At 43.6% G+C, this 144,179-nt stretch overlaps 4 protein-coding genes across 6 annotated transcripts in view; 3 read left to right on the top strand and 1 right to left on the bottom strand.

The window, feature by feature from the left end:
• Positions 1 to 8,904: 8,904 nt before the first annotated feature.
• pbdc1 (polysaccharide biosynthesis domain containing 1) lies at positions 8,905 to 15,062 on the top strand. 2 transcript variants are annotated; one of them, XM_062961200.1, is made up of 6 exons: positions 8,905 to 9,054; positions 9,147 to 9,212; positions 11,959 to 12,018; positions 13,822 to 13,962; positions 14,059 to 14,170; positions 14,719 to 15,062. In XM_062961200.1, the coding sequence occupies exons 1-6, from the start codon at positions 8,998 to 9,000 to the stop codon at positions 14,835 to 14,837; spliced, it is 555 nt and encodes a 184-aa protein (XP_062817270.1). In that variant the 5' UTR covers positions 8,905 to 8,997; the 3' UTR covers positions 14,838 to 15,062. The 2 variants fall into 2 exon arrangements, with proteins under 2 accessions (XP_062817270.1, XP_062817271.1); XM_062961201.1 differs by lacking the exon at positions 11,959 to 12,018.
• A 2,408-nt stretch (positions 15,063 to 17,470) lies between these two features.
• xpo7 (exportin 7) lies at positions 17,471 to 53,910 on the bottom strand. 2 transcript variants are annotated; one of them, XM_062961195.1, is made up of 28 exons: positions 53,751 to 53,910; positions 45,098 to 45,244; positions 44,165 to 44,258; positions 43,758 to 43,924; positions 41,941 to 42,006; positions 39,945 to 40,049; positions 39,605 to 39,770; positions 39,299 to 39,372; positions 38,916 to 39,035; positions 38,381 to 38,527; positions 37,434 to 37,606; positions 36,392 to 36,585; positions 35,613 to 35,718; positions 33,784 to 33,919; positions 32,803 to 32,876; positions 32,341 to 32,421; positions 31,052 to 31,115; positions 30,005 to 30,113; positions 29,666 to 29,772; positions 29,310 to 29,398; positions 28,608 to 28,715; positions 27,639 to 27,721; positions 26,591 to 26,805; positions 25,295 to 25,433; positions 23,949 to 24,109; positions 22,780 to 22,878; positions 22,547 to 22,674; positions 17,471 to 20,522 (listed from the first exon to the last, which is right to left on the bottom strand). In XM_062961195.1, the coding sequence occupies exons 1-28, from the start codon at positions 53,766 to 53,768 to the stop codon at positions 20,429 to 20,431; spliced, it is 3,264 nt and encodes a 1,087-aa protein (XP_062817265.1). In that variant the 5' UTR covers positions 53,769 to 53,910; the 3' UTR covers positions 17,471 to 20,428. The 2 variants fall into 2 exon arrangements, with proteins under 2 accessions (XP_062817265.1, XP_062817264.1); XM_062961194.1 differs by having other exon boundaries at positions 41,914 to 42,006.
• Positions 53,911 to 54,069: 159 nt separating this feature from the next.
• dok2 (docking protein 2) lies at positions 54,070 to 66,743 on the top strand. The gene is made up of 5 exons (XM_062961198.1): positions 54,070 to 55,767; positions 56,536 to 56,815; positions 58,104 to 58,506; positions 63,314 to 63,492; positions 65,230 to 66,743. The coding sequence occupies exons 2-5, from the start codon at positions 56,753 to 56,755 to the stop codon at positions 66,052 to 66,054; spliced, it is 1,470 nt and encodes a 489-aa protein (XP_062817268.1). The 5' UTR covers positions 54,070 to 55,767; positions 56,536 to 56,752; the 3' UTR covers positions 66,055 to 66,743.
• Positions 66,744 to 142,674: 75,931 nt separating this feature from the next.
• gfra2 (GDNF family receptor alpha 2) overlaps positions 142,675 to 144,179 on the top strand; it is a 73,025-nt gene continuing 71,520 nt past the window's right edge. The window contains exon 1 of the mRNA XM_062960978.1: positions 142,675 to 143,132. Within this exon, the coding sequence (XP_062817048.1) occupies positions 143,033 to 143,132 (100 nt within the window). The 5' untranslated portion in view covers positions 142,675 to 143,032. The remainder of the gene's footprint in view (positions 143,133 to 144,179) is intronic.

Raw genomic sequence — 144,179 nt, forward strand, 5'->3', positions numbered from 1 at the left:
CTACTTGGATTTGCAAGCATTATTCGCCAATACATCACACAGTCCTAGGCACTTGGGAAGTGTCCGACCTGTGATCCAGTACAACAGACAGCATAGGGATCTTGTTTGCTATATACTAATCTTGTGTATCAAATAATAATAATAATAATAATAATAAGTATGGATCATCAATGTTGCAATCTCCGATGACAACGAAATTGACGAGAAGCAATTGGAAAAGCTTACACGATATGAGTATTTAAAGATCGAACTGCAAAGATTCTGGCACAAGTCAGTCAAGGTGGTCCCAGTGGGGATCGGAATATTGGGTGCTGTGTCTAAAAACCTTGGCCTGCACTTAAAAGCCATTGGCGCTGACAAAATTACTATCTGTCAGCTGCAAAAGGCCACCCTACATGGATCTGCATGCATTTTTTGCCAATACATCACATAGTCCTAGGCACTTGGGAAGTGTCCGACTTGTGATCCAGTACAACAGCCAGCATAGGGATCTTGTTTGCTATATATTAATCTTGTGTATCAAATAATAATATTAATAATAATAATAATAATAATAATAATAAGTATGGATCATCAATGTTGCAATCTCCGATGACAACGAAATTGACGAGAAGCAATTGGAAAAGCTTACACGATATGAGGATTTAAAGATCGAACTGCAAAGATTCTGGCACAAGTCAGTCAAGGTGGTCCCAGTGGGGATCGGCACATTGGGTGCAGTGCCTAAAAACCTTGGCCTGCACTTAAAGGCCATCGGCGCTGACAAAATTACTATCTGTCAGCTGCAAAAGGCCACCCTACTTGGATCTGCAAGCATTATTCGCCAATACATCACACAGTCCTAGGCACTTGGGAAGTGTCCGACTTGTGATCCAGTACAACAGCCAGCATAGGGATCTTGTTTGCTATATACTAATCTTGTGTATCAAATAATAATAATAATAATAATAATAATAATAATAATAATAATAATAATAATATACTAATAATATACTACAGTAGAGTCTCACTTATCCAACATAAACGGGCCGGCAGAATGTTGGATAAGCGAATATGTTGGATAATAAGGAGGTATCAAGGAAAAGCCTATTAAACATCAAATTAGTTTATGATTTTACAAATGAAGCACCAAAACATCATGTTAGACAACAAATTTGGCAGAAAAAGTAGTTCAATATGCAGTAATGCTATGTAGTAATTACTGTATTTATGAATTTAGCACCAAAATATCACAATATGTTGAAAACATTGACTACAAAAATGTGTTGGATAATCCAGAACGTTGGATAAGCGAGTGTTGCATAAGTGAGACTCTACTGTACTTCAAAGACTCTGGCAGAAACCTGTACAGGTGGTCCCGGTGGTGATGGGCACACTGGGTGCTGTGTCAAAAGATCTCAGCCGGCCTTTGGAAACAATAGACATTGACAAAATCACGATCTGCACTCCAAGTGGTGTGATTCTGGTCAAAGGACCTTTAGTACAATGCCAAGTTTTTAACTTTGTGTGTGTTTTTAAAAAGCATTATGACTGTATTTGCAATTTGCTTCTGACACTATAAATAAAGGAAATAATAATCATCATTATCCCGGCTTCTCCCCTTCCCTGGTGTTTTTCCTGGCAGAGAAGGGCTCAACGGGAGGCCGGAGCCAGAAGAGCCTCCTGCTCTTGATTCCAGGCCTTTTATTCCGTCCGGACCCAACTGGCACGGCCTTATCAGCCCTGTCTCCGGACTCTCCGGCAAGCGGGCTGGGAAAGGGCAGACCTCCCTCCAACTCAGCAGACCCAAAGGCGGCAGATGAGTGCGCTTGCAGAGCACATTGAATGCCATGGCTCTGTGTGATGGAGCCCTCCAGGGAGTTATAGTTTCCTAAGGTCCAGATCCTTCTCTGGGTGCATCTACACTATGGAAAGAATGCTCCTGCATTTGACTTCACATGCCATGTATCCGTTTGATGGCGTCCTCCTGAAAGTTATAGTTTCCCAAGGCCCATGAACCTTCTCTAGGTGCATCTACAGTGGAAAAAATGCAGTCGGAACCTACATTAAATACCATAGTTCCATACTGTGCAATCCTCCTGGGAGTTATAGTTTCCTAAGGTCCATACCCTTCTCTGGGTGCATCTACACTGGAGAATAAATACTCTATGGCATGAATGCAACTGTCTCTGCGTGCTGGACTCCTCCAGAGAGTTATAGTTTCCCAAGGTGCATGAACCTTCTCTGGGTGCATCTATACTATGGAAAGAATGCTCCTGCATTTGACTTCACATGCCATGTATCCGTTTGATGGCGTCCTCCTGAAAGTTATAGTTTCCCAAGGCCCATGAACCTTCTCTAGGTGCATCTACAGTGGAAAAAATGCAGTCGGGACCTACATTAAATACCATAGTTCCATACTGTGCAATCCTCCTGGGAGTTATAGTTTCCTAAGGTCCATACCCTTCTCTGGGTGCATCTACACTGGAGAATAAATACTCTATGGCATGAATGCAACTGTCTCTGCGTGCTGGACTCCTCCAGGGAGTTATAGTTTCCCAAGGTGCATGAACCTTCTCTGGGTGCATCTATACTATGGAAAGAATGCTCCTGCATTTGACTTCACATGCCATGTATCCGTTTGATGGCGTCCTCCTGAAAGTTATAGTTTCCCAAGGCCCATGAACCTTCTCTAGGTGCATCTACAGTGGAAAAAATGCAGTCGGGACCTACATTAAATACCATAGTTCCATACTGTGCAATCCTCCTGGGAGTTATAGTTTCCTAAGGTCCATACCCTTCTCTGGGTGCATCTACACTGGAGAATAAATACTCTATGGCATGAATGCAACTGTCTCTGCGTGCTGGACTCCTCCAGGGAGTTATAGTTTCCCAAGGTGCATGAACCTTCTCTGGGTGCATCTATACTGTGGAGTGAATACAAACAGGACTCACTTTAAATACCGTAGCTCCATACTAGGCAATCCTCCTGGGAGCTATAGTTTCCCAAGATCCATGAACTTTCTCTGGGTGCATTTACACTATGAAATAAATGCAGTCAGGACCCATTATAAATACCATAGCTCCATACTATGCAGTCCTCCTGGGAGCTATAGTTTCCCAAGATCCATGAACTTTCTCTGGGTGCATTTACACTATGAAATAAATGCAGTCAGGACCCATTATAAATCCCATAGCTCCATACTATGCAGTCCTCCTGGGAGCTATAGTTTCCCAAGATCCATGAACCTTCTCTGGGAGCACCTACACTATGGAATGAATACACTCTGGCATGAATGCAGCTGGGCCTGACTCTAGATGCCATGTCTCTATGAGATGGTGTCCTTCTGGGAGTTATAGTTTCCCAAGGTCCATACCCTTCTCTGGGTGCATTTATACTATGGAGTGAATGCTCTTGCACCCCACTTTAAATACCACGGCTCCATACTATGCAGTCCTGCTGGGAGCTATAGTTTCCCAAAGTCCATGGACCTTTTCTGGGTGCATCAGCACTGTGGAGTGAGTGCAGCTGGACCTGACTTTAAACGCCATGTCTCCATGAAATGGGGTCCTCCTGGGAGTTATAGTTTCCTAAAGTCCCTACCCTTCCCTGGGTGCACCTATGCTATGGAATGGATACACTGTGGAGTGAATGCATCTGGGCCTGACTTCAAATGCCATGTCTCTATGGGATGGTGCCATGGGAGATATAGTTTCCCAAGGTCCATGAACCTTCCCTGGGTGAACCTACTCTATGGAATGAATATACTCTGGCATAAATGCAGCTGGGCCTGACTCTAGATGCCATGTCTCCATGAGATGGGAGTTATAGTTTCCCAAAGTCCCTACTCTTCTCGGGGTGCGCCTACGCTATAGAATGAATACATTCTGAAATAAATGCAGCTAGACCTTACTTTAAACGCCATATCTCCATGAGATGGGGTCCTTTGGGGAGTTATAGTTTCCCAAGGTCCACAGACCTTACCTGGATGCACCTACGCTATGGAAACACTGTGGAGTAAATGAAGCTGGGCCTTACTTATAATGCCATGTCTCCATGTGATGGTGCCCTCCTGGGCATTATAGTTTCCCAAGTCCATATCCTATTCAGGGTGCATTTACACTGTGGAATGAATGCACTTGGACCCCCGTTTAAATCCCATAAGCTCCATACTAGGCAGTCCTCCTGGGAGTTATAGTTTCCCAAAGTCCCTACCCTTCCCTGGGTGCACCTACTCTTTGGAATGGATACACTGTGGAGTGAATGCAGCTGGGCCTGACTCTAGATGCCATGTCTCCATGAGATGGGAGTTATAGTTTCCCAAAGTCCCTACTCTTCTTTGGTGCACCTACTCTTTGGAATGGATACACTATGGAGTGAATGCAGCTGGGCCTGACTCTAGATGCCATGTCTCTATGGGATGGCGCCATGGGAGTTATAGTTTCCCAAGGTCCATACCCTTCTCTGGGTGCATCTACGCTATGGAAAGAATACACTATGGAGTGAATGAAGCAGGACCTTATTCTAAATGCCATGTCTCTATGGGATGGAGCCCTGGCAGTTATAGTATCCCAAGGTCCATAACCTCTGGGTGCATTTATACTATGGAATAAATGCTCTTGGACCCCACTTTAAATCCCATAGCACCATACTATGAAGTCCTGCTGGGAGTTATAGTTTCCCAAGGTCCAGGAACCTTCTCTGGGTGCATCTACACGGTGGAATGAATACACCGTGGAGTGAATGCAGCTGGGCCTTACTTATAATGCCATGTCTCCATGCGATGGCACCCTCCTGGGAGTTCTAGTTTCCCAAGTCCATATCCTTCTCTGGGTGCACCTACAGTAGAGAATAAATGCAGTTGGGACCCTTTTTAAATCCCATAGCTCCATGCTATGAAGTCCTGCTGGGAGTTATAGTTTCCCAAGGTCCATGAACCTTCTCTGGGTGCATCTACACGGTGGAATGAATACACCGTGGAGTGAATGCAGCTGGGCCTGACTCTAGATGCCATGTCTCCATGAGATGGGAGTTATAGTTTCCCAAGGTCCACGACCCTTTTCTGGGTGCATTTACACTATGGAAATTCCATAATGGAGTGGATACACTCTGGCATAAATGCAGCTGGGCCTTGCTCCAGATGCCATGTCTCTATGGGAGGGCGCCATGGGAGGTATAGTTTCCCAAGTCCATATCCTTTTCAGGGTGCATTTACACTGTGGAATGAATGCACTTGGACCCCAGTTTAAATCCCATAGTGCCATACTAGGCAGTCCTCCTGGAAGTTATAGTTTCCCAAAGTCCCTACCCTTCTTTGGTGCACCTACACTATGGAATGGATACACCGTGGAGTGAATACAGCTGGGCCTGACTCTAGATGCCATGTCTCTATGGGATGGGGCCATGGGAGTTATAGTTTCCCAAGGCCCATACCCTTCTCTGGGTGCATTTATACTATGGAATGAATGCTCTTGGACTCCACTTTAAATCCCATAGCACCATACTATGCAGTCCTCCTGGGAGTTATAGTTTCCCAAGGCCCATACCCTTCTCGGGGTGCATTTATACTATGGAATAAATGCTCTTGGACCCCACTTTAAACCCCATAGCACCATACTAGGCAGTCCTGCTGGGAGTTATAGTTTCCCAAGGCCCATACCCTTCTCTGGGTGCATTTACACTATGGAAATTCCATAATGAAGTGGATACACTCTGGCATAAATGCAGCTGGGCCTGGCTCCAGATGCCATGTCTCTATGGGATGGCGCCATGGGAGGTATAGTTTCCCAAGGTCCATACCTTTCTCTGGGTGCATTTATACTATGGAATGAATGCTCTTGGACCCCACTTTAAACGCTTTGGAATGGATACACTGTGGAGTGAATGCAGCTGGACCTGCATTACTCTAGATGCCACGTCTCTATGAGATGGGAGTTATAGTTTCCCAAAGTCCCTACCCTTACTATGGAATGGATACACCGTGGAGTGAATGCAGCTGGGCCTGACTCTAGATGCCATGTCTCTATGGGATGGGGCCATGGGAGTTATAGTTTCCCAAGGCCCATACCTTTCTCTGGGTGCATTTATACTATGGAATAAATGCTCTTGGACCCCACTTTAAATCCCATAGCTCCATACTATGCAGTCCTGCTGGGAGCTATAGTTTCCTAAGCTCCATGAAAATTCTCTGGGTGCATTTATACTATGGAATAAATGCTCTTGGGCTCCACTTTAAATCCCATAGCACCATACTAGGCAGTCCTCCTGGGAGCTATAGTTTCCCAAGGTCCACGACCCTTCTCTGGGTGCATTTATACTATGGAATGAATGCTCTTGGACCCCACTTTAAATCCCATAGCACCATACTATGCAGTCCTCCTGGGAGTTATAGTTTCCTAAGCTCCATGAACCTTTTCTGGGTGCATTTACACTATGGAAATTCCATAATGGAGTGGATACACTCTGGCCTAAATGCAGCTGGGCCTTGCTCCAGATGCCATGTCTCTATGGGAGGGCGCCATGGGAGGTATAGTTTCCCAAGTCCATATCCTGGAATGCGGTTGGCGCCTTCCTTGGGAGGCCGGTGGGTCCGGGCTGGAGCAGCAGCAGCAGCAGCAGAGCCCCCCACTCTTCCTCCCCCCTTCCTCCTCCTGGCCTACCTTGAAGGGCGGGCCCCGCCCGGGCAGGTGCTTCAGTCCAGCGGGCGAAGAAAGACAAGGACGCCGCCGCCGCCGCCCTCGCCCTCGCCCTCCTCCTCCTCCTCCTCCTCCGCATCCCGGCCCCTCCCTCCCTCCCTCCCTGCGTCTCCTAGGCAACCGCGGAGGGGGGCGCTGTTCCAGGCGGGCTCTTCCCTTTGGCGCAGCCCCCTCCCTGAAAAGCCCCTCCCTTTCGAACAAGTGCAGGAGGAGGAGGAGGAGGAGGAGGAGGAGGAAGGCCGGCCAGCAACAACTAAGGACTAACGGGGCGAGGTGAATCATAATAATAATAATAATAATAGTAATAATAATAATAAAACAAACAACAAAGTTCTGGAAAGAACTTTGGGAAAATAATAAAAACTACAACAAAAACGCTGGGTGGATAAAGGAGTTTGAAGGAAAATTCTCACAGAACAAAATGGAACTGATGGAAATAACAACTGAAATGATCAGCAAACGAGTGCAAAAAGTCAAGAACTGGACATCGCCTGGTAGGGATCAACTTCATGGATTTTGGCTCAAACATCTGATTAGTTTACATGGAAAAATGACAACACACCAGACATCACAGTTGTGGAAAAGAACAAGGTTTGGATCATGGATGTTGCCATCCCAGGTGACAGTCGCATTGACGAAAAACAACAGGGAAAACTCAGCCGCTATCAGGACCTCAAGATGGAACTGCAAAGACTCTGGCAGAAACCAGTGCAGGTGGTCCCGGTGGTGATGGGCACACTGGGTGCCGTGCCAAAAGATCTCAGCCGGCATTTGGAAACAATAGACATTGACAAAATTACGATCTGCCAACTGCAAAAGGCCACCCTGCTGGGATCTGCACGCATCATCCGAAAATACATCACACAGTCCTAGACACTTGGGAAGTGTTCGACTTGTGATTTTGTGATATGAAATCCAGCATGTCTATCTTCTTTGCTGTGTCATACAACATTGTTGTGTCAATAATAATAATAATAATAATAATTTCGCATCTGATGTACATGGATGACCTAAAGCTATATGGGAAAAGAGAAACTGACATCCAGTCTCTAACTACCACTGTCTGAATTTTTAACACTGATATCAGCATGAAGTTTGGCTTGGACAAATGTTCAACAGTGGCATTGAAGAAGGGAAAAATCATTGAAAGTGAGGGCAGAAATATGCCCAATGGCCAAACAATAAAGTCTCACCAGCCAGAGGCCTATACATATCTGGGCATATTACAGCTAGACAACATCAAGCATGAACATGTGAAGACTGTGGTCCGTAAAGAATACACACAAAGGGTCAGAAAAATGATTCATTGAAACTTATGCCTCAAGTCCCACCTCCCAGCAGCCAAGAACTGGTGGGATCACAAACCTGCAAAAGTATTTGAAAATGAGCACGCAAAGATACTGTGGGACTTCTGAATCCAGACGGACAAAGTTCTGAAACACAACACACCAGACATCACAGTTGTGGAAAAGAAAAAGGTTTGGATCATGGATGTTGCCATCCCAGGTGACAGTTGCATTGACGAAAAACAACAGGAAAAACTCAGCCGCTCTCAGGACCTCAAGATTGAACTTCAAAGACTCTGGCAGAAACCAGTGCAGGTGGTCCCGGTGGTGATGGGCACACTGGGTGCCGTGCCAAAAGATCTCAGCCGGCATTTGGAAACAATAGACATTGATAAGGTTTTCCCTTGACATGAAGTCCAGTCATGTCTGACTCTGTGTATTGGTGCTCATCTCCATTTCTAAGCCGAAGAGCCGGCATTGTCCGTAGACACCTCCAAGGTCATGTGGCCATGGGCAGGACTGCATGGAGCGCTGTTATATACTAATAATACAATATAATAATATTAATTATATATTACATTTTACATGTAATATTACTAATAATATTACAATATATTGATATCGTACAATATAGTAATTTAATGCCAGTATTGTGCTATGCTAATAATATAATATTGTATGTAAATTCAATTTGTAAGCTGCTCTTCGGGGTGAGAAGGGCGGGATATAAATGTATTAAATAAATAAATAATGATAAATAAGAGATGTGGGTGAAAGCACCTCCTATTTCCTGGCTTTTGTTATGTGGCTGGATTGGAACACACCCTTTGCGATAGAAGCTAAGTAAAGGCTTCCCATCGGGCTTACGGTATTTCCTTGCGAGGGGACTGAACGTGCGAACGCCAGACACGTGTCTGCAGGGGGAGGGAAAGGGCGCGAGGAGAGGATCAGCTGAGGAGGGGGCGTGGCCTCCTGCTTCCCCGCCACGCCCCCTTCTCCTGGTCAGCGGGATTTGCTGAGGTAGCTGCGACGACGCATGCGCGCTCATGGAAACATGGCGGCTCCCTCAGGAGGGAGCTTGATGGCGGCTCTGGTGAGGGAAGCGTGTCCCGGGGAGCGTGGGAACGGCGCCTTCCGCGCTCTCTTCCCTTCTCATTTCTCCCGTGTCCTCTTCTCTTCCTCCAGGGCCCCAGGGAAGCCTCGGCTGCCGCCCACGCGCTCTCTTTGCCGCCTGAGGCCTACGGCAACGACGTGAGTCTGGCTCTGTTTCCGGGGGGAAGTTGGGGGCCGGAAGTGCTGTGGGCTTTTTGGGCTGTTCAATGAAAATGTTTCCTGTGTGTTGTCAAAGCTTTTTATTCCCGGAATCACTGGGTTGTTGTGAGTTTTCCGGCCTGTCTGGCCATGTTCCAGAAGCATTCTCTCCTGACGTTTCGCCTGTATCTATGGCAGGCATCCTCAGAGGTTGTGAGGTCTGTTAGAAACTAGGCAAGTGGGGTTTATATCATCTATCTATATCTTTCTTCTATATATATAAAAGGAGAATGGCATCGCTCCACCGGGCAAAACAACAAAACTAATAATAATAATAATAATAAAACTTTATTTATACCCCGCCACCATCTCCCCAACGGGGACTCGGGGCGGCTTACATGGGGCCATGCCCAGACACCATACAATATAACAAAATAAAACAACATATCATAACACAATATAACAGTGCAAAAATAATCATATACATTACAGCACAAATCAGAGAAAACAGTAAAAAACAGGGCGGGCCACATGAACACTTAATTAAAAACTCGGGAGAGAGAGACATAGGAATAGGGGGAAACAGGGAAATAAAATGGTGGAGCAGTCTAAAGGATAAAAACCAAGGGGAATGGCCAGAGCAATATATTACATTTACTCCCCAAAGGCACACCGGAAGAGCCATGTTTTTAAAACTTTCCTAAAGGCTAAAAGAGTGGGGGCTAGCCTAATCTCAGTGGGCAATGAATTCCACAGTCGGGGGGCCACAGCAGAAAAAGCCCTCTCCCTCGTTCCCACAAGACGGGCCTGGGACAGAGGCAGTGGCGAAAGGAAGGCCTCCCCGGATGAACGAAGGGAACGAGCAGGTTTATGGTAGGAGATACGGTCCCTAAGGTAGGTGGGTCCCAAACCGTTTAGGGCTAACTAAAGGCCCCACAACCTAGAAAATTGACAACACAACCCCTCATCCACGTCTCTACGTTCTTACAAACAAACTACACATCCCTAGTAGAAAACGGCCAGGCTTTGAAGCAGCGAGGCTATTCACTGCAATTCCAATTGGCCACAACAACGCGTGGCAGGGCACAGCTAATATATATAAGAGATTAATGGTGTCCGTTCCTCCTGCTAAACAACAAAAGTACAAGCCCCAGAACCTAGAAATTTGGCAGCACAATCCACCATCCTTGCCCCTAGGTTCCGACAACAAAAAGAAAAGAAAAATAAAGTCCTAATTAGAGGGAGAGGAATAATTGCTTTTATCCAATTGCTGTCAGTTACAAGGCTAAGCTCCGCCCACTTGGTCTCCTGGCAACCCACTCAGCCCAGGGGACAGGCAGAGTTAGGCCTCACTTAGGCCTCTTCCACAAATTATCTAATTTCCTCTGGATTATATGGCAGTGTAGACTCAAGGCCCTTCCACACAGCTATATTACCCATTTATAATCTTATATTATCTGCTTTGCACTGGATTATCTTGACTCCACACTGCCATATAATCCACTTCAGTGTGCATTTTATACACCTGTGTAGAAGGGGCCTCATATAATCCAGTTCTAAGCAGATAATATAAGATTATAAATATACAGTAGAGTCTCACTTATCCAAAATAAACAGGCCGGCAGAAGGTTGGATAAGTAAATATGTTGGATAATAAGAAGGGATTAAGGAAAAGCCTATTAAACATCAAATTAGGTTATGATTTTACAAATTAAGCACCCAAACATCATGTTATACAACCAATTTGACAGAAAAAGTAGTTCAATACACAGTAATGTTATGTTGTAATTACTGTATTTACGAATTTAGCACCAAAATATCATGATGTATTGAAAACATTGACTACAAAAATGCATTGGATAATCCAGAACCTTGGATAAGTGAGTCTTGGAGAAGTGAGACTCTACTGTATGTGTTTTAAAGGTGTTATGATTCTATGTGTTTTAACTATGTTGCTGTGAGTTTTCCATGCTGTCTGGCCATGTTCCAGAACCATTCTCCCCTGATGTTTCACCCACATCTATGGCAGGCATCCTCAGAGGTTGTGAGGTACGTTGGAAACTAGGCAAGTGGGGTTTATTATATCTGTGGAATGATGTCCAGGGTGGGAGAAAAACCCTTACCTGTTTGAGGCAAGTGTTAATGTTGCAGTTGGCAAGTTTGATTATCATTCAAAAGCCAAGCACCTTCAAAGCCTGGCTGCTTCCTTCCTAGGGGCATCCTTTGTTGGAAAGGAAGAAAACATAGAAATGAACAAAATCTGGCTACCAATATTTTTAAAACTCTAAAATCAGGACAGTAAATAAAGAGCAACACTCAGAAAACAGGGGAATTCCAAACCAGAAACCATCAGGGCCAACAAAGGTTTCCCCCCAGGCAGAAAGAAGCCAGGCTTTGAAGCTGCAAGGCCATTCAATGCTAATCAAGGTGGCTAATGCCAACATTCACACTTGCCTCAGGCAGACAATAGTTCTGTCTTCCACCCTGGACATTATTCCACAGATATGTAAACCCCACTTGCCTGGTTTCCAACAGACCTCACCACCTCTGAGGATGCCTGCCATAGATGTGAGTGAAACATCAGGAGAGAATACTTCTGGAGCATGGTTAGACAGCCCAGAAAATTCACATCAACCCAGTGATTCTGGCCATGAAAGCCGCTGACAACATATGTCAACTATGTCGTATCCTGCCTTGAGGAGGGACAGTTAAGAAATATTATTAAAATTATTATTGTTGTTTTCAGCCCCGTGTAGAGGCAGCATGGGCTGCGAAGGCCTTCCAGCATGCTCAGGTCTACTACAATGTGAGTCTTTGCCATCTGCCTTTTCCCAGATGGTGGGCTTTTGGGGAGGGCACCCTTTTGGCCTCTATGTTTGGCTCCCAGTAACTCCCAGTTGGTCCACTTTGGTCTCCCTCCCTCCCTACGAGCCCAAGAGAGAAGGAGCCTATAGGTGGGTAGGAAGCCCTTTGCCTGGCCTGCCTTTGAGGCAGATCCTTGGACCCTCTGCTTTCAGCATTAGGCACTCTTCTCCCAAAGTTAGGTGCCTTTCCATTGTCTTCCTTTCTTTTAAGACTACCTTGGGTACCTGAAGTTGCCTGGGCTATTTGAAAAAGTCAGTTTTTAATTGTACAAAATGCATAATGTTAACCACCAGAAACTCCATCAGTACTTAGTTATGTTGGACAAGTTTGCTCTGGATGCATCATCAGTGGGGTTCAGTGTGCTCTTTGGCTGTAGGATAAACTACAACTCCCACTATGGTGAATCAGTCCCCTCAAACACCTTCATCAGGTTTTGTTAGTCATGAGCGTTCTGTGTGCCAGGTTTGGTCCAGGTCCATCATTCGTGGAGGTCACAGTTTCCCTGGTTGTGAGTAAACTACAACTCCCAGAAAGGAAGGTCAGTTTCCCACAAACTCCTCCAGTAATCAAATTTCGGCATATCAGGTTTGTGTGCAGAACCATCAGTGTTTGGGGTCAGAGTGCTTTCTGGATGTAGGAGAACTACAACTCCCCCCAAATCAAGGTGAATTTCCCCCTAAAACCTCCAGTATTTTTTTCCTGGTCATGAGGGCTCTGTGTGCCAAATTTGGTCCAATTCCATCTTTGGTGCAGTTCAGAGTGCTTATTGATTGCAGGTGAACTATAAATTCCAGTACAGTAGAGTCTCACTTATCCAACACTCGCTTATCCAACATTCTGGATTATCCAACGCATTTTTGTAGTCAATGTTTTCAATATATCGTGATATTTTGGTGCTGAATTCATAAATACAGTAATTACTACATAGCATTACTGCGTATTGAACTACTTTTTCTGCCAAATTTGTTGTCTAACATGATGTTTTGGTGCTTCATTTGTAAAATCATAACCTAATTTGATGTTTAATAGGCTTTTCCTTAATGCCTCCTTATTATCCAACATATTCGCTTATCCAACATTCTGCCGGCCTGTTTATGTTGGATAAGTGAGACTCTACTGTACCTGCAACTCCTATAAATCATGGTGAATTCTCCCCAAACCTCTCTAGTATGTTCAGTTGCTGATCAATTCCTCTGTTTGCTGTGTGCCATAGAAAATAATAAGAAAGGGTTAAGGGAGAGGCAGTGGGCGGGATCATGCAAATTCCACACCAATGGAGAGAGTAAGGAACACTGGGATGCCTGTCATGGAGGAAAAACAGAAAATCTAGGATGAAGTGGTCCCTATCTGAAAGCCTTCCCTTGGGTGGTGGGCAGGATAGTGTTTGTGGGGCTCTTGGACATGTTCACGGCGCTCGCCATAACCTGCCATGTCATTGGAAGGAAGGCCATTGGTGTCTCCTGAGGAGTGGAAGCCATAGCTGTTTGTGGAAGTGGGAGCTTGTCTGTAAATGCACACCCCAGCCAGACACACACACACATTTCACTTTTATTATGTGTATAGATGTATTATTACTACGAGCAATAAGTTTTTGCTTTTTTAACCAGCATATTTTCTCATTTTATACCATAAGCTCATATAGAGCCCTGGTGACACTGCTATAGGTACCAATAGTTCCTTGATTTGTGTCTTTCCCCGTGCGTCTCTTCACCAGCTTCCATTCCTCCTCATTTCTCTCCTGCAGCTTATTTCTTCAGTGGATCCCAGGTTCCTGAATCTGACCAAAACCGATGACCTGATCTTCTCTGAGTTCCGGAAGGCCTTTCCAGACCTCAAAATCAACCTGCTGGACGAAGAGGACCTGAAGTCTGAACCTGCCAAGGAGGTTGGTGCTTGACAGATGCTGTACGGTGTGGACATGGCGGCAAAGGCCCTGCTCCTTCTCAGTGGCAGAAAAGTAATGGCTTCTTCTTCTTTGTAGAAGTGGCGCCCGTTTTGCATGCAGTTCGATGGGGTGGTGGAGGACTTCAACTACGGCACCCTCCTCAGGCTGGACTGCAGCAAGGAATACACCGAGGAGAACACGATATTTGGTAAGAGGCCTGAACATGCAGCTGGTCGGCCGCCATGGCTTTGCTACTCAAGGACAAGCCCTGCTCCATCCCAAAGAAACAGCCATTTGGGGCTTTATAGGTCTCAACAGCCATGCAGAGAACCCATTGGTGCAGTGGGTTAAACCCTTGTGCTGGCAGGACTGCTGACTTGAAGGTTGGGTTGCTGTCCTGAAGGTTGCCAGTTCAAATCCAACCTAGGGAGAGTGCAGATGAGCTCCCTCTATCAGCTCCAGCTCCATGCAGAGATATGAGAGAAGCCTCCTATAGGATGGCAACACATCTGGCGTCCCCTGGGCAACGTCCTTGCAGACAGCCAATTCGCTCACACCAGAAGTGACTTGCAGTTTCTCAAGTTGCTCCTGACATGGGGAAAAAACAAAACAGCCATGCGATGCATTCGGCCAAAAATGATAATAGGAACCCTCTTGGAGAAACTCATTGGTCAAGAGCCTTGTCTCTTCCTTTGGGATTCTTTTTTCAGTGTGTTTTGTTCAGATGTAGACCAGAGCGCCTTGTTCTCTTTGCAGCCACAAGGATCCAGTTCTTTGCCATTGAAATCGCCCGCAACCGAGAGGGATACAACTGCGTCGTTTATAACCGCGGCAGGAAAGCAGACGCCGGTTCAGAAGAAGCCAACTCCACATGAGACAAAACAGTGTGTTCGAGAGGAAAAGGGACCCTAATTGTGCTCCAGCCTCTACTCCAGCTGAGTAACAGACTGTTCTTGAGGCCCAGCCAAGTGCAGAACGCAGAGGCCAAAAGGATCGTCGTTACGGATAGAACAGTGGTGTCTTCGTCCAAGGGCTCTAGTAAATTCTGCAGCCTGAATACTTTGCCAGAGAACATTAAACAGTAATAACCAAGAACCTTATTTTCTGTGCCACCTTTCACTGATACTACTGAAAAGACACACATTTGCAGCTTTTCCCAGTGAAAATGGCCATGTCACGTGTGGATGCTGGTAGGTGCTCTCCCTCCCCAAAAAGCCATAATGATGTTGGACCCCCCACTTCCCAGCTGCCATGTGAAAACAGCATCCTCAAGGTGCCTTATGTCCCAGGATGCAAATTCAACATTCCTCAGAATTGACCAGGCAGTTGCGCATATGCATGCGCTCAACTTCCCCCCACACTCATCCTGGATCACTCTTCTAAGGTTTTGCAAGAAGCACACCTTTCCTGTCCCAAAAAACAGTCGCCATAACCTTCCTTGCAAGCATTTGCAAAACAAGAGCAATCCAGGACGAGCTTGGGGGAAAGTTGAGCGCATGCACATGCGCAGCTGCGGAAAGGGACCCCGCCTGGTTGAGGACACAAGCCAAGCGGCAAAGTTTGGTGGGGAAGGACTTTCCAAACTCTTTTATCGCTATGAGAAGTGCCTAGATTTCAATGGGGACTATGTTGAGAAGTGGTATTTGGGTCTGGCTTTCAACTGTATATGGTAAATGTTTTCTCCTATACTTTGTTCATTTTTAATTCCAAAACGTAATCTACTTTCTGGATAGCCCCCGTACTTCGCTAATGGCAGTCACAATTGCACCATAGGGAAATCATCACTTGCAATGGGGAAACTTCACGGGCTTCTATCTCCCACTTTTTTTGAGCTGAACCTTTCTACAGTGGTGGAACACATTTACTACTGTTAGTTCACCACATTTCAGAACGTTCGACTTATCCATGGATTTTTGGCAATTTTAAAAAGTTTTTACAAACAACATTTCTTTAAAAACTGCAAGAGCAATCTTGAACTTTCTATCCAATGACACAGGATAACGGGATCATTTCCCCCAACTTTCAGAAATACGGAAACATTATCGATTGAAGGGATTTTTTTAAAGTTTTCAGAAAAACGAAGTGTTTAGAGGGAGGGATAATTTTTTCCCTCTCTTTTGATGGGCGCATTCTCATTCCGAGGCATATTGGGAAATGTAGTTTAAAACAGAGCCTTTTGAATTCTTTGGCATAGGGAAACTCCCCAAACTACATTTCCCAAGTTCTGTGTGTTCCCAAGATGTAATTTTCCCTGTCTTAATGCGAGAAGCAAGCCATCACGAAGGCGAAGAAGCCACTAGGGAGAGGAATGGCAAAGGAGGTAGCCAGACATCGTAGCTTTAACTTTTCTTATGCTTCCTTTTACTAGCAGCAGGCAGATTGCTTTCTTGCCTTGCATTAAATCAGGAGTCCTCAAACTTTTTAAGTAGAGGGCCGGTTCATGGTCTTTCAGGCTGTTGAGGGGCCAAATTATCATTTGAAAAAGAAATACGAACAAATTCCTATGCACACTGCACATGTCTTATTTGTAGTGCAACCCCCCCCCCCCCCGCAACAACTATTTATTTATTTGCTACATTTATACCCACCCTCTCTCACCCTGAAGGGGACTCAGAGCGGCTTACAAGTTATATGTACATACAATATATAATATTATTGGCATAGCACAATGTTAGCATTATATATTACTATATTGTCCTATACCACTATACCGTAATATTATTAGTAATATTACATTTAATATATAATATATAATTAATATTATTATATCGTATAATTATTAGTATTATATTGTATTGCATTATAATATTAGTATCAATATTATATGTATACACAATATATTCAATTATTACCATAGCACAGTATTAGTAAATGAAAGAACAATACAATATTTAAAAATAAAAACAACATAAACCTATCAGGATTTCAATGGGAAGTCTGGGCCTGCTTCTGGCCAATGAGATAGTCAAGTAAAGTAGGATTGTTGGTATTGTGTGCTTTCAAGTCATTTCAGACTTTGGGCGAGGCGAAGTCTAAAACTAAGAGCGAGGGCCAGGTAAATGACCTTGGAGGGCCGCATCCGGCCCCTGGGCCTTAGTTTGGGGACCCCGGCATTAAATGAAACTGACTGGGAGCCTTCCAAGCTTTAAACAACACTAATGAAAAAGTTTTGGGGTTCAGCTTTGATCCTTAACTTTTTGGAGTGGGCCATGCTAATGCTTCAAAAAGACTTTCGACTTACAAAACTTCAGAATTCTTCCAATTTCCGATCTTTTACGAATCACTTGCACATGCCTACTGCCTTGTCCTTGTGAAATGTGTTGCGGGGAAAAGAAGGGAAGCACAGCAACGGAGGTGGGGCATTTTAATGTGTTGGAGGAGCCCAGCCGTTCATTATCTTCTACCTTCTTTGGAGAATTGGCTGAAGTTTGTTGGCATCCGTTCCCTTCTCAGTGAGCAAACCTCCCCAAACATCATGGCTTATATTGACACAAGAGGAAGACTCTAGCCTGGTTCCACACAGCTCAGTAGAAACCACTGAAGTTTATTTGCAGCCACAATGCTTACACTGTATGCAGCAAACACCCTTACAAGTCGTCATCCAGCAATCTGCTCACGCAAAAAAAAGGACCCAACACACAATCAATCGCCAACGGAAAAGGGGGGAGGAAAGAAAATAAACAACCGGGGGGGGGGGGTGCTCTCTGGGAAGAGGGCCCAAGACAATGGGGGAGAAAGGGGTGCACAGAACTAGCAGCAAGGAGGACAGGGAAGGTGCAAGGCAGACGTCTCCCTCCCCCTCAACACGGACTCCCAAGGAAGCGTCAATGCCCGAAGTGGGGCCGGCCTTAAAGGCGGGGGCCGCTGCTGCTCCACTGGGTCAAACCCCGAAGCAGCCCCAAGCCCAGTCCGCACTGCAGATGGTCATCTATGAACACTGGTCTTTGTGGGGGACCCATAGGCAGGCGATGCAAGACACCCCACTGGGTCCTTCCATGACAAGTCGTCTAAACCTCACCATCATGTTTCCAATGTTGTCCAAAATTTGGCTGTAGCACCAGTCACGTGTGAAACTTTTAAAATTTTAAAACGTGTGAAAATTTTAACTGAGAAATTACCTTCCCCATTTCGGCCCATGTTGCACGTTGCCTGGGTTCTATGAATTAGTCTCCAGTGTTAATATTGTATGTTTTATGTTGATTTTAACGATTGTTTTTACTGTAATTGATGTTTTTATTGGATAACTGTTTTATTGCTGTGTTTTGATATTTGATTGTTTTATCAGGCCAGGCCCCATGTAAGCTGCCCCGAGTCCCTTCGGGGAGATGGGGCGGGGTATAAAAATAAAGTTGTTATTATTATTATTATAAACTAAGTTTCCCAAAATGTGAGGTCTCTAACTCCAATAGTTGCTGATCTAGACCTCCTTATCTGAAGGGTAGTTAGTGTGTGTGCAATATTTAATAAAATATCATTTTTGGGGTCTAATAAAATTGAAACTAAATGTCTAAGAATGGCTAGTAAATTGAAATCCTGTACAGTTTTTTTCTGCTGATTCTGATGAAATTAATTTTAACATTATGGATGCGAAGTCCAGTCAAACAAGTGGACTCAAAGTGGGCATCAAAAGGTCTCGCGACTCATTGTGACAAATTTTGAACAATATTTCGACTGCAACCATTTCCATGCAAACAAAGAGGCGGAGTTGACATTTTGACCAAGCATTATGCTTGTGCTGGACAAAATACTTCCACATGTGCAACTACCCAACATCTATAACTGCCCTGCAGGATCTCTTCAAATTCGGCACTTTCGATGCAAATGGTAAAATGTACAATTTATTTAAAAAGAGTCTACTGAATAAGCTTGTGAATAGTATCATCTGAAAGAGGAAATTTTGCTCTACTAGACTGATAAGTTTTTGTTTTGCAATGTGACCAATAAGTATGCATTTACTCAGGTCATAAGTATGTTATATACCACATTGAAACTATGGGGCCACATCCAATAGCCATGCAGCCACTAGCAGGACAGTGAAGATGTGTAAAGCATAACTGCACAAAATATAACCATACATTGCAACTACCCAGGGGTTATAGATGCTGGATAGTTGCAAATCTGGCAGTATTATGTCCAGCACAAGCATAATGCTTGGTCAAAATTTCAAAATACCTTAATTTGTATGGACATGGTTGCAGTCTGAATATTGGTCAAAATTTGTGACAACGTATTTGGATGCACATTTTGAGGATTTGTCACAACACATTTGGATGCACATTTTGAGGCTACTTGTTTGACTGCATATTGCATCCATCATGTTACAGTTACTTTAATCAGAATCAGCAGGGGAAAAAAACCTACAGGACTTCAATTTACTAGCAAATCTTATACATTTAATTTTGATTATGTTAGACCCCAAAAATGACATTTTGTTAAATGTCGTGAGCATGCTGACCGACTACGTGACAGATAAGAAGGTCTGGATCAACAACTATTGCAGTTAAGAGACCTCACATTTTTGGGAAACTTAGTTTAACACCTGATTAGCGCTACAGCTAAAATTTGAAAATTTGAGAATATACGATGGTGGGAACTTTTTAAAAATCTTAGACCACTTGGAATGGAATGACCCCACTGTCTTTTGGGGGGAGATGCTAATGTGGCCCCTGATAGTAATTTGGAAATAAGGAGGGTTCATACAAACAGGGAATTGGGGGGGGGGGGGTGCAATGTGTGAAAGGGTGGGCAGGACAGACACCACCAGCATGGGCTTTCCATGGCCGGCCCATTGAAACCAGTCTGAGAAAGCGAGTGCTGGGAGCCAGACAGGAGACATACACAGGCAGGGAACAGCATGGCTTTGAGTTCCTAACAAGCGGGAAGGCTGGGGCAGGAGGAGTCGGGAGGGGATGTATAAGAAAAATATACATTTGGAACTTTACACGCGCCCGCGTCTTGTGCCCCCAGCCCCCCGCCCCCCCCCCTTTATGCTCCTTACTAAATATAGCTCTGCACCCCCCCCCCTCCGCCCCTCCCCTCGGCTTCCTCACTCACACACAACCCTCACATTGTCAGCATTGGTGCACTAAACTCTGTAAAAATTTCAGTCACACTTCTGGTTTTTTTTTTTAAACTTGAGTCAATATAAACCTTGTTCAAAATGTTATGAAAAAATGTACATGTTTATACAAGGCAGGCTGCGGCAGGACGCAGGGTCCCTCTCTGACATTCGCCCGGGGAGGGGCCGGCCTCCTCCGCTGGCTGCCGCTCTCCCCCAAGGGATGAAAAAGCCCCCGCCCCACCCGTGGCGGCCGCGGAGGGAGGAGGCCCCGCCCACCCGTCCTCCTCCTCCTCCTGCAGCCCAGCCCCAGGGACCGGCAGGGATCACAAATGCCCTTTTGTCTTTCCATCGGAAAAGTCAACCTCCCCGGCCGGCGGCGGCCGGAGAAAGGCTTCGCGCAAAATGTCAGCTCATCATGTCGTTGCTGTTTACCCCGTAAGTGGAGTTCTTCATGGAGTCGTTCACCTCCCGCCGAAAGGCAGACAGGTTCTGCGTAAACCTGCCAGGGATGCAAAGCAAAGCGAGTTAGGACAGCTATGAGACGGGTCAGAAATATTTTTAAAAATTATCATGAGAAATCTCATCAGGAAGTGAATCCTTAGCCCAGGTGTCCCCAGACTTTTCAAACAGGGGGCCAGTTCACAAGAATAATAATAAGCATCTCCTCAGCTGCTGTAAGAAAATTGCACAGACAGACTACAAACAGAGGCACAACTACGTGGCCCAAATGATCCATTGGAACGTATGCCTCAAGTACCACCTCCCAGCAGCAAAGAACTGGTGGAATCACAAACCTGCAAAAGTATTGGAAAATGAGCACGCAAAGATACTGTGGGACTTCCAAATCCAGACTGACAAAGTTCTGGAACACAACACACCAGACCTCACAGTTGTGGAAAAGAAAATGGTTTGGATCATTGATGTCGCCATCCCAGGTGACAGTCGCATTGATGAAAAACAACAGGGAAAACTCAGCCGCTCTCAGGACCTCAAGATTGAACTGCAAAGACTCTGGCAGAAACCAGTGCAGGTGGTCCCGGTGGTGATGGGCACACTGGGTGCCGTGCCAAAAGATCTCAGCCGGCATTTGGAAACAATAGACATTGACAAAATCACGATCTGCCAACTGCAAAAGGCCACCCTACTGGGATCTGCACGCATCATCCGAAAATACATCACACAGTCCTCGACACTTGGGAAGGGTTCGACTTGTGATCCTGTGATATGAAATCCAGCATATCTATCTTGTTTGCTGTGTCATAATAAAATAATAATAATAATAATAATAATAATAATAATAATAATAATAATAATAATACATCACACAGTCCTAGACACTTGGGAAGGGTTCGACTTGTGATCCTGTGATATGAAATCCAGCATATCTATCTTGTTTGCTGTGTCATAATAAAATAATAATAATAATAATAAAGAGGTTTGGAAGAGACCCCATGGGACATTTAGTCCAACCTTCTTCTGCCTTTGTGAACCAAAAGCACAAGCAAAGCACCCTGCCAGATAGCCTCCCAGCCTCAATGCTAATGCTAATAATAATAATAATAATAATAATAATAATAATAATAATAATAATAATTGGAAGAGACCCCCTTCTGCCTGTGTGCCATGGGGATAAATGGCTTCGATGGGCCTCATGTGGCTCACGGGCCGTACTTTCGGGACTCCTGCCTTAGCCCAACAGATGAGCACTATGGGGGGAGGAGTGGAAGCAGAATAAAGGAGCAAGTGAAATATTCATAATGGATTCTATACCACATTTCAACCTGCCAGGGTGAATTTATTGGTTGGTTTGGCTGGACTTTATTTATTATTTACTGCAAAATGTATTTTGATACATTCATTTTATAAACACACCATGTTGAGTTATAAAAAGTATCATTACTCTTATTTGTGTCAATGTAACATTTTTTTTTTCATGTCAGGAGCAACCGGAGTTGCTTCTGGAGTGAGAGAATTGGCCGTCTGCAAGGACGCTGCCCAGGGGACGCCCGGATGTTTTGATGTTTCTACCATCCTTGTGGGAGGCTTCTCTCATGTCCCCGCATGGAGCTGGAGCTGAAAGAGGGAGCTCATCCATGCTCTCCCCGGGTGGGATTCGAACCTGGCAACTTTCAGGTCAGCAACCCAACCTTCAAGTCATGAGGCTTTTATCCCCTAGGCCACCGGAGGCTCCTAATATAACAATATAATAATATATAATACTCATAATATGCTATACTAATATGAGTATTGTGGGACCCCGGTGGCACAGTGTGTTAAAGCGCTGAGCTGCTGAACTTGCGGACCAAAAGGTCCCAGGTTCAAATCCCAGGAGCAGAGTGAGCACCCGCTGTTAGCTCCAGCTTCTGCCAACCTAGCAGTTTGAAAACATGCAAATGTGAGTAGATGAATAGGTACCGCTCTGACGGGAAGGTAACGGCACTCCATGCACTCATGCACTCCATGGCCACATGACCTTGGAGGTTTCTACGGACAACGCCGGCTCAGAGGCACGGAGAAACTCACCTGTCCCGATTCTTGGTCAGCAAATTTCGCTCAATGCCCTCCATGAGGTTCTCAAAGCAGAGGTGCATCGCTTGCTGCTTCTCGGGCGGCTGGCTGTTCACAATGCTGTTCCGGAGGTCTGAGAAATACTAAGAAGGGGCGGGAAGAGAAAGAGGCAGTGGACGCCATCGGTCAACCCTTCTGGAAAGAGCCACATCCCTGTTCTTAGAGGGCCTGGACCCAGGGTGCCGTACCTTTTCGTTGAGTAGGATCAAACCAAGCAACGGCCGGGACATGGACCACTGGTTCCGGCAGTCCTCAAAGATGATGATATTCAGCACAGTTGACAGCATCTGTGGGGAGGGAACGAGACCAGGCTGGAGCAAGACTTCTGCACAAGACCCATCCCATCTGCAAGCAGGCACTGAATGCTGGAAATGGCAACTTCCCAAGCCTTTCACTGTTTGGGAATGTATATATTTGCTAACCTGTATTCCATGTATATGTTGATTTGTCAGTTTGACTGTAACTCTTTGGTGTGGGAGGTGTTATAGACAAGTGATTTTGTATTCAGTGTTAGCTTAACACCTCAGTGGAGATGGATGTACCGTATATACTCGATTATAAGCCGACCCGAATATAAGCCGAGGCACCTAATTTTACCACAAAAAAACTGGCAAAATATTGACTCCAGTATAAGCCGAGGGTGGTAAATTTCAGAAATAAAAATAGATACCAATAAAATTACATGAATTGAGGCATCTGTAGGGATACCAATAAAATTATATTAATTGAGGCATCAGTAGGTTAAATGTTTTTGAATAATTACATCAAGCTCAAATTTAAGATAAGACTGTCCAACTCTGATCAAATCATTATTCTCATCTTCTTTAATGTAAAAGTGCATATGTATCCTTTTAATAATAATACAGGAAAATAATACATGTAATAATAATAATAAATACAGGAAAATAATAAATGCAATAACAATAAGATCAGAGTGAAATAATAAATGTATTATTATTAATAATAAAAATAGAGTAAAATAAATGTAATAGTTGCAACAATAGAGAAAAATAATAAATGAACCATATATTCTCAAGTATAAGTTGACCCAAATATAAGCCAACCAGGACCCTCACCCGAGTATAAGCCGAGGGGGGCTTTTTCAGTCTTAAAGAAAGGGCTGAAAAACTAGGGTTATACTCGAGTATATACAGTAATTTTTGCTTTTCAATAAGGTTCCAAAGGGATATCTGCCCTGAGACTGGGTGCAGTTACTTCCAAAACTGAAAGTTGTGAGAGTGATGTGTGTGTGCACAAGGGGGGCAGGGGGAGATGGGGAAGTAAGGGGTCCATTGTCTGGGAAAGGGAGAGACCCACAGACCCAACATTGCCTCCCCGGCCCTGCTCCCCCCTTTACCTGCTGGATCATCTCTGGGTGCTGCTGCATGATGTGCAAGAAGCGGTCGCTCTCCTGGGTCAGTGGGGCAGCCCTCTTCTTGGTGCTGCGGGAGAGCTGCTTGAAGAGATAGGTGACAATGTGGTCCAGGCAGGAGCAGCAACCTGTGCAGACCATGGTGTCTAAAAGGACAGGAGAGAGGGGCTAACACAGGGCAAGGAACTCACATCGAGGGTGCCCACCGCCCCCCGCCAGATCAAAGCATGCACCAGGCTTCTTTTAGGCATGTGCGATCCATTAAAAACGGTTCTAAACTGTGTAGGTGCGCTGGCGCTTCGTTTCTAAAGTACTTTCCAATCTAAACTTTTTGGGTAAAAATTTCAGAACTTAACTAAACTTACGGATTTTCCTAAGTACTGTATATATTCGAGTATAAGCCTAGTTTTTCAGCCCTCTTTTTAAGACTGAAAAAGCCCCCCTCGGCTTATACTCGGGTGAGGGTCCTGGTTGGCTTATATTTGGGTCAGCTTATACTCGAGAATATAGGGTACATTTATTATTTTTCTCTATTATTGGTATTATTACATTTATTATTTTTCTCTATCATTGTTGCTACTATTACATTTATTTAACTCTATTTTTATTATTGTTATTAATATTTATTATTTCACTCTGATCTTACTATTATTATTATTGCATTTATTATTTTACTCTATTTATTATTACATGTATTATTTTATTATTATTAAAAGGATAAGTAAGGTAAGGTTTTCCCCTGACGTTAAGTCCAGTCGTGACCGACTCTGGGGGTTGGTGCTCATCTCCATTTCTAAGCCGAAGAGCCGGCGTTGTCCGTAGACACCTCCAAGGTCATGTGGCCACTGGCATGACTGCATGGAGCGCCATTACCTTCCTGCGGAGCGGTACCTATTGATCTACTCACATTGGCATGTTTTTGAACTGCTAGGTTGGCAGGAGCTGCGGCTAACAGCGGGCGCTCATTCCGCTCCTGGGATTTGAACCTGGGACCTTTTGGTCCGCACGTTCAGCAGCTCAGCGCTTTAACACACTGTGCCACCAGGGGCCCCTTTGCACACCACTACTTCTTATATAAAAGCAATGGGGATGTTGCAAAACTGCAAGGAGTGTGCTGAAGAGATTACGGCTTGGATTAAACCATACTTTGATTAACAGCAGGTGAGAAAAGCACATGCACACAGAAACCCATATGTGCGCATTTCACAGACTACACAAAACACACACTGGGTCTCCTCAACTCTTGCGGAAGATGGCAGTGGCTTCCTTGTGCCAAACCACTCAGAGCCAAGCAAGGCGCACCAAGGGCCAGGGAGAACGGAGCAACTTACCGAGTGCCGTGAGACCTTCTGAAATGGAAGAGAGAATATACATGATGACATGCGGCTCCAGGCTAGCAATAAAGTTCATGTGGTCTTGGGTGAGAACTTCCAGCAACGAATAATAGGACTGGCTGAGTTTAGGGTAGTCCTGCAACAAAGGAAGAAGAGAGACATGAGGGCATATGTTTTTCTTTTGAAATCTATGTTATTGTATTGTTGAAGGCTTTCATGGCCGGGATCACAGGGTTGTTGTATGTTTTCCGGGCTGTATGGCCATGTTCCGGAAGTATTCTCTCCTGATGTTTCGCCCACATCTAGGATGCCTGCCATAGATGTGGGCGAAATGTCAGGAGAGAATACTTCTGGAACATGGTCATACAGCCCGGAAGACATACAACAACCATCTATTTTATTGTTTTATTTATTTATTACATCACTTCTACCCCGCCCTTCTCACCCATCCGGGGACTCAGGGCGGCTTACAATATAAACATACACATCTAAAAACAGTTTTCATCAAATTTAAAAATCCATCGAGATTAAAAATTACAATAAAAATAAGAATATACATTAAAAATATACATAATTATGTTGGAGTATGGTTGTATTTTGTATGAAATGTAAATCAAGTGTTTACTGCTGATGAGCAGGAGTGTGTATTTTTCAGTGATGAAATGGTTAACAGCAGGCTAGTTTTGATTGACAGCCTGTTGTGATTGCTATGACCTGTCAGGCATGACTTCCGGCCTTTGGGGGAACGTCCTCTGGACAGAGGAATGTGTTGTTTATCTTATCGGTGTTCGGCTTGAGCTTTCGCTGGAGATGGACTATGAATGCTATGCTCTGAAGCCGAGAAATGCAACTGTAAATAGATTATGTAAATAAAGTCAATCAACAGTTGGACTTCGTCTGCTGGAGTGTTTGTTTGACCAGTGCTGTTTCTCAGCATAGGAATACAGTCTGGAGAAGGAGGTGAGACCGGGATGATGAATTTTGGAATCCACTCTGCACCCCATCATCCCCTGACAAATTATACATTTAAATATACATTTTACCCTGCTCCCACCCTCCACCCCTCCCCCTGGACATACAATGTATTATTTAGAGAATGTATTAAGGTGTGCAGTGGAAAAATTGAAATTAAGACTGATATTTCAAATGTGACACGGGGATTTCTGTGTGAGACTGCATGGCAGCTGGATGCTCAGCACAAACGAAAGATAGTCCTTTCCGAAGTGGCCGGGCCCAGAATACTGGTGGCACCCGTGGGGTTCGAGGGGAGGGCTTGCTGTGGGCGAGGCTTACCAGGAGGTCACTGTGGGGGATGGAGAGCAGCAGCTTGATGAAGGTCTGCAAGGCGTTGTCTAGTGCGTCGTCTCCATAAAGGCGGAAGACCCCGAAGTTGACGTAGCTGCCGCTCAGCGCAGCCTTCAACATGGAGAAGCAGATGGAGATCCCTTTCAGCTTCAAGGCGTACACCTGATCCTTTGGGACCTCCCCCAGGGTCAGGATGCGGTTCCCTGCAAAAGCGGTGGGCCTTTTAGAGGCGGCTCGAGCATCCTCACACTCCCTAGGTGCCTTTCCTTTTCCATTTCTCCATGGTTCCTTACAGGCTCCTAACAAACCTTAAACTAAGAGGCCACAAGTGGGTTGGAAGGAGCGCAGGGCCCTCGAGTCTTAAGATGTGCTTTAATGGGCCGGGCTGTGGCGCAGGCTAGTTAGCAGCCAGCTGCAATAAATCACTCTGACCAAGAGGTCATGAGTTCGAGGCCAGCTCGTGTCAGGGTGAGCACCCGACAATTAAAAAAAATAAAAAATATAGCCCCTGCTTGTTGCTGACCTAAGCAACCCAAAAGATAGTTGCATCTACCAAGTAAAAGTTCTAATACACCCTCTCACACTGAAATTGCAATAAAAAGAACCGACGCTTTAAAGTTATTGAAAAGCAATTCATAACAATGAGGCCATTGTGCTTCACTGCTGGCAACTCCCCACACCCTTTGCCTTTCCAAGGCACTATATTTTCAGTTGTATTAATTTCTTTAAATCAAAAATACCTGTATTTGTGAAGTTGCTTTGAACATTTTTTAAAAATATGGAGGAAAAAAAAGACTTGCTCTTTACACACGTGTTTGGGCTGAAGCGCAAGGACATTTGTCTCTTAGGGATCCCATAAGAAGATGGCAAACTCTCCCAGTGTGGCCCTTCTGCTGTTTCTGGATGTCAAGCGGACCCTTTCTCCAGAAGGGACTCCACCACAACCGCAAATGAAAGCGACGTGGCCCTACATGGAGACACTCCCCGCTTTTTCTCTCCTTGAGCCTGACCCTTCACAGCAGTGGCCGATACCCACCGTAGGTCGTGATCATTTTGCTGGTCTCCCGAAAGAGCAGGATGCCGTTGGGGGAGGAGACGTCAAACTGCAGCCTCTGGGACCTGAAAACAACCAAGGAGTTGATGATGCCAAAACTCTGAGGTTTGGGGACTAGTAGGAACCTGACATGAGAATATATGGTACATTTATTATTTTTCTCTATTATTATTGGTATTATTACATTTATTATTTTTCTGTTATTATTGGTATTATTACATTTATTATTTTTCTCTATTATTGTTGCTACTATTACATTTATTTTACTCTATTTTTATTATTATTAATACATTTATTATTTCTCTCTGATATTATTATTATTGTTACATGTATTATTTTACTCTATTATTATTAAAAGGATACATAAGCACCTTTACATTGAAGAAGATGAGAATAATGATTTGATCAGAGTTGGCCAGTCTTATCTTAAATTTAAGCTTTATGTAAATATTCAGAAACATTTAACCTACTGATGCCTCAATTAATGTAATTTTATTGGTATCTATTTTTATTTCTGAAATTTACCACCCTCAGCTTATACTGGAGTCAATGTTTTCCCAGTTTTTTGTGGTAAAATTAGGGGCCTCGGTTTATATTCGGGTCGGCTTATACTTGAATATATACGGTATGTTATTAAGTTTGCTATTTTACCTGTATATGTAAATGTGTTTTTATAATTGCACATGTCTTTGTCCATTTGATGTGTTTTATATTGTTACTGTTTTTATCTGGGTTCGACCCTTGTAAGCCGCCCCGAGTCCCTCCGGGGAGATGGAGGCAGGGTATAAATAAAGTATTATTATTATTATTATTACTACTACTACTACTACTACTATTGAGTGCAGTAAGAGTGACAGCACTTTGCATTTGGAGCTCTGTGGATGCCTTAGATACAGGAGAGGATTCTTCCCGCTGCCCACAAACCAGCCCTCCGCAATCCCTCCTTCCTACCGGTTGTGTACCAGTTCGGCCATCAGCTTGAGCACCGGGGTGGTGCAGGCCGGGTCGTGGTACCACAGCTCCACCGCCCGCTGCAGGATCGGCATGTAGGAGGGGTAGCTGTGGGGCAGAGGTTAAGGAGCCACACGTCAACGCCAGGGTCCCATTAAACACCCTCGTCTGTCCGTCAGGGCTGCATCCTTCCACCAGTTCTGCTCAAGGTGAGAATGGCCCAGAACAGTCACCCTGGAGCCTACTATCTGCAGCTCAAATTGCAGACCATTAACATGAACCATAAAATCCTAGGGTTGGAAGAGATCTGAGGTCATCCAGTGCAACACCATTCCACCAAGCAGCACAATGAAAGCTCTCCTGACAGATGGTCATCCAGAAGAGAGGACAAGGGTTCTAGGGGAAAGATCGGCAATTTGAGCCCAGGTTTGGGGTGAGCACCTGCCGTCTGCCCCAACTCACCTGCCCAATTAGCAAACTGAAAGCAGAAATGTGAGTAGGTAAATAGGTATCGCTTTTAGTGGTGAAGTAATAAACGGTGTCCTTAAAGACATCAATTGGGAGGATGCAGGCAAGGTGAGTGGCATGGGCTTCTTTGCACAGCCCCACTGCTAGCCCGTGCTCTCTGGAAAAACACCCAAGAGAAAGGAAGCCCACTGCTTTGAGGGAGAGAAGGGCATATCCACACAGGGTTAAGGATACATCCACTCGAAGAGCATCATGAAGCTGGTCTTGGCATTGAAGGCAAAGGCGATGCCCCTTAGGTCCCTCACGAGGCCCACCAAGGTTCTCTGTGGGAAGGAGAGATGAAGGGGAATCAGAGGAGCGGGGCAAACCACTCCACTTCCCCAGCCAAGAGGGAGACACAGATATTGAGCCAGAAGGTGCTTCTTAAAGGGACAGGTGGATTCTCAAGTCTACAGAGGCTGTGCAATCCATGCCTGGACTTTGAGTTGAGGGAAATGAATCCACCAAGGGGGGTCCTCTAAAACTATGCCCTCAGGGAGAAGGATTGAGAGGTGGCAGGTGACGGGAAAGCGGTGCCGCTCCTTACTTACTTTGGCTTCCTGCTCATTGAAAGTGTTGGTGCTGAACATCTGGGCCACGGTCTCAAAGGCGGCCGTCAAGGGCAGCATGAACTGCTCGTACTGGTCTTCATCCTCCCCTGGAAGAGGCACCAAGGACGTTATCTTCCACAGCGCTTTCCAAACACACACAAGGTCTCTGGGCTCCTGGCCCCAGACCCACCTGACTGGGCCTTTGACTACGACTCTGACAGAGCAGGGGAGATCTTACACTAAAACCCCCAATTTTACAGGAAGCCTACTAATGATCCCCCCACCCAGCTTGACCATAAAGAGCCCAACTCTTGAGCCAATCAGGAGAGCGTGCAGTACCAAGGTCCACCATGAGGAGGCGCCCAAGAGACGTGTAGAAGGTCGTCCGGCATCTCATGTCGCTTAGGTTTGATTGATTGTTGATGCCCAAGAAGGAAAAGTGCTCACTCTGCAAAGAAGAAAAGCCACGTTAAGGTAGAGCAATGGGGGAAAGAAATGTAATTACGGCACATTATCTTTATTATTACAGAGGAGTCTTGCTTATCCAACCTTCGCTTATCCAACGTTCTGTATTATCCAATGCAGTCTGCCTTTTTATTTATTTATTTATTATTCAGACTTATATGCCGCCACGGCTTACAAGAACAGGCTAAAATCTAAGACAATTTAAAAATAGCAGTAACAGAGTAGTCAATGTTTTCAATACATTGCGATGTTTTGGTGCTAAATTCATGAATACATAATGTTACCATGTAGTAATTTGTTGTAAAACATGATGTTTTGGTGCTTAATTTTTAAAATCATAACATAATTTGACGTTTAATAGGCTTTGCCTTAATCCCTCCTTATTATCCAACATTCTGCTGGCTTGTTTATTTTGAATAAGTGAGACTCTACTGTATTTGTATCTTGCGTTCAAAAGGGACTCAAAGTGGCTTACAATAAAAACAATGCAATATAATGGAAAACCTAAAAATATACAAACGTTAGAATGGAGATAAATATGAACAGAATTAAAAACAAATTGTTAAAACCCTTAAAACTGATTTAAAACCTATTCATAGCTTATCCATGCCTTCCTCACTCTCGTATCAGCAGGAGAACTGCCACAATCCCAAGCGCAGGAACTTCCCATACCGTCAGCAAGCAACCGGCCTAGGATCTGGTTCCTGACGCAGAACCCTGAACGTCTTAGCAGCGAGGTCCCTTTGTCTCTTATTTTTGATACAGTCTTGAAATGATTACAACAGTGGTATCCCCTTGGTGACTTCTGTCCTCAGCTTCTTCACAGCCAGCCAGGCCACACAGAAGCTGCCCCTCATGCGCTAATGCAAATGCGCTGGAACCACTCCCTGAGAGAATCACCAAAGGAGGTTTGCAACTTACGGTGTGATTGTTCAGCATGAACTGCACAGCGCTCAGTTTCACCAGTTTCCTCACGCTGCTGTAGGTAGAAGCCATGTTAAGGAAAGTGTAAGGCAATGCCAACAGTCCCCAGTCTGGTAAGAAAACCAAAGTGGCAATGGGACAAACAATGAGTTCTCTACAAAGAAATATATGAACCTACATGGACTCTAAGATCTGCTGGGGAGTCCCTACTCTCGCTCCCACCTCCATCTCAAATGCAGTTGAGGGAGGGGGCTTTCTCGGTGGTGGCCCCTCGGCTCTGGAACTCCCTTCCCAGGGAGATTATACTGGCACTTACATTGTCCACCTTTCGTAAGGATCTAAAAACGTGGATGTTCCTGTGTGCCTTTGAGTAAGTAGTCTCACAAGATGCTCAGTCCAATGATACCTCACCTTCAGGCCACTGGACTTTATCGCAGTCCCTGTTCCATGGGTTTTTACTGTTATTACTGACACGGCTCTCCAATTTACTTATGACTGTCTGACACCATCAACTAGCCCTACCCAGAGTTCTATGCATAACTCTAACCCTCTGAATGTCCAGTAATTATTATTACCCATGTTCTAAACTGCTGCTGATGTTGTTTATGTTATGTTATTTTATGTCAATGTTTTAAATTGTTGATTGTGTTTTTAACCCATGTTTGATCGGGCTTGTCTCCATGTGAGCCACCCCGAGTCCCTTTGGGGAGATGGAGGCAAGATACAAAAATGAAGTTGTTATTGTTGTTAATAATTATTATTATATGCCACTGCCATTTGGAAGAGCTGGGCTGCCCAGCACCGATCCCCTCCTCCATGTCTCCTGCTAGAAGATGGGATTTAGCATAACTCTCAATGTCCACACACTTGTGGCAGCATCTGCTGTTACGCCATCACTGACAGTGCGATCAATGAGCTCGCAATCTTAAACTATTCCTCAACACATTTGGACAGGATTGCAGTAATGAGTCTTTGCTGCCAAGACTGTTCAGTCACCTTTGGTATAGTCACCCTTGCCAAAGCCTGTATTTACTGCTAAACAGCTTGCTTTATCACCCTCTTTGCAACTTTGCCCACTGAAGCTTCCCACTATCTTATTTGTCTGAGTTATACAGAACTAATTACGACAAATACAAAGTTATCAAGGCTTCATAGGGCAGTGGATGCTGAAGGACTCTTGGCTCTGCCTGAAGGCTGGATGCAGCTAGGGACCCATGGGAGAATAAGGAGGGCTTGGTGCTGCCCTGTGACTGCCCAAATTCAGGCAGCTCTGCCAAAAAGGATATCCAATGGAGAGGTCATTGAGAAGCTGTAGTGTCTTGGAGGTGATTGGCTCACACCGCCCCCAGTACTTCAAGTTAGTGATGCTACAAAGAGAGAGGGACAACGTAAGTAAGGAAGAAAATGAAACACGCACAAGATAGAGCACGTGTTGCTTCTTCTCACCCATATTTGCTTTTCCCCAGGATAGAAAGTATCAGCGTGAAACTGCTGACGATAAAATAATGTCCATAAGAAAAATCTCCACTATTTGGGTCCCCAAACAATTCCAGTCCAAAGCGTCCTGCAGCGGGGCCAGGGAATCCCATGGCTTTGGACTGAGACATCTGCTAAGAAGCGGAGATGCAGAATTGGGCATGTCTCCAAAGCCCAATGGACTTGCAAGATCAGGCCCAATTGGGGAGTCCTGACCTGCTTTCTTTTTGGAATCCCCTTTCGAGCGCCCCACAGAAGGCAGGGTCACTTACATTTTCCCAATGAAGACACTCAGGACCATGGTCTCATCGTTCAGCCCAAGAACCTCCGAGAGCCGACGGTAGAGCTGGAAGAAGGGAGACAAAAGCCAAGCTCAGAGGTGTCTTTCACAGAGCTTACAGTTCGTCCTGCAAGATGGCCAAAGACAGGAAGAAAGGGAAGCCTCGTGTTGTCTTTCCTGCTCCAAAAACTCAGCCAAACTCTGGGAGAGGATCTCTTGGCACTGCTGTTGTTGAGGCTGTTTGCTTGCGGACGCCAAAAGGGCCAGGCCTCCCCTCCTGGTTTACAGGGGTCATTCAGAGCAGAAATGCATTTTTAGGGGAAGTTGCTTCATTTACGAGTATATTCAGGGGATGGAAGAGGTACAGTCAAACTGCCAAGTCATAGAATACAGATTAGCAAATATAAAATATATACATTTACAAATAAATGGTGAGTGGCTTGGGAGGTTGCTATATCCAACATTGCATAAAATGTTTTCCAAGAACAGGTCTTTTGCTAGCATTGATGTTGACTAAAAACAGTCTCGATCGTCTAGCTGACCACTGTGTTTTTTAACAGGTGTCTCGGCACAAAAAGACGCTATTGCCTTTTGAGATTATGAAAATATTTAACATTTCTATCTCAAATTGAGGTATAGTTCAAGGGACTTGTCTTAAAAGAGATAATGATGTGCAAGGCAGCTGCTCAGTGAGTAATATCTAACATTCAAGTTAGTTTCTAATCAATGAGCAAGTTTTTAATTTGCAATCCAAGATGAGGGACTTAAGAGAAAAGCCACAGAATGGAAGAAGATTCTGTTTAATTTGGCTCCGAGGGGCAACTCTGGCCAAGCTTCAATAAGCAGAAACTCACAGAGAAGCTGCTGGAGATGGAAATGTTTATGGCAGGGGGGCAACTGGGGCAGCTGGTGCAAATTGTAAGAGATACACTTAAAATTACTTATTTTTCACAAGAAGAGCTCCGATGCTTACCTTGGAGGACTTCTGCACCTGGTCTCCAATGTAGATTTTCCGGAACTGCTCAAAGAAGCTCAGCATGGCCAGCTCCAGCTTCTCGTTGCCCGCCTGAGCCAGGCGTGAGTCTGTCAGGTTCATGAGCTGAAGGACCCTGGGGAGGAAGGAAGGCATTGGAGGAGGGAAGGAGTTGGGTTCAAGTCCAGCGCCTTTGAGGTATTCAGTCCTTCCCTTACTCTGCATTTGTTTTTTTTTAATCATGTGATCAGACAGAAAACTGCTCCTGTCCATCTTGGGGAAAAACATCTGGTGCGAATTTTCTACCTACTTTTTCTACCTATATATATATATATATATGTATATGTATATATATGTGTGTGTGTATATATACAGTAGAGTCTCACTTATCCAAGCTAAATGGGCCGGCAGAAGCTTGGATAAGCGAATATCTTGGATAATAAGGAGGGATTAAGGAAAAGCCTATTAAACATCAAAATAGGTTATGATTTTACAAATTAAGCACCAAAACTTCACGTTATACAACAAATTTAACAGAAAAAGTAGTTCAATACACAGTAATGTTATGTAGTAATTACTGTATTTACGAATTTAGCACCAAAATATCACAATATATTGAAAACATTGACTACAAAAATGGCTTGGATTATCCAGAGGCTTGGATAAGCGAGGCTTGGATAAGTGAGACTCTACTGTATATGTATTTATACACACATGCCTATATACATATATACAATATAATTTACAATATATATTATAATATATTGTATATGCATATAATATTAATATTATTATGTAATACAATATAATATTATATATTATATATTACATGTAATATTATTAAAATATTACAATATATAGATATAGTACAATATGGTAATTTATTGCCAGTATTGTGCTATGCTAATAATATAATATTGTATGTAAATTTAATTTGTAAGCCGCTCTGAGTCCCCTTCGGGGTGAGAAGGGCGGGATATAAATATATTAAATAAATAAATAAAAAATACTTTTAAGCGTCAATTTCATCACCACAAAGATGAAAAATCAACTTTGCTTTAAATACAACAAGCACAAAATGAAGGTGGGAGTCTCTGAGGATAATGGATCCTATACCCAGCTGGAGTCTGGTACAAAAGCACTAAGATTCTCTCCCTCAGTCTCCCAAGGAAAGGATTTCTCAAGGTCCTTCCAGAGCCTAGTGTTCAGACACCCTCCACAATATAATAATAATAATAATAATAATAATAATAATAATAATAATAATAACAACAACAACTTTATTTTTATACCCCACCTCCATCTCCGCGAAGGGACTCGGGGCGGCTCACATGGGGCCAAGCCCAGGTAGTTACAAACATTGTAAAAGACACAATGATATAAAAACAATCTAAACAAACATACTAAAATCACATTTACAATAATAAAACATAATTAGATAAAAACCTGGGAAAGCTCATAAAAATGAACTGGGCCAGAGAAAGTGCATACAAGTGAGGAATGTAAACTGGAGGAAGAGGTAAATAACCTGAGAATGTTATCATGGTTAGGGGCTTGGGATGAGGTAAACATTATTTATTTATTTACATCACTTTTGCCTCGCCTTTCTCCCCGAGGGGACTCAAAGTGGCTTACAATAAATAGGCAAAAAATCAATGCCTAAAAACAGTGTAAAAACAACAATTCATATAAACATAAGAACTATTTCCAACTAAAGGGAATAAAGTGAAACAGAGAAATTGTTGATCCATAGGACGAACCCTAAACATAAGGGCGAGAGAATTTACCAATTCTCAATATGTTACTGAGAAGAAAAGGGCAGGTCTTACCGGCAAACCAGCTCGCCATCCATGGCATCCTGCTCATCTGTACTGGCAAACGACACCCGTCCCCCGATCACCGCCCCGATGATGTAGACCAGCCACGTCAGGCGCCCTGGAAGCGAGACAGACCCAGGACTCAGTCTGCAGAAACAGCTCCACGAAAAGCTACGTAAGCCCTGAAGGATTCACTGCATTTGTGCAAGAAATGAGCTCAAACAGGGAAGAACCCTGCAGACATCTTGCTGTAAACCTGACATTAATAGCCTCTTTTTTCCAGCTCCCCTTCTCCGCCTTCTCAAGATTCATGCTGCTAAAAAACTTCCAGCCAGTTCAAGTTCACTTTATTACGGTCAATGACCAGCTCAGAAGAAGAGGGACGCAGTCCCACACAAACACATCAGGTCTAAGGGTCAGGAAATTTAAAACATTAAAACTCTAAAGCCTTAAAATTAGTGCATTGCCAGGGCATCAAAACAATTAAGCCAGCTAGATATATGCAAAGGAGAGCTGTAAAAAGTAAGAGTAGTTGTCAGATCCTCGGCGAACTGATTTTATACCTATATGGCCATCAATACAGACAGCCACAGATATTTCTGAATCAACACACTATCTAGAAAATTCACATCAGATGTCTGTGAAGGTGAATAAATAAAGCTGTGTGAAGGAGAAGGATGGCGTGAGAGCAGACTGGGTTCCAGGTGGAAAGAAGATGCTCATAGCACTCCTTTGCTATGAGAGTGAAGCTGCTCTTGGTCTCCTCCTCCTTCTGGGACTCACTCACTCACCTTCCTGCACAGCGACATCCACTGGGATGGCAGTGGCGCTCTGCAGCAGCTCCTGGTAGGTCTGGGCCGACTGGTCAAACAGCTGCACCAGGAGGGCACAGGTCTTCTCGTACTCGCAGCGCCCGATGGTGGAGAGCTGGTCAAGCTGCTGCTGCACCAGGCCCGTGTCGTCCAGAGGGTCCTCCAAGCCGTCTCTGCACAAGGAGGAAGCAGCAAAGTTTTAAACTCCATTAAAATCTCCTCTGGGGAGGAGGGACCTAGCTCCCTGCCCAAAGGAGGAAATGAGGCACATTGGTCTCTTCTCCCATCAGGCTTCATAGCACAGAAACACCAATAGGGAGCCCGCAAAGCAGGTTTCGGATTTCTATGGATTTACTAGCTGTGCCCGGCCACGCGTTGCTGTGGCGTTGTCTGGTGGTGTAGGTGAGAAATTGTTGAGGTAGTGATGGTATTGAATGTCTGTTGTATGGTAGACTTTATGTTTAGTATGCACACTGAAGTGGATTATATGGCAGTGTGGAGTCAAGATAATCCAGTTCAAAGCAGATAATATAAGATTCTAAATGGGTTATATAGATGTGGAAGGGCCTTGAGTCTACACTGCCATATAATCCAGTGCAAATTAGATAATCTGTGGAAGAGGCCTGAGGCCTAACTCTGCCTGTCCCCTGGGCTGAGTGGGTTTGCTAGGAGACCAAGTGGGCGGAGCTTAGCCTTCTAACTGGCAGCAATTGGATAAAAACTATTATTCCTCTCCCTGTAATTAGGACTTTATTTTTCTTTTGTTTTTGTTGTATCAACCTAGAGCCGTGAATGATGGGTTGTGTTGTCAAATTTCGAGGTTGGGGGGCCTGTAGTTTTGTTGTTTTGTCCGCTGCCCTGATGCCATCACTCTTTTATATATATAGACAGGGACCGCAGTTCATCGCATAATAGCCACACTTTTTATTCCTTTTTAAAAAACTAATATTTTTATTTTTAAATTGTAGAACACCCACAATACGCATTACAAACATATACACATACATAGAGCCTTTGTTACCTCAGTATGATGTGCACAGACTCCAGCCTGGAGGTGATGTATGCTTTGGTGACTTCGGGCGTGTAGGTCTCCAGCATGTGGGGCTCAGTGGCTTTGACGTAGGGAACAGAGGCTGCCAGCCGCTGCCACAGGCTGAGCAGATAGTGGACGCTGTTGGGGGCAAATTCCCAGTGCTGCAGGGAGAGAGACAGGGAAGGAAGCCAATGTCGCATTAAAAGACTCCCCTGTACCACCAGAGGCCAGCAAAACAGGAGCCATTTCAAAAAGTGGGAGACACTCAAAGCCAGGATACTGCAGATACATCTGGCTGCCAAAACACTCTTGAAAAGTTAACCCAAACCTGGCATTTTAGGGACCTGGACCTCCTGACTTCTCTCCTAGCCTTTGAATTAAAAAAAAAAGGCTCCCTCATTTGTCCACTTCAGTGCCCTTGTTCCTGAATGAGACTCATGTCAGGAAAAGCAATATGGGCCTAAATCTACAAAATGTTTCGTGACAAATTAAAACTGTAGCCTATCCCATCTTAAATTATAAGATTTTTTTTAGTTTTGCAGGTGCCACAAGACTGTTTGGCTGCATCACCTAGAATCCTAGAGTTGGAAGAGACCTCACGGGCCATCCAGTCCAACCCCATTTTGCCAAGAAGCAGTAAATCTGCATTCAATGCACCCTTCTATGGCTTCACTTCACATATTTATATATGGGCATCATGCGTTGAGATCTTGTGGCTCTGACAAAAGCTAAGCTTTTTTACTCCTGTCTACATGTTCATGTTCTCCACTTATAACAAACTAAAACATTTAATAGGAAGGAATGCTCTAAAGTGGTTTCATGTGATGCAAGTGTTGATAAAGGGCACAAAAAGAATGTAAAGCCCCATTTTACTTCTCCCACTTGGTTTCGTTGTGAGTCCCGTCTCGCTCTGCTTCAGCCATACTGATTCCTACCTGCAAACTGGTCACTGTGAAGTTGGCGATGAGTCGGATGACTTCTGGGTAGTTTTCCACTTTCACCAGCTCCCCCAGCTGGTAGTTGCTCTTCAGCCGCGCAAGCAACCGACAGAACTCATGGTAGTTGTTGGGGTCTGACAAGCTCTGAGAACAAAAAGAAAAATGAAGTCAAGGTACTGGTAAGTTGCCAGCTCCCGAAAGAAGTAGCCAAACACTTGCATTCAGTGTCGTCCTCTTTAGGGAACAGTAGTCCCTGCTCTGCCAGGAACCAGAGCTTTCCAGAATTCCACAGAAGAGAGAAACAAAAAGGGCCTCAAAATATAAAGAAAAACAGCAGGCAACTGCTCTTCTTATTGGCAATGCATACAACCAGGCCATTTAGCAATGTCTTAACTTAATAAGATGAGTCCACAGCAGACACTCTACTGGCTGTTGTATTGGATCACACGTCGGACACTTCCCAAGTGTCTAAGACTGTATTTATTATTATTATTATTATTATTATTATTATTATTATTATTATTATTATTACCTGGGGGTTTTCCAGTATTCGTTTGACGCCATCAACGAGATGAGACAAAAACTTTGCTCTTTCTGCATTGTTAAATAAGGACCTACGGACAGAAGCGATTTGCACTAGACACGATAAGACCTAAAGAAAGCAGGAGGAATAAAACAAAGAAGCATGAGTTGGTTGCAAATGGTGATGAGGGCCATTATAAAGAGTTCTATCGGCAGTAATAGACAGACCAGAGAGCAAGCAAACTGGTCTTCTCATTTAGGAAGTGGACATTCAGGGGAGCTTATCTTCCCGACATCCAATATGGCCATCAAACCAACTCCCTGAGTCTTTTCAAAAGGAAGCTTAACTGGAATAATTCCCTTGCCATAGCAAGACTAGAATGTGGCACTCACCAGAGGTGAAAACGTGGGAGGAATGGAATGGTACAGGTCAAAAAACAGCTGTAAGGTCGAGGAATCTAGAAATGCTGAAAGAGAGACAAACATAATGTCATCATGGTTTCCTTACAAAAAGTTGGCCCTACCAGACCGAACCCAGACCCGGAATCCATCATCGCTCAGTCAAGGGAGAAGAGCTAAGGACGCCACTAACAAAGGGCCCCCATACTGACATAAACAAAGAGCTGGAAGAGACCCTAAGAGCCACCCAGTCCAACCCAATGCAGGTGACGTGAAAGCAGAAACGTTGTTTTCCGTTACCTGATCTCCAGCTGGTGGGGATCTGCACGGTGCAGAGGTCGTCCGAGGACTCGTCTGTCGACGTACCGATGAAATCGAAATTCAGGCAGTTGTGTGTGAGCTTAAGGAGCTGCATGAGGAGGCCGTGCTGGCTTTCATCGTTCAAGTTCAGGTTTTTACCCGACGCCTAGAGAAAGAAAACAAGATCACAAAGCTTAACTGATGGACAGGCTCTTAAAGGATGAACCAAAAGCAAAATGACTGGAGCACAGGAGGTAGCACACAATCATGGCTCCTAAAAAGGAGGATTTTATCTGATGCTAGGGGCCACTTTCCTAAGTCCGTCCCAGACCCTTCTTACCTGTTTTAACAAATTGCAGGAGAGTGTGAAGATATCAAATAACGAAGAATCCCGGAATGAAGAGGCTATTTTCCTGTGCTTGGTCAAAGGGTGCGTAGTGTCTGCCTGGAGAGGGAATTTGGGAGAGGAGAGAGAGAAAAAAGGAGGAGAGAGGTCACTGTGACAACTCAATCACAGACTGGAAGAGCCAGTGCAGCGGCAGCAATGGCAGGCCAGCATCCCATGAGCTGCTTCCAAACAGGCACAAGGCTCCTAGACCCCGTAACTCCAGTTTAAGGGGTCTCCAAACTAATGTTTTTACCAAAGTGTCAATGCACTAATTCTGGCAATTGTTTAATAAGTTACAGTCTGTCCATACTATTGAGCAGCCATTTGGGCAAAGTTCAGGTGCTTCCTACTTGGCAGGTGCTGCTCAGCTTCCGGTTGATGGACTTTTCGGAGACCCACCAGCTGGAAAGAGGGGCACAGAATTCCCAGAATTACCTAGAACCTGGCTATCAATATGGACCTGGTGTTAGCCAAGCCCATCTGGGCCAGCCCTACTTCTGAATGGAATGACCAGTGACAATGGATGGATATGTAACTTTAAGAACAGCAACACAAAGTAACCACTTAGCATTGTAAGTAAGACTGTTGTGGTAACAAAACAAGTATCAGGCGAAAACTGATGAATGGTGTTAGAACACAAAGCTTGAAACATACTAAAAAGCAAAAATGGGTTCCCAAGAGCTTAACTGACAAATATGGACTATTGGAATAATAACAAGATATTAAATATCATTAAACATTCTACTCATATTTGCATGTTTTTGAACTCATATTTGCATGTTTTTGAACCCCATTTGGTCCTATCTGCAAACCTGATGATCCTGCCTTCTAACCCTTCATGTAAGTCATTAATGAAGATCCTGAACAGAACCGGGCCCAGGACGGAACCCTGCTGATGGCACTCCGCTCCTCACTTCTTTCCAGGATGAAGAGGAAGCATTGGGGAGAATCACCCTTTGGGTTTGTTCACGTAGCCAATTACAGATCCAACTAACGGTTGTTTTGCCTAGTCCCACATTTGACTAGTTTCCTTGCCAGAAGGCCATGGGGGACCTTGTCAAAGGAAGGCCTTCCTGAAATCCAGGTATGTTATGTCCACGGCATTCCCTGCATCTACACAGCTTGTAGGGATGTCATATGAGCAGAAAGCAGTAAAATGAGATCTGATACTGCTGAGGGGAATATATAGTACAGTAGAGTCTCACTTATCCAAGCTAAACGGTCCGGCAGAAGCTTGGATAAGCGAATATCTTGGATAACAAGGAGGGATTAAGGAAAAGCCTATTAAACATCAAATTAGGTTATGATTTTACAAATTAAGCACCAAAATATGTTGTACAACTTTTATAACTTTTTTGACAGAAAAAGTAGTTCAATACGCAGTAATGTTATGTTGTAATTACTGTATTTACGAATTTAACACCAAAATATCATGATATATTAAAGACATTGACTACAAAAATGGGTTGGATTATCCAGAGGCTTGGATAAGCGAGGCTTGGATTAGTGAGACTCTACTGTATTTTGAGTTGGAGCAACACTCTTTGTAAGTTCTAAGCAAGAACAAGTGTGCTGCTTTTATGAAGGATTTTCTCAAAAGGAGCAGGTACTGGACGAACGTAATGGCTCTCTGACAGTCAGAAAAGAGAATCCCACCTCCTAAAAAGTGTTTGCCTGTGTGCGTGTGGTGGTGGTGGTGGGGGGGGGGGGGGGAGAGGTCTAGATTGTGAAATTGTTCGCTCTGAAAGCATGCTGACTTTTAAAAGCAAGGCAAAGAGATGGGGGAGAGGTGGCAAAGACTCAATTCCCAAGGCCCAGTTTCTTACCGCCAAAAGCACACAACTGTACAGACACAAACCAGCGCACAGAGACACACAATGAGCGTCACACAGCAAAATGAATGAGAAAAGTGGACACTTACTTCGCTGAGGAATGCTGTAGCACTTACTTGGTTAATTTCATTCGTCAGTTGAGAGAGAATGGTCACTCCTATGATGCAGTGCTCTACACTGTCCTGGGGAAAGAACGGGGAGTGTCAGAGAGAGAGATAGGGAACAGGCGCAGAGTGCAGGCAGCAGGCACAAAACAACAACAAGGTCTCATTGCACAACAGGAATGAGGAAAAGCCACAGGCGCAACTACACACTGACCACTTCTTGGGGTCATCTTTTAAGTCAAGGCTATTTCTATGCTTCCTGGTTTCATTTCTTCACAAGTGCACATGGTTAACTGTGGAATCCACTGCCCTGAGAAATGATGCCAGTGATAAAGCCGGATAATTATCTTTAAGGGGTCACAGGATTGTTTGTGGTTTTCACATGAAATCAAACAAATTCAAAGGGAAGTCTAAGATGAGATTAAGAATTGCCTTCAAATATGTAGAAAGCCATTGCGTGGACTAAAATGTGTTGCAACAAATTTTGACCAATATTCAAACTGCAACAATTTCCATGCAAATGAAGATATGGACTTGAAATTTTGACCAAGCATGATGCTTGTGCTGGACATAATACTGCTAGATTTGGAACTATTCAGCATCTATAACTGCCCTGCAGGATCTCTTCGTATTTGGCACTGTCAGCGAAAATGGTAAAATCTGTTGCAGTCTGAATATTGGTCAAAATTTGTCACAATGAGTTGCGACACTTTTTAATGCACACTTTGAGTCAATGTGTTTGACTGGATTTTGAATCCATAATGTTAAAATTAATTTCATCGGAATCAGCAGAAAAAAAACTGTACAGGATTTCAATTTACTAGCCATTCTTATACATTTAATTTCAATTTTATTAGACCTTCAAATAGAATTTTGTTAAATGTTGTGTGCACGCACATTGACTACCCTTCCGATAAAGAGATCTAGATCAGCAATTATAGCAGTTAGAGACCTCACATTTTGGGAAACTTAGTTTAACACGTGACTGGCACTACAGCTAAATTTTGGAGAAAATTGGAGAACATGATGGCAGGAACTTAATTTTTTTTAGACCACTTGGCATGGAATGACCCATGGTTGGATTTTGCAGAGATTCACAGATTAGGGCCAAAATGTTGGAGCAGCTGCTACACAACCCATCAAACAACAGGTCTGGGAAGGGATGCTGTGGGCATGTTCACTTTTCTGCAACAAAATATGTTGATTAGCAAGGAAGCTGCCTTGTTGTCTAGGCTGGGACAGCTTTTAATTTTTGGAAATTTTGAAAACTTTTTAAAGGTGCATTTTCACAGGACCTCTCATGCAACCTCTTATCAACCTTGAGGTTTTCTTTATTTAAAAGGAAGGAATAACGATTAACATATCAAGCAATGCACCAAGTAGCAAGCTAAATACAGGATGTTTGAAAGAGAACTCTCTAGTTCCCATTTAATTTAAATAGGAACTAGGGAGTTCTTTTTCAAACACCCTGTATAGCAATAAATTACATATGAAGGGCAGCAGGAATTTAGTACTTCAAGAAAGGAACTTTCTACACTCTGGTAGATGTTGGGCCCTTCTTTGCTAGAGGTTACCAAGGAGAGGGTTGGACAAGGGTGCTGCCGCTACACTGAGAGAGATATGCCCCCACGGCCCATTCCAACACTGAAAATAAGAGGAACCAAGGGTATCTGTGGGTGGCAAAGACCTGTCCAGTGGTTCAGGGCCCCCCCCAGTCCCCACTCCCTGAAGTGTGGTATTCTAACAGTGTGTAGAAGATCATGACAACAACCTTCACATTAAAACCATGATATAAGTAGAAAGGGAAGGCGCTGGAGGAGAAAGCCAACCTGTAAAAACCTTGTGACGTCCGTGATGACGTTTCTGAAAACATATTCATCCTTCTGGCAGTCAAACCAGCCCAGCTTTGTGATCCTAGCATAGAGCTGGATTAGGGCTTGGGTCACAAAGGTCGCCAGTTTGGGCCTTGTGGCCAGGTAGTTGAGCACATAGTTTCCTGGAAGAGAAAGCAGAGGAGGACCCAGGTGAAGGAAAGGGGGAGATGAGCTCCAAGCCGTCCCAGAAGCTGCACTGACTGAAACTGCAATGACTTCCTGGTCATTTCGGGGCCAAATTCAGAGCACTATGACAGCTTTTCTAGACTTTTACTGTTTCCAAACCAGGCAATCTATCAAAAGGGTATCATAGTTCCTTCACTTGATTTGGATCCCTCGGCAGGGTTTTGTTTTTTACTTACGGATGTCTATCCGCTGTTCCAAGGGCAAAGGGTTGTTTGTGCGCGACACCAGTTTCGTAAGGCATGTAGCTGCCAATAGCTGGGAGTAAGACGACTGTAGAAACAAAGGAGAAAAATGCAAGGGGATAAATTGGAGGCAAATAGCAGCAGTCTTCCAAATTAACAATTAGCAGTTAAGGATGCATTTTCATTCCCAATTCTTGGCTGTTAGCAGGTCTGATCTTCATAAACATTCACATCCAAATTAGGCTAAATGTTGAGCATGAATGAACAGGAACTCTCTCCTTACAGAATTAAGAGCCAGAAATATCGGTGGGTTGTTTGCAAAATTTCTCTTAAGGTGCTATGTTTTGTGAGGGTACAGAGGTCCAATATGGCCTCCGACCCCTGGAAACTGTTAACTTCAGATTACGATACTATGCAAAGCAATGGATTCGTATCATGTCTTAAGTGGAAAGACTTGACAGAAATTTCTAGGTTACTCTAATCCGGGTATCTCATTTCAGCACAAGAATTTTGGCAAACTCCCACTTTAAAACACACTTGAAAAATTGCAAGGGAAAACCATCCAGAATTGAAGTTGCCCACTCATGAACAGGTTTGAATAATTTAATAGTTTATTAACTGCGTGGCAGTCCAATTAAATGGACACATGTCCAGCTTGCCCAGGACCACGGAAATGCCAACACTTCTGTTACAGTATAGAGTCCCCTGCTTTTCAGCATGCAAAAACCACATCCATCAGCACTCCTAACCCAGCTATGTTTTCTCTGCTGCGCACATAAAAGGAAATGTAAAACGTTGAGTTTGGGGGCTCTTGGCTCCACACTGTCCTATGTCCCTGCACCAGGTCATGAAGGCATGAGCCCTCAAATGCTCAGCGCTTGCTTCAGTGTTTTGAGAACAGAACAGCGGGTCAAAAAGCCTACATACACTCCCTCTTTCGAGAAGAAGCTGGCACTTGTTCAAGCAGTCTGGGCTATTGGTGAACTCCACCAAAGCCTTCTCTGCCTGCAGCCGCGTCGTGGTATCTGTCGTCTCATACAGTTGCTTGCACAGGTTCTCTAGCTGGGCTAGACTCTGAAACAGAGCAGAGAAGAACATTCAATTAGGAAATGAACAATCAAGAAGACCAATAATCTAAACGTGATAGTCATCTTTCCAAGTATCTGAAGGGATGTCATGCAGAACTTGGAGTGAACTTGTTTTCTGCTGCTGCAGTAACTAGAATGGATTCAAATTAAAAGAAAAGGGATGTCATCTAAACATTAGGAATAACTTTTTTGTCCTAAGAGCTGTCTCAGAAGGTGATGAACTCTCTTTCTTTGAGGTGGTTTAAGCAGAAGTTGAGTGAGCTTTGTTCCTGCATGGCAGGAGGTTGGACAAGGTGGCCCATGTGGTCTTTTCCAACTCTTTGAATCTATGAATACTTTAGTTGTGTATGTAGTTGTATATTACTGCAGGGCAAGGGGAGGGACTAGACGATTCTTGGGGCATCTTCCAATTCTATGATATTTATAGACTGTTCACAATTGCCAGTGAACAGGCTCTCGGTTAGAGCAGCAACAGGGTGGAGATTGTTCTCTACCAAGACTGGAGGATATCACTTTCTTGAACCTTGATAACAGTAGCATTAAGTATAGAAACTATGCAGCAAGAGAGCACTGTACATATTAGATAAGGACTTAAGGATGAGGCAGCTAGCCAGAAAAGCAGTAAAGTACTTGCTAAAGTTTTCCAACGCAAGAACATCACTCAAAAAAATGCACAACGGCTCCTGCCCACTTCTGTTTTATAGTATCTGTTTCATTCAATGACAGTCTCTGATGGCGCAGCGGGTTAAACCTTTGTGTCGGTAGGACTGATGACCGATAGGTCTGTGGTTCAAATCCGGGGAGAGTGGGTGAGCTCCCTTTGTCAGCTCCAGCTCCCCATGTGGGGACATTAGAGTAGCCTCCCACAAGGATGGTAAAACATCAAACAACCTGGCATCCCCTGGGCAACATCCTTGCAGATGGCCATTTCTCTCACACCAGAAGCAACTTGCAGTTTCTCAAGTCACCCCTGACACAAAAAAAATGCCTGTTGGGCACAAATAATACTTGTGGAACTTTTATAGTCTAACTTATGCCCTACTGTTTTCCTGGGAAGCCACTGCCAGGATAGACCCCTTTAGCAGAAAACAACCTTTAGTGACCAGGAATTGAAAAATCCACTATTCCTGCAGAGACCGTAGCCTTTGTATGCCAGTTTCTGGAGTATGACTCCAAATCCTTCAAAAGAGCAAACATATATTCACAATAACAAATGATCTGTAATAAAAGGATAACATGAGGTATTTTGTCAACACTGTTTCAAACACCAGGCTACTCAGATTGATAGAATATAAAATACAGCTATACAATTGCTGAAGACATATTTCCTAAATTCCTATGAAAGTAAATATAAGCAACAAACTAGGAATTTAACAAATATAAGAAGGTGATATATCTACCATATATTGCTATAACATTGTAAGTTTTTATTTTGAGGCCACCCAAAATCTCTTCCAACTCCACAGCCCTGAGAAAGGAATACAACTGTCTAACTATTGTGAAGCAATTTTACAAGAAGAGATCTAAGGAGTTTGCAAAGAAAGTGCCAAGACTATAAACTACATAGCTAGTTATGAACAAAACAGGAAAACAGAATTCAACCATTGTCTATGAACTGTGTTTGTATTGGGTCTAATTCAGGGTTTTCGTAGTTATGATCCCTATTTTCTGGAAGCCCTTTTCCAGAGAGAGACCTGACTATAAGAAGCCATGAACGATGTCCTATTTGTGCAAATTTTAAAATGCTTAGCAGGAATGTACACATCTGTCTATTTTAAGGAATTATGAACCAGGCTACAATAATGATGCATTTTTGTGCGCTTTCTCACTATGTCTGTATAATTGGCCAGTTTATAGATATATTTTTAAAGGAAACACATTGCTTTCATTGTCTGAAAGCCAAAACAAGTACTTTTAATGTCAGACGTATTTAATAGGAAAATAATGACATGTAAAGATCAAGCTTAGATGAGAAACAGATGAAGGCCAAATTGCCTATCAAGGTCTCTGAGGTTTTCTAGATCATTTCCATGTATATGTTATACACACACATATGGCAGCCAACTGGTCTATAATCTGTTCTGTATTATCCTAAAACTGGGAACAAAACTCACACATGAAACTATCTGGCAATTAGCCAAAGAGAAAAGTTTGAGTAAGGAGAGCAAATTGACAAATCAAAGAGAACAACATATGGGGACATCTGAAAGTGAAGCATCATTCACAGCTATGCCTTCACCTGAGCTGCATTAGCAACTGACAGAATAACCATGCATGGAGTGCTTCTTTACACTTATAGTATGATCAAACTATGACTACATAGGGAAATGCATGAAAGCAAAGCTTCCCCGTCTCCAGACAGTTTAAATCTGCAGGCTTACTTTTTCCATTGTAAATTGAACAAGCAGATTTTGACACCTATCAAGGAAGAATTCATTTCAGCAAGGATTTACTATGCAGGTGCTAGGACTGAACAAGTCTCTCAATTCACATTAATACAAGGCAAACATGTAGTGCACAAAGCCTTTAGCTGAGCCACTTAAAAAACTTGGGAGCCTCTCTCATTTTCAAGTATTATCCACCAGAGTCAAGTGCAGCAGTTTACTGCCCCAAAGGCCAGAAGCACCTGTCTGTACGAACCGCTGGCTCAGCAATCTTTTCCAGGGTGCTAAAATGCAAGGTGAGTAAATCACAATATGACAAGAGCCCATATCTTCACGCAAACAGTGTTTCCTGCCAGAGGGAAAGATACGGAACAGGGAAAGCCAGAGAAGATCCACAGAAAGGACTGAAAGGATGCAGCCACAAAGGGAATGAAAAATGCATACACATGGGACTCACAAAACGATGTGTCCCGCAGAATCTGGTTCACAAAACAGACCACCTTTGCTTGCAATATGCAAGAATATTAGTCTTCTAAATTTGAGGCATAAGCTGGGTGTTTGGGCTTCTGGAAAAATACCTGAAATTAAACCCAATAGAAGTGCTGCAACTGCCACCCTCCCCTTCCTCCTGCCTACAATCTAAATTCTAGTACTAAGGATTCGGAAGCCCATTTCAATCCAAAAATTCCAGCAACTTCCCTTTCAACCACATTAGGAGGAAGACAAAAATACTTTGGCATGCTTTACTGCAAGTACTGTGGGCATGTGGCATTCATTGTATGTTCCCAAAAACACAACAACAGAAAAAACAGTATTTCAAAAGTTTATATGGAGGTGGTGGGACTTTTCTACCATGGCTGATTGGATAAGGAGATGCAGTTGCCATCTTCCAAAGGAAGATCTGTTTTTCCAGATTTGGCTAAATCATAAAGCACAACTTTTGGCTTGTGGTGGCAAGCACACATGATCAAAGATCAAGTTGTCATCAGCTACCCTCCCACAATGATTTTTACCACATTCTCAGGGCAAGTGAATGTGCCCAGGAAAGGGGACTGTCTGTCTCACACCTGAGTTCTATTGATTGCATCCCACCAAAGAATGCTGGACTCAATTCAATCCTGAGGATAGTTCTCATCTTCTTTAGTATACTCACCATGACTTCACATAGATTAAAACCAATGTCTCCTGTGATAACATCATCCACCACATGACTGAGATCAAGCCAAGCCAGTCAAGATCTCAATGATGTTCCACAAAGTTTGCAAGCATGTGTTCAACAAAACCACATGCTATAAAGGATGGAAAAATGCTTCAATATCACAACTCAATCTACACCCACACCCATACACGAGAACCAACATCAACTGCTCCAGGCAAAAGGTTGCTGCTTTACTGCATGACTTGGAATAATTTTAGCCATCAGCCCAGGCACCTTCATTTAATACTATACAGGCAGCCCCGAAGTTATGAATAAGATCAGTTCTGTAGATTGGTTCTTAAGTTCTATCTAAGTTGAAACAGGTACTTTTAAAAGTGTAACTCATATGGATGTATGTGTGTCTATGTATACATAATACAGACACAGACATATACGGTTTATATATATAAACTTTGGATAGCATTGAGAAAGGCTAACACCCCTGTGATGTTTATTTTGCAGTCTGTGCCCCTGTTCAGAAGATTTTACCTCACTTTGTCCCTGTGATCACTGGATTTTGAAAAACTGGCTTGTTGTGGAAACAAATATTGGTGAGAAAGCTTCAGTACAGACACCTTTTCCCCATGACAATGCTTTCAGGAGTGAATTTCTCTTCTGAGGAAAATATTTCCCTCACTTCCTGTTGTCTTACCCACATTCTTAATTATGAGTCAGGCATAAGATGGATTTTGTAACTCTGGGACTGCCTATACAAATGGCAGAGATCTCTGCTTGGTGGTAGAACCCTCAATATCTGTAACAACGGAGATCCACAAATTGTGGTGGAACAGACCTCCCCACTTGTGCCCTTGATGAAGGTCTTTTGCAGATCAGGCTAGACCAGTGGTTGTCAACTTACGGGTTGCCAGATGTTTTGGTCTTCAACTCCCAGAAAACCTAACAGCTGGTAAACTGGCTGGGATTTCTGGGAGTTGTAGGCCAAAACACCTGGGGACTCACAGGTTGAGGACCACTGGGCTAGACAGAAAGAGGCAAATTGTCTGCCATAATGCAGCTTCCTCTGTGCTAAACAAACCCACATAAAAAAACAGATGTTTGGTTGCTATTATAAGTATCTGAGAAAGAACTGACTTCATGCATTGCCTAGTTAGATATTTACGTTGTGACAAAAGACCCCCCAAAGACTCCATTTGAAAGAATTATCGTGAGCTAAAATTTCAGTCTAACCAAGCCAGCACCAATTTAGATTGACAGTAAACTAAAGACACAGATTCACCACAACCTCATTTCACTTGCTTGGTATCTCGAAAAAAAAAAAGTGTTGGCTACTATAGGTACTATAAGAGCCAAGTTGTTGGGGGGGGGGGGGGGTTGTCTATGTGTGTCAGCCACATCTATTCTGCTTCTTGTTAATGACCATTTGCAATTCTGGCAGAGGCAGGTATTACATATCCATATAGGAAGGTTTGGCAGTTTCTGGTTCCCCGGGACGGCTTGCAAAGGCGTTTCAAAACATCCCTTGATCATCATAGAAAAGACAATACTGAGGGAGACTTTGCTTCCCCATATTAAGTGAGGGGGCACTTCAGCTCCCACCTGAACTTGCAAGACTACTCTCTATAGTTGTGTTGGCCTGTAAATAAACAGCTCACCCTTGTGGCTCACAGAGGAAGTACTGTACCAAAAACCATGGCTGGGAAAATAACAAGAGCAAAGTCGGCAAAACGACATTTAAGATTCGCCTGGCACTCACTTCGCTTACTATCTTTGTTGCCACCCAAACCCCAAGGAGACTGAGAAAAGAGGGGCAGCCTGGCTGGGAAAAAGAGCTCACAGCAGCAAGGAAAAGCAGAGGGAAGTGGGCGATGCAGTCCATTCCTCCTAAAGCCACCAGTGGATCCAGCAGGCAGCCTCTTGACAGGCACTGGACATTGCTATCCAGTGGAGAGAACACTAATTATGTAATAGAGGGAGGGAAGGAGAGATGAGGTGTATCTGCTCATGGGAACAATTCTTGCACTTGAAAAGTAAAGCAGTGTTTGATAATCAACAAGGGGAGGAAGACGGAAGAACATTGCCCCAGACTACCGAGTGCATTCACTTGGAGATAGAGGAAGAAATGGGGGTCTATGTGCAGGAGAAAGATGGTTCTCTCACATTTGATGTAAGAGGCCTTATTTGACAATTAACAAGAAGGTGGAGAGAAGAAGAGCACTCTCGAAATCCACTCTCATTATTAATGTAGGAGGCAGAGGAAGAAGAGGGGTTGTATCTGACTTTGCAATGATGTGGCACTGGGGGCTGCGTGGTGCTGGTGGGACAGGTGTGTTGCTTTTGTGACATGTGCTGGGGAAGGCATTTCATTTCATTGTGCAATAGCACAATGACAATAAAGCTATTTTATTCTATGTATTTATGTATACATTCAGTATGCATCCAGTGCTGCTTACGTGTCATTGGGACCTTGATATTCTGAGGTCCCTTCCACATGGCTGAATAAAATCCCCCATTTTCTGCTTTGGACTTTTCTGCCTTGATATTTTGGGTTATATGGCTGCGTGGAAGGACCCTGAGAGCTTTTATCCTAGAGCTGTGGTTACGTTGAACTGCATGACTTTGCATTGATGTGGCATTGGGGGCGGTGCGGTGATGGTAGGAGTGCGGAAGGATGTGTGTGTTGTTTTTGTGACGTGTGCTGGGGAAGGCATTTAATTCTATGGGATTTGTAGTTTGATGAGGCAATAAACACTCTTTGTCCATGAAGGCTTAAGACATATTATTATAATTATTATTTTAAAAACACAATTCCCACAGCACTGAGCCCTGGCAGTTAGAGTAGCGTCAAACTGCATTTAATTCTATGGTAAATATCTCACCAAACTACAACTCCCAGCACTGCCATAGCATTGAGGCTTGGCAGTTAAAAGTGGGGTCCAAACTGCACTCATTTTAAAGGCAAGACACTCTTAGACTTGGGAAAGAAAGCACTGTGTATGTGTGTATATATATACTACATACACACATAATTAAAATAAGCATACAATGTAAATGTTTGTTTTGGGACTTCTATTATATTTTCAAGCTGCTGAGAGTTCATTAACATTTCTAATATATTATCTGGCTTTAGAGTACAACAGATAAGAGAATCAGAGATTCTAAGTTAGTATCAGGCTCCTTCCACACAGCTGAATAAAATCACACAATAACTGCTTTGAACTGAAATATATGGCAGCGTGGACTCAGGGCCCTTCCAGACAGGCCCTATATCCCAGGATTTGATCCCAGATTTTCTGCTTCAAAATGGATTATATGAGTATGCATTGCCAGATAATCTGGGATAAACAAAAGCCTGGGATCAGATCCTGGGATATAGGGCCTGTCTGGCAGGGCCCTCAGATAACCCAGTTCAAAGCAGACATTGTAGATTATCTGACTTGATATTCTGGATTATATGGCTGTGTAGAAAGGCCTTCAGATAACCCAGTTCAAAGCAAATATTGTGGGATTTTCTTGATATTCTGGGTTATATGGCTCACACTGCCATATATCCCAGTTCAAAGCAGATAAAATAATTTTATTCACCTGTGTGGAAGGGGTCTCAGATAACGCAATTCACAGCAGATATTGTGGGTTATTCTGACTTGATGTTCTCGGTCATTTGAGTGTGTAAAAGGGCCATACATTTCCTCTTTGCCTGCTGCTTTGTAGGATCCTCTGCAGATATTTCTATAACCAGCTTAACTTTATTTTATTGTTAAGTTGTTGGATCACTGGCTGCCATTCTTTAACAAAACCCAGTTGTTCTCCTCTTCAGAGTACAGTTGTTTTAGTGCCCTTCCACACAGCCCTATATCTCAGAATATCAAGACAGAAAATCCCACATTTTCTGCATGGAACTGCAATATATGGCAGTGTGGACTCACGATGACCCAGTTCAAATGAGATATTGTGGGATTTTCGGCACTATTTTGATAAGGAGGAGCCACGGAATGCTTTCGTAAACATGGGAGAGGGGTGCATTTAAGGCCCTTCCACACAGCCATATAACCCAGAATATCAAAGCAGAAAACCCCACAATATCTGCTTTGAAGTCGATTATTTGAGTCTACACTGCCCTATATTCCAATTCAAAGCAGAATATTTTTATTTTATTAAGTTGTGTGGAAGGGGTTTTATTCTGCCTTGATGTTCTGGGTTATATGGCTGTGTGGAAGGGCCCTCCGTTTCCTCTTTGCCTGCTGCTTTGTAGGATCCTCTGTAGATATTTCTATAACCAGCTTAACTTTACTTTATTGTTAAGTTGTTGGATCACTTGCTGCCATTCTTTAACAAAACCCAGTTGCTCTCCTCTTGAAAGTACAGTTGTTTTATTCATTATTAGCAAGTCAATGAAGTATATGCTAGATACTGGAAAAGCCCAGAATTATCTGACATAGAAGAATGGGGGAAGGAAGCACTGTTTTGACAAGAAGGAGCCACGGAGTGCTTTCGTAAACATGGGAGAGGGGTGCATTTAAGGCCCTTCCACACAGCCATGTAATCCAGAATATTAAAGCAGAAAACCCCACAATATCTGCTTTGAAGTAGATTATCTGAGTCCACACTGCCCTATATTCCAGTTCAAAGCAGAATGTTTTTATTTTGTTCAGCAATGTGGAAGGGGCCTCAGACGCAAACGGGACACGTGAAGGCGCGGAGCCAGGCCTACACGGGCCGCAGGGCCTGGGAACTTTCCTGCAGCTTCGGCCCGGCCTCCAGGACACCCAGGCGCCCCTTTCCTTCGGCCTGGCCCGCTTCCTCGAGGAGGCAGGCCCAGTCCCTGCAGGCCCGAAGCAGCAGGCCGCCTTTCCCGGGCGAGGCCTCCCCGCAGGCGCCGGGCTCCGGCCTGGGCCTTCCCGCGAGGCGGCCCCTTCCCCGGCCGGCCCGGCCCGCCTCCCTCGCCGCCTCACCTGCACATGATCCGCCATTTTGCTCCATTCATGTTCTGCTCTCGCTCGCTCGCTCTCGCCGCCGCTGCGGCCTGCCCCCAAGCCGAGGCTGCCGCGCCTGCGCAGTGGCGCCCGCCTCCCCACGCAATTGGCGTAAGCGGCGCTGATAGGGCGAGCGAGGAAGGCCGGCGCCGCCGCATGGGCTTTTAGTGAATGGCGGAGGGAGAGGCCGGCGCTCGGAGGTGACGTCACACACGTGCGCGCCCGTGGGCGCCCGAGCAGGGAGGGAGAGGAGCGGGGCTTTGTTTACATGGTTCTTAAAGGGGACGCGGCACCGTTTCGTGCGGAAAAGGGGTGGGAGCCTGTCCCTCCAGTTGGACCTCCCTTGGAACGGGCTTGCGCCTTTAAGGCCCTTCCTGGGACCCTTGGGCCAGGGGCAGGCCCCTTCCACACTGCCTTATAAAACCCGCATTATCTGCTTTGAACTGGGTTATATAAGACCCTTCCACGCAGCCATACAACCCAGAAGATCAAGCCAGACAATCCACAATATCTGCTTTCAACTGGGTTGTCTGAGTCCACACTGCCATGGATTTTATACAACTGTGAAGAGCCCTAAACTGCCATATAAAATACACATTATCTGTTTTGAACCGGATTATATGAGGCCCCTTCTGCACTGCCATATAATCCATATTATCTGCTTTGAACCGGATTACACGAGGCCCCTTCTACACTGCCATATAATCCATATTATCTGCTTTGAACCGGATTATATGAGGCTCCTTCTACTCTACCATATAACCCACATTATCTGCTTTGAACCGGATTATATGAGGCCCCTTCTACACTGCCATATAATCCATATTATCTGCTTTGAACCGGATTATATGAGGCTCCTTCTACTCTACCATATAACCCACATTATCTGCTTTGAACCGGATTATATGAGGCCCTTTCTACACTGCCATATAATCCATATTATCTGCTTTGAACCAGATTATATGAGGCTCCTTCTACTCTACCATATAACCCACATTATCTGCTTTGAACCGGATTATATGAGGCCCCTTCTACACTGCCATATAATCCATATTATCTGCTTTGAACTGGATTATATGGGGCCCCTTCTACACTGCCATATAACCCACATTATCTGCTTTGAACCAGATTATATGAGGCCCCTTCTACACTGCCATATAATCCATATTATCTGCTTTGAACCGGATTATATGAGGCTCCTTCTACTCTACCATATAACCCACATTATCTGCTTTGAACCGGATTATATGAGGCCCCTTCTACACTGCCATATTATCCATATTATCTGCTTTGAACCGGATTATATGAGGCCCCTTCTACACTGCCATATAATCCATATTATCTGCTTTGAACCGGATTATATGAGGCTCCTTCTACTCTACCATATAACCCACATTATCTACTTTGAACCGGATTATATGAGGCCCCTTCTACACTGCCATATAATCCATATTATCTGCTTTGAACCGGATTATATGGGGCCCCTTCTACACTGCCATATAACCCACATTATCTGCTTTGAAACTGTTTATATGAGGCTCCTTCTACACTGCCATATGGCCATCTTTCAGGGGTGCTTTGAATGTGATTTTCCTGCTTCTTGTCAGAATGGGGTTGGACTGGATGGCCCATAAGACCTTGTCCAACTTTTTGATTTTATGATAGAATAAACTGTTTAAATCCCTTTAAAAAACAGAAGACAGAAATCCAAACATTTCTGGATTTCAGGCCAGTGTGAAACAGATTGGCTCCAAATCGGTCCCCGCAGAAAATGAACCATTCTTCAGAGCACTTGCATCCCTCACATGCTTATATTTTCTTTTCTCTTTTACTGCAGCATTTGGTTGTATTGGAGCCCCCGGTGGTGCAGCGGGTTACACCACTGAGCTGCTGAACTTGCTGACTGAAAACTCTGCAGTTCAAATCCAGGGAGCAGAGTGAGCTCCTGCCATTAGCCCCAGCTTCTGCCAACCTAGCAGTTCGAAAACATGTAAATGTGAGTAGATCAATAGGTACTGCTTCTGCGGGAAGGTAACAGCACTCCATACAGTCATGCCTATGGCCACATTACCTAAGAGGTGTCTACGGACAACACCGGCTCTTTGGCTTAGAAATGGAGATGAGCACCAAACCCCAGAGTCAGACATGACTGGACTTAATGTCAGGAGAAACCTTTATCTTAGTTGTGTTAAGTTGGGTATGAAATCTGCTTTGGGAGCATCACCTTTGCACGAATGATATTTGTATTTATTTATTTATTTATTTATTTACAGTATTTATATTCCGCCCTTCTTTCTCACCCCGAAGGGGACTCAGGGCGGATTACAATGAACACATATATGGCAAACATTCAATGCCAACAGACAAACAACATACATTAGACAGACTCAGAGGCATTTTTAACATTTTTCCAGCTTCACGATTCCGGCCACAGGGGGAGCTGTTGCTTCACCGTCCAGTAGTGGCTGTACTTCCTCATTCCTTTCCTCGTGTTTTGCTGGCAGTTTTATGGTGTTGTAAATTAGCCTCCCGCATAAAGCGTCCCTAAATTTCCCTAATTGACAGGTGCAACTGTCTTTCGGGGCTGCATAGGTCAACAGCAAGCCGGGGCTATTAATGGTCGGAGGCTTAATCCAACCTGGGCTTCGAACTCATGACCTCTCGGTCCGTAGTGATTTATAGCAGCTGGTTACTACCCAGCTGCGCCACAGCTGGCTAGTAACCAGCTCAGTTGTATATGAACTTTATGTGTGTGTTTCTGCAGGGACCAGTTGATGCCTCTGTTTTTGTCCTTTTGGGTGAGGTTGCAACCACAGGAAGCTGACGCCAAAGCCTGCTTTAAAGGGCGGAAAAGTGAGCGAGAGAAGAGCTGATGTATTTGCACGTCATTGAGAGCACAACTGGCAAAAGCTGGGAACGGAAGAGAGAAGGACGGGAGAAAGAGGCTCTGGCCAAGTGGACCTCTCGCCTCGTGCTCAAAGATGGAAGAAGCCGTGGTGAAGAAGGGCTTCCTCTACATGTATCAGCAGCAGACCTTTGGGAAGGTAAGGCCCAAAGTTTAGAGTTAGGGCTTTTGTTGGGAGTTTCATAAAGGGATCATGTGTTGGGCTCCATCATCCTTTGCTAAGATAGTAATCTTAGGTAATCACCTGCACTTTGAATTGGACCCAGAAACTTGTCAGGAGCCAGTGGAGCTGCTTTAGGAGGAGCATGGTATGCTCTCTAAAGCTCAACCAGTTAGTAATTTGGCTGCCAACCTTTGCACGAACTGCGGTTTCTGAGTTGTCTTCAAAGGCAGCCCCATGTAGAGTGCATTAAAGCAGTCCATTCTGGATGTATTCCATGCCTCATGCTGGAATTACATTTCTTGTAATTGGAATCCATTGGTGATGTATATTGCATTGAATATTTGCCTTTATACTTGGACTCCATCCTGAGTCCCTTCGGGGAGATTGGGTGGGTTAGAAAATTTTATTGTTATTACCTATTGACACAAAGACATAGTATGATACAGCAAACAAGATAGACATGCTGGATTTCGTATTACAAAATCACAAGTCGAACACTTCCCAAGTGTTTAGGACTGTGTGATATATTTTTGGATGATATGCACAGATCCCAGTCAGGTGGCCTTTTGCAGTTGACAGATCGTGGTTTTGTCAATGTTTATTGTTTCCAAATGCCGGCTGAGATCTTTTGGCACGGTACCCAGTGTGCCAATCACCACCGGGACCATCTGCACTGGTTTATGCCAAAGCCTTTGCAGTTCGATCTTGAGGTCCTGATAAACGGCTGAGTTTTTCCTGTTGTTTTTCATCAATTCGGCTGTCACTTGGTATGGCGACATCGACAATCCAAACTTTTTTCATTTCCACAACAGTGAGGTCTAGTGTGTTTTGTTGTTGTTATTGTTGTTATTGTTGTTGTTGTTGTTGTTGTTTTTATTATTATTATTAGGTTCTAGGGTGCATCTACACAGTGCAATTAATGCAATGGACACCACTTTGATTGCCTGGCTCATTGCATGGTATTCTTGGAGCTGTACTTGCCACTCTTTGACAGTGAAAGCTATAAAACCTTGCAAAACCACAACTCCCGGGATTACTGAGAACTGAGCCATAGTAAAGTGGTGTCAAACTGCATTTATTTTACAGTGTGGATGCATTCCTAGTTTTCGGAGTAGTAGAAAACAAGCTCATTCCTCTTTGGATATTGAAAGATGACTTGCATGTCACTTCTTCGGTTTCCTCTCCTCAAGTCTGAGTATGAAGGCGAATGAGAGTCAAGGAACATTTCCACGTGGAAACTTGGTTGGCTTTTTTGTCTCCCCAGAAATGGCGGAAGTTCTGGGGCGTTTTGTACCGGGGGAGCAGCCGTAGCTCATCCCGCCTGGAGCTCCTCGGATGCAAGCTGCCTCCGTCCGCAGGAAAAACCAAGAAGAAGGAGACCACCAGCCGGCGCCTGATCCACCTGAGGGACTGTGTCTATGTGGCCGAAACGGCCAAAGACAACGAGTGCCTCAAGGAGACCACCCCATTCCTCCTGGAGACCACCGAGAAGTGCTATCTTCTGGCTGCCGAGAGTGCCGAGGCCACAGCCTGGATCCTGGCACTATGTGAACATGCCTTTAAGAGGAATAGTGAGTTGGAGAAGGACGGACTGGAAGGCAAGGCTCTCTCTTCCCTTTCTTCCCTTTCCATGGTGGAGAATCCTCTGTACAGCCCAACATGCAAAGGTAGGAGAGGAGGGGCACCAGATATTGTGGGATGGGGGGCAGAGAGGGCAAGGGATGTTGGCCACCTCTCTCCAATATTATGGGTCAAGTATCTGATGTGCCAGACCATCTAGACCAGTGATGGCCAACCTATGACACACGTGTCAGCACTGACACGCCTAGCCATTTTTGCTGACACGCTGCCGCATAGATTGATTCAATGACGAATTTCATTTGTGACCAGATTTGGTGTGATTTGGTCCAGTGGTTTTGTTGCTTACTCCACGGGAATTATGCACATTACATTATATATATATATCCTGGCGACCAACAAAACAACAAAACTAAACACCCCACAACCTCAAAAATTGACAGCACAACCCCTCATCCATGCCTCTAGGTTGATACAACAAAAAGAAAAGAAAAATGAAGTCCTAATTAGAGGGAGAGGAATAATTGTTTTTATCCAATTGCTGCCAGTTAGAAGGCTAAGCTCTGCCCACTTGGTCTCCTAGCAACCCACTCAGCCCAGGGGATAGGCAAAGTTAGGTCTCACTTAGGCCTCTTCCACACTGCCTATAAAATACAGACACCACCAGACAACGCCACAGCAACGTGTGGCCGGGCACAGCTAGTATATATATAAAAAGAGTGATGGCATCATGGCGACCCACAAAACAACAAAACTACAGGCCCTCCAACCTCGAAATTTGACAACACAACCCATCATCCACGCCTCTAGGTTGATACAACAAAAAGAAAAGAAAAATAAAGTCCTAATTAGAGAGAGAAGAATAATTGCTTTTATCCAATTGCTGCCGAAATTTCATTACCTATATATATATATATATAAAATATCATTCTACTATTATTGTAGTATATTATTATATTATTACTATTATATTATTATTATTATTATATTATTCATTATTCATGACTACATTGAAACTAGAATAGAGAGAAATCAGCGTGGAAGCTGCAAGAGGTACCATAGATTGTTGTACATGGAAATAATGGTAGTAAATCGTTTTTGATTTATTAAATACAGTTATATATTACAATTATATATTTTTGTTATTTAAACTATATATATTGTGGAATTATAGGTTTTTTCTCTCTCTCGAAGTGACACACCACCCAAGTCATGCTAGGTTTTTTGGTGAATTTTGACACACCAAGTGCAAAAGGTCACTCATCATTGATCTAAAGCAGGGGTCCCCAAACTAAGGCCCGGGGGCCGGATGCGGCCCATCGAAGCCATTTATGCGGCCCATCGAAGCCCCCACGGCACGAGGGCAGAAGGGGGTTGGGCTAAATGACCCAAGGGGTCTCTTCTTCTCTTACAACCCTTATTAATTATTATTATTAATTATTATTATTATTATTATTATTATTATTATTATTATTATTATATTGTATGATACAGCAAATAAGATAGATATGCTGGATTTCATATCACAAAATCACATTATTATTATTATTATTAACATTGAGGCTGGGTGGCCATCTGTCAGGGGTGCTTTGCTTGTGCTTTTGGTGCACAAATGCAGAAGGGGGTTGTACTAAATGGCCCAAGGGGTCTCTTCCAACCCTCTTTATTAATAATAATAATAATAATAATAATAATAATAATTAACATTGAGGCTGGGTGGCCATCTGTCAGGGATGCTTTCCTTGTGCTTTCGGTGCACAAAGGCAGAAGGGGATTGGACTAAATGGCCCAAGGGGTCTCTTGTAATCCTCTTTATTATTATTATTATTATTATTATTATTATTATTATTATTATTATTAACATTGAGGCTGGGTGACCATCTGTCAGGGATGCTTTGCTTGTCCTTTTGGTGCACAAAGGCAGATTGGGGTTGGACTAAATGGCCCAAGGGGTCTCTTGTAATCCTCTTTATTATTATTATTATTATTATTATTGACATTGAGGCTGGGTGGCCATCTGTCAGGGATGCTTTGCTTGTGCTTTCGGTGCACAAAGGCAGAAGGTGATTGGACTAAATGGCCCAAGGGGTCTCTTGTAATCCTCTATTATTATTATTGTTAATAATAATAATAATAATTATTATTATTATTATTATTATTGCCCAGTGGCCAACTATAGTCCGGCCCTCCAACAGTCCAAAGGATCGTGAACTGGCCCCGTGTTTAAAAGTTTGGAGACCCCTGATCTAGAGCTTGTACCACAGTTTTGGTGAGGGAGTGGCTCTCAACTTTCCTAATGCCGCGACCCCTGAATATAGTTCCTTATGTTGTGGTGACCCCCAACCTGCTGCTGTCCCTTTTGCCAGCCATGGTTGTCTTTCCCATGGTTATCTCATGATATAGGGGACGTTTTATTCTTGTTATGGACCCCGTGTGCCTTTGAGTCATTTCTAAACTTCTCCCCTCCCTGCCCCCCTCAAAAGTGTGGATGAAAAGGTCAGGTGTGAGGTGCTGGACCTCTTTCCTGCTTGAGCCGAGCGATGTGCTTTGGCCAAAGCCGGCCAGAGACCCGGCTCCTGCATCCGCCTTCCCTTGACCGCTTCCTGCCTTGTGGCTTTGCAAGACGGAGCCTCCTTCTGCAGATAACTCGTGGCTCCTCTGCCTCGCATTCAGACGGTGCTTATCACTTCTTCCGCCTCTCTTTCCCTTGCCCCCCCCCCTTTAAAAAAAACATTGAAGTTTTACCTTATAGGATAGAGTAAATTAACATCGAAAGAGTGAGAACATTTGATTGTATAGAAAATAGGAAAACAGGTTTAAAAAGGATCAAAAAGGGAGAGAGAGAAAAAAAAAAAGAGAGAAAAGGCCTGGGCTGTGGCGCAGGCTGGAAAGCAAGCCAGCTGCAACAAATCAACAAATCACTCTGACCAAGAGGTCATGAGTTCGAGGCCAGCCCGGTGCCTGCGTCTTGTCTCTGTCTCTGTTCTATGTCAAGGCAATGAATGTTTGCCTTTATGTGTGCAATGTGATCCGCCCTGAGTCCCCTTCGGGGTGAGAAAGAAGGGCGGAATATACATGCTGTAAATAAATAAATAAATAAACAAACAAACCAAAAAAACAAAAACAAAGCTAGAATGTCCATCTATATATATAAAAGAATGATGGAATCCTGGCGACCGACAAAACAACAAAACTACAGGCCCCCCAACCTCGAAATTTGACAATACAACCCATCATCCACGCCTCTAGGTTGATACAACAAAAAGAAAAGAAAAATAAAGTCCTAATTAGAGAGAGAGGAATAATTGTTTTTATCCAATTGCTGCCAGTTAGAAGGCTAAGCTCTGCCCACTTGGTCTCCTAGCAACCCACTCAGCCCAGGGGACAGGCCAAGTTAGGCCTCACTTAAGCCTCTTCCACACTGCCTATAAAATACAGACACCACCAGACAATGCCACAGCAACGCGTGGCCGGGCACAGCTAGTATTTATATAAAAAAGAAAAAAAACCCTGAACAAATGGCGATATAAAAATGCAAAAGTACTTGGCAAAGAAACACACCAAAAAGCAAAAGCAAAAAAGCATTAGCACTGGCATTAAACACTTCAAATAGAATCCCCCCTTTAATCCAACCCCATAACTTAGGAAGCAATGCCTGATGCCTGCACAGGCACCAGGAAGAGACTTCATTACATTTACCATATATACTCGAGTATAAGCCGACCCGAATATAAGCCAAGGCACCTAATTTTACCACAAAAACTGGGAAAACATATAAGCCGAGGGTGGTAAATTATTATTATTATTATTATTATTATTATTATTATGCCCTGTCTCCATGCTGTGCAGTCTTGGGGGTTATAGTTTTCTAAGGTCCATACCCTTCTCTGTGGGGCAGAGAGAGAGAGTGCATCACCACTTTCCCTCCCTCTCTTCCTGCTTCCGGAATTGAAGACACCTAACAGGGGTGAGGAATGGTCGGCAATACCTAGCAATTAAAGTGTGATGGCAAATGTACTGACAGAAAGCCGAGAGCCACTGATAATAATAATAATAATAATAATAATAATAATAATAATAATAATAATAATAATAATAATTTTATTCTTATACCCCGCCCCATCTCCCCGAAGGGACTTCTTTGATCCAATCTTTCAGAAATTGTTTCATTCTTTCCGCCAGTACATTAGTAAATATTTTATAATCAATATTTAAGAGGGAAATCAGTCTGTAGTTTTTTACATTCGTCGGATCTGTCTTTTCTTTGTGTATTATTGTTATATTGGCCTCTTTCCATGAGTTTGGTCATTTTTCTTGGTTGAGAATGTTGTTCATCAATTCCTTAAGGTAAGGGAGTAGTTCTTCTTCGAATGTTTTATAATATGCAACCGAGAATCCATCCGGACCTGGTGCTTTATTTGAGTCCATCCTTCTAATTGCCATCTTTATCTCTCGTTCGTTGATTGGTTTGTTCAAATATTCTCTTTGTTCGTCGGTGATCTTCTGTAGTCTTTTTCCTCCCAAATATTCGGGGCCAGGCCCGAATAGGACAATAAAAACAAGACAAGAAACCAATAAAACCAATAATCAAACCATAAAAACAAGTCATAAAAACCACATACAAGTTAAAATGTTAAAATCATGAATAAGGTTCAAAGAATCTAGGCCAAAGTGCTAAGAGTGCAAATAAATCATATTCACATATGATTAAATCATATTTACATATAATACATTTAACGGTGTGATGGAGGTAGGGAAACCATCCCTTTCATTCCAACGCTGAGTCAGACTGAGCTCTACACTTTCCAGCTTCAATGTGATGAAGTGGCAGGTGGTCATACCTGTGTGCCAGAATGACACAAGCAGAGCTTTCTCTCCCAATCTGCTTCCTGGCAGGAGAGAGCAAGACCTTTCCCGTGACCGTCAGAGCCACGCCGGCCTCGGAACGCATCCAGCTGTGGGGCAGGTTCCTTCTCTCGGCTCAAGCGGAAGCCCTGGACCTGTGTAGCGTCCAGGGGGGCATTGCCCTCCACACCTGGCCTTATAGATTCCTGCGCAGATTTGGCCATGATAAGGTAAGGCTTGGGGGGGGGGGGGACGACAACTGGGCGTGTTGGCTCTCGTGGTCTCTGCAAAAGGCAAGGGAGATACTGAAATGGCAGACAAAGGTTTGAGGTAATGAGACAAAGAGAGTTCCAATTGCCAATTGTAATCTATATATATATATATAAAAGGGTAATGGCATCACGGCACTGGACAAAACAACTAAACTAAACGCCCCACAACCTCGAAATTTGACAACACAACCCATCATCCACGCCTCTAGGTTGATACAACAAAAAGAAAAGAAAAATAAAGTCCTAATTAGAGAGAGAGGAAGAATTGCTTTTATCCAATTGCTGCCAGTTAGAAGGCTAAGCTCCTCCAACTTGGTCTCCTAGCAACCCAATAAAAATAATTAAAAACACTAAAAAATTAATACAATAAAATATTATAATAACAGAAAATAACTAAAAATAATACAAGAAAATAATAAAATATAATAAATAAAAATATAACTTACAATAAAATTAATAAAAAATTGCAAATAACGTCAAATAAAAATTACACAACAATTTTTAACCAATACCACCACCACTTTGCCACAGCAACGTGTGGCCAGGCACAGCTAGTATATATATAAAAGAGTGATGGCATCATGGCAGCGGACAAAACAACAAAAGTAAACACCCCACAACCTCGAAAATTGGCATCACAACCCCTCATCTATGCCTCTAGGTTGATACAACAAAAAGAAAAGAAAAATAAAGTCCTAATTAGGGGAAGAGGAATAATTGTTTTTATCCAATTGCTGCCAGTTAGAAGGCTAAGCTCCGCTCACTTGGTCTCCTAGCAACCCACTCAGCCCAGGGGACCCTTTACCTTAACTACCACCAATTCTTCAATACTTTATTTCCCATACCACCATACTTCGCCACAGCCACGCGTGGCCGGGCACAGCTAGTAATAATAATAAAATAATAAAACTTTATTTATACCCCGCCACCATCTCCCCAATGGGGACTCGGGGCGGCTTACATGGGGCCATGCCCAGGACAATACAATATAACCATATCATAATGCAATTAAATAATACAATACATAAAATAAACAGTACAACATAAGGTCAAAACAGCAGTATAACAAGGGCGGGCCGCATGAACACTAAATTAAAAAACTAAATTAAAAATTAAAAAAAATTAAAAATTAAATTGTACGCCGCCCTGAGTCCCTCCGGGTGAGAAGGGCGGGATAGAAATATTTGAAATAAATTTGAAATAAGTTCCGGTTGCTGTAGAAAAAGAATTTGACAGAATTTGACAGAAAAAGAAGTTCAATACACAGTAATGTTATGTTATCATTACTGTATTTACGAATTTAGCACCAAAATATCACGATATATTGAAAACATTAACTACAAAAACGCCTTGGTTAATCCAGAAACTTGGATAAACGAGGCTTGGATAAGTGAGACTCGACTGTACCTGCATTTCTCAGAATGTATCCCCCAACGACCTGTGTGCTTCCTCCTGTGTTGCAGGAGGCAGACCTGAGAGACAATGTGTATCTGTATGTACGTTTGTGTACATGTTTGCATGTGCAATATTTTGGTCAGTATCCTTGCTCCGGGCAATGTCTCCAATGCTGTTCTCTCCACGACCCTGCCCATTGTTGCTGGAATTTACCCAAGGAGGCCCAACATGTTTTGCAGTGTCCGATCAGGCTCCTTTCGCTGGACTTGAATCCGTGTCTCTCTGTGTTTCTCTTCCCAGACCATCTTCTCCTTTGAGGCTGGACGGAGGTGCTCTTCGGGCGAGGGCAGCTTTGAGTTTGTCACTCCGCAGGGCAAGGAGATCGTCCGGATCATCGAAGGTGCCATCGAAGTGCAGAAGAAGTCCATGTCGAACGACCCAACCTGGGAGGCTTCTGCTGGCGTCACTCTTCCTCCCAAGGCTTTCAACCAGCCCAGCTCTGAAGGAGGAAACTGGAAGACCAGAGCCACGGCACAGGACAAAGGGGCTCCGTTGACCTCTCAAGTCACTGGCACCAACATGATCCGTTCCTTGGAATCCATCTGGAAAGGGAAGCCAGGAAAGGATAGCGTGGTCTCACCCATTCTGCCCACCTGCTCCAAAAAGGTTCCACCCAGGCTTGATTTGTTCCCCAAGCAAGATCTCCAGAGTGGACCGAATGCACTGGAAGGGCCGGAAAAGGTGGCAGCAGACGAGTCAGAGTCGGAGGAGCCTTTCAATGCTGCTTCCAAGTCACCGGGAAACAGTATTTCCAGCCAGACCTCTCTTTTGTTTGGCAGGATGCAGAGGCCAAGTTTGGCTCCTACAAGCCTTGGATCAATGCATGTATATGATGACCCAGAGATCTCACCTCCCCTGGTTTACGATGAGCCCCAGGAGATCACAGGAGAGGCTTGGAAGCTGCGGGCCACGGCTGAGGATCCCGTGGGCCACGAATATCCCTACAGTCCGGGCCTGGATGACTACGCTGTGCCCAGGCTGCCCGGGCAAGGCATACAAGGAATTGTCCAATCGGCATGTGAGCACAGGATCCTAAGGTTCAAGGCTGAAAAGAACACAATGTGAGGGAGGAGGAAGAGGAAGAAGAAAAGGAGAGGACTCTGGCTGGAGAAGAGGCACAGAGTGTAATGTAGTATGAATTTTTGGTTTACAGATGATATGTTTAATTGTGTGTTTGTGTTTTAAAAGGGTAAGTAGTACAGTTTTTGCATCTCAGCACTCAGAGGCTGGTTGCCATGGAGAAGTAGGCGGAGCCAACTGCCATTTTGTTGAAGAAGTGCAGAGTTTAAAAAAAGGGATTCAGTCTGTGCTCTGATGAGGCACAGGGAAGATTGATCCTAGGCTGAGGGGATCAAGGAGACTCAATTGTTCATTTTGGCTGCAGGGAGGCGCACGCTTTCTGGGCCTGCACACCACACACACATGCATTCTCTTTCCAAGACAAGGAGGCAAGTTCTCATTCTTACTCTAGAGGAGGTGCTTGTTTGCTGGAAGGTGTGTGCATGCTTTCTGGGCCTGTACGCTACACTCACACTCTCTTTCCAAAACAAGGAAGCAAAACGCAAGTTCCCATTCTTACTCTAGAGTAGACGCTTGGCTGCAGGGAAGTGCATGCTTTCTAGGCCTGCATGCCACATACACATGTACTCTTTCCAAGGCAAGGAGGCAAGTTCTCATTTTTACTCTAGAGGAGACACTTGACTGCAGGGATTAGGTAGCAGAGAAGTGCGTGCTTTCTGGGCCTGCACGCCACACTCACAAAGCAAGGAAGCAAAATGCAAGTTCTCATTCTTACTCTAGAGGAGGTGCATGTCTGCAGGTAGGCGTGTGCATGCTTTCGGGGTCTGTACACCACACGCACACACTCTCTCCAAAGCAAGGAAGCAAAATGCAACTTCTCATTCTTGCTCTAGAGGAGGTGCATGTCTGCAGGTAGGCGTGTGCATGCTTTCTGGGTCTGTACACCACACGCACACACTCTCTTTCCAAAGCAAGGAAGCAAAATGTAAGTTCTCATTCTTACTCTAGAGGAGGTGCATGTCTGCAGGTAGGCGTGTGCATGCTTTCTGGGTCTGTACACCACACGCACACACTCTCTCCAAAGCAAGGAAGCAAAATGCAACTTCTCATTCTTGCTCTAGAGGAGGTGCATGTCTGCAGGTAGGCGTGTGCATGCTTTCTGGGTCTGTACACCACACGCACACACTCTCTCCAAAGCAAGGAAGCAAAATGCAACTTCTCATTCTTGCTCTAGAGGAGGTGCATGTCTGCAGGTAGGCGTGTGCATGCTTTCTGGGTCTGTACACCACACGCACACACTCTCTCCAAAGCAAGGAAGCAAAATGCAACTTCTCATTCTTGCTCTAGAGGAGGTGCATGTCTGCAGGTAGGCGTGTGCATGCTTTCTGGGTCTGTACACCACACGCACACACTCTCTCCAAAGCAAGGAAGCAAAATGCAACTTCTCATTCTTACTCTAGAGGAGGTGCATGTCTGCAGGTAGGCGTGTGCATGCTTTCGGGGTCTGTACACCACATGCACACACTCTCTCCAAAGCAAGGAAGCAAAATGCAACTTCTCATTCTTGCTCTAGAGGAGGTGCATGTCTGCAGGTAGGCGTGTGCATGCTTTCTGGGTCTGTACACCACACGCACACACTCTCTTTCCAAAGCAAGGAAGCAAAATGCAACTTCTCATTCTTGCTCTAGAGGAGGTGCATGTCTGCAGGTAGGCGTGTGCATGCTTTCTGGGTCTGTACACCACACGCACACACTCTCTTTCCAAAGCAAGGAAGCAAAATGTAAGTTCTCATTCTTACTCTAGAGGAGGTGCATGTCTGCAGGTAGGCGTGTGCATGCTTTCTGGGTCTGTACACCACACGCACACACTCTCTCCAAAGCAAGGAAGCAAAATGCAACTTCTCATTCTTGCTCTAGAGGAGGTGCATGGCTGCAGGTAGGCGTGTGCATGCTTTCGGGGTCTGTACACCACACGCACACACTCTCTCCAAAGCAAGGAAGCAAAATGCAACTTCTCATTCTTGCTCTAGAGGAGGTGCATGTCTGCAGGTAGGCGTGTGCATGCTTTCTGGGTCTGTACACCACACGCACACACTCTCTTTCCAAAGCAAGGAAGCAAAATGTAAGTTCTCATTCTTACTCTAGAGGAGGTGCATGTCTGCAGGTAGGCGTGTGCATGCTTTCTGGGTCTGTACACCACACGCACACACTCTCTTTCCAAAGCAAGGAAGCAAAATGCAACTTCTCATTCTTGCTCTAGAGGAGGTGCATGTCTGCAGGTAGGCGTGTGCATGCTTTCTGGGTCTGTACACCACACGCACACACTCTCTTTCCAAAGCAAGGAAGCAAAATGTAAGTTCTCATTCTTACTCTAGAGGAGGTGCATGTCTGCAGGTAGGCGTGTGCATGCTTTCTGGGTCTGTACACCACACGCACACACTCTCTCCAAAGCAAGGAAGCAAAATGCAAGTTCTCATTCTTACTCTAGAGGAGGTGCATGGCTGCAGGTAGGCGTGTGCATGCTTTCTGGGCCTGTACGCCACACTCAAACGCACTCTCTTTCCAAGGCAAGGAGACATGGAGCACCAATGTGCTCATAAAAAGCAGGCGAAGAGCCAGGATCGACTCCCACTTGCTTTCATGTCAAGCTGAGTTTCAAACAGAGAGGGCCCTTCCCGTTTACGTGCTCCTGAAGGCAACGAAAGTAATGAAAGAACGGATTAAATGAAGGAAAACGCTCTGCGCATAACTCTATGAGAGACCTCTGAGCCCAAGAAGCCAGAGCCAGCGCACTCTTGTCCACCGCTGGAGGGCAGCATCTGCCCATTGTCTACATGAAATGTGCTTCTGGCCATCAAGTGGCTCCATGGACAGGAATCCCCAGCCTGAAAAGATACAGGAGACATGACCCCATAATCCCCTCACTTTTTAAACAATGGGATTGGGAAATCTGGGAGAAAATAGGCAAGAACGAGGCAAGGAGTGTACACTAGATCCTATGGGAGTCACCTGTCTGTTTATTGCTTTGCAAAGCTGACAAGTAGAGAATAAAAGGGAATTCTGTCAATTATCTCTTGATGCAGTAAACACCTGGAATCTTTATTTGGAAGCAGAAAATGAAAGGAATGGTGGCAAAGTCCCTCTGGGCCAGTCTTGTAGGGCTGCCATAAGTCTGAAACGACTTGAAGGCACTCTTAGGGTGTGTAAAACCGACTAAAATCAGATTAAAATGTCAAGCAATAAGGATCAGTTTAAGTCACCTGAAAACATATTGTACAAATGGAGCAATTGGAACTCCAGTAGTTCAAGCAGACCTCTGTATTGCAACCAATTGGGAAAGAATAGTATGTCTGGATTGCTGTGAATTTTCAGGACCGGATTGTATAGCCATGTCCCAGAAGCATTCTCTACTGACGTTTCACCCACATCTATGGCAGGCATCCTTAGAGGTGAAACTACGCCAGTGGGGTTTATATGTCTGTGGAAAGTCCAGGGTGGGAGAAAGAAGTCTTGCAAATATGTTGTGTCGTTGTTTCAGGCTTGTCCCTGTTGTGAGCCGCCCCGAGTCCCTTCAGGGAGATGAGGCGGGATATAAAAATAAAGTTTATTATTATTTATTTGTGTGTTGGAGGCAAGTCTGAATGTTGCACTTGGCCAGCTTGATTAACATTGACTGGCCTTGCAGCTTCAAAGCCTGGCTGCTTCATATCTGGGAGAATCCCTTGTTGGAAGGTGTTAGCTGGCCCTGATTGTTTCCTGTCTGGAATTTCCCTGTTTTTTTAAGTGTTCCTAATCTACTGTCCTGAGTTTAAAGTTTTTTAAATACTGGGGAGCCAGATTTTGTTCATGTTCTTGGTCTTCTTCTTTCTGTTGAAATTGTTCACCTGCTTGTGGATTTCTGTGTCGTCTGACATGGTGGTTGTGAGAGTGGTCCAGCATTTCTGTGTTCTCAAATACAAATATGCTGTGTCCAGGTTGGTTCATCAAGTGCTCTGCTACGGCTGACTTCTCTGGTTAAAACCCCATTAACAAACTTCAAAATCAGGACACTAAATAAAGAGCAACACTCTGAAAACAGGAAATTTCAGACAGAAAATAATCAGGACCAGCTCACACCTCCCAACAAAGGATACTCCCAGACAGGAAGCAGCCAGGCTTTGAAGCTGCAAGGCCATTCAATGCTAATCAAGATGGCCAATTGCAACATATACACTTGCTTCAAACAGACAAGAGTTCTTTCTCCCACCCTGGACATCATTCCATGTACAGTAGAGTCTCACTTATCCAACATAAATGGGTCAGCAGAACGTTGGATAAGCAAAAATGTTGGATAATAAGGAGGCATGAAGGAAAACATCAAATTACATTATGATTTTACAAATTAAGCACCAAAAGGGTTGTTGTATGTCTTTCGGGTTGTGTGGCCATGTTCCAGAAGTATTCTCTCCTGACGTTTCGCCCACATCTATGGCAGGCATCCTCAGAGGTTGTGAGTTATGCCTCTGAGGATGCCTGCCATAGATGTGGGCAAAATGTCAGGAGAGAATACTTCTGGAACATGGCCACACAGCCCGAAAGACATACAACAACCTTGTGATCCCAGCCATGAAAGCCTTCGACAACACATTAAGCACCAAAACATCATGTTATACAACAAGTCTGCCACTTGTTTGGGAGCGTGGCTGCACTTGTGTTGTTGTTGAGTGTGTTGGCCCGCTGAGTGTTGCTGCCCAGAGAAACAGCTGTGGATCCGGATGGGAGGCAGACTGGGTTGGATAATACAGAACATTGGATAAGCAAGACTCTACTGTGTACATAAATCCCACTTGCCAAGTTTCCAGAAACCCCACAACTTCTGAGGATGCCTGCTATAGATGTGGGTGAAACACACAATACTTCTTGAACATGGCCAGGCAGCCTGGAAAACTCACAGCAACCCAGTGATTGTGGGTGAAGAAGCATCAGGCGAAAATGCTTCTGGAACATGGCCAGGCAGCCCAGGAAACTCCCAGTAACCCAGTAATTCCGGCTCTGAAAGCCTTCAACAACACAATTGTACGTCTCTTTGAAAAGCTTTCATAAGAAGCCATGGTTTTGCTTAGTGTTGGCATGATGCTCCGTGGCCTTCCATGGTTGGGCTGCCCCACCTGAGAAGGCCCTACATGTGGCTTTGGTTCTCTGTTTGGTTCTCATGTTCTTCAGCTGGCCCGTGGCGAGGGCTAGGAGCTTTGGAAAGGCACGAGAAAGCCAGAGGCCAGAAAGTGATGCCCTTGAAGCCCCTCCTGCGGCTGCCTCTGAATGATAAATGCCACCCGCTGCTTTGTTGTCCCTTTCCTTTCAGAGGCTTCCTTCACCAAACATGGTCCCCGGAGAGACTCAACCGGGCGGCTCAGCATCAAGGGCTTTAACCAACCTCTCCCCCTTCTCTCTTCTCCCTGCTTTTAAGTGGAGGATGTTGTTTTTTGAGAGGGTTTGCGTGTGGGGGGTGGTCTTTGCTTCAAGCCATTACCACAGCAATATCGGAGCGGGGGCTCCTGTCACGCCACCGAGAGCTTGAATTTCCTTCCTGGATGCTGCTGGAGCCAAAAGCTTTCACCATAAAATGCAACAACCCTGTGGGGAATTTGGGCTTTTGCTGTGGCTGGGAAAGCGGCAAGTATCATCTGTCCTCCCTCCCTTGTGTTTGTGGATCAAGAAAACACCATCGGCAGCTGGAGCCGGATCCTGCGCTCCTAGGAAAGCACACAGCGGGTGCACCTGCTTTTTACTTACTTACTTACTTACTTACTTAGGCGATCCCTCGTTGTCCGAGGATGATTGTCTTCCAGGTGTAGTATCTTGGTGGTGGATGCATAGGTGACTGTGGAGTCCTATTCTTCCACAGTGAGGGCATCTGTTTCCAGACGTGTTGGCCCCGTTTTCGGAGGCAACCCCTGGCAGTGAGACCAGGGAGAAGCCTGTTGACAGAAACCCAGGCAAGTGATCCACCTGAGCTGCCCATTTTGAGTGAGTCCCTGCTATGGCGAGCATACAGATCAGGCCCAATTGAAATTAGCCAGTAAGCAAGGAAAGAAGGTGATTTTCAGCCAAGGAAGATTTTATTATCTGCAGATAAGATGCTAGCTAGTGATACATTCACAAAGTACATAGCATACTAAATTTGAGGGACTTGGCTCACTGGCCAGCGTGGGCTGGGACAAGGGATAATTAAGTGTCAATGAGTGAGGTTCCTTTTACTAAACCGGAAAAATAACAAAGTGATTGAGGGCATCTCTGGCCTACTCGGGAATGCTATTGTCTTATGGGATGGACATGATCAGGCCCATCAGGGGGCAGATCTGGCGGTTCCAGATCCCAGAGAAACAAAACATCATATATTAACACAATAATGCAAAAAATGACAGAGGATGGGTTTGGCTGTAGATATGCAGATTTCCTTCCAATGCGAGAGGTCCCGTTCATCAAAGGTGTAGGGTGGTGAAATGGGTTCTTCCTCAAGGGCAGTTAGAGGTGATTGCCCTGCCCGAGTAAGCTATTGTGTTGCAATGTCCAGGTGAAGTCCAAGAGATGGGTGAGGCTGGAAACTGATGAGGAAATTCCCAGCTTGGTTTCTTCCCCCAGGCTATGCAATTGTGTGGGATGCAAGACATCTTTGGGTTCAGGAACAAGGTTTCCAAGGGAAGGAATGGGGATCTCAGGAGCATAAAACATTAGGTTAACACAACATATAGGCAAAATAGGAACACATAGGAAAAAACATAGAGTGTTTTGGCCAAATTATATACATCTCCTAGGTCATGAGGCCACTGACATGACTGCATGGACGCCGTTACCTTCCTGTTGGAGCGGTACCTATTGATCTACTCACATTTTTGAACTGCTAGTTTAGCAGAAGCTGCGGCTAACGGCAGGAGCTCAGTCCGCTCCCTGGATTTGAACCACCAACCTTTTGGTCAGCAAGTTCTGCAACTCAGCACTTTAACCCACTGCACTTGTGGGTGGCTTCTGAGATCCTCATCATCCATTTGGGAAGGCAAAACTGGTTGGGTGGCCCAGGACAGTTCTGGGGCCTCCTTCCAACATTGCCGGCCCATGCTTCCCAAAACTGCGCCTGTTGCAACTCTCCTTAATGGCAATTCCATCTATATATATAAATGAGTGATGGCATCACGGCGACCCACAAAACAACAAAACTACAGGCCCCCCAACCTCGAAATTTGACAACACAACCCATCATCCATGCCTCTAGGTTGATACAACAAAAAGAAAAGAAAAATAAAGTCCTACTTAGAGGGAGAGCAATAATTGTTTTTATCCAATTGCTGCCTCTTAGAAGGCTAAGCTCCGCCCACTTGGTCTCCTAGCAACCCACTCAGCCCAGTGTTAATAAAAGAATAAAAATAAAATAAATACAAATAATACAATAAAAATAATTAAAAACGCTAAAAAATTAACACGATAAAATACTATAACAAAATAACTAAAAATAATACAACAAAATAATAAAATATAATAAATAAAAAAGATAAGTTACAATAAAATTAATTTTAAAAATACAAATAACGTCAAATAAAAATTCCACAACAACTTTTAACCAATACCACCACCACTTTGCCACAGCAACGCGTGGCTGGGCACAGCTAGTTTATAATAATTCATTCTGGCCAGCCACCCAAACCAGTGGCGATCACAGTGCTCTTTTTAACAGGTGACGTGGTTAACATGCACCGTGTAATAAGCCCCGGCTACTCAGCATGAATGAAAATTAAACTGTGCTCTGAATTAAATGTCACGGCTGAGATCCCACCTCAGGGTTTCATGGTGTCAAATTATGCAAGGATTGCAAGGCTCAGATAAGCGACAATGCACAAGCAAAGGTACATGCACATCCGGGTGTCATGTGCACTGATGCGCAAGGGCACCACATCTGCCATGCTTCCACAACCTTTAACTGTGCCATTTGCCCAGCAATGAAAATAGTCAAAAGATTCCCCAGAATGGAGCCCTGAATCCCCTGTTCCCGGAAGGCAAATCCAAAACTCTGGGTAAAGGCTCAGATTTCTTCTGCGCCTGAAAGCAAAGCAGGGAAAATAATGAAACCTAGCTGAAGGCGATGTCGAAATGCTCCCAAAACACCACAAAGAGTATTGCTTTCCCTGCAAGGAATCGCATCTGAGGGGGACAATTATGCAGCGTTGATTGACACCAACCAAAAAGGAACGATGCTCCGGGGAAAAGGATGCCGAAGAAGGAAGCGCACTTGTTGAACCGACGTAACGTTTCAGAAAAGTAAATGCAAACAATCATTTCCTGATGCACAATTCTTCCATCTGATGGGGTTGGACATCATTATCAAAAATTATTAATATTATTATTATTGTTATTATTATTGAATCCTAGCACTTGTAGAGACCTCAAAGGCCATCCAGTCCAATCCCTTTCTGCCAGGCAGGAAGATACAATCAAAGCCTTCCTGGCAGATGGCCATTCAGCCTCTGCTTCAAAAACATCCCGAGAAGGAGACTCCATCATCATCATCGTCAAATATTAATATTATTATTATTAGGAGTATTAGTTCTGAATCCTAGCGCTTGTAGATACCCTAAGAGCCATCCAGTCCAACCCCTTTTGGCAAGGTAGGCACAATCAAAGCCCTCCCAACAGATGGACATCCGGCCTCTGCTTCAAAAACATCCAGAGAAGGAGACTCCATCATCATCATTGTCAAAGATTAATATTACTATTATTAGGAGTATTAGTTCTGAATTCTAGCACTTGTAGAGACCCCAAGAGCCATCCAGTCCAATCCCTTTCTTCCAGGCAGGAAGACACAATCAAAGCCTTCCTGGCAGATGGCCATCCGGCCTCTGCTTCAATACCATCCAGAGAAGGACACTCCATCATCATCATCATCATTGTCAAAGATTATTGTTGTTATTGTTGTTGTTGTTGTTGTTGTTGAATCCTAGCACTTGTAGAGACCCCAAGAGCCATCCAGTCCAATCCCTTTCTGCCAGGCAGGAAGACACAATCAAAGCCTTCCTGGCAGATGGCCATCCGGCCTCTGCTTCAATACCATCCAGAGAAGGACACTCCATCATCATCATCATCATTGTCAAAGATTATTGTTGTTATTGTTGTTGTTGTTGTTGTTGTTGAATCCTAGCACTTGTAGAGACCCCAAGAGCCATCCAGTCCAATCCCTTTCTGCCAGGCAGGAAGACACAATCAAAGCCTTCCTGGCAGATGGCCATCCGGCCTCTGCTTCAATACCATCCAGAGAAGGACACTCCATCATCATCATCATCATCATTGTCAAAGATTATTGTTGTTATTGTTGTTGTTGTTGTTGTTGTTGAATCCTAGGACTTGTAGAGACCCCAAGGGCCATCCAGTCCAACCCCTTTCTGCCAGGCAGGAAGACACAATCAAAGCCTTCCTGGCAGATGGCCATCCGGCCTCTGCTTCAATACCATCCAGAGAAGGACACTCCATCATCATCATCATCATTGTCAAAGATTATTGTTGTTGTTGTTGTTGTTGTTGTTGTTGTTATTGAATCCTAGCACTTGTAGAGACCCCAAGGGCCATCCAGTCCAACCCCTTTCTGCCAGGCAGGAAGACACAATCAAAGCCTTCCTGGCAGATGGCCATCCGGCCTCTGCTTCAATACCATCCAGAGAAGGACACTCCATCATCATCATCATCATCATTGTCAAAGATTATTGTTGTTATTGTTGTTGTTGTTGTTGTTGTTGTTGTTGTTGAATCCTAGCACTTGTAGAGACCCCAAGGGCCATCCAGTCCAATCCCTTTCTTCCAGGCAGGAAGACACAATCAAAGCCTTCCTGGCAGATGGCCATCCGGCCTCTGCTTCAATACCATCCAGAGAAGGACACTCCATCATCATCATCATCATTGTCAAAGATTATTGTTGTTATTGTTGTTGTTGTTGTTATTGTTGTTGTTGTTATTATTGAATCCTAGCACTTGTAGAGACCCCAAAGGCTATCCAGTCCAACCCCTTTCTGCAAGGCAGGAAGACACAATCAAAGCCCTACCGACAGATGGCCATCCGGCCTCTGCTTCAAAACATCCAGAGAAGGAGACCCCATCATCATTATCAAAGATTATTAATATTATTATTATTGTTATTATTATTGAATCCTAGTGCTTGTAGAGACCCCAAAGGCCATCCAGTCCAATCCCTTTCTGCCAGGCAGGAAGACACAATCAAAACCCTCCCGGCAGATGGCCATCCGGCCTCTGCTTCAAAACATCCCGAGAAGGAGACCCCATCATCATCATTATCAAAGATTATTAATATTATTATTATTGTTATTATTATTGAATCCTAGTGCTTGTAGAGACCCCAAAGGCCATCCAGTCCAACCCCTTTCTGCCAGGCAGGAAGACACAATCAAAGCCCTCCCGGCAGATGTTTCAAAACATCCAGAGAGTGAGACTCCACTCCACAGGGGTTTGTGGGGCTTCAGAGCCTGGTTTCCTTCTTCTCTGGCTGCTCCTTTGGGATGATTCAAGCCGAGCAACAACATTCCGGCTATCAATTAATTAATCAACTACCTACCTCCCCCCCCTTTTTTTCCTGGTGCATTTGCTCGGTAATTAAAAGCCAAGACAACCCCATAAAAGACATAATTCAAGAGCGCAACGCCAGAGACAAGGCTCGGCACATAACAACATTAGGGAACCGCGCAGTTCATCAATAGTTAATTGCTCAAACAATGCGCTGTTGTTGTTATTTGTCCTGGGCCTTTCGTGGGCTGCCTTGGTTCTCCTTCACGTGTCCTCCCGTCTTTCCGGCTCCGAGATGGAGAAGGGGTCCGGCTTCCCTTCCCCGGGGAGATGGGCCCACATTTGTCTCCATTAGCAGAAGAAATCGGAAGACTGTCTGGAATAAAGGAGGCCACGGATCAGGCACTGGCCAGAGAAGATGCTCCGTCAGGAGAGAATGCTTCTAGAACATGGCCATACATCCTGGAAAACTCACAACTACCAGATTATTTCTAATCTCCCTTTTTTGGGCAAGGTTCTGGAGTGAGTTCTGCCAATCTAGCAGTTCTAAAACATGCAAATGTGAGTAGATCAATAGGTACTGCTCCGGCGGGAAGGTAATGGAACTCCATGCAGTCATGACCTTGGAGGTGTCTATGGACAATGCCGGCTCTTTGGCTTAGAAATGGAGATGAGCAACAACCCTCAGAGTCGGACACAACTAGACTTAATGTCAGGGAAAACCTTTACCTTTAATTTATTATTATTATTATTATTATTATTATTATTATTATTATTTTATTATGACACAGCAAACAAGATTATTATTATTATTATTATTATTATTATTATTATTATTATTATTATTATTATATTATGACACAGCAAACAAGATAGATATGCTGGGTTTCGTATCACAAAATCACAAGTCAAACACTTCCCAAGTGTATTATTATTATTATTATTATTATTATTATTATTATTATTATATTATGACACAGCAAACAAGATAGATATGCTGGGTTTCGTATCACAAAATCACAAGTCAAACACTTCCCAAGTGTATTATTATTATTATTATTATTATTATTATTATTATTATTATTATTATTTTATTATGACACAGCAAACAAGATAGATATGCTGGGTTTCGTATCACAAAATCACAAGTCAAACACTTCCCAAGTGTCTAGGACTGTGCAATGTATTATTATTATTATTATTATTATTATTATTATTATTATTATTATTATATTATAACACAGCAAACAAGATAGATATGCTGGATTTCGTTTCACAAAACCACAAGTCGAACACTTCCCAAGTGTATTATTATTATTATTATTATTATTATTATTATTATTATTATTATTATTTTATTATGACACAGCAAACAAGATAGATATGCTGGATTTCGTTTCACAAAACCACAAGTCGAACACTTCCCAAGTGTCTAGGACTGTGTGATGTATTATTATTATTATTATTATTATTATTATTATTATTATATTATATTATATTATAACACAGCAAACAAGATAGATATGCTGGGTTTCGTATCACAAAATCACAAGTCGAACACTTCCCAAGTGTATTATTATTATTATTATTATTATTATTATTTTATTATGACACAGCAAACAAGATAGACATGCTGGATTTCGTTTCACAAAACCACAAGTCGAACACTTCCCAAGTGTCTAGGACTGTGTGATGTATTATTATTATTATTATTATTATTATTATTATATTATATTATATTATAACACAGCAAACAAGATAGATATGCTGGGTTTCGTATCACAAAATCACAAGTCGAACACTTCCCAAGTGTATTATTATTATTATTATTATTATTATTATTATTATTTTATTATGACACAGCAAACAAGATAGATATGCTGGATTTCGTTTCACAAAATCACAAGTCGAACACTTCCCAAGTGTCTAGGACTGTGTGATGTATTTTCGGATGATGTGTGCAGATCCCAGTCAGGTGGCCTTTTGCAGTTGGCAGATCGTGATTTTGTCAATGTCTATTGTTTCCAAATGCCGGCTGAGATCTTTTGGCACGGCACCCAATGTGCCCATCACCACTGGGACCACCTGCGCTGGTTTCTACCAGAGTCTTTGAAGTTCAATCTTGAGGTCCTGAGAGCGGCTGAGTTTTTCCTGTTGTTTTTTTCAATGCGGCTGTCACCTGGGATGGCGACATCCATGATCCAACCCTTTTTCTTTTCCACAACTGTGATGTCTGGTGTGTTGTGTTCCAGAACTTTGTCAGTCTGGATTCGGAAGTCCCACAGTATCTTTGCGTGCTCATTTTCCAATACTTTTGCTTATTATTATTATTAGTTTGGCCTTTGCTTCCCAAATAAGCACAGAACATGAACAGTGGTTTCCGATTCCCTTTCAAAGATTACTTTTCAGGTAACATTCGTGACATTTTGACAATAATTTTCCAGGGTGAATAATACTATCAGTCCTTAGGTTTTTTTTTTCCTACCAAGGAAGTAACGGGAAAATAATGGAACAAGTCATTTAACAAGTTCCTTCCCCTAGTCTGCTTTCTAAACGCTGCAAGTAACAATTACTTTTTAAAAATGCTCTAAAAAAGGCTTTGCGTGAATGCCAGCCTCTTGCAGAGTTCCTGAGTTCATCTGGAGGGCGGTGAGGCCTCTGTGTTTTCTTTTAATGTAGAGCTGGTTGTTTTCTTCCATTTAATCTTGCAGTTTAATCCTTCCGCGTTCAACGTTTAAGGTCTTAATTTATTCCTGGTGCCTTTGCAATGTTCGTCGCATTCTGCCGCCTTGGAATTGTTTTGCCACTTCATTCCGCCCGAGCCTTTTGTGATCCACAGATTCAAGCAAGATCTGCAACATCAGTGCAAGGAAGACCCAGCTTGTTTGTCAATATCTTTGCATTTCTTCGTCCCCATTAAGGGCTTCCCAAGCACCTCTTGCCATCCGGACTCATTACCAGAGATCTGGAAGGACAATAGCAAACCCCATTCCAATCAGAGGACTCCTGTAATAAGTCTTTCGCTGAAAAGGTTGCCCTGAATCAACCGTGTTTCGTGCCGTTTTTGTTATTCATTCTGGAGAGGTTTAACAAGGGATTTGCTTTTGGACCCTGTGTGTTTCTATGGTATGAGTTGCAAATGAAGGCCAGATGCAGCATTTTGGTGGAGTTTTGCAGCAAGGAGAATTTCCACTCATAGATTCATACCCTGTTTCCCCTAAAATAAGACATCCCCAGAAAATAAGACCTAGTAGAGATTTTGCTGAATTGCTAAATATAAGACCTCCCCTGAAAGTAAGACCTAGCAAAGGTTTTGTTTGGAAGCATGCCCAACGAACAGAACATGAGAGCATGCAGGATCGGTAAATGTACGTACCATAGAGTGGTGTACATGGAAATATTGGTAGTAACAAGAAATTCGTGATAGGATTCACTGTTTGTCTGGTTATGCTGGTTTGTGATGACAACTGCTGTGCAGTATATAATAAATGTGCATTTTTTGTTCAACAATAAAAGTGAATTTTTCTTCATGGAAAAATAAGACATCCCCTGAAAATAAGACCTAGAGCATCTTTGGGAGCAAAAATTAATATAAAACTATCTTATTTTCGAGGAAACATGGTAGAATAACAGAGCTGAAACCACATAGGCCATCTCATCCAACCCCCTGCCATGTAGGAAAAGCACAATCAAAGCACCCCAACAGATGGCCATTTGCCCTCCAAAGAAGGAGTTTCCATCAGACTTCCACAGCTGAACAGCTTTCTTATTGTTGGGAATAATCCTGGACTACTCAAGTCTAGATGTAGTCAGATAGATGATAGATTGAGGGAATCCTTTCCCTGTTTCCAAAGCATGCCTAGATAGGCTTTACTGTGTTTCCATCTATCCTGTTTACGTCACATCCCTTACTTTGAAGTTAGTAGAAATGTGAATCTCTAGGGACACTAACTTCCAATTGGTCAGAATGTCTTTTATGGCCCCAATAAACTGGACCATGAGGTTGGAACCATTTTGGTTCTATCTTCTCCCCTTGTTCTTCTAGCTAACAAGAAGCATCTCACTGTCTCTCCTGGCAAGATGTAACTATTTAGATGTTTGTTATTTTTCCTTTCTTATTTTTCCTTAGAAACCAGTCTAGAGTAGACTAGACAGCTCCCAAGCCTTTCTATCTACAATGGAGTTCTTTTTACCTGAATAAATACTTTTTGAACTTTTACTGTGACTCTGCAGTCCATTGCAATCCTAAATGATCAAAGGCTTCTCTTGCTCGCCCCGTGTAAGTAACTGTTGCATTTGAAAGCTTTTGCTTTTGCTCCTCTGCTGATTTTTGGTGGAATCTCCCACAGAGAGGGTTAAATTAAGTCTAACCGCTCCGAGATTACCACAACACTTACAATCAGGAAAAATGTATTTCTTACAGGGAAAACCAGCTGATCCCTAATCCATAGTGGAAGCTCCTTCTTTGGGCGCTTTCAAACAGATTTTACGAGATGCCTCTGTCGTGTCACCATGGCTGGCTACAAAGGCATCATAGAGCCCCAAATCTTCAAAAATGATTAACTGCATGGCCAACATGGAGTTGTGTGACCATTTCATATATCTTATCTTGCTAATTTGCCAAATGTTTCTTGTGTGCAGAACATAGTCAATGCAGTGGGTAGGTTCTTCTGCAGGATCTCAAGATGCCAAAGAAAGATTCTTGGGCTTTGAAACAGAAAAGTGCTTTGAAGAGTTAAAACCCAGCCATCCAACCCTTCATTTTTTCCATAGGAATCAGTGGAAACCATGCAAAGAAGCATGCCCACTCTGTTGCCCCTTTGTATTGTTTCAGACTCAATAATTCAGGACCATTAGATGTCAAGCAAGAAGAAGATCAGCTTGGGCCTCCAAGGGGGAAATCTTCACTGTAAAGACTGGCAGACAACAAGGTTTCTTTTCTTCAGCCGCTCCTCCCCATAGCTCTGAACATGCTCTTTTTCTGTGTCTCAATGGGACGTTGTGCTACGGCATCTCTGGAGTCAGTTGTGGAGGAAAAAAGGGAATTCTAGTTCCCTTAGTTGAGATTTGTCTCTTGGAAGGGTTTGGCTCCGAGGAAGACAGCAATGGATCATAGAATCATAGAATCATAGAATAGTAGAGTTGGAAGAGACCACATGGGCCATCTAGTCCAACCCCCTGCTAAGAAGCAGGAAATCGCATTCAAAGCAGCCCCGACAGATGGCCATCCAGCCTCTGCTTAAAAGCCTCCAAGGAAGGAGCCTCCACCACGGCCCCAGGGAGAGAGTTCCACTGCTGAACAGCCCTTCTCACAGTGAGGAAGTTCTTCCTGATGTCCAGACAGAATCTCCTTCCTTCCCTGTAGTTTGAAGCCCTTGTTCCCTTGTGTCCTAGTCTGCAGGGCAGCAGAAAACAAGCTCCCTCCCTCCTCCCTATGACTTCCCTTCACGTATTTGTACATGGCTATCATGTCTCCTCTCAGCCTTCTCTTCTGCAGGCTAAACATGCCCAGCTCTTTAAGCCGCTCCTCATAGGGCTTGTTCTCCAGACCCTTCATCATTTTAGTCTCCCTCTTCCTCTGGACGCTTTCCAGCTTGTCAACATCTCCCTTCAACTGTGGTGCCCAGAATGGGACGCAGTGTGATTCCAGGTGTGGTCTGACCAAGGCAGAATAGAATAAGGGGGAGCAGGACTTCCCTGGATCTAGACGCTATTCCCCTCTTGATGCAGGACAGAATCCCGTTGGCTTTCTTAGCTGCCGCATCACATTCCTGGCTCATGTTCCCCTTCCTCCCCACGAGGACTCCAAGGTCTTTTTCGCACACACTGCTGTCAAGCCAGGCATCGTCCCCCATTCTGTCTCTTTGATTTCCATTTTTTCTGCCGAAGTGAAGTATCTTGCATTTGTCCCTGTTGAACTTCATTTTGTTAGTTTCGGCCAATCATCTCTCTAGTCTGTCAAGATCGTTTTGAATTCTGCTCCTGTCTTCTGGAGTGTTAGCTATCCCTCCCAGTTTTGTGTCGTCTGCAAACTTGATGATCGTGCCTTCTGACCCTTCGTCTAAGTCGTTAATAAAGATGTTGAACAGAACCGGGCCCAGGACGGAGCCCTGTTTGTGGCACTCCACTTGTCACTTCTTTCCATGATGAAGACGACGCATTGGTGAGAATCACCCTTTGGGTTCGTTCGCTTAGCCAATTACAGATCCACCTCACCGTTTGTCTAGCCCAGGGGTCCCCAAACTAAGGCCCGGGGGCCGGATGCGGCCCTCCAAGGTGATTTACCTGGCCCCCACCCTCAGTTTTATAATATATTTTTATATCATTATATATATTTTTTATATATTTTCTCCATACCTCACAACCTCTGAGGATGCCTGCCATAGATGTGGGCGAAACGACAGGAGAGAATGCTTCTGGAACATGGCCACACAGCCCGAAAGACATACAACAACCCTGTGATCCCGGCCATGAAAGCCTTCGACAACATATTTTTATATCAGTTTTAATAATATAATATATTGTATATACATATAATATTGATAAAAATATTATAATGTTATACAATATAATACAGTACTAATAATAATACCATATAATAATATTAATTATATGTTATATATTACATATATACCAGTATAGTGGTATAGTTCAATATAGTAATATATAATGCTAATATTGTGCTATGCTAATAATATCATATATCAGGGGTCCCCAAACTAAGGCCCGGGGGCCGGATGCGGCCCTCCGAGGTCATTTACCTGGCCCCCGCCCTCAGTTTTATAATATAATATATTGTATATACATATAATACATATAATATTGATAATAATATTATAATGTAATTCAATATAACACGAATAATAATACCATATAATAATATTAATTATATATTCTATATTACATATAATATTACTAATAGTATTACAGTATAGTGGTATAGTTCAATATAGTAATATATAAAGCTAATATTGTGCTATGCTAATAATATAATATATTGTATGTACATATAACTTGTAAGCCACTCTGAGTCTCCTTTGGGTGAGAAGGGTGTGATACAAATGTAATAAATAAATGCAGTAAATAATAAATAAATAAATAAATAAATAAATAAATTTTAGACTTCGGCTCACCCAAAGTCTGAAATGACTTGAAGGCACACAACAACAACAACAACAACAACAACAACCCTAATTAACTTGACTATCTCACTGGCCAGAAGCAGGGCCACACTTCCCATTGAAATCCTGATAAATGTATGTTGGTTAAAATTGTTTTTTTAAAAAAATATTGTATTGTTCTTTCGTTGTTGTTGTTGTTGTTTTTGTTGTTTTTGCACTACAAATAAGACATATGCAGTGTGCATCGGAATTTGTTTGTATTTTTTTTTTCAAATGATAATCCGGCCCCTCAACAGTCTGAAGGATTGTGGACCGGCCCTCGGCTTAAAAAGTTTGGGGACCCCTGGTCTAGCCCACAGGAGCAGGAGTTCAGCACCTCAGACAGCTCCACATGCACAATTCACAAGTCAATGTCTTGTCGAAGGCTTTCTTGGCCGGGATCACAGGGTTGCTGTATGTTTTCCCGGCTGTATGGCCATGTTTCAGAAGCATTCTCTCCTGACGTTTCACACACATCTATGGCAGGCATTCTCAGAGGTAGTGAGGTCTGTTGGAAACTATGCCAGTGGGGTTTATATATCTGTGGAATTATGTCCAGGGTGGGAGAAAGAACAAACTCTGGTCTGCCTGCGGCAAGTGTGAATGTTGCAACTGGCCAGCTTGATTAGCATTGAATGGCCTTGCAGCTTCAATGCCAATCAAGCTGGCCAACTGCAACAGACCTCACAACTTTTGAGGATGCCTGCCACAGATATAGGCGAAACGTCAGAAGAGACGTTTCTGGAACATGGCCATACAGCCCAGAAAACTCACAGTAACCCAGTGATTCTGGCCATGAAAGCTTTCAACATCATCAGTCGAGATAGAATCAGTGTGAAATTAGTCCTCTACCTCTCCAAAAGCTAAAGTGCAGATGTAGTTTTTTGACTGGCACAGCGGGTTAAACCACTGAGCTGCTGAACTTGCCGACTGAAAGGTATGGAGAAACTAAGCAAGGAAGGTTTATATATATACTATCAGTAACATGCTTTGCTAATTATATATATGTGTGTGTGTGTGTATGTACACACACATGCATATATACATATATAATTTACAATAATATATATTATTATTATATATTGTATATGCACATAATATTAATAATATTATTTTGTAATAAAATATAACACTAATAATACAATATTATAATATTAATTATAAATTATGTATTACATGTAATACTGTTAATAATATTACAATATATAGATATAGTACCATATGGTAATTTATTGCCAGTATTGTGCTATGCTAATAATATAATATTGTATATAAATTTAATTTGTAAGCCGCTCTGAGTCCCCTTTGGGGTGAGAAGGGCGGGATATAAATATATTAAATAAATAAATAAGATATAATAATATTAATTATATATTATATATTACATGTAATATTATTAATAATATTACAATATATAGATATAGTACCATATGGTAATTTATTGCTGGTATTGTACTATGCTAATAATATAATATTGTATGTAAATTTAATTTGTAAGCCGCTCTGAGTCCCCTTCGGGGTGAGAAGGGTGGGATATAAATGTAGTAAATAAATAAATAAGATATAATAATATTAATTATATATTATATATTACATGTAATATTATTAATAATATTACAATATATAGATATAGTACCATATGGTAATTTATTGCCGGTATTGTACTATGCTAATAATATAATATTGTATGTAAATTTAATTTGTAAGCCGCTCTGAGTCCCCTTCGGGGTGAGAAGGGTGGGATATAAATGTAGTAAATAAATAAATAAGATATAATAATATTAATTATATATTATATATTACATGTAATATTATTAATAATATTACAATATATAGATATAGTACCATATGGTAATTTATTGCCGGTATTGTACTATGCTAATAATATAATATTGTATGTAAATTTAATTTGTAAGCCGCTCTGAGTCCCCTTCGGGGTGAGAAGGGTGGGATATAAATATATTAAATAAATAAATAAGATATAATAATATTAATTATATATTATATATTACATGTAATATTATTAATAATATTACAATATATAGATATAGTACCATATGGTAATTTATTGCCGGTATTGTACTATGCTAATAATATAATATTGTATGTAAATTTAATTTGTAAGCCGCTCTGAGTCCCCTTCGGGGTGAGAAGGGTGGGATATAAATGTAGTAAATAAATAAATAAGATATAATAATATTAATTATATATTATATATTACATGTAATATTATTAATAATATTACAATATATAGATATAGTACCATATGGTAATTTATTGCCGGTATTGTACTATGCTAATAATATAATATTGTATGTAAATTTAATTTGTAAGCCGCTCTGAGTCCCCTTCGGGGTGAGAAGGGTGGGATATAAATGTAGTAAATAAATAAATATCTGTGGAAAGTCCAGGGTGAGAGAAGAACTCTTTGTCTGTTGGAGGCCAGTGTGAATGTTGTAGTTAATCGCCTTAATTAGCATTGAATAGCTTCATCTCCTGGCTTCTTCCTGCCTGGGGGCATCCTTTGTTCAGAGTCGTTAGCTGCCCCTGGTTGATTCATGTCTGGAACTCCTCTGTTTCAGAGTGTTGCTTCTTATTTACTGTTCTGAGTTTTTTTTTTTAATACTGGTAGCCAGATTTTGTTCATTTTCATGTTGAAGTTGTCCGTTGAAATTCACAAGCATGTGGTGGCAACTTGCTTATTTCCCTCCACTCCATTCACCTAGGATGAGTCCTGGGATGATCCTTCCTGTGCTGGGCTCCTTCTTTGCCTAGAATTCCCCCCCCCCCCTCCGCTCCCTCCTCCTCTTCTCGGCGAGTGCTGAATATTTGACGAAGGCTAAAATAACAATAAACTGCATTAAAGCTGAGCTGATGGAGCCCTGGAGAGCATTTCAGCTCTGGAGATATTGCACAGCCATCCTCCTGCCTCAATTATGGAAATACCATTAACGGTATCAGCCTGACCCTAATGATGACTAAGAGGGAAAGAGAAGGACTGCTGGAAAATGTTGAGCGAAGGAGGGAAAGCGGGGAGGAGGAGGGATGGAACGAGAAGACGGAGGAGGGGAAGAGAGAAGAAAGAGCCAAGGAAGGAAGGAAGGGTCTCTTTAGTTACCTTCCACCAGAGCGGTACCTATTGATCTACTCACATTTACATTCTTGAGTATAAGCTGATCCAAATATAAGCCAACCAGGACCCTCACCCGAGTATAAGCCGAGGGGGGCTTTTTCAGTCTTAAAAAAGGGCTGCTTCTAATATTATAACTGTTAATAAAAATACCTCTAAGTGAAACATCTTTTGTAACCACCAAGCTTGTGCCTGAATAAACTTGATATTGTTCTTTTGACATCAAAGCCTCTGTCGTCTATAGACTCCCTCAGCACAATTGAGCTATAATTTTAACACCGAATAAAGTAAAAGGCTTCCTCTGAGCTATTGGGTGGTTCAGCACTTTCATAATCTAAAGGTTTCTCTCCACACAGTGGTGGCTGCATTTCCACTCCGTCCGTCTATCCAGTGACTTCAAACCGCAGTCACCCCTGTGATATGCTATCACAGAATCTCTGTGCCTTTCCGGGACACAGACTACATTAAATAAGACACCAAACTTATTTCCACTAATTGGTGGCAGTTATCTTTTATTATTTGGGATATCTATTTGTTATTCACTGGGTCTTCTAGGCTACTCTCCTTTACAAACGGCCCCTCCTGAGCTCTTGCAATATGGGCAGCAGCAGCCCCCTCCCCAAGGAGAGCAATCTTGTGCCACTTTCCCACCAGACGGACGGTGGGAACCTTTGTCGTCCCCGGATTCCTCCGCAAAAGCTGGAGCCACCTGGCTCGTCTCCCGCGGGAATGTTTTGCATGTTTCCGTCTCCGTGTTCCACGCTGTTGTACAAAACTAAAGCAAATTATGTAAATGGAGGCACTTTCGCTCGTACACACAACCTGTCAGGCGCTTTGTGCAAATATCGCTCGGCAGCCGCCGCCTCCGCAGACACCCACCTGCGATGCCTTTGCCGGCAAAACCCTCGATGGCACAGAGATGCAGGCTTCAGGCCCAGTCTTTTCAAAAAAGTGGCCTCGCTAAGCAGAAAAGCAGCCTCTTGGGACCACCCGAATGTATTGGAAGTCAAGGAAAAACATCCAGAAGGACACAGACGCCCAAAGGATGTGCATGACTGACGGCTAAGGGGACTGAAAAGATAGAGATAGTAGTCAGGGAGATTACTTAGGGTGCATCTATTTTGTAAAATTAATATATAAGCATAGAATCCTAGAGTTGGAAGACACCTGCCTGCTATGAAGGAAAAGCACAATCAAAGCCCTACTGACAGATGGCCAGACTCAGCCTCCAAAAAAGGAGCCTCCACTACTTTTAACGGCTGTGGCCCAATAATATGGGACTTCAAATGGGTCCCGACTGCATTTATTCTCCAGTGCAGATGCATCCAGAGAAGGGTATGGACCTTGGGAAATTATGATTCCCAGGACTGCACAGCATGGAGACTAATAATAATAATAATAATAATAATAATAATAATAATAATAATAATAATAATAAATCCAGCATATCTATCTTGTTTGCTGTGCCATACAACGTTGTTGTGTTGATAATAATAATAATAATAATAATAATAATAATAATAATAATAATAATAATAATGCAAAGTGAAGAACCTGCTTTGATTGAAGTCAAAAATCAGAAACTTCTCAAAGCACAGCAGAAAAAAAACAGTACAAGAAAACCGCACTACAAACTAGAGCTGACAGCTGGCACAACAAAACATTGCATGGAAAGTTCCTTGACAAAATTGAAGGAAAAGCTGAGAAGGAGAAGACCTGGCTCTGGCTCACGAATGGGACCCTGAAGAAGGAGACACAAGGCCTGATCCTTGCAGCCCAGGAGCAAGACATCAGGACAAAGGCAATTAATAATAATAATAATAATAATAATAATAGAAGACCTGGCTCTGGCTCACGAATGGGACCCTGAAGAAGGAGACAGAAGGCCTGATCCTTGCAGCCCAGGAGCAAGACATCAGGACAAAGGCCATTAATAATAATAATAATAATAATAATAATAGAAGACCTGGCTCTGGCTCACGAATGGGACCCTGAAGAAGGAGACAGAAGGCCTGATCCTTGCAGCCCAGGAGCAAGACATCAGGACAAAGGCAATTAATAATAATAATAATAATAATAATAATAATAATAATAATAATAATAATAGAAGACCTGGCTCTGGCTCACAAATGGGACCCTGAAGAAGGAGACAGAAGGCCTGATCCTTGCAGCCCAGGAGCAAGACATCAGGACAAAGGCAATTAATAATAATAATAATAATAATAATAATAATAATAATAATAATAATAGAAGACCTGGCTCTGGCTCACAAATGGGACCCTGAAGAAGGAGACAGAAGGCCTGATCCTTGCAGCCCAGGAGCAAGACATCAGGACAAAGGCAATTAATAATAATAATAATAATAATAATAATAATAATAGAAGACCTGGCTCTGGCTCACGAATGGGACCCTGAAGAAGGAGACAGAAGGCCTGATCCTTGCAGCCCAGGAGGAAGACATCAGGACAAAGGCAATTAATAATAATAATAATAATAATAATAATAATAATAATAATAATAGAAGACCTGGCTCTGGCTCACAAATGGGACCCTGAAGAAGGAGACAGAAGGCCTGATCCTTGCAGCCCAGGAGCAAGACATCAGGACAAAGGCCATTAATAATAATAATAATAATAATAATAATAATAGAAGACCTGGCTCTGGCTCACGAATGGGACCCTGAAGAAGGAGACAGAAGGCCTGATCCTTGCAGCCCAGGAGCAAGACATCAGGACAAAGGCAATTAATAATAATAATAATAATAATAATAATAATAATAGAAGACCTGGCTCTGGCTCACGAATGGGACCCTGAAGAAGGAGACAGAAGGCCTGATCCTTGCAGCCCAGGAGCAAGACATCAGGACAAAGGCAATTCAGGCCAAGATCGAAAAATCAGCTGATGACCCAAAATGCAGACTCTGCAAGGAAGCTGACAAAACCATGGATCATATCCTCAGCTGCTGTAAGAAAATCGCACAGACAGACTACAAACAGAGGCGGAGTTATTGAGGAGTTATTATTATTATTATTAAAATGGGTCCCAACTGCTTAAGCGGCTGAGAGGCAAAAGGAAAGGGCCCGAGGCTGTTAGGAATGGTGGGAGTTGGAGTCCAAAACACCTGGTGGGAGGGCCACAGTTTGCCCAGGTGTCAAAGGGATGACTTCATGAGTTCTTGGACGGGCCCGAGGGGCAAAAGGAAAGGGCCCGAGGCTGTTAGGAATGGTGGGAGTTGGAACCCAAAACACCTCGAGGGCCCAAGTTTGCCCATGCCTGTGCTAATGTCTCCCTGTATCCAACCCAACTTTGTTCCTTTTAATACACTAATAAAATACTGCCAAGGGTCAAGTGTGGCCTTTCTCAACCAGCTCTATAAAGTTTCTAAGTTTTTAAACTGCTGAATATATATAGGCCTGTTCCAGAAGCAGCTGAGTCCAAGCAACTTTCGTTTATGACATGAAGCCAAGGCCAAATTTGGGGAGCGAATGGTTTTCGGAGGAAGCAGAAAGGCTTGGCAGCGGGAATTTACTGCCTGTCTTCACTAAAGGAATATAGTGAGACGGGAGAAGGATCTTGGCAGGAAAAGCCCTGTCCGTATCTGGGAAAGGGTTTGGGGATAATCTGAACGCATCTGGCGACTGGTGCCGAACCAAAGGAGAATTCCTTCCAGTTGATGGCAATTATAGACTTCAAATGGCACATCATAATGTCTAATAAACCGATTTGTACAAGGCAGCCTATTTACACTGCGTGTGGGGGAGGTCTGACAAGGTCTGATGTGAAGCAGAGTCTGGAAACTTATTGACTGTAACAACTCTTGTTATAATGTTAGGCGGAATAAACCGCATTAAAGAAAGACACGGAGCCGCGCCACATGGCCCTCGTCCTGGAATCTCTCCAGCGTTTTAAAGAGGAACACACAGGCCGGGGCCAAAAATTGAATCATGGCGGCTCTTAAAACTTCTTCCTGAGCTCCCTCCACTTAGCTCTCAAAGCCAAACTTAAGGGAAACAGGATGCATTTTAATGCACGGATCCGGGGAGGGTTTGGCACATTCGTGACTCAGAAAATTAGAGAAGGAACCTCTTCTCATTGAAAGCATAGGCTGGAAAGTCGGCCAGAGTTGTGCCCACACTGAAGGCTTTATGGTGGTTTGATACCACTTCAACTTCTGTAGTGACGGATACTATTTGTATCTGGAATTGTGTCGCACTCCTGTGAGTTTCCAGCGGAAGCAACGAAGCATTTTTGGGTGATTCTCCACTGTAGAACAAATACAGTTTGATGCTACTTTGACTGCCATGGCTCAAGGTATGGAATCATGGGAGTCATGGTTTACACTGGGGGTTCCCAAACTACGGCCCGCGGGCCACATGTGGCCCATCAAAACCTCCTCACTCGCCCAATGCGCGCCTTTCCTGTCGCACCTCAGGTTAGCTTCACCTTTGCTAAAGACACCAGGCTGCACACAGAACGTAGTCTTTTGTAGTTCACTGGCTGTGCCCGGCCACGTGTTGCTGTGGCAAAGTATGGTGGTATGGGAAATAAAGTATTCAGAAATTGGTGGTAGTTAAGGTAAAGATAATCCAGTGCAAAGCAGATAATATAAGATTACAAATGGGTTATATAGCTGTGTGGAAGGGCCTTGAGTCTACACTGCCATATAATCCAGTGCAAATTAGATAATCTGTGGAAGAGGCCTAAGTGAGGCCTAAGTCTGCCTGTCCCCTGGGCTGAGTTGGTTGCTAGGAGACCAAGTGGGCAGAGATTAGCCCTCTAACTGGCAGCAATTGGATAAAAACAATTATTCCTTTCCCTTTAATTAGGACTATATTTTTCTTTTCTTTTTGTGGTATCAACCTAGAGGCGTGGATAATGGGTTGTGTTGTCAAATTTCGAGATTGGGGGGCCTGTAGTTTTGTTGTTTTGCCGGTCGCCGTGATGCCATCACTCATTTATATATATAGATTAGGAAATAGGGAAAAGATAGTTCATAAAAGGTAAGAGTTCGGTTCCAAAAGTTAGTTATAAAAACAAGGCTGTAAGAAACAAATCCATAGAAACCTTAGGCATGAAACAAGGTCCTTAAAACGAAGCCAAAGTCCCAGAAACGAGGATGCATCCAGGCTACAAGATAATACAGGAAAGCAGACTTGGTTCTTGATTCAAGCGAGGAAATTGCTTGACGAAGACTTTCCTCTCAGCAGACTGTTTTAATAGCATGACATGAAGGTATTTCTATGCCCTTAGACCTCCCTCTTATTTGTTATTCTGAGACTTCTGCGCAAACCCCGAAATTCCAAACGACTAGCCCGATCTAGAGAAGCGGCCTCATCGAAACTATTAGCTAAAATGTATAATAAGTTTCTGATAAGTGCTGGAATTGTAAAGAACAAGTTGGCTCCTTCTACCACATGTGGTGGACTTGCAAAGAAGCAACGAAGTTTTGGATGAAGATTCATAAAGAATCACAAAAGATTTAAAAAAGAACATTTATAAGAAAACCAGAGTATTATCTATTAGGATTTACAGATTTAGACTTACAATTGACGGAACAAGAAGATAAACTTTTAACTTATATTACGACTTCCGCTAGAATTGTTTTCGCTAGAGAATGGAAACAGGAATCAGTCCCACCAATTGAGGAGTGGGTGGAGAAGAGAAGAGAAATAAAGGATATGGACGAATTGACTTTTTTGTTGAAGAAAAATACAGGCAAGATAATGAAAAGAACGAATTGGGACCATCTTCAGGACTATCTGGTTAATTTGAGAAAATGAAGATTACGGGAGACAATTTTGCTATTTTTTTTCCTTAGCAAGAAAAAATATTATTGAATAATAAGAAAATATTATCCAAGAAGATGGAATGGAAGTCATTTTTGTCTTTTGTTTTTTGTTTTTTTTGTGTGTCGGTATATTTTTGTAGATTGTAGATTTTTACCTTTCTCTCTTTTCCCTACTTTTCTATACCTTGGTTGTTCTCACTCTTTCGGTGTAATATAAAAAATTTAATAAAATTCTTAAAAAATAAATAGAGAAGCGGCCTCATCGCTTTCGCTTTCAAGGCCACAGACATGTGACCTCTCTCTCGCAAAGCCTTGGGTGCTGCTTGGGGGGCTGAGAAGCTGCCGTCGCACCCGAGGAGCGGGGTGCCACTTGCGTGCCAAGGGCAACCCTAAATGTTTGTTCGTGCCTTGCTCTGGCAGCATCTCCAATGCAGTAAGGAATGCGCGCACATGCTCATTGGGGTGTATGCGCACACATGCTCTCTGCCTTTCCACCCCGCTGCTCTCCGTTATTGGAGTGAAAGGGAAGCCAATTACCAGCAGCTGGTGAGTGCGAAAATTATTATTAATTTCCACGGCAGCATATGCTTTGTGTTAACAATCCTCGGCGGTGTGGCAGGAGGGCCACGCTCCTCCAGATGGTGCCGTGATGAATGCCTCGGCGCGCCCAGTAAGGCCACTAAGACCAGTGTAAGAACCTCAAAAAACCAGTGGTGCCATTGCCAGGTCACGTTGATATTCCGGATATTCCAGGTTCCGGATATTTTGTGGACGAAACCGGAGACGAGGCTCTTGAGGACGGTTGGATGGAGGCAGAAAGGATGCCATTCAGAGCTAAAAACCCAAGGTGACCAGGTTGCTGTCTGGCCATGTTCCAGAAGCATTCTCTCCTAACATTTCACCCACATCTATGGCAGGCATCCTCAGAGTTTCTGAGATATATTGCAAACTAAGCAAGAGAGATTTAATACGTTGTCGAAGCCTTTCATGGCTGAAATCACTAGGTTGCTGTGAGTTTTCCGGGCTTTCTGGCCATGTTCGAACAGTTCGAACAGTTCGAACAGTTCGAAAACATGCAAATGTGAGTAGGTCAATAGGTACTGCTCTGGCAGGAATGTAACAGTGCTCCATTGAGTCACATAACCTTGCAGGTGTCTATGGACAACGCCGGCTCTTCAGCTTAGAAATGGACAAGAGCACCAACGCCCAGTCGGTCACGACGGGACTTGAAAACTTTACCTTGGCAATAGGTGCCCCTTTGGTAGGCATTTGTGTAGGGAGGGGACCCTCGGACGGCGTTCCCGCTTGACCCGTCCCTCTTCTTGGCCCGCTTTCCTCTTTGGCTGGAACGCAGGCTCCTTGGGGGCCTTCGGCGTCGTACTCTTTGTCATTTCACTTGCCGGAGGGCTGATTCGTACAACATTTTGCACGCTCAAGCGAGCCGAGGACTGGGATTTCCAGCCAATCTGGGCTCGTTGAGTTAAGGATACTTGACAACGTGAGCCAACTCGCACAGATGGCTTGCTGGAAAAGGGACTCCATTAATATTCATGCTTCACCCCAAGAAATGCTGCTCAGACGCAGAGGCGGTTCAACCGCGAGGCGAACCAGGCACTTGCCTATGGCGCCACGCTCTAGGGGGCGCAGTTGAGGCCCTCCCAGATGTGCGCGCATGCGTGCATGTGTGTACGCGCATCCCCCGCCTCCTCTCGGCTTCAGACTGGGCCCGCTCGCCTTTGGGGGGACTCGGAGTGGCTCACACGGGGACAAGCCCAACCATAAAACATTGTAAAACAGTTTACAACATATAGCATCATGGTTACCACAAACCAAACAACTATAGTTGAAACTTGGTTGCTGTGTATTTTCCGTGCGGTCTGGCCATGTTCCAGAAGCATTCTCTCCTGATGTTTCACCCACGTCTATGGCAGGCATCTTCAGAGGTTGTGAGGTCTTTTGGAAGCTGGGTTTATATATCTGTGGAAAGTCCAGGGTGGAAGAAAGAGCTCTTGCCTGCTTGAGGATAGTGTGAATGTTACAATTGGCCAGATTGATTAGCATTTAATGGCCTTGCAGATTCAAAGCCTGGCTGCTGCTTTCTCAGGATTACACTTAGCACTTTTAGTACTACACCTGCTGTGTAATTACCCCTTCCTGATGACTTGACTTTTTTCTGCACCTTGGCCCAGATCTTTTGATCCAACTCATGATTTTAACGTTATTTTGTATATTGACTTTTTATGACTGTTTTTATCCATGTCGATGTTTTATTGTTGGCTGATTTGCTTATTGTTTTTGTTTTGATTTTGTGCTGTTGTGTCTGGGCATAGCTCCATGTAAGCCGCTCCGAGTCCCTTCGGGGAGATGGGGCAGGGTATAAGAATAAAGTTATTATAATTATTGGTTGGGAGGTGTTTGCTGGCCCTGGTTGTTTCCTGTCTGGATTTCCCCTGTTTTCAGAGTGTTGTTCTTTATTTAGGCTTTTCATTAATCCCTCTTTAGTATCCAACATTTTGGCTTATCCAACGCTTTTATTTTTCAGTGATTGGTTTGGGGGTGTGTGTATGTGCCAAAATTTTGTTCGCCTACACTTGAAAATTACCTTGGGCCGGCCCTGCTCAGACGCAGACCCTAGACATGGAAAGATGGCAACCTCGGCCCTTTCCTCACTGGGGATGAAGACCCTTGGTCATTTTTGCAAAACATTGGCAAATATCTGCATTTCATGCTGGAGATGGAGCTTGTCGGCCAGGCCTATTTGGAACAGGATGGGTGGAAGTCCGGGCTCTCGAATGGCAAACACTTTGATTCTTATCTTCTGCTTGGATTCTTCCTCGTTGCTTTGGAAGAACCCCCGGGTCGCATGCCACGCTCTCCCTGGCATCTGGTGCTGCGAACCTGCATTTTTCCCGTGCCAACAGATTAGCCTGTTTACAGATCCCGGTTCATTTGTGGAAGCAGCTGAGCTTCTCTGGAGCGGATGGACGTCCATAGGAAGGCGGGGAACAGTGCCACGGCCATTATCCCAATAAAAACAGATTGCCAGCCTTCCATAAAACCAAGCTATTGCTGAAATAACGGCAGTGGCGGCAGCTGTTTGGAGCAGAGAAATAGCATGGAGGGGGGCATCAGACCACGTTGATTGGCCACGTTAAGCAAGAAAAGAGAGAACGGGACAGAGAGACCGGCAGAGAAGTCTCCAGCCTTCTTGGTCCCTACAAACACTGGTCCCAAAAGCTGGGGCCTCTCATATTACCCGTATCAAGAGAAGCGGGTAATAAATAAAATATATTCTTGTCAGTGGCACAGTGGGTTTATTTATTTTATTTATTTCCATCATTTCTATCCCGCCCTTCTCACCCGAATGGACTCAGGGCGGCTTACAAAACTGGCAGAATTCAATGCTAATACACAACGATACAAAAGAATAAAACATAGGCAGTTAAAAACAGTTATCTACACAGTCCATTTCTACACTGAAACCTGCCCTGCTTGCTTTTTAGTTTGATTTCCGTTCAGATTTATCTTCCCTATCTGTTGTATCTATTTGATGTACAGTAGAGTCCCACTTATCCAACATAAACGGGCCGGCAGAACGTTGGATAAGCGAATATGTTGGATAACAAGGAGAGATTAAGAAAAAGCCCATTAAACATCAAAATAGGTTATGATTTTACAAATTAAGCACCAAAACATCGTGTTATACAACAAATTTGACAGAAAAGATAGTTCAATGCACAGTAATGCTATGTCATAATTACTGTATTTACAAATTTAGCACCAAAATATCACGATATATTGAAAACATTGACTACAAAAATGCGTTGGATAATCCAGAACGTTGGATAAGCGAGTGTTGGATAAGTGAGACTCTACTGTATGTCCTATTTGTAATAGACACTCCCTAAATCAGTTTTGATTATCGCCCAGATGTTATCCTATATTAGACCTTTAATGCCTGGATGATTGTTTAACATTTTAACTATGTCGATTTTAAATTGTTCTTAAATTGTGTTGTCTGATGTCTAAAATGTTATTTTATGATTTTATGTGATTATATTGGGCTTGTTCCTCGTGTGAGCCGCCCCGAGTCTCCAGCTGGGGAGATGGAGGCAACATACAATAATAATAATAATAATAATAATAATAATAATAATAATCATCATCATCATCATCATCATCATCATCATCATCATCATCATCTATATATATAAATGAGTGATGGCATCACGGCGACCCACAAAACAACAAAACTACAGGCCCCCCAACCTCTAAATTTGACAACACAACCCATCATCAACGGCTCTAGGTTGATACAACAAAAAGAAAAGAAAAATAAAGTCCTAATTAGAGAGAGAGAGAGGAATAATTGCTTTTATCCAATTGCTGCCAGTTAGAAGGCTAAGCTCCTCCAACTTGGTCTCCTAGCAACCCAATATAAAAATAATAAAAAACACTAAAAAATAATTAAAAACACTAAAAAATTAATACAATAAAATGCCATAATAACAAAAAATAACTAAAAATTATACAAGAAAATAATAAAATATAATAAATAAAAAGATAAGCTACAATGAAATTAATTAAAAAATACAAATAACGGCAAATAAAAATTCCACAACAATTTTTAACCAACACCACCACCACTTTGCCACAGCAACGCGTGGCCGGGCACAGCTATAATAATATAAATTATCAATATGCAATATACAGATTTAAGACAATACAAAATACTTGAGCCATTCATCCACAGAACCTTGTACATAAACCTTAGTCCAGACCGGGTCGAAGCCAACAACATGACTGCATGGAGCGCCGTTACCTTCCCACCGGAGTGGTACCTATTGATCTACTCACATTGGCATGTTTTCGAACTGCTAGGTTGGCAGAAGCTGGGGCTAACAGCGGACGCTCCCGCCGCTCCCAGGGTTTGAACCTGGGACCTTTTGGTTTCCAACTCAGTGCTTTTAATACACTTTGCCACTGGGGCTCCTATTTGTTGATATAAATATGGTAAATAAATAAATTATAATAAGTCAGTGGGGAAGCCTCTGTGGGCCTTCAGCGGCCCAAACAACGCCGGGAGGGGCCCCTCCTGTGTCGCTGCCACATCAAGCCCACAATTGAATGATCACGGGCCAAGAAGTGACTGAGCATAATCTCGAAGAAATATGGGGGCATTAAAATATAGTGGAAGCAGTTGCAGCAGCTGCTGAAAAGATTGCTGCCTCGGAGCCCTTCTCCCCGGCTGGCTGCCGCCCCCGGGCCATAAATCTCTCCCTGGGATGAAGCTCCAAGGAAGGAGGCAGCCGTGGGGGGGGGGGGGGGGGGAGCCCAGGCAGAGAGGCCAGGAGGGGACCCCAAAGGGCATCTAGCCCATCCCGCTTCCAGGGCAGGGGTCCACCGCTCAAGACCCCTGAGACAGGCAATGGCTTTCTGGCAACCGAACCGAGGTGTGCAGGATGCCATTAAGGGTCAACTATAAATGCACCCAGGGCATTTGTGATGTGGAGCCTCCGGTGGCGTAGTGGATAAAAGCCTCGTGACTTGAAGGTTGGGTTGCTGACCTGAAGGCTGCCAGGTTCGAATCCCACCCAGGGAGAGTGTGGATGAGCTCCCTCTGTCAGCTCCAGCTCCATGCGGGGACATGAGAGAAGCCTCCCATAAGGATGGTAAAAACATCAAAAACATCCAGGCTTCCCCTGGGCAACATCCTTGCAGACAGCCAATTCTCTCACTCCAGAAGCAACTTGGTGCAAGTCGCTCCTGACACGAAAAAAATAAAATACAAAATTGTGATGTCACTGGAATCCATACCATGGTCATAGAAGGAAAGCATCCTAGGGTTGGAAGAGATCCCCAAGGGCTATCTAGTCCAACCCCCTTCTGAACAGTAGGAATACACCATCCAAGCCCTCCCGACAGATGGCCATCCAGCCTCTGTTAAAAGTACATATCACAGAATGCTAACTTTAACCCTGGGTCCCCCTGGGGGAGAAGAGCGGTATATAAATAAATAAATACATAAATACATAAATGCTAAAGTTGGAAATAGACCCCAAGGGTCATCCAGTCCAACCCCATTCCGAAAGGTAGGAAGACACAATCAAAGCCCTCCTGACAGATGGCCATCCAGCCTCAGTTAAAAAATACACCACAGAATGCTAGAGTTGGAAGAGACCCCCAAGGGACATCTAGTCTAACCCTTTTCTGAAAGGTAGGAAGACACAATCAAAGCCCTCCTGACAGATGGCCATCCGTGAGCAATACATGTCTCGATACAATGCCACATGAACATTGAATGTATATTGTAGTTGTTTTTCTTAATTTGCTTATTTTATTATGCATATATTTATTATTATTATATGACCAGCCAGCCTTTGTTAAAAATACATGTCACAGAATGCTAGAGTTGGAAGAGACCCCAAGGGTCATCTAATCTAACCCCCTTCTGAAAGGTAGGAATACACAATCAAAGACCTCCCGACAGATGGCCATTCAAAACTTCCAGGGAAGGAAGGAGACCACCATCTAGATCTCAGGGTTTGGTCCAAAGCCTCAGATCCAGCGGCCTTTCTCATCTCAGGAGAAAAATGTATATTGCCCCATAGAAAAGGAGGCACCAGGGTTGGATTTTGGTTGATTTATGAAGAAGAGAAGAGGGAGTGTGGGACTGGCTCAGGGCGATGCCAAGGGGCATCATTAGGCTTAAGAGGGAACCACCGAGAAGCGCATTCATGCTCACCAAAGGAGAGCTCCCCGTTCATGTGTTCACCAAAGCGACTTTTCTTTGTGCAAGTGGAGGGACAAAGGAGCCTGAGGCAGAAAACGAAGGCTGGTAATTTGACTGGAAATGGGACATTTTGGGCTCCGTCTCTTCCAAACGGGAGCCACTCGTCTCAGGCTCCGCTGACGGAAAAGGGCATCTAAGGTGGCCCTGGTTGGTTTCCCTGAACATTGTGTAAAAGTTGTGGAGGGTTTTGCAAAGATAAGGACAAGGAGAGAAGGGCCACCTGTCTATAGACTCCTGAGACTATAGTATAGGAAGGCGGCCACACAATTGGACCTTAAGAGGTTGGAATTGGCTTGCAAAAGGGACCAAAAGGCTTGGAAGTGTCGTTTCTGAGCAATCGGTTGGGAGCATGAAGCATAAGGTGATTACATTGGGGAGCCTGCAAAGGAACTCAATGTCCCCGGTCCAAATGGGTCTGATTTATATTTATATTATTATATCACCTAATTTTACATCAGTGGGTTAAATGTTTTTAATATTTACATAAAACTGTAATTTAAGATAAGACTGTCCAACTCTGATTAAATAATCATTCTAACCTTCTTCAATGTAAATGGGCTTACATATCCTTCCAATAATAAACAATAAATGAAATAATAATAATAATAATAATAATAATAATAATAATAATAATAATAATAATTACATTGGGTGCCGTGCCAAAAGATCTCAGCTGGCATTTGGAAACAATAGACATTGACAAAATTACGATCTGCCAACTGCAAAAGGCCACCCGACTGGGATCTGCACGCATCATCCGAAAATACATCACACAGTCCTAGACACTTGGGAAGTGTTCGACTTGTGGTTTTGTGATACGAAATCCAGCATATCTATCTTGTTTGCTGTGTCATAAAATAATAATAATAATAATAATAATAATAATAATAATAATAATAATACATCACACAGTCCTAGACACTTGGGAAGTGTTCGACTTGTGATTTTGTGATACGAAATCCAGCATATCTATCTTGTTTGCTGTATCATAAAATAATAATAATAATAATAATAATAATAATAATAATAATAATACATGACACAGTCCTAGACACTTGGGAAGTTTTCAACTTGTAATTTTGTGATACGAAATCCAGCATATCTATCTTGTTTGCTGTGTCATAATAAATAATAATAATAATAATAATAATAATAATAATAACTAGAATAAAATAACAACAACAACAACAACAATAATAATAATACATCACACAGTCCTCGACACTTGGGAAGTGTTCGACTTGTGATTTTGTGATACGAAATCCAGCATATCTATCTTGTTTGCTGTGTCATAATAAAATAATAATAATAATAATAATAACTAGAATAATAATAATAATAATAATAATAATAATAATAAATGGAGTAAAATAATAAATGTAAATATAATAATATAATAATGATAGAAGCCCTTCTTTTAGTCCCACACCTTCCCACCACCCAAGTATAAGCCGAGGGGGGCTTTTTCAACCTTAAAAAGGGGCTGAAAAACCCGGCTTATATTCGAGTATATACGGTACCCAGGTGGCTTCTTCTTCAACTTGGTGAAATTTCTTTGATTGGGGAACATTATCTCGCCAGGCACATGGATCCACAAGCGAACCGCTGTCGGTACTGACCACCCGCTTAATGGGACCCAATATCCACGCTTCAGGTTTCACTATCTGCGGCTCGAGTCTCACTATCCGCGACTGCTTTAAATTGCTCTCCTTCAAGAGGATGTCCAGAAGAAGCCAAACAACAGAAGGCGATTCTCCGCCTCTCCGCCTCAAACGTATCCGCTGTGGATTAATTGAAATACTTTGGGCACAATCCAGATTTAAGCACCGTTGTCTTTGGGCCGGGAAGACTTAAACATGTGTTTAATGCCTCCATTAAAAGGAATGGGAGCTGGAAGTGCTCTGGGCGGTCTCTTTCTTTCCTGGCCAGACTGTCCTTTTACAACGTGGCTGGTTTTGTCCTCTTCGCGAAACGTCCAAACGGCCAGTTTCACAAATGGGGATTTATTTATTTTGAGAATTTTTATCACCTTTTGTCTCAGACTGAATCCTGTTTACAATCAAGGTGTCGGTGTAAATGCTGTCATTTCCTGCCCGGGGTATTGATTCTCTGAGACTTGCCCTTTCTTCTTCTTCTGAGGCTCAGGTCATGGTGCATTTTCTCCCTTTGACCATCTTCCTTGATGGTTTTCTAAGTTCTGTTCCAGATCCAACGGAGCCCATCTCATCCGGGGGATTCTGGGATTGGCAGCCCCAAAAATGTCCTTTGGCTCTGCAAATCCTAGACTTCAGCGTTCGGGGAAAAGGTACCAAGATCAGATCTTGTGTGTGTATGTGTATATATCTATCAGGCATGGGCAAACTTTGGCCCTCCTGGTGTTTTGGACTTCAACTCCCACAATTCCTAACAGCCGGTAGGCTGTTAGGAATTGTGGGAGTTGAAGTCCAAAACACCAGGAGGGCCAAAATTTGCCCATGCCTGATATCTATACCTATATCTATAAAAAGGTAAAGGTTTTCCCTGATGTTAAGTCCAGTCGTGACCGATTCTGGGGGTTGGTGCTCATCTCTATTTCTAAGCTGAAGAGCCGGCGTTGTCCATAGACATCTCCAAGGTCATGTGGCCACTGGCATGACTGCATGGAGCACCATTACCTTCCCGCCAGAGCAGTACCTATTGCTCTACTCACATTTGAATGTTTTCGAATTGCTAGGTTGGCAGAAGCTGGAGCTAACAGTGGGCGCTCACTCCGTTACCTTCCCACCAGAGCGGTACCTATTGATCTACTCACATTTGCATGTTTTCGAACTGCTAGGTTGGCAGGAGCTGGAGCTAACAGCAGGCGCTCACTCCGTTACCTTCCCACCAGAGCGGTACCTATTGATCTACTCACATTTGCATGTTTTCGAACTGCTAGGTTGGCAGGAGCTGGAGCTAACAGCGGGCACTCACGCTGCTCCCGGGGTTTGAACCTGGGACCTTTTGGTCTCCAGCTCAGTGCTTTAATGCACTTCGCCACCGGGGCTCTATCTTTACCTATACCTATATCTATATATAGGAACCCCGGTGGCGAAGTGTGTTAAAGCGTTGAGCTGCTGAACTTGCAGACTGAAAGGTCCCAGGTTCAAATCCGGGGAGTGGAGTGAGTGCCCGCTGTTAGCTCCAGCTTCTGCCAACCTAGCAGTTCGAAAACGTGCCAATGTGAGTAGATCAATAGGTACCGCTCCGGCGGGAAGGTAACGGAGTGAGTGCCCGCTGTTAGCTCCAGCTTCTGTAAAAAAATGGATCTATGCTAAGGCCGTGTAGGGGGATCTTGCCCATTTCAGAGCCTGTTCCCGGGTTAAGCTCTGCTCACTCAGCGCAGCCCACGGCCAGCCGCATCTGTCTTCCTGCTGACCCAACCAGGAAACCTGATTCACCGTTCCATCAATACAGTGCATTTAGGCCGAAGGAGCGGCTAATGGAGATGGAGCAAAGGGGCCAGTTCCAGACTATCGCTTACAGGTTTAAGTGGGCTCCGCTTCCCCGCCCTGCAGCTTCTCTGGGGGGCCGGTGGTTTGGTTTGCACTGCCTGTGTCCTTCTTGCGCCCACCCTGCTATCTTCTCTATGACTCTCGGGGCTTGGGAAGTGCGGGGCTTGGTGTGCTTCCCGTCTGTCAGTGAGCGGGACCACCAGGAAGATGAGAGGGCCTCCACCTTGGCTGGGAGAGGGGCCCGGTTTCGGCTCCAGCTGCTGCGTGAGAAAGAGAAGAGCGGCCAAGGCTTGAGCCACGAAGGCTCTTCTCATCAATGGGCCTTTCAGGAGCTCAGGTCGTCTTTCGCCAAAGACCAGCTGTGCCCACATTGCGTGCCGGAGAGCCAAGGAAACTGCAAAGTTCTCCCTTTCCAAAGGGAAAGGGAGAACGTTGGATAAGTGAAAGTTGGATAAGCGAGACTCTACTGTATATATATAGATATAGACAAAGGTAAAGGTTTCCCCTGACGTTAAGTCCAGTCATGTCTGACTCTCGGGGTTGGTGCTCATCTCCATTTCTAAGCCGAAGAGCCAGTGTCGTCCATATACACCTCCAAAGTCATGTGGCCAAAGGCATTACTGCATGGAGCGCAGTTACCTTCCCGCCAGAGCGGTACCTATTGATCTACTCACATTTGCATGTTTTCAAACTGCTAGGTTGGCAGGAGCTGGAGCTAACAGCAGGAGCTCACTCTGTGACCTTCCCACCAGAGCAGTACCTATTGATCTACTCACATTGGCATGTTTTTGAACTGCTAGGTTGGCAGAAGCTGGAGCTAACAGCGGGAGCTCACTCTGTGACCTTCCCACCAGAGCAGTACCTATTGATCTACTCACATTGGCATGTTTTCGAACTGCTAGGTTGGCAGAAGCTGGAGCTAACAGCGGGAGCTCACTCTGTGACCTTCCCGCCGGAGCAGTACCTATTGATCTACTGACATTTGCATGTTTTCGAACTGCTAGGTTGGCAGAAGCTGGACCTAACAGCGGGAGCTCACTCTGTTACCTTCTCGCCGGAGTGGTACCTATTGATCTACTCACATTTGCATGTTTTTGAACTGCTAGATTGGCAGACGCTGGAGCTAACAGCAGGTGCTCACTCCGTTACCTTCCCGCCGGAGCAGTACCTATTGATCTACTCACATTGGCATGTTTTCTAACTGCTAGGTTGGCAGGAGCTGGAGCTAACAGCGGGAGCTCACTGTGTGACTTTCCCGCCGGAGCGGTCCCTATTGATCTACTCACATTGGCATGTTTTCGAACTGCTAGGTTGGCAGGAGCTGGAGCTAACAGCGGGAGTTCACTGTGTGACTTTCCCGCCGGAGCAGTCCCTATTGATCTACTCACATTGGCATGTTTTCGAACTGCTAGGTTGGCAGGAGCTGGGGCTAACAGTGGGTGCTCATTCCATTCCTGGGATTTGAACCTGGGACCTTTTGGTCTACAAGTTCAGCAGCTCAGTGCTTTAACGCACTGTGCCACCCATTTTTGTTAGAGGGAACCAAATACGAAAATGAGACGGCACGAATGAAACTACACGAAACGAACAGCGATTCCACACGAATGCACAACTCTAATATCCAGTCCTGGGCTTGCCGTCTTCCTTTCCCTTGACTGCTGCCTTCCCTGCCTCCACTCCTGCTTCAGAGGAGCACGGACCCTCCAAATACATAGAAAAGGACCGTGCGAGTGCAGAGAGAGAGCTTGCCTCCCACCCAAAGCGTGCCAAAGGCTGGCAGGAGATGCTGTCGGGACATGAAACGGCGGCTCCCACATGCCCCTTGGTGCAATCTGCCCGGCGGATGTCCTGTGCTCCTTGCAGCGAGGCCAAGAGCGAAACGTCCCTCTCCAAAGAAGGCCACCTCCTCCTTCCACCCAAACAGCCCACTCCAAGGCAGCTGCCGGCGGGGTTTTGAGTCACCAAGGCGAGGCGTACTGATTTATTTGCCCGTTTCTCTGTCTGTCTTTGGAGAGGCTCTGGATTTGCACAGAGCCGCTTCTCTCCAGGATTGCATTCCCGAACATACATGCGCATGAGCCCGATGACCTGCCAGCAGGTGATGAACCCAAGCACACTGTGGGCCATGGAGATTTATTTCCTATTTTTTTCCGACATGACAATGGATGTCCTTCAGGTTTATTCCAGATTTCAAAGGAACTGTCAAACCTTGTCTGTCCAACATATCAGCATACTGGCTTTCTTAGCCCATAAAGGAATTCTCCAAGGTGCTGAAACTTTTCAGGCACATCGAAATGAGTTTCTTGGAAAGTTCTCTTCAAGTCTACAGGAAAAACCTGGAGTTGATTCACTGCCTCAATGACACGAGGGCCACTCTCTGCTGGTGGCAGAAATCCTATGTCCAGAATTATGTACAGTAGAGTCTCACTTATCCAACATAAACGGGCCAGCAGAATGTTAGATAAGCGAATATGTTGGATAATAAGGAGGGATAAAGGAAAAGCCTATTAAACATCAAATTAGGTTATGATTTTACAAATTATGCACCAAAACATTGTTATACAGCAAATTTGACAGAAAAAGTAGTTCAATACACAGAAATGCTATGTAGTAATTGCTGTATTTACGGATTTAGCACCAAAATATCATGATGTATTGAAAACATTGACTACAAAAATGCGTTGGATAATCCAGAACGTTGGATAAGCGAGACTTTACTGTATTAACTATTCATGTGCTATTGATAAAAAAAATTTCAAAAGTTATTACAAAATTAGGAGATACTGGTGTTTCATTTCTAAAGTGTTTCCAAAGTATAAGGTAAAGGGTTTTCCCTGACATTAAGTCTACTTGTGTCCAACTCTGTGGTTTAGTGCTCATCTCCATTTCTAAGCCGAAGAGCCGGCGTTGTCTTTGGACACCTCCAAAGTCATGTGGCCGGCATGACTGCATGGAGTGCCGTTACTTTCCCGCCAGAATGGTACCTATTGATCTACTCACATTTGCATGTTTTCAAACTGCTAGGTTGGCAGGATCTGGGGCTAACAGCGGGTGCTCACTCCGCTCCCGGGATTTGCACCTGGGACCTTTTGGTCTGCAAGTTCAGCAGCTCAGCGCTTTAACACACTGCGCCACCAAGGGCCCCACTATGTCACTATACTGTAATATTATCAGTAATATTACATGTGATATATAATAAATAATTAATATTATTATATTGTATTATGAATTATTATTATTATTATTATTATGAATCCATGCAGAATATGCATCCAAGAGCAATGGAATTGCATGTGCAGCTCTGCTTCTGCTGCCCTGAGGGAATGGCTTCTATAAGGCAGCTGATAGGAATCCATCGGTGCGTTGATCTTCTTCCAGTTGCCAGAAGACACTCAGTGGTTTTGTTGGAGCAGAGAGTGGATGCTGTGCTTTCCCATCCCTGCCCCAAACCTGTGCAAGTAGGTGAGTCATTGGCAGGAGGATCAGTTGGAAGATTGCAAAAGAGGCGCATTCCCGCACCCACGGCTCCTTGGCCCCTCCTGAGCTCTCTCTCCCTCCGACGGGACTATTATTTCTGCCGGTCGGTCCGTGGCCTGTCACCCGCAATTAGGAGGCCTCGCGCAGATCAGCCCCAGATTCCGCCGGCAACCGTCTCGTGCTGACTCGGGCTTTGTGTGGATTATATAACTCATCTCGCAGGAAGCTGTCAGAAAGGCCACCCTCCTGAATGAACCAAGCAGCACCTTAATCGGAGGAGACAACAGCAAAGCGGGGATGTCGCCCACTCTCACTTCCATTCTCTCGCCCGGCTGATGAAGCCTTTGTGGCCACTTAGACCTGAGTTCTCCACTTGCCCACCCTAATGCCCACCCCTCCGGCCATTGGGCCTAGTGTCGCCCGCTCTGGATCGAGACTTGAGAAGCCAGGCCAGGTGGGAATGCCACAGGTGGGAGTGGGCCTTGGAGACATTCATGGGAACGGCTGCCTGTTTGGCAATGAGAAAAGCAGGCTTATCTAATATCTATACCAGGGGTCCTCAAACTTTTAAAGCAAAGGGCCGGTCCACAATCCTTCAGACTGTTGAGGGGCCGAATTTTATTAGTGCTTTCCAAGAAGATTATGATACACAAAAACAATATAGACAGACACACGGAAAGACTTTACAAAAGAAACAAACAAACAAACGAAAAGAACCCAACAACATAGAAACACCCCTGTGAGTCCTCCAGTGAAAGAAACAGAAGGGAGAGAAGAGAAGAAAAGATAGAAGAGGGAGAAGAGGGGAGCAAAACAAAATAAAAATAAAATAAAAATTAACAAAGGGGGGAAATGGAAATGGATATACATAAAATAAGATAATATCGAATTACCTATAACATTATTCTCCCTCACAGATATGCATGTATATATAAACATACATACACACACACACATATATATTAATGCATCTATGCATATATATACACATACGCCCCATATATGTTGCATCATTGACAAAAACAAAATCCAAACTTCAGACCAGTTGTGTAAACATAAAAATAAAAACATGACTTCCATCAAATGTCTGATGTCTTTATAGTTTGTACCTTCCCTAATTGATCATCTTATAATAATAGACCGGACTCATCTTCTCCCTTTATTTGGCATGAGTATCAGGTCCATTAAATCATTATCTTAAGATTAGCATTGTTCAAGTACATCTTAATTTGCTCCCAATTTGTTTGTCTTTTTGGTCTGCCTTAATTATTTGCTAATAAATATGTTAATCTGTCCATATTCATAATTTCAAGAATTTTGTTATACCAACTCGTTATCTCCGGGATTTCTTTTTCCTTCCAAAGCTTAGCATACACCTTTTGAACATTTATTTTGCCCCTTTTTGCTCCTAAAGGCAAATACTGCCTGGCCCTTGTGTTTTACGGGCTTGTTTTGAGTTCTGTAACCTAATAAACTCTGTTACTTTGAATCTCGTGGCGTTCTGTCCTTGACACCATTCTTGCGGCTGTTGCTAAATAGAAAAAAAGTGTTTCTTTGTTTTTGTCCTCCTCTAGCAGACCTAATAAATAATATTTGGGGTCCAGCTTTATATTAATTTGTAACATCTTTTGTATTTTATTATGTATCTTTGTCCAATAGGCCTTAGCTTTTTTACAGGTCCTTTCCAGGACCTGTAATACGAACAAATTCCTATGCACAATGCATATTTGTCTTATTTGTAGTGCAAAACAACAACAACAACAACAACAACAACAACGAAAGAACAATACAATATTTAAAAATGAAAACAATCTTAACCAACATAAACCTATCAGGATTTCAATGGAAAGTGTGGGCCTGTTTCCGGCCAATGAGATACTCAAGTTAATTAAGATTGTTGTTGTTGTTGTTGTGTGCCTTCAAGTCATTTCAGACTTTGGGCGAGCCTAAGTCTAACATTTATTTATTTATTACTTATTTATTTACTGCATTTATTTACTACATTTATATCCTGGCCTTCTCAGAGTGGCTTACACGTTGTATATACATACAATATATTATATTATTAGCATAGCACAATATAAGCATTATATATTATTATAGTGAACTATACCACTATACTGTAATATTATGTGTAATATATAACATATAATTAATATTATTATATCATATTATTATTAGTATTCTATTGTGTAACATTATAATATTTTTTATCAATATTATATGTATATACAATACAGTAGAGTCTTACTTATCCAAGCTTCACTTATCCAATGCTCTGGATTCAATGCCCATATACACATAGAACTGAGACAGAGACTGACAGACGCAGAGGCAATTTAACCTTCTCCTGAGGGGATGTTCAATTCTGGCCACAGGGGGGAGCAGCTGCTTCATCATCCACTGTGACTGCACTTCCTCATTCCAACATCGTAAATTAGTTAAATTTGCCTCCCCACTTTATAAGTGGCACCTTATTTCCTACTTGATAGATGCAACTATCTTTCGGGTTGCTAGGTCAGCAACGAGCAGGGGCTATTTTTTTATTTTTTAATTGACGGGTGCTCACCCCGCCACGGGCTGACCTCGAACTCATGGCCTCATGGTCAGAGTGATTTATTGCAGCAGGCTACTCCCCAGCCTGCACCACAGCCCGGCCCCTATCCCTCCTATTCCTCACTACTGGGATCTGCAGGGTCTCCTGCTATGACTGGGGGGCCCCATGGCACTTGAGGATGGAGAAGCAAACCTATCCTGAGATGTTTCATCATTTTTGATTTTTGATTTTCATCTTGTATGATGGTCTTAAGGGAGCCCCAGTGGCGCAGTGGGTTAAACCACTGAGCCGCTGAACTTGCTGACTGAAAGGTTGGCGGTTCGAATCCAGGGAGCGGTGTAAGCTGGATGAATGGATTCTGGATGAATGGATTTTAATCTTGGACATTCTTAAAATTTTATATAATGTGATTTTATTTTGTAATGGTATCTGTTTTATATGAACTGTTGTTTTGCAGATTGTTTTATATGAATTGTTGGTTTCACATTGTTTTTAGGCATTTATTTACTGTAAGCCGCTTTGAGTCTCCTCGGAGAGAAAGGCGGGGTAAAAGTGATGTAAATAAATCAATCAATCAATAAATAAGCTCCCGCTGTTAGCTCCAGCTTTTTATTTTAATTGAGGCGTGCTCACCCCGCCACGGGCTGGCCTCGAACTCATGACCTGTTGGTCAGAGTGATTTATTGCAGCAGGCTGCTCACCAGCCTGCACCACAGCCCGGCCCCAAATAACCTGGGCAACGCCAGGGACCCAAGCTAGTGTTTCATAGAGATACGGGTTTCCTTGTACAATGGCTGGCAGACCCGAGAGCCATGGCATCTGCTCTGAGTTTTCATTCAGCTTTTGAAGGATCTCCCATGGTGCTGACTAATGACCTGAGCAGATGTCCACCATCCCAGGGAGCCCTGCTTTGCCAGGTCCCGGTGGGTTTGTGCATTGCGCAGCATTAGGCCGCCTTCCCCGGCTGCGTCCATGCGCTGTCTGTGCGCTTCTCTGCCGCAGCCCAGAGCGCCGGGAAAGAAAGCCGAGCATCCAAGTGCCAGATTGCAAAGTCAAGAGCTGCCTCCAGGACTCCTCTGCATCCGTCTGCGCAGCCTTTGGGGGACAAGTGGGGAGGGAAGAGGCCGCGCTGATGCTTCTCGACAGCCACCGCGACGAGGGCACCGAGCAGCATGGCAAGGTTAAGCTCTCTCCGCGGAGATGGCCTCTCCCTGGCAAAGGGCGCTCAGCTGCCAAGCCTGGCGTGCCGGCTTGGCTTTGACAGACAGCCCGGGAATCATAGCACCAGGGAATCATAGGATCGTGGCGTCGTAGAATCATAGAATCATGGAATCAGAATCAAAGCATCGTGTTTTGTTGTTTATTTGTTCAGTCGCTTCCGACTCTTCATGACCTCCTGGACCAGCCCACGTCAGAGCTCCCTGTCAGCCGTGGCCACTCACAACTCCTTCAAAGTCAAGCCAGTCACTTCAAGGATACCATCCATCCGTAGCATCATAGAATCATGGAACCAATGGAATCATGGAACCATGGAAACATGGCATCATGGAATCAGAATCGAAGCATACTAGAATCATGGAACCAATGGAATCATGCAACCATGGAACCATGGAACCATGGAAACATGGCATCATGGAATCAGAATCGAAGCATACTAGAATCATGGAACCAATGGAATCATGCAACCATGGAACCATGGAACCATGGAAACATGGCATCATGGAATCGTAGAATCATGGAAACATGGAAACATGGAATCAGAATCAAAGCATCGTGTTTTGTTGTTTATTCGTTCAGTCGCTTCCGACTCTTCATGACCTCCTGGACCAGCCCACGCCAGACCTCCCTGTCAGCCGTGGCCGACCCCAGCTCCTTCAAGGCTAATTAGAAGGAGAGGAATCATTGTTTTTATCCAATTGCTGCCAGTTAGAAGGCTAAGCTCCACCCACTTGGTCTGCTGTCAGTTAGAAGGCTAAGCTCCACCCACTTGGTCTTCTAGCAACCCATTCAACCCAGGGCCACTTCAATCAGGCCTCTTCCACACTGCTTATAAAATACAGATTATCTGATTTCAACTGGATTATATGGCAGTGTAGACTCAAGATGAGCACCAACTCCCAGAGTCAGACACGACTGGACTTAATGTCAGGGGAAAACCTTTACCCTTGACCTTAACTACCACCAATTCCTCAATACTTTATTTCCCAGACCACCAGACTTCGCCACAGCAACGCGTGGCCGGGCACAGCTAGTATGATATATGCAGAGGCAAAGCTATATATGCAAAAGTCTACTAATTTCTGGCCCATGGTCCCTTCATTATTATGGTGGCAAAGGGGGATGATCCCTGTGTCTGATCCCAGCGCAATTCCATGGTCTCAGCATGGGAATCAAGCATAGAAAGACCCCTCCCCTTGCTCCCTTGGCTCTCCCTCTTCCAGGGCCCCTGGGCTTTGTGCGTTGGCTCCTCGTTCTCCATTCTTTCCCTCAAAGACACAGAAGGCCAGAATCCCATTTTTCTGCCACCATCCGAAGCGCCTGCATGCAATTACTCAGCCAATTTGCACCGTCCAGCCTTGGGGTCGGGGCGGTCAGACCGAGCCACTTATCGGCCCATTTTCTCCCCATCATTTTGTCATAATTTGATTACTCTGCAACTGGCTGTGTGCGGAGGAGGAATAAACGCAGTGATTTCCTCCTGGACGGTCCATGGCGTTCATATTCGCTGGATCTCAAGGCTTGCTCCATCCTGAAATTGGGGATTGGGAGGGGAACATATTTTGTGTGTTGTTGAAGGCTTTTATGGCCAGGATCACAGGGCTCAGGCTGTGGTGCAGGCTGGAGAGCAGCTGCAATCAATCACTGCAATGAATCACTCTGACCAGGAGGTCATAAGTTCGAGGCCCGGCTCGGAGCCTATGTTTGTTTGTCTTTGTTCTATGTTAAAAGGCATTGAATGTTTGCCTTTATGTGTGCAATGTGATCCGCCCTGAGTCCCCTTCGGGGTGAGAAAGAAGGGCGGAATATAAATGCTGTAAATAAATAAATAAATAATCACAGGGTTGTTGTATGTCTTTCGGGCTGTGTGGCCATGTTCCAGAAGCATTCTCTCCTGACGTTTCACTCACATCTATGGCAGGCATCCTCAGAGGTTGTGAGGCATGGATAAACTAGGAAAGGAAGGTAAATATATATCTGTGAGAGTCCAGGGTATGACAAAAGTCCTTGGTGAGTTGGAAGCCAGCGCTAATGTTTCATTTAATCACCCTAATTAGCATTGGAAAGGTTTGTCTCTTGCCTGGGAGGCATCCTTTGTTCAGAGTCATTAGCCGTCCTTGGGGCTCCTCTGCCCTCAGATTGTTGTTTCCCATCTTGTTCCGATTTTTGAGTTTTTTAATACTGGTAGCCAGATTTTGTTCATTTTCATGGTTTCCACCTCCTCCTATTTTGCTTTGATTTGACCCAAGGGGAAAGTAGCCTCCTTTCACCCGTCTCAGCTTCTGATTTCTTCCCTGCAAAGCCACCAAAAGTGGCCAAAACAGGGTCCCTCGTCCACGTGTGGCCCAAGGAACCATCTCCGGGCGTCCAGGTGCAAAACTCAAGAAAACGGAGGAGGAAAAGGCCGCCTCCAAGTCCCACGTTTCCCTGACGTTTGGGCAGAAAAGCAGCCCTTGAAGGAAATTGCCTTTGACATTCTACTAAATGTCAATTTTCTATGGGACCCGGCTCGGAAGATGAATCCTCCCCACATTAATTGGAGACATGAGGCTCCCATTAGCTGGGACAAAGTGCCGCATCCTCCTCCTTCAGATGCCGGGATTGATAAAATTATTCTTTTTATGGTCTAATTAATCAGAATGTCATTCTGCCTGCTGGAATTTGTTCCCGGGCTTCAGGGAGCGGAGTTTCATCGAGCGGGAGGAAGAGGAGGAGGAGGAGGAGGAGGAGGATGCCAGGCGGTGAAGAAGGCCAGAAGTGGTACACGTGCAGGAGGCGTGTGGAGACAGCTACATACATGCAGATCCTCCATAGCATTATCCATTCCCCTCTTCTCCAAAAGATTGATTTCAGTGGATTTTCTTTCCATGAGAAACTGCAAGTTGCTTCTGGTATGAGAGAATTGGCTGTCTGCAAGGACGTTGCCCAGCGGACATTGCCCGGATGTTTTGATGTTTTGACCACCCTTGTGGAAGGCTTCTCTCACATCCCTGCATGGAGCTGGAGCTGACAGAGGGAGCTCATCCGCATTCTCCCCGGATTGCATTCGAACAGGCAACCTTCAGGTCAGCAACCCAACCTTCTAGTCATCAGTCTTGTCGGCACACTGCACTACCGGGGGCTCCTATTTCAGTGGATAATGGGATATAAACACTACAAAAGATGCTGCAATGCAATGCAATGGGGTCCGACCTGGGCCGTATGGCTGGCACCCAGGATGGCAGGAACATAGCACTGTATCCCCTGGCCCCCTAAATGGTTTTGCAAAAGCAGATTTCAGATGAGCTGGCATCCTCGCCCCACAAGTGTCAGCAGTGAAGAGCTATTGCCTTGTGTTGTCGAAGGCTTTCATGGCCGGGATCACAGGGTTGTTGTATGTCTTTCGGGCTGTGTGGCCATGTTCCAGAAGCATTCTCTCCTGACGTTTCGCCCACATCTATGGCAGGCAACCTCTGAGGATGCCTGCCATAGATGTGGGCGAAACGTCAGGAGAGAATGCTTCTGGAACATGGCCACACAGCCCGAAAGACATACAACAACCCAGCTATTGCCTTGTTAGGAAAGGAGCCACTGAAGCACGGATGCGTGGCCTTCCGGCCCCAGAACCTCCCCTGCTGCTTGCACGTTGAGCTGGGGTTTAATGAGAGGAGGCTGGATTGATGGTGGCCATGAAAGGCGCCCACCTGGGTTCCAGCAGCAAGAGCGGCAGAGTTATAGGGGCCCCTTTGTGCCAAAGGCCTTGGCCAATCCCTCTCCGGGAGCAGCTGGACGGGAGCAGAGAGCCAAAGCGGGATGGATGGACACCTTGGACCGTCTCCCTATTTGAGACCCAGCTCATCAAACAGTATAAAGACTCCTGCTAAAATGGTGATTTGTGAGCCACAGACAGGATTGAGATGGCCACCTGGGCTGGCAGGTAGTTTAGTTTAATTTTTCGTGTCAGGACTGACTTGAGAAACCGCAGGTTGCTTCTGGTGTGAGAAAATTGGCTGTCTGCAAAGACGTTGCCCAGGGGGATGTTTTACCATCCTGTTGAAGGTAAAATAGATTTGAAGCGGCCGCGGATAATGAGATTCAGGTCGTGGATAGCGAAACCTGAAGCATGGATACCGAGTCCCGTTAAGCAGGTATTGCCTGGCGAGATGAAGAAGCTAACGCAATGTTCCCAATCAAGAAATCCCATTAAGCTGAAGAAGAAGCCACTCGAAGATAGAGTTGCCACAAGTTGTTTCCGGTGTGAGAAAATTGGCTGTCTGCAAGGACATTACCCAGGGGATGTTTTACTATCCTGTTGAAGGTAAAATAGATTTGAAGCGGCCCCGGATAATGAGATTCGGGTCATGGATAGCGAAACCTGAAGCATGGATACCGAGTCCCGTTAAGCAGGTATTGCCTAGCGAGATGAAGAAGCTAACCCAATGTTCCCAACCAAGAAATCCCATTAAGCTGAAGAAGAAGCCACTCGAAGATAGAGTTGAAAAATTTTCAACTTTATCACGGACCGCAAGTTGCTTCTGGTGTGAGAAAATTGGCTGTCTGTAAAGACGTTGCCCAGGGGATGTTTTACTATCCTGTTGAAGGTAAAATAGATTTGAAGCGGCCGCGGATAATCAGATTCAGGTCATGGATAGCGAAACCTGAAGCATGGATACTGAGTCCCATTAAGCAGGTATTGCCTGGCGAGATGAAGAAGCTAGCCCAATGTTCCCAATCAAGAAATCCCATTAAGCTAAAGAAAAATCCACCAAAGTAGTTTTGCATGCTTTGACCTTTGAAGATTCTGTTGCGCAGTCTGGAGTTTACTAAAACTAAGCCTTCTGTCTATCAGCTCATTATGCTCTCCACCTGGGATTTCATCCTCTGAACTCATTTCAGGCTCTGACCTTGCTTCTCTAGAGAAAAACTTCTCAGCAGCAGCTGGGCCCTGCTCTGGAATGTGGCTTTCGCTTGACACAGACTGCTCCGTCCCAGGACTTAAAATTTCATGCTGGCTCACAGGCCCAGAAATGCCATGATCCACTTGACATTTACATTAGGAGCAGGCACAATCATGGGCTGAACTACAACACTGCAGTGCCCGTTTATTAAAGGGTTACTAAGTAATCAACTAATAATCAAAAGAAAGGGAAAGATTATTGCAAGATATTGTGGTTCAATCTGATGATGAAAGGGGGTTTGGGTTTAAGCAGGCTGACCAAAGCAATGCTGAGGAGAGAAATCTTGAAGGCTCTGATGCTGGAAATGTTGAAGGTTCTGGCTATGAATTGTCAGAGAGGCCGCTGGCTGGTGAGGAAACAGAAACTACTGATAAGGGTAACCTTTCACAGGATTTCGAACATTAACAAGTTCCAGGTTTTTCGCGCAGTGACTCAGAGGAGTCTTCCTTAGATAGAGATACAAGGTTAAGATTAAAGATTCACCCCAGACGTTCCCTTAGAATAGCTGGCAAATGCATGGGAATTCAAGGGCAGAGAAATGCCTTTTTGGCTTGTAAACATGGGTAAATACAGGAGAAACAGAGAGAGAGATTTCAGACGAAGCAATGTTGGTTTTTGGAAGCACATCTTCTGCCTTGTCTTAGCTCATGGAAATTGATTCTTGTTTATGTTCATTCCTGAAAACAGTTTTTTGGATTTTACTCATGGTGCCTTGTTTTTCAGGACCAATTTCCTATATCAGAGACTTGGAACTGTATTCTGCAAATTGCTTTTTACCTCTGGATTATAGCCTTTTTGACTGACTGCCTTTGCATTTGAATATTGCTTTTGACTGACTGCCATTGCATTTGCTTTCTTTACTGCTTTTTATTCAGACTTTGCTATCTTTTATCAATAAATTGTTTAAACCTAGCCTGCTGTGGTGGAGTGTGTGTTAAGAGCAAAGTGAACCAGCGCCGAGGTGCAACACAAGAAGTCTCCCAGGTGCCGGTAGTCATGTGAATGATCACATAACCAATCGATCAAACTTCAGGTTGCCGCCACCTGCGGAACGCTCCAATGCAACACCGTCTTCCATAATTTAATATTTTGCCAGGAGTGGGTGTTTGTAAGGGCCCTTTTTCCACTGCAGGATTCCCACTGCAGAAGGAATCCTCAAGGTCTTTTTCCGGTACATTATACGAAGCCCATTTCGCAGGGGAAAGAGTTCAAGGCAAGGCTTGAACATCCCACGTGCCGGCTGCATCATCCTCATGGAGGTTGCAGCCAATTACTTCCCGTCGCTGGTCTGCTCTATTTATTCAGGATTTTTAAATGTCATCATCACGAAGCCTAGGGAGAAAAAACGGAGAAGAAAGAAAAACTGGGCTAATCTTCCGACAGCAGCGCTCCGACACAGCGGAAAGCGGCACAGATCAAAATCCTTGCAAAAGAGTCTGGAAGCTTAATTCTCAGTGCTATTTGTAGACTCTCGGCTACATATCAGGCAGGGCTTGGCTGTGAGTCTTGGGACTTGAACTCCAAAGAGAGGGGGTCGGTTTACCAAAACAAGGGCTCTGACATGTCTGTTATTGAATAGTCTACCTGTCTGAACATATCTCCCCCTACAAACCAACTCGGAGTCTGAGATCGTCTGGGGAGGCCCTGCTCTCGGTCTCACCACCTTCACAAACGTGGTTGGTGGGGATGAGAGATAGGGCCTTCCTTCTCAGTGGTGGCCCCTTGGTTGTGGTACTCCCTGACAAGTGATGTCAAGTCTCTGTTGGAATCACAGACGCCTTAAAGGGCCAGACTAAAAAGTGTCTTCAAAACAGAGTTTATTGAAACAAAAGGAAAAGGATGCAGGGATACTTAAATGCAGTCCCACTGGTCAAAAACTCAAAAACCCAAACCACACCTGGTCCAAAAGGTAAACAGAAATGTAATCCAGATCAACTGGATGCAAAAAACAACAAGTCAAACAAAGTGCTCTAAGGCAAAACAAAAAAGGCACAGTACACAAATGGTCAACAGAGGGAGTTGCAAGAAGAGAAGCCTCGGCCGAAGTCCAAGGTCGAAGCAGGAGGAATCCAAAGCAGAGTTGCTCCAGCGTCCACAGAAGCAGCGTCTCCAGGGCCAAACTGCAGATCCAAGTCCAACGGCGAACATGAAACAGGCAGCAGCAAGACTACAAGAAACTTTCCCAATACACAGCACCCAGCACACAAATGGACATCAACACCCTCCCTCCTGGCTTTCAGAAAGACATTTAAAACCTGGCTTTGGGAGCAAGCCTTTGTGCAATAGCTTTACTTGAAATTGTGCAATTGACTCTGGATCGGCCTTAGACCTTTTTGGATGCTGTGTCTTAATATTGGATTGTATTTAAATATGTTTTTATGTAGGTAGGTAAAGGTTTTCCCCTGACGTTAAGTCCAGTCATGTCCGACTCTGCGGGTTGGTGCTCATCTCAATTTCTAACCAAAGAGTTGGCATTGTTCATAGACACCTCCAAGGTCATGTGGTCACTGGCATGACTGCATGGAGTGCCGTTACCTTTCCGCCAAAGCGCTACCTATTGATCTACTCACATTTGCATGTTTTCGAGCTGCTTTGGCAGAAGCTGACAGCCGGAACTTACTCCGCTCCAGGATTTGAACCGCCAACCTTTCGGTCAGCAATTTCAGTAGCTCAGTGGTTTAACTCACTGCCCAACCAGGAGCTCATTTATTATTATTATTATTATTATTATTATTATTATTATTATTATTATTATTATTTTATGACACAGCAAACAAGATAGATATGCTGGATTTCGTATCACAAAATCACAAGTCAAACACTTCCCAAGTGTCTAGGACTGTGTGATGTATATTATTATTATTATTATTATTATTATTATTATTATTATTATTATTATTATTATTTTATGACACAGCAAACAAGATAGATATGCTGGATTTCGTATCACAAAATCACAAGTCAAACACTTCCCAAGTGTCTAGGACTGTGTGGTGTATTTTCGGATGATGCGTTCAGATCCCAGTCGGGTGGCCTTTTGCAGTTGGCAGATCGTGATTTTGTCAATGTCTATTTGTTTCCAAATGCTGAGATCTTTTGAGATTATTATTATTATTATTATTATTATTATTATTATTATTATTATTATTATACTTAGACACTGAGGGAATGCGAGAGACAGGTTCAGGAAGCAATACATAGCATTATTTATTTATTTATTTATTTATTTATTATTTACAGCATTTATATTCCGCCCTTCTCACCCCGAAGGGGACTCAGGGTTACACATATAGGCAAACATTCAATGCCTTTTAACATAGAACAAAGACAAACAACAAACATAGCTCCGAGCGGGCCTCGAACTTATGACCTCCTGGTCAGTGATTCATTGCTCTCCCGTCTGCGCCACAGCCTCGAGCCATCTTCATCTTCATCATCATCATCATCATCATCATCATCAATACTGGATACACATCAACATGAGTACCCAGCAAATAAGATCACTTTGCTGGCTGTTGTATTGGATCACACCTTGGACAGTTATTATTATTATTATTATTATTATTATTATTATTATTATTATTATTATTATTTTATTATGACACAGCTAACAAGATAGAGCTGACAGCCAGAACTTACTCCGCCCCCGGATTTGAATCGCCAACCTTTCGGTCAGCAATTTCAGTAGCTCAGTGGTTTAACTCACTGTGCCACCAGGGGCTCATTTATTATTATTATTATTATTATTATTATTATTATTATTATTATTATTATTATTATTATTCTTAGACACTGAGACACTTGAGAAAGGTGGGATATAAATATGGTAAATAAATAAATACAATTCAAGAAGAGAGCATGGCTTCTCTGGTGTCACGATGGAGATGATGAAGCCCGGCAGTCGGAGATTTGGCCTCTGAAAGGTCAGGCCTTGTGTGATGTCTCATGGGCCTTGTAGTCCCGTTCCTAGTGCTATTGTGGCAGATGAGGAGGAAAATTTGGGATTTCCACCGGTTCAGCTTGAATCGGAGCCTCGCCACCTGGAGGATGTTTGTCCTCAGGAAGTTAACCAAACAAGCCTTGGGCAGAATTCTCCCCCGTTTTCCCGAAAGGACAATTATAATAGAGATAGAGGGGCGAGGGAGGCTAATCGCCGGAGCCTCAGAATCGCTGCCAAACAACTAGCAGATTAGGTCTGCTTCCCTTGGGAAATTCTAAGGAGTCATGCATCTGGACACAGTTTGGGTTTCACTTCTTGTTCTCCAGGGAAAGTGTTCTATTGGCGGGAAAACAAGATCCTATATAGGGGTTTTGCCGCAAGGGGACCTTGCGGAGTCAATTTGTTCAGCCTGAGGAGAGAGATCGTGTGTAGACTTCGTACCCCAGTTCCCTGTTTCACGGATCAAGTTTCCAACCTAGCCTTGTTTCACGGATCAAGATTCCAGCCTTGCCTTGTTTCACGGACTTCTATGGACTCAGTTCTTGTTTCATGTTTGCCTTGTTTCAAGTTTGATCTAGCCAAGATTCAAGCCTATTTTCCAGCCTTGTTGTCAAGCTTCCTTGGACTTTAAAGACCCTGTCATTCCCCACACCATTGCTTGGCAAGGTGTGTGTTTCGGTCAAGTGGATTATAACTTTGGACTTTAATATCTTATATTGGACAATATATTTCTGGACTATATTTGACCTCATCTGAAAGGTCTGCTTCTGAACTATATTCTTCACTTGTTTTTATTGACTTTATATATTTCTTTAATAAAGATATTAGATAGATTCTGGTCTCTGCGCATGGTTATTGGTGCTCTGCAGCCTGGGTCCTGACACCTTGGGGCCTCGCTGCCCTCGGACTCGTGTCCGGATCCATCCCCCCGGAGCCATGCCATGCCATCCCAGCCTTTGCAAAGCGTCGGAAGTGCTGCTTTGGCTCTTCTTCTCCCCTCATCACCCTACTGTCTTAGCTTGCATAATTGCAAATGTTATTAAAGGCACATAAAAATACATTTAATTAAGCACAGCTTCCACTGCCAACAAGAATGAAAGCCGTAAATCAAGCAGGAGGGGAAGCAGATGGTTTGAGCCAGTGGCTGGGTTGTTATGTTGTCAACTCAACAACATCACCCGAAAACGCGATGGGAAATGGGAAATGGGGAGGGGGAGACCTATACGGGTCCTTCCCAAATGTCGTTCTTATCTGTTCATTTACCCCTTGTCCCTCCAATTAGGTGGGATGATGCCCTTTGAAAGGGAGGAGAAAAAATTAAAATATACCTATTCAATAGATTTAAAAGAAATTGGATTAAATCTGCATACAAATGGTATATGACTCCAAAAAAACTGGGAAAATGCTATAAGAATACCAACACAAGTTGCTGGAAATGCAAGCAGAAAAAAGGAACATATTTCCACCTATGGTGGACCTGTGAAAAGGCGAAAAAATTCTGGAAAACAATAAATAAGGAGATACAGAAAATTCTAAAAATTGTTATACCTTGGAAACTGGAAACTTTCCTATTAGAAATACATGAAATAAAGATGGGGAAAAAAACACAGATAAACTGTTATTTCTACTGACCACAGCTGCAAGATTGTGTTATGCAAAGATATGGAAAAAATCAAGATGTACCAGATGAAGAAACCTGGATTACAAAATTTTTAGAAATCAGAAATATGGATAGACTTACTTTTCTTATGACTAAGAATAAAGGGATGAAAATAAAGGAAACCGACTGGAAACAGGTAACTGAATATCTCATGCAAAATAACAAAAAAAACTGATATGAAAAGAAATATTGACAGAAACAAAAATTAAGCACAAAAACAAAGGGAGAAAGAACAAGAATTGAAAAGAAAAATAGAAAAGGATCGGACCTCAGGAAGATACCAGGAAGTCAAAACAACCAATTACCTTTCTCTGTAACATCGTACCTCTACTCTATTTCTATCTTTTCTCTATATCTATATATTAATCTTACTTCTATATTATTATTGTATAATAAAACAAATCTTAATAAAGAGTATTTTTTAAAAAAAAAGAAAGGGAGGAGGCCAGAGATGCTGAAAGGAGCCTCTCCTCACAAGAACACGGTTGCCGCGAGAAACCCAACTTGAAAATGGAAGAACTTTATTGAAAATACACTACGTTACTACACAATATTGTATGCTTTAAGGGTCCGCAACTTATAAGTTAGACATTCTTACATTTGGCACACACACACCCATTTGGTTCTAGAGACAACTTCTGTTATCCTTTTCTTGGATCGTTCTTCACGGTCAATTGTGTTGTGACTCAGTGTGATGCCTCATGGGTTTTGTAGTCCCGCTCCTAGTGTCCCTGTGGCAGATGAGGATGAAAACATGGGGTTTTCTCCGGATCAACAACAGCCAGAATCCTTCCTGATGCCTGATGTTGATGTTCTTGCCCAAAAACCAATTAACACAGACCTTGAGCAGCTTTCACCTCCCTTCGCTAGGAGACAGTCCTTTGCTGCAGACAGGGGAGTGAAAGAGCGGGTTCGCAGGAGCTTAAGAATTGCAGCCAAACAAGACACTGATTAGCCATGTTTCCCCTGGGAAAATCCAGGGAGTCTCACATCTGGACAGTTGGGTTTCGTTTCTTGTTCTCTAGGGAAAGAGAACGCTGGACACCTGTTTGGCGGGAGAACGAGACCCAGTTAAAGGTGCCTGGCATGGTTGATTCCGTGCGGAGACAACAGAGCAGCTTCAGGAGTGAAATCGTGTTCCAGCCTTGTGTGGACTTCGCAAAGTCCGCAAATCCAATTTCCTTGCCTTGCTTATTCAAGTATTTCAAGAATTGCCTTGCCTTGTTCTTAGTCATGGACCTTGTTCCTAGAATCAAGTTTTTGTTCCAGCCTTGTTGTGGATTTTACCTTGGACCTTGAAAGACCCTGGACAATTTCCCACACTATTGCTTGGCAATAGTGTGTGTTTCGGTTATTTGGATTTTATCTTTGGACTCTAATATCATTTATTGGACAAACTATTTCTGGACTATATTTGACCTTATTTGAAAGGTCTGCTTCTGGACTATATTTTTTACTTGCTTTTATTATTCTTATATATTTCCTTAATAAAGATATTAGATAGTTTATTGGCCTCCGTGTATGGTTCTTGGTGCTCTGCTGCCTTGAGTGTGACACTCAGCCTTTGTGTGACTCTGATGAGGATTCTGGGATGCAGTTTCAGGATGATGGGATTCAGGTTCAGGATGAGTTTCAAAATGACTCTGATGGGAATTATGGGATTCAGGTGCAGTGTTCCTGCTTTGGGAGATGAAGAGCAGGGGTTTTTTCCCATGGGAAGAAATGATGTTGTTAATGATGATGGTTTTCAGGTGCAAGAAGCAGAAAGGGAGAGCAGCTCCCAGCCTCAGTTTGATAATACTAACGAGCCCTGTGGCCTTGAAAGCGAAAGCGATGAGGCTGCTTCTCTAGATCGGGCTAGTTGTCTGGAATTTCAGGGGTTGTGAAGAAGTCTCAGAATAGCGAATAAGAGGGAGGGTAAAGGGCAAAGAAATGCCTTCATGTTATGCTATTAAAACAGTCTGCTGAGAGGGAAATCTTCATCAAAGCAATTTCCTCGCTTAAGAACCAAGTCTGCTTTCCTGTAATGTCTTGTAGCCTGGATGTATCCTCGTTTCTGGGACTTTGATGTGTTTTAAGTATCTTGTTTCATGCCTAATGTTTCCATGGATTTGTTTCTTACAGCCTTGTTTTTGCAACTATCTTTTGGAACTGAACTTTTGCCTTTTATGAACTATCTTTTCCCTATTTCCTAACTACAAAGGAAACTACAAAAGACTACTTTTGGTGTACAGTCTGGTGTCTTTAGCAAGGTGAAGCTAACCTGAGGTGCGACAAATTGGTCTAAAGCACTACATGGCCCTTCTCTTCTCTTGGTTCACATGGGAACAGCACTGGGTCCCAGGACATTCAGATAATCATAGAAGAGACCCCAAAGGCCATCCAGGCAGGAAGGCACAATCCAAGCCCGCCCAACAGATGTCCATCCAACCTCTGATTCAAAACCTCCAGAGAAGGAGACCCATCTAGTCCGAGCCATTGCCATGCAGGGACATACATGGACACGATGGCTATGGCTAAATATTTCATGGAATCCTAGAGATTAGCCTTTTGCCACCAAGATGAGTTCAGGATGTTTAACTGTTTGACTGAGACTGGAGGTTTGTCGTTTCTACTAAAGAAAAAGGCTAAAACAAATATGAATACAATCGTCTTTTGAACAGGCAGTCAATTGAGCATTGGCTGATACTTGCATCCCTTTTGCTCAGACTTTATAGTTTGCCTTCTATGCTTGTTCTCTATCCTGGCTGAACGGGGTTAGCAGATGCTCACCAGGCATGGACCTCCTTATCCACGTTCCTAGCCGAAATCACTGGGATGAGGACTTCTTTCCAGTTCAAGCTCAACTCCCTTCTCTTCCACTTGCTTTGCTATTGCGATAATTCCATCTCCAGCTAATTCTTAATTACAGCTGGTTATTATCTATCTCTAATTCCCTTCAGCTTTAGGGCGGCAAGCCCATAGCTGTGCGAGGTGTCTATTCCTGACAACAAAGATCTTCAATATGGCATTACAGTCTGGATATAACAATAAGGCCTTGCAACATGAATGCATCATAAGCTCAAAAGCGTGGGATCCTGATGCCGTTTGGGAGCAGAGAGCAGACGGGACGCTTTCGGAGGCGGAAGCGCCACGGATCGCTCCAAGGTGCACTCGCCTTCGTCATGTGAGAACGAGGCGCCTCTGCACGCTTGCACTAATTGCTCATCTGCATGTTTGCAGGCTCCCCATCATCGCTCTGCTTTCCTCTCCCACTCGCTTCCTGCAGCCATCTTCTCCTTTGCTCTTTCCCACCTACCTTGCAGCACACATTTGATTATGTACAAATATTAGTAGGTAGAACCATCATTCTGTTTGACAAAGTAGGGCATGCTTTTCAGGGCACGCTACTATTTGTGTGTGGATAGTTGTTGTTGTTCAGCTTCTGCCTTGCTCTGCTCCAGAGCTTCACAACCGCCTGTCATTTCCCTCCCAAGAAAAACATCACGCCTAAACCAACAAGAAGGCAAACTCTGTTAGGATATAATTGTTGCATGAGAAAACCAGCCCTGGGGCCTTGGGATGTTTAGTTTACCTGGGCCAGGTCCCCACTCACTGAAGTCTCCTTTTTTCTCTTTTTTCTTCCTCCTTCCCCCTCCTTTCCTTTCTTTCTCTCTCCTTTCCTCCCTCTCTTCCTTCCTCACTTTTTCCCCTTTCCTCCTTCCCTTCCACTCTGCCTGCCTTCCTTCCCCTTTTTCCTCTGGGAAGCCTGGTTTGTTAAAGGTACTTTGGAAAACTATGTCTCTCATGTATATAAATTGCCCCAAATGCTCAATGTTTTTTTTTTCCTATGTGTTCCCATTTTGCCTATATGTTGCGTTAACCTAATGTTTTATGCTCCTGAAATCCCCATTCCTTCCCTTTGAGGGAAACCTTGTTCCTGAACCCAAAGATGTCTTGCCTCCCACACAATTGTACAGCCTGGGGAAAAGAAACCAAGCTGGGAATTTCCTCATCAAGTTCCCAGTTTCATATATATTTTGGACTTTACCTGGACATTGCAACACAATACTTCTATTTAGGCAGGGCAATCACCTCTTCCTGTGCCCTTGGGGAAAGAACCAATTTCACCACCTGCATCTTTGATGAATGGGACCTCTCGCATTGGAAGGAAATCTGCATGTCTACAGCCAAACCCATTCTCTGTCATTTTTGCATGATTTTATTAATATATGATGTTTTGTTTCTCTGGGGTCTGGATTGCCAGCCAGCTCTCTTAATGGGCCATGCCATGTTCATCTCATAATACAATAGCATTCCTGGGTAGGGCCAAAGATGCCCTCAATCACTTTGTTATTTTTCCTGTTCAGTAAAAGAACCCCATTCATCGACACTTAATCATCCTTTGTTCCCAGCCCACGCTGGCCAATGGCTGTGACTGGTCAGAATTAGAGGCTTGGCTGCAGCCTATGTATAAAAAGGGCTATGAAACTGTATTCTGTATGCTATCTACTTTGTGAATGTATCACTACTTAGCATCTAATCTGCAGATAATAAAATCTTCCTTGGCTGAAGATCACCTTCTCTCCTTGCTTGCTGGCTAATTTCAATTGGGTCTGATTTGTATACTCTCCATAGCAGATGCCAACAGGCTTCTCCCTGGTCTCACTGCTAGAAGTTGCCTCCTAAAATGGGGCCAACATTACGAAGCTCTGTGTGTGTTAAAGAAAAACTACACTGCTGATCAGGAGCTAATCTAAGTCAGCAGGTAAGCAATTAAATTTGGACCACACCCAGTGTGGTTGTGTGTGTGTATTAGCTTCTGCTCCTGCTTTTGGTTTCGCTTTTGCTTTTTGGATCTCTCTCTTGGAAGAAGAGGCTGGAAGAAGCCATGCGCTTTGTATTGCAATGCTTCTTGCATCTTATTTATTTATTTATTTACAGTATTTATATTCCGCCCTTCTTTCTCACCCCGAAGGGGACTCAGGGCGGATTACAATGAACACATATATGGCAAACATTCAATGCCAACAGACAAACAACATACATTAGACAGACTCAGAGGCATTTTTAACATTTTTCCAGCTTCACGATTCTGGCCACAGGGGGAGCTGTTGCTTCACCGTCCAGTAGTGGCTGTACTTCCTCATTCCTTTCCTCGTGTTTTGCTGGCAGTTTTATGGTGTTGTAAATTAGCCTCCTGCATAAAGCGTCACTAAATTTCCCTAACTGACAGGTGCAACTGTCTTTCGGGGCTGCATAGGTCAACAGCAAGCCGGGGCTATTAATGGTCGGAGGCTTAACCCGACCTGGGCTTCGAACTCATGACCTCTCGGTCAGTAGTGATTTATAGCAGCTGGTTACTAGCCAGCTGCGCCACACTGCTTACCAGGACTATGTAAGTTTGTTTTACTATAAGATTTATGTTTTGATGCCACACTGCAAGTTTATGTTTGGACTCTGCTGTAAAAAGTTTATTTTCTTTTCCTTTTGCAACTGTGCAAAGTTATTGTGTCTTTGCTGGACTAGGCTGAATTCCGCTTGAAGCGGAACAAACTCCACTCAGTGTCATCCATTGAAGGAGGGAAATAAAGGAGAGGAGAAGGAACTGTGGAACTCTCTGCCAAAAGATGCAGCGATGGATGCTGGTTTGGATGGGTTTAGAAGCAGATTAGATCAATTTATGGACCATATGGCTACTTGTCGGGATGGCAATCATTTGTTGGACAACACAAAAAAGGAAAGTGGCATGGCATACGTGCCCGGGCAAGTCCCTTCCCCAAAACTAGAAAACAACTTGCGAGAGAGTGGCCATAGAAGAAATTAATAACAACGCAACACAAATCTGTAGTTAAGCATCCACAGTTTCCACTGCCTGGTAATTGGCTGCCAATTACAGATCAGGGGCTCTAAAGATCCACCATATAAACTCACTGTAATTTTAATTGGATGTAATCACTGCTCGTTGTTGTCATATGGATTTGTTTGTAATTACGCACAATCTTCTATTTATGGGAAGTGGGATTTGGCAGGAACAAATGGTTTAACAGTCATTTATTAGAAAGACAGGTGGAGTATTAAACCTTCCAAGTGAGCTTGGCGGTTGCAGCTTTCCCACCATGGAGCAAGTTCATGTTCTTAGACAATGCATCTATCTTCATTGGTGGAATTAATGCGGTTTGACACTGAATTAGAGCAATTTAAAGCAGCCTCGGAGGGTGAGATCTTGTTGTGGGTAGCGAAACCAGAAGCATGGATACTGAGTCCTGATAAGTGGATACTGGTAACGGTTGCAAGCCACTTGTGGATGCATGTGCCTGGCGAGATGAAGCTAACCCAATGTTGCCAAATCAAGAAATTTATTTATTTTATTTATTTACAGTATTTATATTTCGTCCTTCTTTCTTACCCTGAAGGGGACTCAGGGCGGATCACAAAGCACATATACATGGCAAACATTCCATGCCATTAGACATAATGCTATATAGACAGACACAGAGGCAATTTGACATTTTCCAGCTTCCGGCTTCATGAGGGTATGCTCAATTCCGGCCACAAAGGGAGCTACTGCTTCATCGTCCACTTGTGACACCCAGTCTTTGATGGAGAAATTAGGTACCGCAAATTGCAGGGGAGGTATTTCACAACATCATAAATAACAAGACCAAAAATGCGGTGACTGAGAAGAAGGTGGAAGGAGGAAGGTGGGACTTGAGGCATAAGTTGCAATGAATCATTTGGGCCACATAGTTGTGCCTCTGTTTGTAGTCTGTCTGTGCGATTTTTCAGCAGCTGAGGATATGATCAATGGTTTCGTCGGTTTCCTTGCACAGTCTGCATTTTGGGTCAACAGCTGATTTTTCGATCTTGGCCTTAACTGCCTTTGTTCTGATGTCTTGCTCCTGGGCTGCAAGGATCAGGCCTTCTTTCTCCTTCTTCAGGGTCCCATTCGTGATCTACAGCCAGATCTTCTCCTTGTCAGCTTTTCCTTCAATTTTGTCAAGGAACTTTCCATGCAATGTTTTGTTGTGCCAGCTGTCAGCTCAAGTTTGTAGTGTGGTTTTCTTGTATTGGTTTTTTTGTTTGCTGTGTTTTGAGAAATTTCTAATTTTTGACTTCAATCAAAGCAGGTTCTTCACTTTGCTTGACATCTTCTGCCAGGGCATGTTCTTCTTCTTTGACTGCTTGCTTTACTTGTAAGAGTCCTCTGCCCCCTGATCTTCAAGGCAGATACAGCCGGTCAACATCGCTGCGAGGGTGCAGTGAATGATGAATGGTCATGAGTTTTCTTGTTTTTCTGTCCAAATTGTCCAGTTCCGCCTGTGTCCAGTTTATGATGCCAGCAGTATATCTTATGACAGGTATGGCCCAGGTGTTTATGGCCTTGATGGTGTTGCCTCCATTGAGCTTGCTTCTGAGAATTTTTCTGACCTTTTGTGTGTATTCTTTGCTGACCACAGTTTTCACATGTTCATGCTTGATGTTGTCCAGCTGTAATATGCCCAGATATTAAAGGCCTCTGGCTGGTGACACTTTATTGTTTGGCCATTGGGCATATTTATGCCCTCACTTTCCGTGAATTTTCCCTTCTTCAATGCCACTGTAGAACATTTGTCCAAGCCAAACTCCATGCTGATATCAGTGCTAAAGATTCGGACAGTGTTAGAGACTGGATTTCAGTTTCCGTTTTTCCATACAGCTTCAGGTCATCCATGTACATCAGATGCGAAATTTTGTGAGAATTCTTAGATGTTTGATAGCCGAGATTTGTTTTTTGTAAGATTGTTGACAGAGGGATCATGGCAATAATGAAAAGCAGAGGGGACAATGAGTCTCCCTGGAAAATTCCTCTCCTGATGTTGACAAGTCCATAGCTTTCATTTCCAACAAACAGTTCAGTTTTCCAGTGCTCCATCATGTTTTCAATGAAGGTGCCAACGTTTTTACAAATCCCGATGGCGTCCAGGCACTTGATGATCCAGCTGTGTGGGAGTGAGTCAAAGGCCTTTTGGTAGTCAATCCACGTCATGTGAAGATTAGCTTTTCGGCTTTTACAGTTCTCCAGAATCATTTTGTCAATTAATAACTGGTCTTTTGTGCGCCTGGTTTTCCGTTTGTTGCCTTTCTGTTCATCTGGCAAGATGTTTTTTTCTTCAAGATAGTCTTGAATTCTGTTATTGTTATTATTATTATCATTATTATTATTATTAACAGTACACTGTTTGTGGAGGCTGGAGGCTGTCTGTGTGAGTGGACACCCGTGCCACATACACACATACAGGTTTTCACTTTTATTATGTGTATAGATATAGATATATACACTATAAAAATTTTTTAATACAATTAAGAAGGGGAATCAAACACAGAGAGCCAGAGAACGACAACAGGGCTGCATGAAACCTATGCTGCCCAGGAACGGGGAAATTAATGCAACCCAAATGTCTGGCAAGAGGAGAACAGCTCCATTTTTGGCCTGGATGCCAACGGAAAGGCATCTGACTTGGCCTCGATGGGGAGGCGAGGAGCGTGGGGTGTGATTCCCGTCCTTTGCTCTTTTGCTTCCCATGAAGAGTGGCCTCGGGCGGATGAAGGAGTGGGTGGGCCTCACTAGGGAACCCAATGCTGCCGAGCTCCAAAACACAGCTGAATTGCAAAGGAATGAGAGGGAAAAGCACTTGAACAGAGAGAGAAGGACTGCAAGGATCCGGATCCTGCAGGAGATGGACACAGCTGTTCAAAGAGCCAGGCTCTTAGTCTTTATTATTCCCCCCAATTATAAAGCAATTAAAACCGTCCTCCCCACTTGGATTATCCCGCTTTGCTGAATTCCGCCAACCTGCTGCCTTGTGTTTGCATTGCTGGGACCATCGTGTTTAACCAGCTGGGATGGGGCTCCAGGAGCGGATTTCCAAAAAAGGGAGAAAAAGAGACAGGGAAGGAAGTGAGGGGTGAAAGAAAGGGAAAAACCAGAGCCATAACATGGCTTGTGTTTTCTTGGGGTGCCTGCCAGTGTTTCAGCATTCGTACCAAACAGAGTAAGCAGTGCATACAAGCAAGCAAGCACAAAAGCCGCGCCATAAGTATTCATGCGATGCCTCTTTCTCTGCATCAACTTCAGTTTTGCTCATCGTTCATTAATAATGAGCCTACAGCAGCTGAGAGACAAGGTGTGTGTCTCTGTGTGTGTAAGTAAGTGACAATTGTCAACGGTTTATTCGCACGAGGAAGCAATCAAAACACTCCAAAGGAGGTGCAAATGGCACAGCTCTCTCTTTGCACTTCTCCGGCTGCTCTTTCCCCTCTGAGGTCTATACACATACAAAGATTGAGCCCCATGTTTATATATATACACTAGCTGTGCCCGGCCACGCGTTGCTGTGGCAAAGTGGTGGTGGTATTGGTTAAAAATTGTTGTGTAATTTTTATTTGACTTTATTTGCATTTTTTATTAATTTTATTGTAAGTTATATTTTTATTTATTATATTTTATTATTTTCTTGTATTATTTTTAGTTATTTTCTGTTATTATAGTATTTTATTGTATTAATTTTTTAGTGTTTTTTATTATTTTTATTGGGTTGCTAGGAGACCAAGTTGGAGGAGCTTAGCCTTCTAACTGGCAGCAATTGGATAAAAGCAATTATTCCTCTCCCTCTAATTAGGACTTTATTTTTCTTTTCTTTTTGTTGTATCAACCTAGAGCCGTGGATGATGGGTTGTGTTGTCAAATTTCGAGGTTGGGGGGCCTGTAGTTTTGTTGTTTTGTGGGTCGCCGTGATGCCATCACTCTTTTATATATATAGATTTTATTTCTACCCCGATACCATCTTCCCGAAGGTACTCACGGCGGCCAACAAAATACAGATAATAATAATAATAATAATAATAATAATAATAATAATAATAATAATAATAATAAACTTTATTTATACCCCGCCACCATCTCCCTGCGGGGACTCGGGGCAGCTCACAATGTTACAAAAGTAACAACACAAATACATTAGCACAAAATGCACAGGTTAAGACACAATAAGATAATAAAACAAAAGTTAAAACAAAAGTTAATAAACAGAATACAGTAAAGTCTCACTTATCCAACACTCGTTTATCCAACGCATTTTTGTTGTCAATGTTTTCAATACATCGTGATATTTTGGTGCTAAATTCGTAAATACACTAATTACTACGTAGCATTACTGCGTATTGAACTACCTTTTCTGCCAGATTTGTTGTATAACATGATGTTTTGGTGCTTAATTTGTAAAATCATAACCTAATTTGATGTTTAATAGGCTTCTCCTTAATCTCTCCTTATTATCCAAGATATTCGCGTATCCAACATTCTGCCGGCCCATTTACGTTGGATAAGTGAGACTCTACTGTAGTATCAAACAACCACCAATACAGTTCAGTCAACTTCAGTTCAGATAAGTGGCGCATATAGATAATACATGAATCTGAAATGATAAAAACCACAGAATTACAAACACACACAATGTTTTGAGCCCTTTCTGCCCAACGGCAGGTGCCAAAACGACCACCTCACCACTTCATAGGAAATCTGCTGCAAAACAGGAGCTTTTTTGTTGAATTCCAAGACCTGGGAAGTTGATGGCAAAGACAGAAGAACTCAGGGGAGAGTGCTTACTACATCAGTGTTTAACATCTACACAAATGAGCAGCCACTGCCAGAAGAAACAGAGTTTAATCTATGCTGAAGATCGTGCCATCACTGCCCAAGCAGGGAGATTTGTAATGGTTGAACAGAAGCTCTCTGAAGCTTGAGGTGCTCTTACTGCCTATTACAGGGAAAAACAGCTGATTTGTCATCCGTCTAAAACACAGACGTGTGCTTTTCACCTCAAGAACAGACAAGCATCTCGAGCTCTGAGGATGACCTGAGAAGGAATCCCACTGGAGCAGTGCAGCACAACAACACACCTGCGAGTCACTCTGGACTGTGCTCTGACTTACAGGAAGCACTGCTTGAATATCAAGCTAAAAGTGAGCGCATTGTACGAAGCTGACTGGCACAACCTGAGGATCACAACCAGACACAGTGAAGACATCTGCCCTTGTGCTTGGCTACTCTGCTGCTGAATACGCATGCCCAGTATGAAACACATCTCACCATGTTAAAACAGTGGATGTGGCTCTTAATGAGACATGCCACATCATCACAGGATGTCTATGCACCACTGGAGAAATTATACTATTTAGCCGGCATTGCACCACCTGGCAACCGCCAGGAAGTAGCAGCCAGCAATGAAAGGACCAAGGCAGTGACATCTCTGACCCATCCTCAGTTCGGATGTCAACCAACACACTAATACCTTAAATCAAAAAAATACTTTCCTAAGATCTACAGAGATACTCGTAGGAACACCTCAGCAAGCAAGAGTCCAAAAGTGGCAGGCTAAAACCCAGAATCTCAATCAGTGGCTGATACCGAATGATAGACTCCCGCTTGGAGACATAGAATACTGGGCAACTTGGACAGCGCTGAACAGACTGTGCTCTGGCACCATGAGGTGCAGATTCAGCAATGGGGCCACAAAGTGGAGTCTGCAACATGCGAGTGTGGAAGAGAGCAAACCACAGACCACTTACTACAATACGGTCTGAGCCCTGTCACATGCACCATGGAGGACCTTCTTGCGGCAAAACCAGAGGCCTCCAAGTGGCCAGCTTTTGGTTAAAGAACATTTAGTATAATGCCAAATACAGTAGAGTCTCACTTATCCAAGCTAAACGGGCTGGCAGAAGCTTGGATAAGCAAATATCTTGGATAATAAGGAAGGATTAAGGAAAAGCCTATTAAACATCAAAGTAGGTTATGATTTTACAAATGAAGCACCAAAACTTCATGTTATACAACAAATTTGACGGAAAAAGCAGTTCAACACTCAGTAATGTTATGTAGTAATTACTGTATTTACGAATTTAGCACCAAAATATCATGATGTATTGAAAACATTGACTACAAAAATGCGTTGGATAATCCAGAAACTTGGATAAGTGAGACTCTACTGTATTACTTTTCTGCACAGAAAGTGCTGCCTTCTCTGCAAGACTCGCATGGCAATGTTGCACATGATAAATCCCAAATTTTGCACAATTTTGGAAGATTTTCCTTCCGAGGGCAGAGCATCCGCGGACCTCCTCTGTATGTCTTTGTGCCTTTGAGGAAAGAACAAGGCCACCCCTGTGGGTGGAATCTCTCCCCCTCCCTCCCTCTCTTTCATACATAAAGAGCAAACAAACCAGCCAGCCAGCACATTAATTATATAGCTGTTAATGATTTTAATTTCTGTAATACCCTGGCCAACCAGAACATAGGGCATTCCGCAAAATGCAGTAAAAAAACAGAATGCAAATACAGCAAATATTGCAGGAAAGGTCCCCCGAAGACCATTTAGTTCAGCCTATAATCAATACAGGGACTCCATGGTTAAAGCTGGCACTGCCAGGTGTTTCCACACCTGAGGCCTCGAGCATTGCAAGGGCAGGTGAGCCGCTCATAAGCTGCATCCATAACAAGGCCACCCAGGGAGGGCCACTTCCCTTGGGGTTCATAACAGAGTCCATCCAAGGCATTTGGGGTCAAAATCCCAGGGACTGTGGCATCCCTTGCTAGGTCTCCCAGCACATGGATTTCCCCAGGATGAAGGATTTTGAGTGGGCAAGACCCCGTCTGCCTTCCCCAGACCCTCCCTGCAACATCTGCATGGAACCCAAGGGAGCATCGCCGGCTGGAAGCTGGCACACCTCGAAACCGCCCCAGGCGCCTTATTTATTCGGCGGTATTACACAAGATGTAAATAAATAAAATCAAGCAGGGAGGCACCGATAATTGATTCCTGAGTGGGTGAAGGACCTCCTGCCGCAACGGCATCCCTCCTCCGGCGCTGCTCCCAAAGCCGAGCAAGAAAAGCTAAAGCGACATACCATGTGCCCCCAGCCCCAAAGGGAAGGCCCAGGCCCCTCTTGACCACTTGACCGGCTCTTTCTGCTTCCTGCTCAGGCAGATCCTTACATCTCCCGGGATATGGTAAAGGTAAAGGTCTTCCCCTGACATTAAGTCCAGTTGTTTCCAACTCTGGGGGTTGGTGCTCATCTCCATTGCTAAGCCAAAGAGCCAGTGTTGTCCATAGACACCTGGTATTATGACTGCATGGAGTGCTGTTACTTTCCCTCAGAAGCAGTACCTATTGATCTACTCATATTTGCAAGTTTTTGAACTGCGCGGTTGGTATTCAAACTGGTATTCGAACTGCCAACCTTTTTGTCAGCAAGTTCAGCAGCACAGTGATTTAACTCGCTGTGCCATCATGGGCTCCTCTTCTGGGATGGACCACCCCAAATGATGAATAATAACATTTTATCATTTCCTTACAGAGGCTCCCGATCTAACTCCCGGTCTAACTCTCTCCTTTACAGAATAATAACAACAACCATAATATATAATATCTATATATATAAAAGAGTGATGGCATCAGGGCAGCGGACAAAACAACAAAACTACAGACCCCCCAACCTTGAAATCTGACACCACAACCCATAATTCACGGCTCTAGGTTGATACAACAAAAAGAAAAGAAAAATCAAGTCCTAATTACAGGGAGAGGAATAATAGTTTTTATCCAATTGCTGCCAGTTAGAAGGCTAAGCTCCGCCCACTTGGTCTCCTAGCAACCTCCTCAGCCCAGGGGACAGGAAGACTTAGGCCTCACTTAAGCCTCTTCCACAGATTATCAGATTTTAACTGGATTATATGGCAGTGTAGACTCAAGGCCCTTCCACACAGCTATATAACCCATTTAGAATCTTATATTAATCTGCTTTGAACTGGATTATCTTGACTCCACACTGCCATATAATCCACTTCAGTGTGAATACTAAACATAAAGACAACCATACAACAGACATTCAATACCACCACTACCTCAACAATTTCTCACCAACACCACCAGACAAGCCACAGCAGCGCGTGGCCGGGCACAGCTAGTTATATATATAATTATATATATTATATTATTATTATATTATAATATTATTGATGCTGTGTCATACAATATAATAATAATCTATATATATAAAAGAGTGATGGCATCAGGGCAGCGGACAAAACAACAAAACTACAGGCCCCCCAACCTCGAAATTTGACAACACAACCCATCATCCACGGCTCTAGGTTGATACAACAAAAAGAAAAGAAAAATAAAGTCCTAATTAGAGGGAGATGAATAACCGTTTTTATCCAATTGCTGCCAGTTACAAGGCTAAGTTCCGCCCATTTGGTCTCCTAGCAACCTATTCAGCCCAGGGGACAGGCACAAGAATAGTTCTGCCCACTTGGTCTCCTAGCAACCTACTCAGCCCAAGAGTTTGGAGAGACCCCTAAGGGCCATCCAGCCCAACCCTTTCTACTATGCAGCAGGACACAATCCAAGCATTCACAACACATGGACAACGTATAAATGCTATACAATACTACACAGGGACATAGACCCCCTCTACCCTCACCACTTTCACAGTACACAAACAGCCAAATGCATACTCAACATAAAGACAACCATACAACAGACATTCAATACCACCACTACCTCAACCATTTCTCACCAACACCACCAGAAAACGCCACAGCAACATGTGGCCGGGCACAGCTAGTAGTATAATAATATCTATATATATAAAAGAGTGATGGCATCACGGCGACCCACAAAACAACAAAACTACAGGCCCCCCAACCTCGAAATTTGACAACACAACCCATCATCCACGCCTCTAGGTTGATACAACAAAAAGAAAAGAAAAATAAAGTTCTAATTAGAGAGAGAGGAATAATTGCTTTTATCCCATTGCTGCCAGTTAGAAGGCTAAGCTCCTCCAACTTGGTCTCCTAGCAACCCAATAAAAATAATAAAAAGCACTAAAAATTAATACAATAAAATACTATAATAACAGAAAATAACTAAAAATAATACAAGAAAATAATAAAATATAATAAATAAAAATATAACTTACAATAAAATTAATAAAAATGCAAATAAAGTCAAATAAAAATTACACAACAATTTTTAACCAATACCACTACCACTTTGCCACAGCAACGCGTGGCCGGGCACAGCTAGTAATATAATATAATATAATATAATATAATATAATATAATATAATATAATATAATAATAAGCTTGGATAAGTGAGTCTTGGATAAGTGAGACTCTACTGTAGTAGAATCCAGAACCAAAGGGCCCACAGAGGCCATCTAGTCCAACCCCATTGCCTGCCTCTCCTCCTCTTCCTGGAGCTTCCAGGCTGCATCCGATCCCAGTGATAAGCAGAGTCTGGCGCTAAACAAATCTTTTCCTCTGCAAGACATCCACCCCGTCTGCTTTGAGTCAGGTCACTGGGGGCCCGGGGGCTTAATTAAATGTCAAATCTAATTTGGGGGAGCGGAGGCTGATGAATCCATGACTGGGAAGCCTAAACGTCTCTACCTTATATGTGCCTATGATAGAATGGGGAGGTGGGCCAGGGGAGAGGTTGTGAGATCCGAGCCGCAGATAGGAAAACTTGAAAAGTCCTTGTCTATCTTGTTCCCCATGGAGATAATGGGACAGAAATAACGGCTTCCAAAGGACCCCAAAGCCCGATGGATGAGACTGAAGCCGAGAGTGAGAGAAGTGGCTTATGGTGGTCGGAGTTGATCGCAGACTATTGCTCTCGATCAAAACCAACAACTATATTTTCTGCCAAACTAGCAGTTTGACACATGCAAATGTGAGTAGATCAATAGGTAATAATAATAATAATAATAACTTTATTTTTATACCCCGCCCCATCTCCCCGAAGGGACTCGGGACGGCTCACATGGGGCCATGCCTGATACAACAATCAAAAAACCAATCACAAAGCCATCACACAATTAACCCAATAAAAACATCAACATCAATAAAAACAATCTTTAAAATGAGCAAGAATCAAGCAATATTAAATATAGGTACAGCTCCGGCGGGAAGGTAATGGCACTCCATGCAGTCATGCCAGCGTTATGAATAACTTTTCAATAACTTTAAAGCATTGTTTTTATTGCCATTTCAGTGTGAGAGGGTACATCAGAAAGGTAAAGGTTTTCCATTGACATTAAGTCTAGTTGTGTCTGACTCTGGGGGTTGGTGATCATCTCCATTTCTAAGCCAAAGAGCCAGCGTTGTCCATAGACACCTCCGAGGCAATGTGGCCATAAGCATGACTGCATGGAGCGCTGTTACCTTCCCGCTGGAGCAGTACCTATTGACCTACTCACATTTGCATGTTTCTGAGCTGCTAAGTTGGCAGAAGCTGGAGCTGACAGCCGGAATTTATTCCGCTTCCGGATTTGAACCACCAACCTTTCAGTCAGCAATTTCAGTAGCTCAGTGGTTTAACTCACTGCGCCATCAGGGGCTCATTTATTATTATTATTATTATTATTATTATTATTATTATTATTATTATACTTAGACACTGAGGGAATGCGAGAGACCGATTCAGGAAGCAATACATAGCATTATCATCATCATCATCATCATCATCATTATTGGATACACATAAGCATGACTGCATGGAGTGCTGTTACCTTCCTGCCGGAGCAGTACCTATTGATCTACTCACATTTGCATGTTTTCGAAATGCTAGGTTGGCCGAAGCTGGGGCTAACAGTGGGAGCTCACCTCACTCCTCGAATCCAAACCATTGACCTTTTGATCAGCAGCTCAGCGGTTTAATCTGTTGCACCACCGGGAGCTCCACATCAGACCTTTTTCACAAAGAATGACATTAGACATGCAGACTCTATGTAACTACATTGGATTCACAAACAACCTATAGTTACCTTGGCTAACAAACAAAAGGGGGTACATTTTTACTCCACATTGACACACATACATCTACATGCATTCATCTTCAGGCACACCTCCAAATATTACCATATCCTTTCTCGCTTCTTGGAGAAGCACCTGCTTAGGCCAGGCCCTGCTTCCTCTGCTTCCAAAACTTCCATAATGCCAAAACTTCAAAACTCCAAAAAGAACATGCCTCCAAAACACACTCCTTTCTCTTCCCATGAGAAAAGGAGGCCCCAAAAGTGACCAGAATCCTGCTGACCCATAGCAGATCGGACATGTACATTATCTCCTTCCCAACGGAGCAGAGCATAGCGGGTGAGCAGTGACTCTGTCACACTTTCTGGATTGTCATAAGGTCACTTATATAGCAATATTTTTGCTGATGTTGTCCCAAAAGTTGTAAATGAATGATAGACATCTTCCATCCTGGACTATCCTGGCTCCATCTCAGTTTCCTGGACCAGATGTTGCTTCTTCTTGATTAGTGTTGTCCTTGTGTTGACTTCCTTCTTCACATCCTGAACTTAAAAGAGCCATTGTCTCTACCCCAAAAATTCATCAAGTCAGCAAATGTTGACAGATGTAAACAGATGTAAACATTTCTGTTATCACTGTCATAGTTCTTATCACAGTCTACCAGGCAGGTCAACTATTTCAGGACTCATTAGCAACTTTTAATTACAGTTCGACAAGCGGGTAGTTTATTTATTTACATTATTTATATTCCGCCCTTATCGTCCCGAAGGGGACTCAGGGCGGATCACATTATATACATATAGGACAAACATTCAATGCCCATATACACATAGAACCGAGACAGAGACAGACAGACACAGAGGCAATTTAACCTTCTTCCGAGGGGATGTTCGATTCTGGCCACATGGGGGAGCAGCTGCTTCATCATCCACTGTGATGGCACTTCCTCATTCCAATGTCGTAAATTAGTTAAATTTGCCTCCCCACTTTATAAGTGGTACCTTAATTTCCTACTTGATAGATGCAACTATTTTTTGGGTTGCTAGGTCAGCAATGAGCAGTGGCTATTTTTTATTTTTTTAATTGACGGGTGCTCACCCCGCCACGGACTGGCCTCGAACTCATGACCTCATGGTCAGAGTGATTTATTGCAGCAGGCTGCTCACCAGCCTGCACCACAGCCCGGCCCCTTAGTTAGTCATTGCAGGCCTTAATCTTCAGACTGGTGTTTCCAAAATTATTAGCTCTCATTCCTTCCTTCCATACATTTCATTCATACCCACATATATTAAATCCATATTTATCAAATCTGCATATTATATTTTTGGGATACCAGCAGCCACTTGACCTTGGAGGTGTCTATGGACAATGCCGGCTCTTTGGCTTAGAAATGGAGATGAGCACCAACCCTCAGAGTTGGACACAACTAGACTTAATGTCAGGGGGAAACCTTTACCTTTTATATCCAGGTTAGAATGGGAATCAATGGAGCCCTGACAAAAAGAGTAGAATTCTACAAAGGCATAAGCCAAGGCTGTCACCAGCCGCTTTTGTATTGCGTTGTTGGGTTTATGGTGGTCTTCCATACTTCAGAGGCAGCTGGAAGGTCTCATGTCAGCTCACGTTTTGAGGACTGGGCTCAGAACCTCATGCAGCTCTTTTACAGTTCTGACCTAAACCCGGAGCGGATCCAGCGCTTAATCCCAACACTCACACTCCGGCAACGGCACGAGAATCAGGCCTTGTGACACTGGGACTGGCTTCAGCCCTTCCTGCAAATTGCTCCTGGATGAGTAATGTCTCCCTTTAACAACCTTGACACTGCTTAATATGGTAATTCTTTTGGAATTAGATTCGGAGAGTGTTGGGGGGGAGTCTCATTTATCTGAATGGGGTTTAAATGGGAGAGGGGAAAAAATAGACAGATCAGTTTGTGGAGCCAATTTGGGATGGGAAGAGGGGCAAGCGGGAAAGGCTTGGTGGCCCACAGAGCGAGCCCACGGCAAGCGAGAAAAAGCTGCAGGCTCAGGAGGCACATCTCAAGCACATCAGGCGCATCTGGTGCAAGGAGCCAAAGAACATTGCCATTGCCCAGTCCTCCCAGGATGGCACTGGAATCAGAGGAGGAGAGAGGTCAGTGGTCACCTCGATCCATCCGTGGTCACCTCAATCCTCCCAGGAAAATCTCCTATACGTACCGGGCCCTAGGGGGGTACGCCTGGATGCCACAAGGCATAGTAGAGCCTTTTCGACCTATGCTCCAATTCTGTGGAACTCACTGCCTCCATATCTTAGATCAGGGGTCCCCAAACTAAGGCCTGGGGGCCGGATGCGGCCCTCCAAGGTCATTTACCTGGCCCCTGTCCTCAGTTTTATAATATAATATTTTTATATCAGTTTTAATAATATAATATACTAGCTGTGCCCGGCCACGCGTTGCTGTGGCAAAGTGGTGGTGGTATCGGTTAAAACTTGTGGAATTTTTATTTGACGTTATTTGTATTTTTTTAAATTAATTTTACTGTCACTTATCTTTTTTATTTATTATATTTTATTATTTTGTTGTATTATTTTTAGTCATTTTGTTATAGTATTTTATTGTATTAATTATTTTAGTGTTTTTTATAATTTTTTATTGTATTATTTGTATTTATTTTTTTATCATTATTTTATTAACACTGGGCTGAGTGGGTTGCTAGGAGACCAAGTGGGTGGAGCTTAGCCTTGTAACTGGCAGCAATTGGATAAAAACTATTATTCCTCTCCCTCTAATTAGGAATTTATTTTTCTTTTCTTTTTGTTGTATCAACCTAGAGGCATGGATGAGGGGTTGTGATGTCAATTTTCGAGGTTGTGGGGTGTTTACTTTTGTTGTTTTGTCCGCTGCCCTGATGCCATCACTCTTTTATATATATAGATCGTATATACATATAATATTGATAATAATCTTATGTTATACAATATAATACCAATAGTAATATAATATAATAATATTAATTATATGTTATATATTACATATTATATAATAGTATAGTGGTATAGTTCAATATAGTAATTAATAATGCTAATATTGTGTTATGCTAATAATATAATATATTGTATGTACCTACAGCTGCTCTGAGTCCCCTTTGGGGTGAGAAGGGTGGGATATAAATGTAGTAAATAAATGCAGTAAATAAATAATTAATTTTAGACTTAGGCTCGGCCAAGGTCTGACATGACTTGAAGGCACACAACAACAACAACAACAACAACAACAACCCTAATTAACTTGACTATCTCATTGGCCAGTAGCAGGCCCACACTTTCCATTGAAATCCTAATAGGTTTATGTTGGTTAAAATTGTTTCCATTTTTAAATATTGTATTCTTTCGTTGTTGTTGTTGTTGCACTACAAAGAAGACATGTGTAGTATGCATAGGAATTTGTTTGAATTTTTTTTCCCAAATGATAATTCGGCCCCTCAACAGTCTGAAGCAGTGGTCTCCAAACTAAGGCCCGGGGGCCGGATGTGGCCCTCCGAGGTCATTTACCTGGCCCCCGCCCTCAGTTTTATAATATAATATATTGCATATACATATAATATTGATAATAATATTATAATGTAATACAATATAACACTAATAATAACACCATATAATAATATTAATTATATATTCTATATTACATATAATATTACAGATAATATTACAGTATAGTGGTATAGTTCAATATAGTAATATATAATGCTAATATTGTGTTATGCTAATAATACAATATATTGTATGTGCATATAATTTGTAAGCCACTCTGAGTCCCTTTGGGGTGAGAAGGGTGTGATACAAATGTAGTAAATAAATGCAGTAAATAAATAAATAATAAATAAATAAATTTTAGACTTAGGCTCACCCAAAGTCTGAAATGACTTGAAGGCACACAACAACAACAATTCTAATTAACTTGACTATCTCATTGGCCAGAAGCAGGACCACATTTCCCATTGAAATCCTGATAAATGTATGTTGGTTAAAATTGTTTTTATTTTTAAATATTGTATTGTTATTTCATTGTTCTTGTTGTTTTTGCACCACAAATAAGACATGTGCAGTGTGCATCGGAATTTGTTTGTATTTTTTTCAAATGATAATTCGGCCCCTCAACAGTCTGAAGGATTGTGGACCGGCCCTCGGCTTAAAAAGTTTGGGGACCCCTGTCTTAGAGCAATGTCGGAGTTGTGACCTTTTGTAAAAGCGCTCAAGACTTGGCTGTTTGGTTGTGCATTTAAGTAAATCAGATCTAATTTGCCAAATGGTCACTGTTGAATGTTTTTATGCTCTAGGGCAGGGGTCCCCAAACTAAGGCCCGGGGGCCGGATGCGGCCCACCGAAGCCATTTATCCGGCCCCCACGGCACAAGGGCAGAAGGGGGTTGGACTAAATGACCCAAGGGTTCTCTTCTCTTACAACCATTATTATTATTATTATTATTATTATTATTATTATTATGAACAACATTAAGGCTGGGTGGCCATCTGTCAGGGTTGCTTTGCTTGTGCTTTTGGTCCGCAGAGGCAGAAGGGGATTGGACTCAATGGCCCAAAGGATCTCTTCCAACCCTCTTTTTTATTATTGTTGTTGTTGTTGTTGTTGTTGTTGTTATTATTATTATTATTATTATTATTAACATTGAGGCTGGGTGGCCATCTGTCAGGGGTGCTTTGCTTGTGCTTTCGGTGCACAAAGGCAGAAGGGGATTGGACTCAATGGCCCAAAGGGTCTCTTCCAACCCTCTTTTTTATTATTATTGCTGTTGTTGCTGCTGTTGTTGTTGTTGTTATTATTGTTATTATTATTATTATTATTATTATTTATTGCTCAGTGGCCAACTATAGTTCGGCCCTCCAATGGTCCAAAGGATCGTGAACTGGCCCCCTGTTTAAAAAGTTTGGGGACCCCTGCTCTAGGGCAACAACCTTGGGATGCCTTCCAACCTGGGACCCAAGTCACCCAACTGCGATGGATGAGGATGAGCCCGAAGATTCGGGGGAGAAGAGGGAGGAGGAGTGGGCGGGGCTTGGGCCCCTCCCTTGGGCGAGCCTTTGGCCACGCCCCTCCCTATCTCTCCCCCCCTGCCCCCCCCCCCCCAATTCCCCGCCTATTCGGAGGAGCAGCTCCCTCCCTCCCTCCTTCGCTCTTTCCCAACTTGACCAAGGAAGGAGAAGGAGCTGATTTGGGCTGCGGCGGAAAGAAGAAGAGGAAGAAGAAGAGGAGGAAGAAGAGGAAGAGGAGGAAGAAGGGAAGGAAAAGGAGGAGGGAGGGGAGTTAAGCCCCCCCCCCCTCCTTCGACGTCGGAGGAGAAGGAGGAGGATGCAGCCGGGGGATCCGCCGCGGAGAATGTCGCCTCCCTCTCCTCCTCCTCCTTCTCCTCCTGCTTCTCGTCCTTCTCCTCCGCCTGGAAGGAGCTGAAGCCTCCCCGAGAGGAAGGAAGGTGGGCTGGGGTCTCCGGCAGAAGAGAGACCCCCGTGCCGGCCATGAGCGCCCCCCTTGCCGCCGCCTCCGCCCCCGGCGCCCCTTGCCTCCTCCTCTTCTCCTTCTCCTGCTTCTCCTTCTTCTTCTTCTTCTTCATCCTCGGTGAGTGAGTCGCTCTCTTCGCGGGGGTCACGGGAAGGAAGGGAAGGGGTGTCCACTGTCAAGACATTGCCTAACAACATGCTCACACGGAATGGCAAAGGCTCAAGGTGGTGCCCGTGGTGACCGGCACACTGGGCGCAGCGCCCAAAGACCTTGGCCTCTCTGCCAGCGCTTCAACACCATCCGCGCTGACAAAATCCCCACCTGCCCGGTGCAAAAGGCCACCTTCCTCGGATTTGCAGGCATCATTCGCCCACAGTCCTGGACTTGGGGAGGGTCCGACGTGGGGTCCAATGCAACAGCCAGCAGAGGGATCTCGTCTTGTTGTGGATCTGATAATAATAATAATAATAATAATAATAATAATAATAATAATGTATTTATGCTTGAACATGACTCTCCCATTTCCTCAATGTCTAAGTATATAATAATAATAATAATAATAATAATAATAATAATAATGTATTTGTTCTTGAACATGTCTCTCCCATTCCCTCAATGTCTAAATATATAATAATAGTAATAATAATAATAATAAAAGTGTCCAATGTGTGATCCAATACAACAGCCAGCAGAGGGATCCTGTTTGCTGGGTACTCATCTTGTTCTGTATCCAATAATAATAATAATAATAATGATGATGTATTCGTTCTTGAACATGGCTCTCCCATTCCCTCAATGTCTAAGTATATAATAATAATAATAATAATAATAATAATAATAATAATAATAAGTGTTCAACGTGTGATCCAATACAACAGCCTACTCGTCTTGTTCTGTATCTAATAATAATAATAATAATAATAATAATAATAAATGTATTTATGCTTGAACATGACTCTCCCATTTCCTCAATGTCTAAGTATATAATAATAATAATAATAATAATAATAACAATAAATAATGTATTTCTGCTTGAACATGTCTCTCCCATTCCCTCAATGTTTAAGTATATAATAATAATAATAATGTATTTGTTCCTGAACATGTCTCTCATGTTCAATATCTAAGTAAATAATAATAATAATAATAATAATAATAATAATA

This window comes from Anolis carolinensis, unplaced genomic scaffold (genome assembly GCF_035594765.1).
Source record: "Anolis carolinensis isolate JA03-04 unplaced genomic scaffold, rAnoCar3.1.pri scaffold_8, whole genome shotgun sequence".
NCBI classification, from domain to species: Eukaryota; Metazoa; Chordata; class Lepidosauria; order Squamata; family Dactyloidae; genus Anolis; species Anolis carolinensis.

What these genes read in the sequence shown, in the direction of transcription:
- dok2 (XM_062961198.1), top strand. Translation starts at nt 56,753, where the DNA reads ATGGAAGAAGCCGTGGTGAAGAAGGGCTTCCTCTACATGTATCAGCAG. An exon ending in GTACAGCCCAACATGCAAAG is followed by an intron (nt 58,507 to 63,313) that starts GTAGGAGAGGAG and finishes GCTTCCTGGCAG; the next exon opens with GAGAGAGCAAGACCTTTCCC. An exon ending in GCAGATTTGGCCATGATAAG is followed by an intron (nt 63,493 to 65,229) that starts GTAAGGCTTGGG and finishes TTCTCTTCCCAG; the next exon opens with ACCATCTTCTCCTTTGAGGC.
- xpo7 (XM_062961194.1), bottom strand. An exon ending in CTACAGCATTCCTCAGCGAA is followed by an intron (nt 40,050 to 41,913) that starts GTAAGTGTCCAC and finishes TTCCCTCTCCAG; the next exon opens with GCAGACACTACGCACCCTTT. An exon ending in CCCCACCAGCTGGAGATCAG is followed by an intron (nt 39,373 to 39,604) that starts GTAACGGAAAAC and finishes TCTCTCTTTCAG; the next exon opens with CATTTCTAGATTCCTCGACC.
- pbdc1 (XM_062961200.1), top strand. Translation starts at nt 8,998, where the DNA reads ATGCGCGCTCATGGAAACATGGCGGCTCCCTCAGGAGGGAGCTTGATG. An exon ending in CTGAGGCCTACGGCAACGAC is followed by an intron (nt 9,213 to 11,958) that starts GTGAGTCTGGCT and finishes TGTTGTTTTCAG; the next exon opens with CCCCGTGTAGAGGCAGCATG. An exon ending in AGTCTGAACCTGCCAAGGAG is followed by an intron (nt 13,963 to 14,058) that starts GTTGGTGCTTGA and finishes TCTTCTTTGTAG; the next exon opens with AAGTGGCGCCCGTTTTGCAT.